This window comes from Periplaneta americana, chromosome 9, assembly GCF_040183065.1.
Source record: "Periplaneta americana isolate PAMFEO1 chromosome 9, P.americana_PAMFEO1_priV1, whole genome shotgun sequence".
Taxonomy (NCBI): Eukaryota; Metazoa; Arthropoda; class Insecta; order Blattodea; family Blattidae; genus Periplaneta; species Periplaneta americana.
Genome location: NC_091125.1, coordinates 11,825,446 through 11,969,624, shown reverse-complemented (window position 1 = coordinate 11,969,624; position 144,179 = coordinate 11,825,446). Strand labels below are relative to the sequence as shown.

Here is a 144,179-nt window from a genome sequence, read left to right as displayed (position 1 = left end):
TGGCTTTTTAAATTAAAACTATATAAATCATTAGAATTCATTCTTGGCAAGCAATATGTGGGGATAACTCAATTATGAACGAAATGGTCTTTAGGGGGTTTAAATCTAGAGGATTCAACTGTAGTTTAAAAGAATCAGTTTGTTATTTTTTTCTAGTTTTCATTAAAATGGGATAAAATGCTTCTACTTTAAAAACCTAAAGAAGAACGTATATTTTGTAGTCACAATTTTCTTACATGAAATATGGAAAGAAATTGTGATTTATTAAAGATAAGCGTTCCGCCATTAAGGCAACTATAAATACTCGACAGTTATGTAACTAGTTTCGCTCGTAAAAAAGAGAGAAGGAAACGAGAGAATATTACTTTCCTTCTCGGCTTGTTAGTCCCCAGAGCTGTTCAAGAGAGTGATCTATGCCAGAAATGCGTAAAATAAAGTAAAGATCTTTTAAGTTACATGTGTGTTGTTAGCGTTATTACAGGTGAAAAATTCCAAGCGGATATGAATATAATTATTATATCATGTATCATTGCATGGTGACACTCTTACCATAGCTTTTACGAACTTTAGGCTCTCTCTGGCCGATTGAAATCCACCACTGACGTAGACAGAGTGTCTTACTATGCGTTTGTATGTAAGGCGGTGTAAGCAAAGGTGGACATGGGCGGGGTTTTTTCCGTTTCTCTGCACTACCCCTTCATGCCCAGAGCTGTATTAGAGTTTGGACGATTTCAAGTCATTGTTGGATATCAGTTACAAATTCATTGTCAGTTCGGTCACTTCAACAGCATGCAAAATAACCATTTTGTTTATAAAGTAGGTATTAATATGGTAAGGATTTGGAACTTGAAATATGAACTAAATAAAATTATTATCGTCTTTTCCTTGAAACTATTTCTAATATTACAGTCTACCATTTCTAAATTAAAGTCATTATAACGGCATTAAATTTAGTAATCAAAATAAGAACTATTTTTGCAAAAATATGGCCGCTCTCTAGGACCGCTGCACCTAGCCACGTGCCTATAAAGTCTGTAGTGTACATATGTTATTACATGAGAGAGGAAAGGAGAAGATCCTTATAATATCTGACCAGAAAATTTTCAGTCATTAAAACTTGTAATTTCATTTGCAATTTTTTAAATTTGAACCTGGGTTTGCGTTTGGGCTGTTGTTGGCATTCTAGCCATTTCAGTAACGATGCATTCTATGTAGACCTAATAAATAAATGTGTTTATTCGCCTTGAACTACAGTGAGCTAATTAGAAATGATGTATATAGTTATATGAAAGGAAGTGATAAGTTATGGCCTTGACCAATTTTAAGACCAACGTATGTGTGGTGAGTATGATAAAATCATAATTAATACGCTATGTATTCTGGGCTAATAAAAAGATCGCAATTACGTTTGTTTTATATAACGCTATAGTGAAATGCCCAATGTTATATGTTTCCTTAAAACACACGATTTGCAGTGTATTGGTAAATTATAAAAAAGACCGAAACAATTTATGTATGTATTTATTTACACTGCAAATGGGTAAATACCCGGTGGCAGTGGTAATTAATTACTTTCAATAATGACAATTAATAATAAATACAATTAATAAAAGTACAATTTATAATAAATTAATAATAATACTATTAATAATAGTTAATACTAATAATAATAATTAATAATAATAATAATAATAATAATAATAATAATAATAATAATAATAATAACAAGGAGCATCCTAAATTAAATGAAGCACGATGACTTAAAATAACATTTAAAGTAAATCTAATTTGCATCTTAACCCTAAGTTCGAACTAAAACACACGATTATGACAATATGTTCGTACATGTACAAGTACCTTTCAGCACCACACTTATTTCGCTGTCAACTTACTCACTGCACTGGAACTACGATACATTTAACTGGTGCTATCCTGATTTAACTAACACTTCAAAAAACATTTCACTGTTCAAATACTGACACTATAAACTATAAAACTTCACTGACACAAACACACTTCACTTACACATTATACTTCACTGACACAACACACTTCTTCACTGATACAACACTTCAAATAACAAAACATTAATTACACCCTTTAAATAGTGTGTATAATATAGTACCGTCTGTTAGTAAAGTCCTTAAGCCTATTTTTAAATACATTTTTGGTTATTGGTAAAGCCTTTAGTAAATCTGTAGGTAAAGCATTCTAGTCCCTGATAGTACGATTGACAAAAGAAAACTTTCCATGTCCGTCCTCTGTCTTTCGATCAATTTATATGAGTGGTCGTTCCTTGAAGAGTATTTGGCGGCTGCAACCTATTTTCTTATTTCCCTCCAGGCAGGCTCACCTCTGTATGTTTTGAACATTGCGCATAATCGAATTCGCATTCTCCTGTCCGTGAGTGTGTCCCATTTTAATGGTAAATTATTACGACAACGCTTGAGAGCTCGTTTTTGAATTTCATCCAATGTCTTAATATGTTCTAATCTGTAAGGATCCCAACATGCAGCACTATATTCCATTACTGAACGAACTAGTGACTTATATGCAATCTCTTTGGATTCATCAGAGCCCTTTCTTAGTACCCTAATCACAAAGTGTAACGCTCTCCATGCCTTTCCCAATGTGTCAGTAACGTGTTCCCCCAGCCGAGATAGGTGCTAAATGTTATTACTAGGTATTTACATTTGTTAACTTACGGAATGATTTCACCTCTAATGTATACGATGCGATTATTTTATTTATTTTTCTTGTAAAGCTGACGGCTTTGATCTGTAGAGAATTTATTTTCATTTTGTTCGCCATTGCCCAATCGTTTATTCTATTGAGGTCATTCTGAAGAAGAGTAATATCTTCAAAACTTTTTATTTCTCTGTATACGATACAATCATTCGCGAATAAGCGAACCATGAACAAGATGTTAACTGGCAGTTCATTTACAAAAGTCAGGAATAGAAAGGGCCCCAAGACACTCCCCTGTGGCACTTCGGAAGTAATGTTTATTGGACTCGATAATTTCTCCCCCATCCGTACTCTCTGAGTGCTACAAGTTAAACATTTCTTGATCCACTGGAGTACTCTGAAGTCAACCCCCGGTGGTAGTAGTTTAACTAACAATATGTCGTGTGGGACTACATCAAATGCTCGTGAAAAGTCAATAATCACTGCATTTACTTGACTATTTGAATCTATTCCGTCTGCTAAATCCTGACATACAGTTACTACAATTTGTAATTGACTCTCACATGAGTAGCCCCCCCCCGAAACCCATGCTGACAACTATTTAACCAATTTGAATCATTCCAATGCTGCCTTAGATATGCTGAAGTCAAGTGTTCCATCTGTTTGAAAACCACAGAAGTGACGCTGACTGGTCTGTAATTTTTTGTATATTAGCGAGACCCTGACTTATAAATTGGCACCACTATTGTATCTTTCCAATCTCGCGGGACAATACCATTGTTTATTGATATTTAAAATATACGCACTATATAGGAAATCATAGCTTCCCCTCCACATTTTAACATGTCTCCGACGATACCATCAGATCCTACTGATTTATGAGTTTTCAATTTAGAGATCCTTCTCCTTATGTCCCTAGGCTTAATAGAAAATTGAACCCGTATTTTCCACAGCAGCAAAGTTTGGTATTTTTGCCCTCATCTCCAAAACAGTGACATAATAGGAATTTACTTCTTTTTGCTTTTTCGCTGTCCTGTACAATAAATTGATTGAAGTCATTTTCTATAGGGAGGTTCGAATAGTTTTCCTTGCAGCGGTTCTTCACATATTTGTAAAATTCTCCCCATCCGTTTTGTTCATCTTTGAAAAGTTTATTTAGGTAATTTTCCTGCGCTATCTTCTTCGCATTAAGCAGTTCTTTCGATAGTTATGTGAATTTTATTTGCTTAAGAACGCTTTCCTTGCGCTGGTTGTAGGATTTCCTTAGTTTTCTTTTCAGTTTCCGTATGTATTTATTATAATATTCCGGATCTGAATTGTCTGATAAATTTCTGTCTTCCAGTTAATATAATCTGCTTGAACTCAACCCAGCATTCTTCAACACTACTGCTCTTTACTACCCATAATAAGTACTTTTCTCTAAGATAATTTTGGAAGCCTTCTCTGTCCGCTTTGTTATATTGCAAGATATTTTTGTTCTTTGTTCCGCTTTGCTTGTACTTAGCATTCCATAATATTTCTAGAATTATCGCGTCGTGGTTACTAATACCTGGAATCACTTCAATGCCTGAGACTGTTTCTGAGGGTCCTAAAAGAAATATGTCTAGTAAGGAATCTCCCCGTGTCACCCTATATGTCACTTATATTAAGTTATGTTTCCAGATGAGTGAGTTTACTAATGACTGGGCTTGACCCATCCCTCCCTCTGTTTTTCCCTTCCAGGTTACTTGGGGACGGTAACATACTGACCGCGAATGTGTCTATTTTCCAACATATCTCTTATTTTACACAGTACTTCAAGACTTCTTTCGCAGCCGTGTATATACCGATGATGTGTAATATGTTTTGTGAATACTCATCCGCTATGTCTACACCCAAAATTTCGAACTCCGAGTCTTTAAAATTTTCAGCGCTCTGCAGGCACTCTTTTACACTCCCCCCGTCTGTTCCTACACGGTCGTGTCTCTATGTTACATAATCGTTTCTAAATACTTCTGAGTCTGTTACTTCGCTGGAAAACCATGATTCCGTTCCTATTATGAGATTCCGTTCCTATTGTAGATATAGAAGGAATTATGACAAGTAGACCCTATTGCCATCAGTGTACAACCATTTTTACTAAGCCATAGAACGAATTCCATTTGCATTCATATTCTAAGACTGAATTCTTCCAGGAATGATGACACAAAAACAATATTTTTTTACAAATAATTTGGTTCTTCATTAAAAATTACACACAATAATTCCTATTTAATCGAATCGACTATTATTTTCCTACTATTAGAATTTATATTATATAAACTGCCATTTAAATCCTCCAGATTTCCAAGTCTGTAAACAAAATGTCTTTGCTAGAGTCATATTATCTATAGATAAGGTAAAAGGTAAAGGTATCCCCGTAACATGCCATGAAGGCACTTGGGGGGCATGGAGGTAGAGCCCCATGCTTTCCATGACCTCGGCACTAGAATGAGGTGGTGTGGTCGGCACCACGCTCTGACCGCCTTTTACCCCCGGGAAAGACCCGGTACTCAATTCTATAGGAGGCTGAGTGAACCTCGAGGCCGTTCTGAAAGTTTGGCAACGAGAAAAAATCCTGTCACCATATTATCTATAGAACATAAAATTATTCTACAATAAACATTTCTTCGAAAGGAAATTATTTTAAGGCTTAACGAACCAATGTGAATTACTCGCAGTGTATTTTTCATGAATTAGAATTGCAAATGTAATCGTAGCTGTTAAAGAAATAGAGCAACAATTATCACACTCCAAGAGTCTAATGTCCTATCATGTACCATTACTAGTGCCTATTTAGCCCGTTGGGTATCAACGTGGGGTGTAACTTTAATGGTGGCAACACTGCTGTAAAAGCGAAACGAGAAGGACAATTTCATCTTATTTTGAATATTCCAATAAGCTGATTGTAATATAATGAAATTTCAACTGAACCGTCTGTGCTTATTTTGTATTATAAATATGATTTTATTAATTAGTTACTGAGCCGTGCCCGACATCGTAGCTGTTCATCTAGTACGTCACTTCGTCCGACAGAGTGCTCTCAGACGACATATTATAGATAGCGCTACGAATCCCTTTATTTTCTTATCCAAATTATCCTATGGGCCGGTTGATTACGTCAGACGAGGAGAGAGGGAAAGCGAGTTTATTTGGCTACGCGCAGTCATATGTTATATCACTCAGGAGTCGCAGGCCGTATGGATAACATCACTCAGGAGTCGCAGGCCGTATGGATAACATCATTCAGGAGTCGGAGCCCGTATCGACAGTTTCATTTAGGCAATCGACGTGCACTCGGGAAATGGAGCTCGAACTGTATTCTACTCTGGTAACTTAAGTTCGTCGTGATAGATTGTTCGAGAATAATGTGTCATTATATTTCACTTGAGTATTTACGGATTATATGGAACCTTGTTTGAAATGAATATATCTTGGGATTTAGCGTGGTATTAAGTTGTATCAGGTTTGTATCATTGGAGTAGGCAAATTTGGGTTGTGATATTCTCATTTTGGTTGTATGTGTTTGAGATATTGTGCTGGATCATGTATTGGAAATCACTAGCTGATGATACGTCTTGGGTTAAGTAATTGCGATTACGTGAAGGGATGTATTGTGATATATGAGGTTGTATTGTATTAGGGGATTACTTGAGGAAATATTATTTGATATGTGAGGTTTTGATGTTCCAAGACGGTTTGGGTGATAGCGTAGTGATTACGATCTCTTGGGTTACGTCGTGTTTGACGTTGTAATGAACTAGAATGATATGGGCCTCATTTACCTATTCTAGTATTTCCTACTCCATTTTGGTTATTATTGGTTTCCAAGCCGGTATTCAGGATTCGAGTGCATTGACTTTCCGTTGCTATTCAAACGATCATTGGTATTTGAAATTATCGTCGGTTACTTATCATATATCGTATCTCTCTCTCTCTCTTGGGCATTGTGTTATTGTAAAGTACAGAGATTGTTAGTGCTATTTGCACAGCTTGTCAGACATATGTGGAATTGATAATTTATAGTGATCAGTCATGTGACGGTTCGTGCTGGGTAAATTCTTTGTGTTATACTGAGTTCATGTGTACGTTGAGTTCAGTTAATCAGATTTTATGTTATCTGTGATTGAATGGGCCATGTGTTATGAGTTAGTGAACTGACTGGGCGTTCATGTTGAGGTTTATATCTAGTTGGATATACATATATATATATATATATATATATATATATATATATATATATATTGAGAGAATGTTTCAATGACTAAATGATTAATAGGTCAGTAATTGATTATTGAGAAATGGGCGTATTAGATTGTATTACGACTTATAAGTATATTCGCCCAGTGTAGTTAAAGTTTCCACGATTCAGTCATTGCTTCGGTACTTATTCAGATTAATTTGTAATATTTTCATTCACTTGATTTCATGCTTATATGTTATTTCATTTATCATTCATGTATATTGTTATCCATTATAGTTAATTATATCTGTTATACAAATTCACACTATTTATTTCTAAAAATCTTCCACTGCGCACATCTAATCCTCCAATGTACCATCCACCTGGCGAATAACAGCCACTATAAGAAGTAGTAGAGGAGGAGAGGAGGATCGTACACCTCGTCCTTCTCATTACATTAACGTTTTCGGCACTGGGGTGTAACATCATCAGATGTATACGTGATACTTTATGTAAATCTAGCCAATGGATGCATGTGTTGTGGTCTTGAATAATATGTATGTATGAACATAAATGTTATACCCATGATCAAATTAGTAGTTATATAAATACAATAAAACACTTATATGCTATTAAGTAGATAAAGCAGGCAATTAAAATCAATTATTTAAAACCAATTATCATTGCTGCTATGGCGTTCGACGTTATCTAAATTACATTATGTTATAAGTTAATATTTGTTGTCGTGATAGTTCAAATGGGACAACCAGTTTTTAAGAACATCATTACATTGATATGTCGCACTATAATGTTAGGTATGTGTAAAATTACGCCTTGAAATTTCCTTTCTTAATGGGTATTTTCACTTATTGTTCGTTGTTGTACACACATGATATTGAAGCACTTGTAAAATTAGAACATAACGTGGAGTGCACTTACAATATGAGTCTCTGCGCGTAAATTAACTATTTCACCTTGCAATGTTTTGAAGTTACAATTTTCTTTGAATGCTGGTTGTTACTTCCCGGATTCCAGTCTAGCCTTGCATACTGCGAACAATACAAATTAAGCTGTAATGTTGAGTGCTAAACTTACGTTCGAACAGCTAGATGTGGTATGTATTCCGCGATGCCTTGGCTTAGACTGAGAATCGGTTGGTGCTCACAACGGCCCTAATCTAGTGTACATCTAGTGGAACCGGAAGTGGAGTGAGGGGAGGGGGAACCTGTGCGGGAGCTGCTTTCATCTGTTTGTATGGAAGTAATTTAAATAATTTAAATAATGTGTTATTGGTGTTTACATTTTGTTCATTAAAAAGGGGGTTCCCTGCGTTGTAATTCTTAAGTATATAAAATTGTTCGGCTGCATCAATTAAAGGACTATTTGTGATTTTTACAAATTTTAGTGCATCGTTTATATGGGTTAGTTCATGATTTTCTTCTATAAGGTGTTGGGCAAATTTCGATTTGTTTCTGTTATATTTGAAGTCTGTAGTGTGTTCTCGGTATCTAATCTTGAAATTTCGGGGGGTTTGTCCTATGTATGTTTTTGGGTAATTTTTGCACTGTAATTGGTAAATACCGCTGTTTGAAAGGGGTTCATTGTTATTGGTTTTATTTGGGATTATATTGTGAAGTTTATTGTTGGTTCTTGAAGCAATGTTAATCTTATGTTTTGTTTTAAAATGTGCTCAATTGGTTTGATATTTTGCCAAAGTATGTCATGGTTTGCCAGTGTCACTTGTACCACATGTTAAGCTATGTCTGCCCTCCTCCCCCCTAAAAGGACTCTTCCATCCGAATCACAGCGCATGCCCCGTGGAGAGTTGAAGTTAGTTTCCTATTAGTTACAGCTCTAAGCGGTGTGTTTCACCATGTGTACAAAGCAGGAATAGCGATCTTGGCTTAAAATTCAATCTGCCTGTGGTCGTACAGCACGACAATGTCATGTCTTGTTGAAGCATGTGGAGAGACGGCGGACTGTGGCAAGTTGGGTTCGAACCTTCAACGAGGGGTGACTGTTTGGATAACATGGGTCAGCCGGGTCGTGTTAGTGAAGAGGAAGTTCAAGCTGTTTCCGCTCTGTTAGACAACGATCGACGAGAGACGGTACGTGAGTTAGCCCAGGACTGCATATGACTGTGTTTCGTATTCTAAAGAATCGCTTAAAAATGAGAAAAATTGCATCTCGTTGTGTTCCCTAGAATTTGACGGAATCACAACGATGGATACGATGCGGTACTGCTTAAACTCACTTGGAGTGTTATGATCGTGAAGGAGACGCCTTCTTACAGAGTATTGTTGCGCTTGATGAGGCATGGTCCAGGTCATACGAAACTATACTTAAGCGCCAATCAAATTAGTGGCGTCATTATGGGTCACCACACAAAACAGTGGTGCGTTGTACCTCTACGAATGTGAAAGTTATGCTGATTGTTGTGTACGACTGACGGCGTCATCCTAACACATATCGTCCCGCAAATACAGAATGTTAATGCACAGAATTTCCGTCATTTTTTGGAGCATAATCTGAGACTAGCGTTGCGAAGAAAGAGCCCACACGTTTTGCAGAACCCTCCCATCATTTTGCAGGATAACGCAAGACCGCACACGGCACACCCAATGACGTTATAGTTACTTACCTGGACGCACTGCGAACGCTGCTGTGCTGTACAAAATTGAAACTCTTCGCGTATCGTCATTATTGTGGCAAGTGTGGTATTTAACAGTTATTTGTAATAATGACTGTGAGTGTTTCCAGTGTGCATTTGATAAATCAATCATAATGATGCATTTTCGTAAGGCTTATAACTGCACAAATCGCTTCAGGAAAGGCTACAGCATCACTTTCCATGCGTAAATAACGATATTTAAATGCATCTAATAGTTTTACGTGCAACATTAATGGAGGCAATAAATAGGACTTTCATGTAGATTGAATCATTCTGTTAGCTTACACTAAAACTATTTCGGCATACATATTGCTGTTATTTTTTTAATATGAAAGAAGCATTATTATAAAATGTATTATTTCTAGCTTTCCCCCTTAAAAAGCAGAACTACTGTTGCGATTGGTTATCTGCCATTAGAAGACATAATTTTATTTGAACAAATTATCACAACACAAATTGTATTCTGAACATTTCACAGAAGACTGCTACCGGAAATCACGTAAAAAAAATGGAAGGTCACGCAGTTTCATTCCTCTTTAATTTTCCAGAATATCTTATGCGGATAGGTTCAACGTTGAAACAAGTTAAATTCACATAGACCTAACTTTCATTGGCTTCAACTTCAGCATTTAAAAGTATATTTGGTAGAATTTCTTTTTTTTGTTGCATAATATTACTTTTAGGTAGAAAAACACCCTATGAGGATTCTGAAAGAAGTACTGGAGTCTCAGAACCAATATAACTGCTATTGCGAATTGTTCACACGTCCCCGATACTATTAGTGCAGAACACAATTCAGTCCCAAGAAAACATTGAGATTAATGGAAAAGGTGAGTTACAGAAAAAGAATGAACCGATTAGGAGTTTGAAAAATGAAAATATGGCTTGTAAAAGAAAATGTAACAGATTCTTGTTTAGTAAACTGTCCGAAGACAGGTCTGAACATCACAAGTGATACCAAGACGGCACCACTTATGAGGCAGCTAGGCCAGGAGATAATGGGGTAGGGTGGCCAGTTCATTTCCTCCTCCATTGCATACATCGCCGACTAGCTATACAGGGTGTTTAAAAAATATGGGGCATAATTTCAGGTATGTATTTCCCACATGTAGACAATCAAAATAGTTCATTTCACCATGTGTCCGGAAATGCTTTATTTCCGAGTTATGGCCTTCACAACATTGAAATGCACCGGAACGTTTTTCTTTCCGCAGGTCGTTGCCGTCAAAGGAGACATTAAGAGGGCACTCTGACACTTCATTCCGAGGCGAAGGTTACATTCAGTGTTGTGTAGGCGTTAGACTGTGCGACATGTATTCAAATCAAGAGCTGGCAGAGATACACTTCATGTACGGTAAGGCGGACGACAATGCTGCGCTGGCTCGTCGTTTGTACCAGGAGAGGTACCCACAGCGACAATGTCCAGATCGGAAGACATTTGTGCGTCTCCATTAGCGTCTCCTGGTTTGGGAAGGGGACGACCAAGATCTACAACTCCAGAAGTACAGGAGGAGATTCTGGAGGCTGTGAACATGACTCCTTCTATCAGCACACGAAGGGTAGCGTTGCAAGTCAATGTTCCTCATACGACTGTCTGGAGACTGTTGAAAGAGTATCAATTGTATCCTTATCATTTGCAACGTGTACAGGCCCTGTCACCAGCAGATTACCCTGCACGAGTTAGGTTCTGTCAGTGGTTCTTGCAGCAGTGTGGTGTAAATCCGAACTTTCCTGCCTTAGTATTATTTACAGATGAAGCACAGTTCACACGAGATGGCATAACAAATTTCCACACCAATCAGCATGTATGGGCGTATGAAAACCCACGTGCAACTGTTCCATCTCATCACCAGGTGCGGTTCTCCCTCAACATGTGGGCCGGTACCATTGGTGATCGATTAGTTGGACCCCATGTATTTGTAAACAGACTTACGGGGCAGGCGTACACAAACTTCCTGGAAAACACCATACCTCATGTTTTAGAAGACACTCCTCATCAATCGTCAACACATTCACTTCTTGCATGATGGCGCTCCTGCACACTTCAGTCGTACGGCTTGCTCGCCGGTACTTGGATCGAAGGTTTCCTGATCGATGGATAGGTAGAGGTGGCCCAATTGCTTGTCCTCCACGCTCACCTGATCTGAACCCTCTCGATTTCTACTTGTGGGTCCATTTAAAATCATTGGTTTATTCGTCTCCGGTGTCTGATTTGGAATCCTTTTGGAATCGAATTGTGGCATGTTCAGAGGACATACGTAATACTCCTGGAGTTTGGGATCGTGTTCGCAGGTCAATGAGACATCGATGTGAGGTCTGTATTCAAGCAGGAGGTGGACATTTTGAACATCTTCTGTAATGACAACGACCTGCGGAAAGAAAAACGTTCCGGTGAATTTCAATGTTGTGAAGACCATAACTCGGAAATGAAGCATTTCTGGACACATGTTGTAATGAACTATTTTGATTGTCTACATGTGGGAAATACATACCTGAAATTATGCCCCGTATTTTTTAAACATTCTGTATATTACACTAGTCAGACTTCAGATGCATACAAATAATTGTTCTTCCTCTAACATATATCGTCAAGTGAGATGTACTGCCTGATAATAGATGTACATATCAGCCAGAACCTCAACCAGAGAATGTGACAGAAATGCAACTATAATATCAAACTTAAGAAGTTTGACTAAAAAACTGAAATTTGCATGACATTGTAAACAGCAAATTTTTCAGATCTGACGCTTGATTTAATAAAGAGAGCTACAATATCGCATAATAATAATAATAATAATAATAATAATAATAATAATAATAATAATAATAATACTAACAATAATTTAATATAATAGGCCTATATTATGATTATTATTATTATTATTATTATTATTATTATTAGTAGTAGTAGTAGTAGTAGTAGTAGTAGTAGTAGTAGTAGTAGTAGTAGTAGTAGTCTATTATTATTGATTATATTTATAACCATGCAATAAGAATGTTAAGAATAATTCGGTCAATTATTCTTTTTCAACACCGACTCTCTTTTAATACTATACTATACATTAGTGAGATCGAAACTCGAATATGCATCCGTAGTTCGGAACTCTATTACTAGTTCTGATTCGGCAAAACTTGAAAATATTTAAAGTAAATTTATTTCATTATGTTCGTACAGATTCCTGCCTAATAACTCTGGGTATAACTATGATAAAAGATGTGAGCATTTTAAATCTCGAAGCCTGTATGCCAGACGTCATGATCTCGATTACTTATTCTTATGTAAGGTCCTTAAAGGTGACATTAACTGTCAATCTTTCTCAAACAGTGTCAGCCTTCGTATTCCTATGAAGGACATGATATATCACAAGCTCTTCTATATTAGAAATTCTAAATCTTCCTCGCCAATCTCCAGATGTATTGAAAATGCTAACTTACATGTAGGCGATTTCGATCCATTCAATGTATAGAAGTATTAGAATATGGCAATGTCTTTGTTAATATTATTTGCATAATCCTTATACACAAATTGGTAGTAAGAATCAACTCCTTTCCCTAATATTTTATAGTATTAATTCTTGCAATTTAATTATTATAATCTATGTTCTTTATTTTGTTGTTAATTCAAGTATTTAATTTGTACCATAGTTGTTCATTTTAATGTATTAATTGTATCACTGTGCTGGACTTTTATTGGCCAATGGCTGTTGTCCAACACATAAATAATAATAATAATAATAATAATAATAATAATAATAATAATAATATATTATTATTGTTATATAATAATAATAAAAATAATAATAAAAATATAATAATAATAATAATAATAATAATAATAATAATAATATATTATTATTATTATTATTATTATTATTATTATTATTATTATTATTATTATTATTATTATTGGGATTCCAATGTATTTTAAAGTATCACTCAACATAATAAAGTATTTTTAGTTTTTTTAGGATAAATAGTAGGCCTACATTTTCTTCCTTCTTATCCGTTTTTACTATCACTTTGTTCGTCACAACAACACTTGCATAGTATTTAATATATGAATATCAAGAGGATTGTTAGTTTTGACAAAAATAATGTAATCATAGAACATATACTATAGGTACTTTATTTCTTCAACTGCAGCAGGCAGGCCTTCGTATGAAACTTATTGTATTAGTTTTATAAAGCGTATTGTGTATTTATTATTTTATTATAGTAAGAATAAACAATAATTTCAGAGTTTATTATTTTATATATATTATTGAGATTCCGAATACTTATATTTGTAGCTAGAAACTTATTAGTCTGCTAGCTTGAGCTGCCACAGTAATGGGGTCGCGGGCAATGTTCTATTTGACCTGTCCCGTATGGTCTGCGCAGCTACTGGTGTAGGGCCTTGGCACATTCTGTAGCTGATTTGTACCGTCGCTGGGAGGTGGGAAGTGCTTTTCCATCCACCACATTCACCGGACTTAAGCACCTATGATTATGACTTAATCCCAAAGATGAAGGAACCACTTCGTGACGTTCGATTCCGGACTGTTCCCAATATTCTGCAGACAGGAGGGTGAATTGGAGTTAGTTTCGGGGTTTAATGTTGAATATAGAAGAGGTGGATTCGCATTAATTTTTTTGGCTAATGGCTGAGATTAAATAGGTGATAGATTGTAAATCTATTAAGGAGAATTAGAGCGGTCCATCAGAAACATCAACAGAACAGGAGCTGCTACAGGGATACTACGACTTCCACATCGCTGGCAACGAGTTGTAGATAACGCTGGTTACTACATTGAAGGACTGTAGAAGTTTCACAGATGTATCACTTGTATATTCGTAATAAATAAATAGTTGCCATTATTAAAGCAACAACCTGTGTATATACATATAACTGATTGTAAAGAAGTAAACAAATCATGATAATAATAGAGCAGCAATATTTCACTCTCACCTCGTGCAGAAAAGACTTCTTTGTATACTGCCTCTCGTAAAAAATATTATTTGACCATAGCATCAAACCTAGAAACGTAAAAAAAGTCTCAAAAATGAAGACCCAAATTGAGTGCACATAGTAGATATTGATATCGAAACATATATTATTAAAAAATCGATTTTCAAGTAACTCTTCTATTTTAATCAGCATGAATTCGATGGTGTTTGGGTAAAGGGAGATAAGTCATAAAAATGAGTTTTGAGTTAATGGGAATTAATGGGAATTTGGGTCACTGGCTAAGAAGAAACTGCCTACCAACGGATGCAATGGAAGTGGTGGTAAACGGAAGAAGATAACAGATGATAGACAGCATTAAGATATATGGATTATATGCAGAGACTAAGAGGAAGGCAGAAAGGAGGGAAGACTGGAGGATGCTTGGTTTGCAGTGAAAGACCTGCAATTGGGCAGATAACTATAAATGAACGTACTTAACCTCAAAATTGCTCAAGGCATATGTAGGTAGTCAGCCTTCTTTAAAAAAGGCTGATCATGTAGTTTTGTTGGATGTTGGAGTAACTTGATACACTATCCGTGACGTATTTGTATCACCTGCGCAAAATTTAGGATTTTCTTTACTATACGAGGGAGAGTCAAGAAGTAACCTTAATAATTGTTTTATTAACTGAATATGTACAATAAGACCACAAGCACTTCATCACTTTTAACATAGTATAACAGGAACACTTGCATTGATCGTAGTGGGGACTATGTTGAAAAGTAATGAAGTGTTTGTAGCCTTATTGTACATATTCAATTAATAAAGCAATTATTAAGGTTACTTTTTGACTCTTCCTCGTATTACACACACACACACACACACACACACACACACACACACACACACACACACACAGACAGATATATATATATATATATTGTAATTTATTTTTACAGTGCTGGTTTTTAAGCTCCTTCATTAGAAAGCCAAAGGTTCAGAGCTGGAAGAACTCTTCTTCGATCAAATCGTCAGCTCGGAGAGATTTCGAAGCCAGCTTGCTCGACAGTTTGGAGGGGAGGGAGTAGCGTTTAGAGCATTGTAGAGGAAGAGGTGACATCATGCGCAATAATCTTCAGTGGTGGTAACGCTTCAAGTGCATCCTACTTGGTAAATTGTGCGTAATGGAGGACGACATAAATAAGAATAAATCATCAACGTCATCAACGCCAACAGGTTTCAGCAATTCGTGGTAAGAAGCCTATCTAGTTGTGAAAATAAGAAAGCGGCAAGGTGATCAAATCATCTATAGATAGAGGGTCTGTCGAAAAAAACGTGCTGTTTCACAAATCTCCATAGAAAGAAATCAAGGTATATGAGGTCTGGTGACAGTGATGGCCATGACTGAGTTCCATCTTGTCTACTCCAGTGCACACTGAACATCTCATTTAGTTTATGGCGAACTGTTAGAGCATAATGTGCCATTGTTGAAACCACATTCTTATCCGCTTGTTCAGTGGTAAATTATACAGGAACTCCATTACAGAGCTGTCCACAAATTCCCCAAATGTGTGTTGGTTTAAATTTCCATCAAAGAAATATGGTACCAAATCCACATCACCTAGTATTTCACACCAAATCATAACTTTTGGAGCACCAGGGTTGATAGTTTCACGCAATCATCTTGGGTTTACTTTGGACCAGTATCGTCCATTTTGTGTATGAGCGTGCCCATCCAGAAAGAATAAGCATTCGTCATTGAACAGAACATGCTGAAGAAAGGATCGATGAGTACGCAAACTCTGTATGATCCAGTTGCAATATGTTCGCCTCTTGAGTGGATCCTCTTCTTGCATTGTGTGTAAATGCTGTAATTTGTAGAGGTGAAAGCGTGCATATATCAATATTCTGCGAACAGATTCTCTACTGATACAACTTTCTCGAGTCACATAGCCCACTGACCTTTTAGCGCTGGTCGTCATATTTTCGCAATCATGTTTATTGAATGTAGTCCGTCAGTAGAAGATTTGGGACGCCCAATATAAAATATGACCACAGTCATTAAACGACTAGTATCTTAAATGTCCATAGATAGTAAATGTCCAGTATCAAAAATGTCCACAATCATTAAATGGCCATCATAAAAAATGTCCGGAGTTATTGCATGTACGGTATCATAAATGTGCAGAACTTACTTATTTACTTACTTACTTATGGCTTCTAAGGAACCCGTAGGTTCATTGCCGCCCTCATATAAACCCGCCATCAGTCCCTATCCTGTGCAAGATTAATCCACTCACCTGTCTCAAATCCATTTTAATATTATCCTCCCATTTATGTCTCGACCTCCCCAAAGGTCTTTTTCCTTCCGGTCTCCCAACTAACACTCTATATGCGTTTCTGGATTCGCCCGTACGTGCTACATGCCCTGCCCTTTTAAATGTCTGGATTTAATGTTCCTAATTATATTAGGTGAAGAATACAATGCGTGCAGTTTTGCGTTGTGTAACTTTCTCCATTCTCCTGTAACTTCATCCTTCTTAGTCCCAAGTATTTTTCTAAGAACTTTATTCTCAAATACCCTTAGCCTCTGTTCCTTTCTCAAAGTGAGAGTCTAAGTTTCACAACCATACAAAACAACTGGTAATAGGGTGGTTGCACCAGTTAATGACCGGATCCAGTAAACGACCATTTTGTAAAAAATCTGTTTAAAATAGGAGTCAGGGCTGCGAAAACCAATCTGAAACTCCGAATTACAGAAGATCAACTATGTTTTGAAATATTCACTCTCAGTGGCCACTCAGAATCACGTATTTGTGTAAAAAATATGACAGTTTTCTTCAGGTGTGCATCAAATGTGCAACCCTGCTTGCACTCCTAATAAGGTAAGACTAATGACAACGATTCATAGAGCAGCCCTTTAATGCAATTATTTGTTATTTTTCGTAGATATTAAGCAATAAATTAATTATATAGATATTTAAATCATGATTTCAGTAAAAAAGTTAATTCTAACATCAAAGCTCCATAAATAACGTGGGTGGTCATTCACTGGATCTGAATAATGGGTCTTCCCCAGTGAATGACTATTTTGGTCATATACTGGTGATATCGTCATGTGCGTTATTTTGATTTCTGAGCACGAAATTCAAAATCTGTTATTGTCGTTTCATATTTGTATGTGCCAGTGAATGACCGAAAAACGAACTTGTACCAGTAAATGACCGTGGTCCAAAGTTGAGTGGTCATTCACTAGAGGCTAGAAATATTTACTGGTTCATATTCAACTGAGTTAAAATTATCAATTGAAATCCTTTAAAATTTATCTTTCTGCAAATCGTCAAAATGACGCATGAAGGAAATGAAAAGAGGAAAGTATATGGATGTTTTCAATATAGCGAAGGAGTTGTCTATGCAGCTGTAGAAGGAATACGTAGCAATCAAATGAATGCCAATACGGCTGGCAAATAATATAACAATTCCAAAATCTAGTTTAATAAATAAATTACATTGAAAAGTACCATTGGAGCGAAAAATGGGTTCCACAGCTACATTAACGAAAGAAGAGGAAGGCCGGTTCGAAAATTGGATTACTGGTGAAGCCAAATTAGGGTTTCCCATGCATCTCGACGAAGTTAAAGACGCAGTTCAGAAGATTATGAAAGGCATCAAACGAAATAACCCATTTAATTATGGTCGCCCAAGACAAAAACGGCTGGATTTTTTTCTAAAAAGACTTCCTATTATGACAATAAAGAATACAGAAGTCATATTCAGAGCTCTGGTTGATATCCAGAGCAATTCTCTGGTTCCAAATGCCCATGGATTTGTAAATATTCAGAGAAATAATGCAATAGTAGAAGATATGCAGGTCAATTTTTGGTTCCTAATGGTAAATCTGTGGGTTCCTATAGAAATGCTGCAGTGAATTTTGAAGAATTTTCTGATAGAAATAATGTGGAGGATAGATGTGTTAAAAGTAATAGGATTACTGGAAATGGAATCCAGAGTATTATTTCAAGTAATGATCGACAAAGAAGTATTATTAATGATATAATTGTTGCAGAATCATTTGAGATTGAAAGTGTTGAAAGTAATACGGAGATTGGAAATGGGATCCAAAGTATTAGTCCAAGCAATGATGTTGATGGAAGTTGTATTGAAATAAATTACTACAGGACCATGGAATAATGTAACACCAAAAATTGTGTGAAAATGTGGAAAGAATATGATAAAAGAAAAATAAAAGCAGAGAAGTAAAACGTGAAGAAACAACGTAAAGAATATAGATAGGTAAAGGAAAAAAGAGAAAGAAACTACAAAGAAGAGAACTCTTAAACAAACAAAAAAGAAAAAAAAACTATGTTAGAGCGAAACAGAAATTTACTTTTATCTGGCACTGATTCCGGAAACATTGACTTTTCGAAAGTAATATATAGACCTAGTTCTTAACCTAATGCTAACACTAAATTAGAAGAAGTTGTCTGTAGCAAAAACTAGTACGTTATTGTGAAATATAAAGGAACATATTTTTCAGAGGTAGTGATGGAAACGGATAAAACAAAATCAGAAATGAAAGTTGTGGAAAGATGTGGACTGGATACTTAGAAGTGGCCAAATGAAATTAACCAAAATAGTATAAATATCGTAACATTGTCGAAACAATTACTACGCTTATATAGCATAAAAATATATAATTATTTATTCTGCGCTTGAAATAAGTTTTAAAATTACAATTAGGTCTAATTGAACGTTCAATTTTGATAGAGGTAGCCTATCAAAAGAAATTATTTGTAAACATTAGTTCATTATTCTTACAATGTAGTTTCTTGCCAGTAATTATAAAACAAATTTGTAATCGAAAATCAAACCGGTAAAAAGGCCTAGTTATAAATGTATATAAAGTATTCTTGATTATTAAAGAATTTCTCTAGAAATTTATATTTTTTCCAGTTCTTAAATTTAATATTGTTGGAACGAAAACCATAATAGTAACCACATAATATACAGTAAACAATGATACTCGTACATCATTGTATATAGAGCCCCAAAACAGTCTGTTCCAATTATTCACCATTTGTCACTTGGGGTCATTCACTAGTGCTCATCTGGTCAACTACTAGAACAATATGATCATTCACTAATGATTTTTAAATCATAAATATATGATGCCATAACTTTAACAAATATGAGACAAAAATTAAAATTCACTCATTAAATGGGTAGTGCGAGTCTTCAGGAATCAACGAAGCATATTGCTTATGTTGAATGCCTAATTTTATAAGTGGTCTCATTCATATATTCTTATCCAGGTGCTTAATTGGTCATTCACTAGTGCAACTACCCTATAATTGTTTTAAAAATTCTGACTTTGAGGCTTTTTGACATCAGAATAGATGACGAAAGCTTCTTAACCTAATAATAAGTAGGGTAAACATTGATAATTTCGTGGCAGTGGTTATTTCGTGATACTTTTTCTTTGCTCTTTCGTAAACTAACCAATGGTGTTACGAGATTCAAATTTCCGCCAAAGGATTGCATATGTTGTCCGGTTTCTAGTAACATACAGCTACGCTTGTGTGACTATTGTAGCTGCTTTAGTGAGCATTTATGTTTGGAGAGAGCAAGTCAGCGTCGATTTCTCAGGCGTACAAATTTTGTGTATGTTTGTAATTACATTACAGACATATTACTAAAGGTAAACTTATGATATTTGGTACAATAGTTTATTATATCTTAATGAAATTTTACGAAATGTTTTTGGAATTTTAGATACAGCTGTAGTCGCCATATAGGGTTAGCTTTACTGATATAAATTTTAGCTGTTTGAGGCGAAATTTTGTTGAGCATTAAGCGTTACATTTTATACTATTTTAAAAATTGTATTACAATACGAATTTTAGAAATCTGAAATTAGATGTGATAACAAAAAAGAAAAGGGGGACGCAATGGGTTCAGTGTAGCTTCTGTTTGATTTGTTATCATGCTAAATGCCAATGATAAGTGATAGATGATTTACTTGCAAGATTTGCGACAGAAGATGAAACATGGCTCCACCATTTTCGACCGGAGACAGAGACAGACAATGGAGTGGCATCATGCAAATTCACGAAAGAAATAGAAATTCAAAAGTGCACCTTCGGCAGGAAAAGTTATGGCTACTGTGTCTTTCGATTCAGATGGACTCTTGCTTGTGGATATCATGCCACACGGAACCACCATTAATTCTGACGCGTATGTGGCAACTCTCAAGAACCTTCAAGCTCGACTGAGTCGTGTTCGACGACATCGGGAGAAGCAGGATGTTCTGCTATTGCACGACAACGCACAGCCATAATATGTCAGTCACAAGACCACAGACCAGATCACAAAATTCGGATAGACAACACTGAAACACCCACCTTACAGTCCTGAACTGTTACCGTGCGATTACCATCTCTTTGGTAAACTGAAGGATCCCTTCGCGGAACGAGGTTAGAAGATGACTCCCTTGTGCACGCTGCAAAATGGTGGCTCAGACGTGTTGGTCCAGACTTCTACCGTGCTGGTCTACAGGCCCTCGTTCCTAGGTTACGTAAGGCAGTTGAAAGGGACGGGGATTATGTGGAAATGTGACATTTTGTTCCTGAAGGATATATCTACATTCTGTGAAAATAGCAAAGCTGTAGGATAAAAATATAATTTTTAAACAAATGTTATGCATTACTTTTGGAGTTACCTTAGTAATATAGGCTATAGTAAAGTCCGTAATAAAAGTGTTCACCATTTCAGGGCAAAGAAGATCTCTTTTCAATTTCAATTTTTACTTTAATTTCGTTCTTATTATGTGTTGATATGTATTTCTATGTTTTCTTGCTATGAATATTAGACGGAATTACTATGTTTGAAATCTTGTAACAATAAATGAGAATTTCATTTGACTTTAATGAATTTTTCCACAATTCTTCTACCTCTCACGAAATTATCAATGTAATATCACGAAATTATCACGGTTATCACGAAATAACCAACCTTTTAGCTTAAGTTGTAAAAGTGGTTTTTGGCACTTGTTCAAGAACGTGTCGAATCTTTTATGTCTCCAGATATGTACAGTAAATTACACTGGTCAACAAAATTTAAACATTTGTCTGTTAAAAGAGAAACAAGGGTTGATTCTGAGTGACCTTTTTGTGCTGATTTCAAATCTTTTTACAGAACTTTTTCATCACCCAGGGTTTTAGAGTAATCACATGAAAAACATTTTTCGTGTCTATATGTTGTAGTATTATGATATCTTAGCTGAAATTACATTTACTGACCTAAAATGTATGTGAAGTAGATTTTCGGCTCTACTGCGCTTGAGGAACATCTCTCTCAGTGTCCGACATATTTGCCAACATATTTGGACACCATTTACTCATAGCACCTACCTACTGTATTTCCGCAATATCCTGGTGGAAACGCTCCCCGCGTTCGTCGCTCACAGCCCCTAGTTTTCAGGGAAGAATTTCAGATGGGAATGCAGAAAGTGTATTTTTAAGACATATTACATCCCATGATCTTGTAGTTCTCAACCATCTCACTGACAAGTTCTCGGTAGTTCTCAGACCTGAAGTTCCCTAGAAAGTTTGTGACAATTTTTTTGAAAAACAACCATGGATCTGGTTCTTGCATATTTGACTGATTTTCGAATTGCGAATGTTTCATCAGTTCCCTTATGCTAGGCCAACAAATATTCCTTCTTTTAGTTTAGCTTCACTCATTCTTGGGACTTATTTTTCAGGAAGAGAAATGCACTGTCATCACGAACCATTGCTTTCACAAAATTCTTAATCAAGCTTACTTTGATATGCAGTGGAGGTAATAAGATTTTTTCAGAACTTACGAGTGTTATTGAAAATTTTTTTGTCCTGAATTAAGTGACTCTCTGTTTGGCCAGTTCTTTTTTATATAACGATTACTTTTATCTCTGCTATTCCACTTGCACAAGAAGCAGCAAAATTGAGTATAGCCAAGCTGTAACCCAAGTAAGGTAGCTATTATTTTCAAATCCCCACATATCTGCCAAGAAAAATTGTCATAATTGACAATGGATAGTAAGAGTTTCATATTCTCGTAGTTTTCCTTCAAACCAACTGCATGGGCTAAAGGAATGGATGGATATTTGTTTCCATTATGCAGTAACACTACTTTAAAATTTGTTTTCGATGAGTTTATGAAGAAACGCCAATTCTCAGGTTTATGCTTAACACCCAGTGACTCGCACAAATTCTCAACATAATTGCAGAAAACTAGGTCCTTCTCTTTAGAAAACAAATGCTCAAGTTCCTTGTGAGATTGGCGGAAGAAACTTACTTTTGTGTCACTCTGCAGCAGCATCCAGCCTTTCAATCTTGAGGCGAGTAATTCTGCCTTGCTTTTACTTAAACTAAGATCCCGAACCAAATCATTTAAATCCTCCTGTGTTAGAAAGTGAGGTTCATTTATACTATCATCTTCCACAAAATCTGGGATAATTCCGTAATCCATTCTGAACATCAAGAACACTTTGAATTACTTCAGTCAATGTTATGTCATCTGGTGGAGTTGGCATGGGAAGTCCTAGCCCATGAAACATCGGTCGAATTGCTGAATCTAAAGATGGGTATTTATTGGAACAGTGTGTCTGGACTTCGAACTTATTCCAAATATATTTGTCAAGCAGAAGTAGCAGTCTGTCAAATGATCCTTAGGTTCGCGCCATATCATAGGGAGTGCAAAAGGCATATGACGTGATCCTTTTAACCAGCCAGTTAATAGTGTTACACATTTAGCACAACAGATTTCTGGGCCCCATGTCTTGTTCTGGTCTATTTTGTTGTTAACAATAACAGTCATAAGCTCTTCTAACTAGAGGAGTAAAATTTCGCATCTGCTCTTTTCAAGTGAGGTTACCACACACGTAACAGAAGTTGTTTCTATCATTAAAACACTTTCGAGACATGTTTCTTATATATTATACACTTCTACACTACTCCTTAGAATGCACTATTAGGTACGGTATTATACACTTCTATTAGAATTCAATTGACAACGGAAGACAGCACAGGATTAGCTTCTTTCTTTAAAGAAAACTTCTATTCAACTGGGAACTTTACCTTACAATTACAGTTTTTTGAGGAAAATGTCATTGTTGTTATTCGTGACAAATCACCAAATATTATAAGCCAATTTTTTACACAAAGGTATGAAATGTATATGTAAAATACTCCTTCTAATCAGCATGTTATATCCCACAAATGCTAATAAACAGGAAAACTTTTATTTTCAAAATTAAAAAAAAATGGTGGGCGATGGAAAATTTCTGACTTCATTTTTGGAATCAGCAGGTGCCAGTACATAATATACACCCGAAATTATTTATTTAACAAAATCATTGTTGACCAGTGTTATCGCCTTTTAGATGAAAAAATCGGAATAAGGATATATTTACATATTTGCATTTTAAATTAATTTTCATGAAATTATCACGAAATTACCAATGTTTACTCTACTCTGATTATCACATGCTTATTTTTCAGGCGGTGCTAGGGGTCTTAACGTTGTGTAGGAGATGAAACCATCTACCCACAGTCTGTACCAAATTGTTTGATGTGTTCAAAATCAAATTATGATTTATTTAACGACGCTCGCAACTGCTGAAGTTATATCAGCGTCGCCGGTATGCCGGAATTTTGTCCCGCAGAGTTCTCTTACATGCCATTAAATCTACTGACATGAGTCTGTCGAATTTAAAAATACTTACTTGCCATCGGCCTAGGCAGGGATCGAACCCGGAACCTCGAGGACAGAAGGCCAGCGCTATACCGACTACGCTACCTAACCCGACTATTTGTTTGATGTGTTACAAACAAGGGAACCGTCCCGGGTCGTGTAGATTGAATTTAATGAAAATGCATATTTATTTAATTTTCGTTCGTTAAAAAACGTGGTAATAGAGTTGTTCGTTTTGCTTTCTCCTTGTTTACGAAATATACTGACTTGAAAATCGTTGCTACTTATACCGCTTCTTGCGCGCACTCGAATCCTCATAGCTCCGCGACACCGTATCACAGCTCTCGCATTAATGCTCTAGTCAATTTGTTTTATTTTAACACACATTAATAAAGTGGTAATAGTGCAATCCATGGCATCTTCCACTCATTCGTACACCTCCAAATCCATAGATATGCAGCTGGAAGTCTAGGAACACGACTGTACACACTATGCTTTCAAGACTCGAAAAGCGAATCTGAACCTAAAGTAAAACAACATGTAGACAATGATATGCCATTTAATGTCGTGGTCGATGCGGTAAACTGACAAAAAAAATCACGTGAGAAGATTGTTATGAGGTGTATATTTTCTCCCGATGTTAAGAAAGGCACACTGCTTACTCCTGGATTTCTGGAGTGGTTAGATAGGTGATACTATATTTACTTTTGAATCAGTGAACAAGACTTTACATGGTAACACAATTAAAACACAAATTATCCTTCCAGAGACAACAAGATTTTTGTAACCCCTGGATGTGCATTTTTTTAGGCAATATAACATTTTAATTCGAAGGCTAGAAGAGTATTTCATAAATAAAATTATCTGTGAAAACATTCCAGACATATTGGACAATAGGAGCTTCATAATGACATTACATTCTCTTGTATATCAACAATGTCCCTCACTTGTCCTCAAAGACGCGTGGCAGAGGTGTGGATATGTAACGGAGAAACATGTGAGAAAGTTTGATAACGTTTTTGCAACAATGTTGCATGTTGGAAACAGTGCGTGTGTTACAGAAGAGTGTGAAAAAACCAGCGTATATAAAATGAGTGTACTGTTCAATGGCTCTTTGTTCCGACCACTTCATTTCGAATCCCGCAATCATACTTAAGGTGAGTCACAAAGTTAATACATATTTTTAATTCAAATTGAATTTGTATTGCAGCAAGAGTAGATTCTCTATTAATGTGAGTTAAGAGAAAGAAAAGAGACTAGAGCATTAATGCGAGAGCTGTGATACGGTGTCGCGAAACTATGGGGATTCAGTTGCGCGCAAGAAGCGGCATAAGTAGCATCGATTTTCAAGTCATTATATTTCGTGAACGAGAAAAAAGCGAAATGAACGACTATCACCACGTTTCTTAACGAACAAAAATTAGCTTAAATATGCATTTTCATTAAATTCAAGCTACAGGACCCAGAACGGTTCCCTTGTAAGTGGGCAATGGAAGCGTCTTTAGCTCAAGAGCTAGCGCGCTGGCGTTCTATCCACGAAGTCCGAGTACGAAGCTCGGCAGGGTCGTGATGGAATTTGTGTTCGACAAAGCAGACGTTGTAGAGTCTGCTGCCACTAAATTTGACCCCGTGGTAAGTGATCATAAGTTGCTGGTGATAGTGCTATTCACCGTGGACACTTACCTGTGCTAATGGCACCTTGTGGGACCGGGATTGAGGGATCACGATGATGTCCACGTGAAAAGGTAACAGGATTCTGCAGGATGTAGAGGAGTTCTGGAGCTGCCCATTAGGGAATGTGTATAGCCAGAGTGCCTAAAGGCATGCACATCATTTCATCACGGTTAGCACATGGAGCACACCCAGGCGGCCTAGTGTGAGAGCAGTCGCAGCCTGTGTCCCTCCCCTTAATATTGTGACAGCTGTCTCGGGATTTGAACGCGCGTCCGACAGGGCGCGCGGGAGACGAGACGAGCTCCGCGGAGCACTGGGGGGCGGCGCGCGGCGTAGAGCGGAGAGAGAGAGAAAGGCCAACACTGCAGCGCGAGATGAAAGGGGACGCAAAGCTGTAGGCGCTTCGCTGCGCGTAGTGAAGGGGGGGAACGAAACCTCGCGAACAGACGTGCGGAAACAGAAGCCGCGAGTAACAGGTGGAAGACACCAGAAACAGTAACTTCCAGAATCGTAGTTTCTGGAAAGTGTGGTTTAACTGATAAATAGGAAACGCGAAGAAGGAGCCGGCTAGTCAGTAGTTGTTAGTATTGGACAGCGAGCACAACTTGGAGTCAGCAACGTCCAGGAGTCTAGGGTTCGACATGCGAGTGAACTTGAGCAGCGTCCAGGCGGAAGCAACGCAGTTGGAAGACTTGAGTTCGAGTGCAATGGACTGTCCCCGGAAGTTCTGAGTTCGAGTGCAATGGACTGTCTCTGGAAGACTTGGGTTCGATATTCTGTGACCTTGAGTGAATGAGCTAGAAGAACTAGCCAAGGCAATGAACTGTGAACTGAGAACTGACAGTTCTGTTTTGTAAATAGTGCTTTGTGAACATTAGTTGAGATTAGCAGTACATTGTTGTTCTCAATAATCCAAGTGAATTGTTATTGTCGTGTGTGGAGTGCAATAACGAATACTGTGTTGCTGTGTGGAGTGGAAATCCCATTGTTGACGGGAGTGTTTAAATTCAATTATAGAAAGTGATTATTGTTGTAACAATAAAAGTTACCTTGGTGTGTGAAATAAAAGTCACAATATTGACTAGTATATAATATAAGAAGCCAATGGCATTCTGTAGGCTTAGTTGTATAGATCTGGCTGTAACAAATGGTGTTCTTCTTGCTTTAAAGATAATGTAGCGGTCCTATCTAGGAGCAGTTTTATGATTTGATCCATTTGTTGATCTATTTTCGAATCTTGTCTCCCGAAAACAACGAAATATCCTAGAATTAATTACACTCTCGAACGTATTCAACAAATATGCCGCGTCAACCTGATGTTAACCACGCTGTTGTAATCAAATTTCCATTTCAACCTGGTCCCTTGAAAGACGATGCCTCTGCATGTTAGACCGAAATGAACGAAGACAGACAAAAACAACAATCTTGTTGTTAGGATACTTTTAAAATGAGATTAAAACTTGGTAATGTAAAATGTGATATAACATAAGATTGTTTACGAAAAAACAATTGAACTTCTCGTTGCTATGCAACATTCAGTTCTTTTAAAAGCTGTAGGCTTAAATAATAATTTTGTATAAAATATATGAAAATATTACTTAATAAATAATTACCCCTATTCAATTTTGAGTAGTTTGTCAAATATCTTTAAAAGTTAGGCAAAGCAATAAAGAAAATTCCGCAGTGTAAGATTTTCGATATTGTGTATGTTTGCGTGCACTGACTGTCTCCTTTCAATATCACGACATTTTACAAATTTTGGCTGGAGAATTTTTAATTGGCCTGGGCCGGATCAGAAATTAACGCTTTTCATTTGTAAAATAATTACGTTGGAAGAATGCGCACACACAATCTTTACTACTACTTTTAATTTACATGTTCAATTGAGTCGAGGTTGAATTTTTACTTTTCCCAATAGCATTTCACTTAATTCTTTCTGGACAGTGATTCGTTAACAGCTATAACGTCCGTTTTCATTCACTCCAGCGAAGTGTGTCAATTTCTCTGCCACCCAGATAGGAATCAAAATATTAATCGTTTCTCATGCGTGCGTGTCTAGCGCAGATTTTTCACAAACGTAGTCATTAAGCTGTGCATTGCGAATACGGTTGAGCTCGTTTCTGTACATCGAAGAGGTTAAAAACATTTGTGAAAGTACCATGAGACAAGAGAGGCTTTCTCGACATTGGCAATGCTTTTTATTAGTCCCCCTCGAGGGGATGGCCACATGTTGAGGAATGCCCTACGTTGTACAGTAACCTACCACAATATAAGTAGGCCTATTCATACAGTAAGGAAACTTCGCTCGTCTTTCTGCTAGACATGCGCAAGCATATAGCTAGCGGTCCAAGAGGCAAAGAAGTAACACTACTGGGAAAGTCAGCTGTTTGTATGTTATGGTGATGATGCAGAAAAAAGGATCTTCCTCGCTAATAGATGCTACTATAGTCTCGTGAGACATATCAAATCTAAAATATTAACCCCCCAAAGCAAGATTAGGATATATAAAACTTTGATAAGACCAGTCCTTACTTATGCCTCAGAAGCCTGGACATTGACAAAAAAGGATATACATAGATTAAACATTTTTGAACGGAAGGTTTTAAGGTCGATATTTGGGCCAGTCAATAGATCGAATGGAGAGCCCTGCATAATCATGAATTATATGAACTATTCAGTGAACCCAATATAACATCTTTTATAAAAATAGGACGCCTGAGATGGGCTGGTCATATAATGAGATTAGAGGACTCGAGACCAGCCATCAGAGTCCTCAGATATGAACAAGGGGGAAGTAGACGAAGAGGAAGACCAAAGGTCAGATGGGAGGATGGCATCAGGGAGGATGTCAGAACTATTGGAATTAAAAACTGGATGGGTGTTGCTAGAAATAGGGATGAATGGCGGAAACTCCTATAGACCGCCAGACCCATGATGGGTTATCGAGCTAAGGATGATGTTGATGCAAAAGCGAAAGATTTATTAGAAGAATGAGGATTTCGAAGGTACCGTATTGTTCCGGCTTTATTGCAGCAAGAACAAAGGATGAAACTCAAAATGGTATTTTTCAGCTTTCTCCAAAGAAAAAAATCTATACAATCATATTTCAGTGGAGACCTACTGTCTCACACTTGGCATGTGTTCTTAACGTGGTTAAGTTTCGGGTTTTTATCTGTTTATATAGTTTAATTGTTGACTCTAATTCTGATGTAATGATTTCAGATCCAAGAAATGGGTTATAAATAGTCGGCGAGAGGACTTACTGAAATAAAATACAAAATATTTGAATGCAGATTGCCGCCTATGCACGGAACACTACGAATACAGCCAGTTTATGAATTTCAATCAGAGCTTATTAATTAAAATTGCTGTAACCGAACGAGATAGCTCGGACGGTAACATTTGAGACTCGCATTCGAGGAGTCCCGGGTCCAAACTCCTCAGCCGGTTAACCTGACTAGTGTTTTGAATTGTTTCCCTCGGTCACTAAGGCAAATATAGGACTGGAAATTTACATACCATGCTTCATCATCGCCTTAACCACCAATATCTTACACATTAAAAGATAATTTTAATCAGTTAGGTACATGAACACAAGCGACCTGTAACACACAACTAGGAACAGAATCTCAACAATACACAACGGCCTCCAAAGATCTTACACACGCGATATTGACATTGATATTAAAGTTTTCTTATAAAAAGAAAAAAACTGCTGTACCGACGGTATTCTTGGACGTCTGTCTTTTCTATTATTCTTTCTGCTTTACATTGGAAACTAGATCTTTTCTGTCACTGTATTCTGTACTATTTACATTTCACAATTGCAGAGTTGAATACGAGACTTCTATGAGCTCTTAAAATCTAATTTTGCTTGTCTAAAGTTCTAAAGCTCTCAGGTGTTGTTAAAAAGTGTGAATTACAATTTTTGTCAATTACTGGCAATATCACTGTATGGATATTTACCTATTATTTGTTGATGATTGTTAAATTGAATTTATTTTGCAATTATATTTATATGCTATTGATATATCATGTTTTATTTTTAATAAAATCAGATATATTAATTTTTAAATGAATCATTTTGGAGTCATAAACTAGTAGTAATGGGGCCTGGTACATATAATAATTACAGGTTACGTGACATTTGAAATTAGTGTCAGTTCTCAGTAAAATTCTGTACTTTCCATATTTATTTAAATTTAAGATGTCAGACATCAACAATGTGCATCTTCTTATTTAATACTATATATTTTGGGATGTGTTTATTTATTTTCCCAAGTTAATAGATATGATAATCATGCAGTTATAGTTATTCGCCGCCAGAGGCGTTAGTGATGCTCAGCTAACATATTGTCTATAGCACTATTAACATGCAGTTTTCATACTATATTTATACTTATACTTACGCATTATCAAACATGCATGCATTCATGCACTATCATATGTGACAAAATATGCATAATGAAGCAAGAAAACAGTAAAAAATTGCATTATCAAAATTGAGTTCTACATATTACATTTTTATTTAATTTTGAAACAACATATTACAACTAATTTCTCAAAATTTTCTTCACTTAAGCTCATGTGTTTATCTGAAGCACGCTCTTGACCACTGAAAATGATTTTTCTACATCACAAGAAATGACAGGTGCATACTTAAGCGAAAACATTTGGGACAAAGTGAGTGAGTCTTTTGCATTTGCGCATGATCATAACGCTATCGGAAATCGAACTCTTTATTGCAACAATCACAAAAATTATATCACCATTCGTCTTCAGAAATTCCTTTCCCTCAATACATTTTGACATAAGATCTCTTCTTGCAGTTCTAACAAGAGCAATTTTATTCCTCATTTCTTTGGAAAAATGGTCAAGAATATTAACACGCCTGGATTTGAAATACAATAAAGATTTTCACATCCACAGATAAATTGACGAATGACCTATTTTGTTTAGCTACCTTATAAGCCATTCTCAGGCCACTATTTACGGAAACGATATGGAAGCGTATTTTTCATATTTATAAAACCAACCACAGTTCTCAGGCGAACTAGAGCATTGTGTGTGACATAATAATAATAATAATAATAATAATAATAATAATAATAATAATAATAATAATAATCTATTTTTCCAAGTCAAATTGCAAACGTAATTGCTAATGATGGAATCCTTTCTTGACACTCAGTGAACCGAGGGAGAAATATGTATTTATTGATTTAAAGTTAAATGTCAAATTTTCTTCTAAAGCTACAGTAGCAGGTACTACCAATAAAATTATCAACGATATGCAAAAAAAAAATATATATATTATTTATTACACATTTCAGCAACACATAAATATTCGAATTCAGGAGAGCCTTTCCTGATACACATTCTCAGTTTCTCAAACAACTCTTTTCAGTTTAAGGCTATGTTAATATTGGATATCTCATTATTAGGTTTTCTAGATAGCCCCTATAGTGCTTACAAAATTACAATAGGCCTAGTTCATCATCAGTACGTTATTCGTAATTAAAGATAAAATGCAAGTAGACGTTCCAGAATATTTTCATTTTTCAACAATAAATATTCTTGTCTAAAGTATGCACTGGTAATTTTTAAAGCTAACATTAGTTCACATAGACATATTTGAGAATATCACTTAGGTATAGGAGAAATACTATTACATAGGGATTAGGCGGTCACATTATTTCACTTGCACTCATAGCCTTTGAGGGTGTGCTCTTGGCTGCTCCTTCCATAGTATTTTCTGTGATGTCATCGAACTGCTTGAAGCTTTGCAGTACGATAGGGCCTACTTATATTTCAACTACTCTGTACAATATAAATTAATCTGATCTCAGCTGCTCATCCTTGCCTTCTGCCAGCCTCGAAGACAGGGATGAAGACTGACATACGTTAAGTAATTGCCAGACTATATCCATATTTACAAACTTCAACTTGAATGTTGAAAATGCATGCATGTTATTCGTCGGTGTTAGTCTCACTGGCGTTATATGAATTGCACTGGCTGTATAATTGTATGCTTCAACCCTTGTTAGACTGCTTCCGGTTCTCTCTCTGTATCATAATCGCCAGCTTCCTCCTCAGCTTCAATATCAGGAAAAGAGTCGCATCTCACTGGAGGATTCATCTTTTGGCCCCGTCCACATTTGAATGCTACTGAAAAATCTTCAGAATTTTGTAGCATATTCGATACCCTACAACACACAAAACAAAGAACAATCATTCAAGAACATTGCTAATTGATTATACATACTGTACAGCTGTTGTATACCGACTCCATCAGAAATCGGAAAATATAATTTATACCATCGTAGTTAGGCGTACTGTTTTAATTCTTATATTTACTTATTTACCTGCTCAAGGAGAAGAAATTAGTTTAATAAAATACTCCTAATCAATAATTAAACTCAATTTAGATCTATTTCCCTAATAACAAGTTTTAAAGCAACGGTTCATTCATGTACGTCAGGGTATTATGAGCATCTTAAGGGAAATCTGCGATGAATTTAAAACAAATGGACGAAATATTGATTAACTGTTTGTGGTTATTGTAAAATGCGGTAAGAGACAAATTTTAGTGCATTTCCAACAATTTAGTTTTACTATCTGACCAAACAAAGGGGTGCTCATAATAACCTGACATGCCCATATTACCCCTACACATCTGGGTAAGATGAGCACCTATAAGAAACTCAATAGGAAGTGGAAATTATTTATGTAAGTGTGAAAGAATATTCAAAACCATTTATTTATGTAAAAAATTATCAGTAATCCTATGTTTAAGTAGCACTGTTTTGAAATGTATTTACTATTTGGACGCACAGAATTCACAGACAAAAGTCTTTTTTACTTCATCGAAGTTGCTGCATTTCTTGTGGGCCCATTTCCAACTGGCAACAAACCTATTCTTCCCTACTATCTGAATACAGCTCACTGCAGTAAAGACATTCAGCATCTTCATCATTAATCGCTGATTTGGAGAACTTTGTCTTGTTAGATTCTTTCTGCTTCTTTCCAGTAGTCCCAATGGCAGAGCTTTTTGTTCTGAAATCCAATTTTTTCTTGGATTTTTGTAGCCGATCTTGTTTCTTCTCTTCCTTTTCTTGTTTGTTTTTCTCTGTTTCTTCCAAAGCGATTTTATGTGGTGTTCCTGTCACCAGAAATGAATGTTGGACTTTCCTCTTTCTGGCATTTTGCCCTTCTTTTGGTTCCCTTTTAGGAATCGGAATCAAGTCACGAAAGGAAGTGTTTAGGCTACCAGGTGAAGAAGCAGAGGAAGTTGGGGAAGCAACATTAACTGAAAGAGTAGGAATTTGACCAGATAAGGGGGATTGGAGGACATGAGATGGAGCTGATGAGGAACCAGGCTTATCAGTAATCTGGGCATGAATTGGAGACTTGGGAACTCTGTCATCAGAAGTGCTTTCAGATTCTGAATTATTTGTCATACCAACTCCAGAGTTGGACGGTGGTTCAGAATCATCAATCATGTCTCCAGTCCTGTAGAAATCAGAACAGGCTCTGTGAGACACTTCTGCACCAATAAAACCACTATCACCAAAAATGTTCTTGTTGAAGAGTTGAATGCCTGCTTTCCTGAATCCGGATTCGGCATTCTTCAATGATGCACCTTTGGAATATGCTGCTGCAAAAATTCCACGAATATCACATTCAGTGACAGCTCTGCCTGGGTTATTTAAAATCCAGGTTTGAATTTCCTCGTCATAATGGTGATTGATGCTCCTGAAGACAGCAACATCTAAGGGTTGTAATTTGTGAGTACAATGTGAAGGTAGGCAAATAATCTTCACATTGTTTCTCCTGGCTTTCAAAACAACTTTAAAATTTCTAGTATGGCTCTTGTGCCCATCGAGAATTAACAGTGTGGGAGCTGCTTTATTTTTTGGCTGTACTTTTTCCAAAAAATGATCAAATCACGCTGCGAATGGCTCTGTTGAGATCCATCCAGTCTTCGTTGCTATACCGATGCTTCCAACAGGTGCCTTGTCCAAGAGCTCAGGCTTCATTCTGACTCTGGGAAACAGAAACAAGGGTGGTATGTAGTGGGCAGCAGGATTTGTACACACCAAAACTGAAACTGTCTTCCCCTTCTCTGCACTAGTTAAAGCTCCGACGGTCCTCTTTCCTTTCTGTGAAATTATCCGTGGAGGTTTATGAACAACAGTATAACCCGATTCATGACAGTTGTAAATCTGATCTGGCGGAATCAGTCTTTTACCATTCTCGTCATACAAAACATTGTGAAAATTCTCAAAGAAGAGCTCGACTTTAGCCCTATTGAATCCTTGGGCCCTCTGAATTGAAGTGCCTTGTGGATGTCTAATGGCCAATATAGGATGACGATTAAGAAACCCTTTAAGCCAATCCCAGCCTGCTCTTAATTTATCTCTATTGAAGGGATGCTGAATGGAATTGGCTTCACAGTACTGGTACACATAGTATCGAACACGCGTAGGAGTTAGACCATAAAGTCTGGCCTCCATATCAAGCAAAATATTGACCAGTTCCTTTTCTTGCTCATCACTCAGTACAGTTTTTCTGCCCAATGATTTAACAATACTACCACCATTCCTAAATACTTCAAGATGTCTTCGTAAGGTTTTCCGAGGAACATTAAATAACAGAGAAGCTTTCTTCTGGCTTCCTCCTTCTTGCACATATTTCACTGCTTCTGTCATAGACTGTACAGACCAGTCTCCACGTTTACTTTATTACTGTTCGACATCTACAACAGAAAAATAATAATAGCACAATCATTAAATTGTTCTAAGCATTTATTATTTGAATAACACACTAAAAATACATTTGGCTCACCTCAAAGATTAAATAAAAAATGTATAAAATTAGAAGAAAAATGAACACTACTTAATGGAATCGAAGCCAGGTTTGCATGCTGCGAATGCTGAACCACCTTAGTTATAAAATTCGATATACAAGTATGTAGAAATATAACCACATAAAAATTGGTTTAAATATGATTCGAATTTTTTTAAAAACTAGTGAATCTTTTTATAATTGATGTTAAAATTATCTTCTGGGTCAAGCACTAAAACAAGAAAATTGGGATCTCCAGTAAAAACTGGATTCATATATCAGGCTAGCATGAGCACCTGTGCTCATCTTTGCCGGACATGATCAAGTATGTTGCACTGCCATCTATCAAGCGTATAATGTATTTTTGAGGTAAACCAAAAACACAAACTAAAATACATTAATATAGCTATCACATTATGCTTATTTCACGAAGATTAATACATTAGTCTAGCGATTATACGTTTTCAAACATGAATTAATAAAATAACAATAGACAAGTTCTACTTACCGAAATGTTTATGCCCTCTCATCCGCAAACGAACAATCTCCCAGATGAATGAACTTCTATGCCACGTTATAGATGCAGTTAGGTAAAAACTCACTATGAGACGCTGCTTTCTGATCACTGAACTTCAATATATGGAGGGGTGCTTATCTTAGACGTATGCTCATAATACCCTGACCTACCATACTAAGTACTCAGAAAATCAAATTTCGAGATTTTTATGGAAACGTATTCAGTGTTCAGAATTATATGACATATCCGCTCGTTTATGAAGAATAACTTTCTCCTCAAAAATTCTATGGATTTTGTCCTTATTCGATATCAGAAATTATGTACAGCAGAAAAAAATAGGCCGCCTAATTTTACTAAGTTCCAGATACAACGCATTGCGCACGTGTAATAAATAAGAACGCCTAAATGTATGCTACTTTTGTACAGTCTTGCGAAGCTTGTTGCCTACATACAGAAGGATTGCTACCAAGACTCGGTCCACATTTTATTTCCGTATCTGTACAGGGAATATAGGCCTAATAACAATTTATATGGTAACTAGCAAGCTAGCGACTTAGACCAACTCGACAGTGGCTCTAAATAGGTTTTCATTTATTTGACACAGTATCAAATTGTCTCACTTGAATTAGTATGCTACAGTATAGACTGTGGTGCACAAATAAAGCTTTTACATCAGAATATTAATTTTATTTGCAGAATTATGGTCTAGTTGAAAAAAATTCTTACAAAATGTAAAATTGTCAGACTGAAATGTATACAAATTGCTTTAAAAAGTTTTAACAAATTAGGTAATTCTCTGTGATCTGGTTGTTATAATGTCTGCCACCCACCCAAAAATCTTCAGCAGGCTTCTTCTTTCGAAAGAGAGGTTAAACTGGGAAGTCCGTTTCGTAGAATTTTGTAGTAGGCCTATGTGGAAAAACCCTGTCCTTGAACGAGAGGGCTCCGGTCAAAATTACCAGTCACTCATATATCCTACGCTAAAATTAAATTCTGCAGGCGATTCATCCATCCATCCGCCCAGACGCATACCTGCCCACTATTTATTAACACTAACTTACACGGAAGAAGGGCGATTCCTCCATATAGGATGTGAAGATCATGCTACAGGTTGATTTGTATTGAACACTTTTAAGATATAGGTGTAATAATATTTTAAAAGTAATTAATTTAAAATTAAATAGAGAGAATTTACATATTGTTAAGAAAATGTTTACATCGTAGCCCCGCCTTACCCATATTGTGTCTGCAAAATTATCATAATTTGTGTTCGAAAGTGATAATAGGAGACACAGCTGCATCATCTTCTCCTGGCAGTATAATAGGCAAGGTGGATCGCGTCAAGTACATACTTCGTGTCAGACGTGAGTGTCATCACTACTGAAGTTCTGATTTTGGCTGGTCGGCAAAACAAATGTCAGAACGTTTTTCTTTTAAATTCTGTAAATCTACGATTCTTGGTATTATCTTCTCTCCAGAGGAAGTTATTCTGTCAACTTTTATCCCTCCTTAAAATGTACTGCCCACAGTATGATTTGATTCCCGAACCCTTGGACTTAATGGCAAGCATGTAGGCTGCCCTCTTTTTCTTACCTGAGGAAAGGTGGCATCTGCTCACTTTCATATAGTTGAATAGTGTAGTCCAAAATGTCTCCTTTCGTACACAATTCCTGAAAAAAAAATAGTATGATGTAATAACCTAGCAGGATCATGATTCAGTTCAGAACAATTTCTTACTCTTTTGCCAAAAGTGAAAATTACTCCTCCCTATTGATCCCTATTCTTTTTAAGATCAATGGGAATATAGTTATTGTAACGTCAGAACGTTATGTTGCCATGTTGAATGAGTTCGTGTTTCCACAGCTGCAAAATCTCATTGTTCACCTAGCAGCTCTCTACTTTCAGCAAGACGGAGCAACAGCGCACACTACACGCCACTCTGTGGAAACCCTAAGAACAGTCTTTGAAGACAGGTTAATTTCCAGCTTTGGAGACATTTCGTGGCTTCTTCGATGCCCGTATCTTTCAGTTTGTGATTTTTTCCTTTGTGGATATTTGAAACACAAAGTATTCGATCGGCCTGGGTAGCCTGGTCAGTAGATTTACTGGCATCTAAAATAACTCCTGCGGGTCAAAATTCCGGGACACCGGCGACGCTGATAATAACATTGGCAGTTGCAAGCGCTGTTAAATAAATAATAGTTAATTAAAAAGTATTAGCCACACGACCAGATGATTTGGACACATTGAAGAAAAAGATTAAGAATGAAATCCATGCCATACCAGCAGCCACGAGTATACGCGTCATGGAAAACGTCATGTAATGGCTGTGTGAGTGTATCGAAAGAGATAGGGGGGATCTGAAAGGGGTAGTTTATTGATACCATGATAAATGTGAATATATGTCTCTTATGTATCAATGTTTTGAATAAAGTTCATGAAACTAGAAAAAAAAAGCATTACAAGTCTCATAATGGTAAATATTACAATTGCTATTAATGGTGTTTAGTTATTACATTTTATTTTACAACAATATTCTTCCTTAATTCATTTTATTATTGCTATTATTTTCTGAATCCTCGTGGTCACCCTGAATTAAGGCCGGACGATTTATTTTTTTTTTTAAGTCTCTCTTTCTTACACATAATTTTAATTTAATCAGTGGTAGCAATTCAACATTGTACATAGTAATACTATATGTTATAAAATACTTGTAATTATAATTTATTATCTACTGTAAATATTGAACTATAACAAATGTATTTCTAGAAATAAGTTGCAATTAGTTCTAATTTAAGGTAGTTGCAGTTTGACGTTGTAGACTACAGCATATAAAAGTGCTTGTAAATATAATATCCACGTAACAATTCAGACGAAATTATATTTAGTTATAATTTAATTATGCATGGAGAAATATAACCTTCCCACTAGTCAGTGGAGTGTTTCTGGTCTTTTGTTTGGTGCGCGTGGCACTCTTCCTAAGTTCACATGGAATATTTTAAAAGCACTCGGTCTCCGATTTTTTGAAATTCAAAAAATTTTATTGGATATTCTTAAGGATTCAATCCAAATATTGCATTGCCATTTATATTTTGGCCATTGATGAGTCTTTTGGGATTGCATTTCTCTGGATGTTTTACTAAACAATTCCCATATTTAATCTTTTTTTCTTTCTAAATTATTTCTGTAGTGCTTTTATTCTGGATCTTTATGGTCACCCTCATTGAGGGCAGATTATTTTGTTAAAAATAGTTGTTGTTGTTGAAATGTACTTTGAAAAATAAGTTCCAATAATTTAAATTTAAATTTTTATCTTAACGTTGTAGACTGTAAATGATTCACAGAAAAATTACTTTCTTCTAATTTATTTTAATGTAATTATCTATATATTGAGATATTATAAATAATTTGTTTGAGAAATAAGTTAGGAATAGTTTTAGTAGTAGTTTGACATTGTAGACTATTATAGATCACTCACAAAAATTGCTTGTAATTATAATTTAATAATCCACGGAACAATACAGAATAGATTGCTTGTAATAATTACAGTTTAATTATCATCATCATCATCATCATCATCATCATCATCCTTGCATGTATTGGGCCTAGTGGCCCGTTACGGTCTCTTGCCAACGCTTGAACGGTCTGCCCAAGGATCTAAAATTTCGGTGGAATTCTAGAACGAGGCATTCTGATGACATGTGATCTCCAGTTTTGTCTGTATTTCTGTAGGTATTCCGTAATCGGTTCAATCTGCAGTTCTTTCATAATGTCAAAATTTTTAATGTGATCCATTCTCGTGTATCCCGCTGTACGACGCATAAATCTCATTTCTGCCGCCGTTAATCTTTGTGAATCAATATTACGAATCGTCCAAGCTTCTCTACCAAAACAGAGAATAGGTCTGGCCAATGTTTTATAAATTCCGGTGCGCGTGTGTTTATGTACTAAGGTTGCTTTGAATATATGATTAATTATCCCCATTGTTCTGTTGAATTTAATAATTTTCTCATTCAAATCCTTTTCTTCTTCATATCAAATTTGGTAACCGAGATAACTAAAATTTTTGACTTGTTCGATGATCTTATTATTGATGCATATTTTGCTACAGACTGGTTCCTTTCCTAAAAAAGCCATCACTTTAGATTTGTCAGTAGAAATTTACTAAAAAGTCTACAAACACAGTTTAATTATCCATGAAACAATACAGAAGAAAATGCTTGTAATCAGTCTCATATGTACAGTATGTGGATAATAATAATGAACACTAAGTAGAAATTAGAAAAATAAAGACGGTGTTAGAAATAAAATACTAGTTTTAGATTAAAATCGCCAAACTCTCTCGGTTTGTCTTTGCTATTTTGTATTTATTAGGTAATGTAAAAGACAGTGTTTACAAAGGAATTGCCACATACTGGAGGAACTAAGCGAGAGTACCGGATATTGGGAGTATAAATTCCAGCAATAAACTTTCTGTGTGAACAACTTTTTATTAAATCATGAAGAACGTGTACATGCAAATGAACACCACTTGCAGCAATATCTTTAGATACCGATAAGTGCACGTCTCTATTGGATGTCATATTTGCCCGGACATAACCTTACTTACTGTTAAGAACAAGAACCAACCTGTGTCACTATCAAGTAATAAATCATGTCGAAATTCATATCCAACCATGGCAGAGTAGATTCATTTTCAGCGTCGTCTTTCAGCGCCCTGTAAGTTAACCACAAAGCAGTGCTGTCTGCAAAACGTGCATTCGTAGCTTGGCGAGCTTCGATCTGTGGAGAAAATATTATCTATTAAAATAAATAGAAGGATACGCACATTTCATTCCAATTTCTATTTTTGTAAAATTATATAATCTATAAACAGAATTATTTGCGTGCATTTTATTTTATTGGAATAATTCCGCTGCAATAAGAAGAAATTATTATTATTATTATTGGTTTTCATAATAAGCAGAATAATGCACTTTGTGATGCATCTGACATTTATGAATATCGCTATTTACTCCTACCACGAGAGGTTGTAATTTGTTAAATATGCTATTCTCTTTTGAAAGAAACTGAATAAATTTGTATTACTTGCGCTCTATTCTGTCTAAATGTTTCTATTCCTTATTAGCCGTTAAATTAGAGCAGATTATGGTTAATCCTATTTTATCTTATCGCAGTGACATAGTGTAGGGTAAACATTGGTAATTTCGTGGTAGTGGTTATTTCGTGATACTTTTTCTTTGCTCTTTTAATAACTAATCAATGATGTTACGAGATTCAAATTTCCGCCAAGGGATTGCATATGTTGTCAGGTTTCCAGAAACATACAACTACGCTTTGTGTGACTATTGTAGATGCTTCGGTGAGCTTTTATGTTTGGAGAGCGCAAGTTAGCGTCGACCTCCCAGGCGTATAAATTTTGAGGATGTTTGTAATTACTAGTACTTAGTACTAAAGGTTAGCATATGATATTTGGTACAATGATTTATTATATACTAGCCGTACCCATGCGCTCCGCTGCACTTATTAGAAATAAATATAAAGTAATTACATAATTAAAATAGAACATTGGGTCCAGGGAACATTCATGTTTGATAGAAGAATAAATCGTTTAGTATGCTACTTAATTTAAATTGTATTTAAATAATTAAAATGCTATCATTTTGGTCCAGAGACCACTCATTTGGTGCAGATATAATTTGTTTAACATTTTTCTAAATTAGTCTTGAATGCATGCTTTAATAAATCATTCCAAATTAATAGAGTGGATTGTGTACGAAGATCATTTTTATATTAACCTTACTGTGCATCTTTTTTTTTTTTTTGTTAAGTTTATTTTATTCACGCCTTAACATCTGCGGTCATGTCGCGTGTTTAGAATGTGTGGGTATATCAGCAGGCCGTTTTTACTCTTGTTGAGTTCCTGTTTCTATTGTGTGTTGTAGATGGCTAGTGTTCATGTAACTGATTATAGACTTTGATTAATGTTTTTGGTATTAGTAATTGAGGCGGTGATGAATAATGGCATGTATCTTTCCAATCCGGCATTTGTCTTTATGACTAAGGGAAATCATGAAAAACCTCAGTCAGATTGGTCGGCCACGGGGTTTGAACCCGGGACCCCCGAATGCATGTCTCAAATGCTACCGCCTGAGCCAACTCGCTCGGTTGTATATCATTGTTTATGCAAATAAAAATGAGGTACCCTACATAAATATTATTTTAAGAAACACAGGAAACGAATATGGGTAAATTATGAGCGCAGGAACGCCATTTCATGACACCTCTTAAAATAACTCAGCTTCAGTGATCTCTATGGTAAAATGAGTGTATAGAATTAGAGTATTTTATGTGGACCAAATAAAGTTGCAATAATCAAGTTATACAATATTTCGACAGAATATATCAAGTTTTCTGTGCGTACAGATTTCTTTTCATCTTATCTCAGTCCTCATTTGTAGCATTACATCCATCTAGAGAAACTACAAATTTCAAATAGTGAAGGTTAATTAGCTTCTGAGATTACTTCATACAAACACACAAAATATTATCTGTATGTTAATATTGATATACGTCAAGGCCGCCTTAAATAAACGGAGTCATTTGTTTTGACTTCATTGTAGCCATCGTCGTCGTTCCTGCAATAATTCCTATGCCACTATCGATTTTCAGATTTTTGCTCTATTAAATAACTTAAATAGTGATGCAGAAAATAATACAATCTACTATAATAATTATAGTAATTATAGTATAATAGAAAGAAATATAATTAAGTTATATAATTATTATATAATTTAATTATATTTCTTTCTTTAGAAAATGTAAGAATTTACGATCTCCTATGCACTACTGCCATAGAATGAATAAATTTTTTCTTCTTCCTACTAAAAAATTTAATATTTTGCACATAGAAGTTACGGAACAACGACACTATAATGTGAGGCGGCGGTGGAAATGTATTGTATTGTTATTTTAAAACTCTTGTATATCCTTAAATATCAGTCCTATCAAAATTTTGCCTGGAATAAAACTTATCGGAAATCATTTTTAAAGAAACTCTTGTTATGTAACATGTTTCACAAAAATCAATAATAAACGAGATATTTCGGTTTATTTAATTCAGGCCCCCTTGTAATACCCTTTTAAATAGAGTATTCTGAATACCATATAGCCTAAAATCTACGTTACAACGAACTTAATTTATGTTCTAATTTTCATCGAAATCCGTTCAGCCATTATCGCGTGAAAAGGTAAGAAACATCCAGACAGACAGACAGCAGACAGACAGACAGATAGACAGACAGACAGACAGACAGACAGACAGACAAACAAACAAAAATTCCAAAAAAAGCGATTTTCGGTTTCAGGATGATTAATTAATGTTAACACCAATTATTTTTGGAAAAGCGAAAATTACCAGAAAAATTTCGGTTACAGATTTATTAATAGTATAGATTAATGAAATTTTAGGAAATGTTTTTGGAATTTTAGATACAGCTGTAGTCACCATATAGACTTAGCTTTACTGATAGAAATCTTAGCTGTTTGAGGCAAAATTTTCTTGAGCATTAAGAGTTACATTTTATACTATTTTAAAAATTGTATTACAATACGAATTTTAGAAATCTGAAGATAAGATGTGATAAAAAAAAGAAAAGGGGGACGCAATGGGTTCAGTGTAGCTTCTTTTTTGATTTGTTATCATGCTAAATGCCAATGGTAAGTGCAAGAATTGCGACAGAAGATGAAACATGGCTTCACCATTTTGGACCGGAGACAGAGACAGACAATGGAGTGGCATCATGCAAATTCACCAAAGAAATGGAAATTCAAAAGTGCACCTTCGGCAGGAAACGTTATGGCTACTGCGTTTTTCGATTCAGATGGACTCTTGCTTGTGGATATCTTGCCACACGGAACCACCATTAATTCTGACGCGTATGTGGCAACTCTCAAGAAACTTCAAGCTCGACTGAGTCGTGTTCGACGACATCGGGAGAAGCAGGATGTTCTGCTATTGCACGACAACGCACAGCCATAATGTGTCAGTCACAAGACCACAGACCAGATCAGAAAATTCGGATAGACAACACTGAAACACCCACCTTACAGTCCTGAACTGGTACCGTGCGATTACCATCTCCTTGGTAAACTGAAGGATTCCTTCGCGGAACGAGGTTAGAAGATGACTCCCTTGTGCACGCTGCTAAAGATTGGCTCAGACGTGTTGGTCCAGACTTTTACCGTGCTGGTCTGCAGGCCCTCGTTCCTAGGTTACTTAAGGCAGTTGAAAGGGACGGGGATTATGTGGAAAAGTCACATTTTCTTCCTAAAGGATGTATCTACATACTTTGAAAATAGCAAAGTTGTAGGACAAAAATGTATTTTTTTTTTAACAAATGTTATGCATTGCTTTTAGAGTTACCCTAGTAATATAGGCTATAGTAAAGTCCGTAATAAAAGTGTTCACCCTTTTAGGGCAAATTTTCAATTTCAATTTTTACTTTGATTTCGTTCTTATTATGTGTTGATATGTATTTCTATGTTTTCTTGCAATGAATATTAGACGGAATTGCTATGTTTGAAGTCTTGTAACCATAAATGAGAATTTCATTTGACTTTAATGAATTTTTCCACAATTCTTCTACCTCTCACGAAATTATCAAGGTAATATCACGAAATTACCAAGGTTATCACGAAATAACCAACCTTTTAGCTCAAGTTGTAAAAGTGGTTTTTGGCACTTGTTCAAGAACGTGTCCAATCTTTTATGTCTTTAGATATGTACAGTAAATTATCGTCTTTTAGGTGAAAAAATCGGAATAAGGATATATTTACACATTTGCATTTCAAATGAATTTTCATGAAATTATCACGAAATTACCAATGTTTACCCTATGCCTACTGTTCATCGAACTGTTAGCAACTGTTAGAATTATCTCATTACTTTCCATATGAAATGGTATTATATCTAGTTACCATTGTTTCATCCTGTGAGTAATTTGATTAGGAACAAACATTTCATAATATTGTATAAATCTAATCGGTAACTTAGGAACACTAGTATATTATGAAACAGGTTTATAATGTTATACTTTATGACACGAGTCAATTTTTAGGGAACGAGCGCAGCGAGTTTGTTAATTTTGACGAGTACAATAACTGTATAACATTATAAATTTGTTTCATGCGTTATTTTTCGTACGACAGCAATATAAAACAATTAATGAAGAAATAACATCAGATTGGTAATGATGGGTAGTTTGATATTATGGTCTATGAAGAAAGAGGCTGCTATGACAATAATTATATATTAAATATTTAGCATGGGAAATCGTTTCATAATCGTAAATTTATGCAGAAGTTATGCCGACGAAATAGAAGTCATGACGATTTAGTTGGCATCGCAATATTTTATGGCTATGATACAATAATGTGGCATATTGTGACGATTTTCACTAACGATAAAAACCGTTTATAATGCGGGAGTACAGAAAATAAATTTTACATAATGTTAGGTCTTTAAAGAATTTCACTATGACTAACTAATATTATATAAGGGAGTAAATATTAACTACAATAATTACTAGGATAAAATAAAACGCTGTATGTTACAAGTAGCTAAAAGTCTATTATGTGTTGGTGAGAAATTATGGCTTCCCGTTCGTGTTATTACAAATAATGGTCAATTTTAGCTACTTATAAGATAAATAACTGGGCCCTCTTATTTTCGTTCTAAATATTAATTAAACTGGATAACTTTCCAACATTTGCAACAATACACCTTCGTTTTCACAAGTAATATATATCAATAAGTTACATACCGTATTATACAGGGTGATTCACGAGGAAAGGTAAAAAATTTGGGATGTGAATTCTGAAGTCATTCTGAATCAAAAGTTCATATAAATATAGGTCCGTTTTCGAACGGTTACGGAGGTATGGCTCTTTGATTTCACAAAAACTTCTGAGATTTCATTGTACTAACTCGCATTTAGAGACAGATAACGGACAAATTTAAAGTTTATATTCACGTGTGCATACATACCTAATATTCTAGACATCGGGGTCGATATTTCGCATATTTTCAAAGGTACCTCCTTCTGCTTCATTGCACTGTTGCGCTTGGGCGTGAATCGTGCTCATCGCTCGGGAGATTTGCACGTTGTTCTTTATGCAGCATCCAAAATACGGTCGATAAGCGCCTCTCTCGTTTCCCCGTTCCTTTGCTATACCAAGGCTTTCATCTACCCCAGAGATAGTAAATACTCTTCGATATGGTACCCTTCTGTTCGGAAAGCGTCGTCCATATTCAGCGACGGCACGCACGGTACTTCCATCGCACAAACCATATACACAATGTCGGCGTATTCTGTAGTCGAAAATTTATAAGGCATCTTGAAAAAGACAACTTAACACTTCCGATAACTGTACCTGTATAACTACTGTACTGTAGGTAGCTGACTGAACTGCTATGAACTGATAAGTGATAGCGTATGTTGTGATATTTGTAATGCCCCACCACCCGGTTTGTTTCTCTTCTCTTATCTAAATGGCTCACAATGCAGATTCCAACGTTACGTCATTCATTGCGATCGGTGGGTGACTTGTCTCACGTCAGCAGCATATGGTAACGTGAGACGTTTTACCAAAAAAAAAAATGCATCTAGCTCCGCCATCGTTCGAAAAAGGACCTATGTTCATATGAACTTTTTTCACTCAAAATGGCGTAAGATACCGTATCCTAAATTTTTTACCTTTTCTCGTGAATCACCCTGTATAGTGGAGCAATTAGACCAGAGGCCGCTCGGCAGTCTATTGCATCAGATTTGAATAGTGTGCAAATATACCATTTTGTATAAAGGTAGCCACAATGGTATTTGAAGTTATGAAAATGCTCCACAATACCACGATGTTGCTATACGTTGGATACATTCCCACCTGGCATTTAACGATTTCTTTCCGTTTCCTCCTATGAAATGCCTGTTTCGTAGACATTATTCTGTTCAGCACAGAATATATTCATAGTTGCAATGCAAGTCCTTTAGCCGATTCTGAGTAACGTATGCAGCAATAATTTCACCAGCGTTGGCTGAAGTACTTCCTGGTTCAGGGAGATTGCTTTGCAGATTGATACTCATAATGCTATAGCCTGTGTGTCTATATATAGTCCTATATGAGGCCAAAGTTTCGCGGTTGATTACCTAAAATTCGCCTTACAGTTGGGGAAAAACTCGGAAAACACCAATAGGTAATCAGCCCAAGCGGGACTCGAACTCACCTCTGTCGACTGAGCTACACCGGTGGCTACGTTGATTCCTGCTTGGGCTGATTACCTATTGGGTTTCTTCGAGTTTTTCCTCAACCGTAAGGCGAATGTCAGGTAATCAATAGCTAAACTTCGGCCTCATCTCGCCAAATACTATCTCGCTATCATCAATTCTATCGGGGCTAAATAACCAGTAGTTAATATACCGTCGTTAAATGACCAATTAATAAAAAAGAAACAAAACAACAAACGTCATTGTCTCCTAGTTTGCATAGACTTCTTCATCCTAATAATACAATATTGTCATTTGTTCTACACGAAATACAAAGCATGTCTGTATCCCAACATATTTACAAAAGTAGGAGCAATTACTCTTTCGCATGGCACGCTTTACATTAAGGTGCTGCAACTAGGCTTGTAATGCTGGGGACCGATTACATAAGTTGACTGCAGCATGGTACATAGGCCGGGAGCTAGTACGAGAACATTGACTTGGTTCTGCGATCGATTACGCGAATAACAAGGTGCACATAAACAAATCTGGACAGCTCTAAAAGTAAATATACGCTACATAGCATTACAAAGATATATTTTTACGTAGGCCTACCTTTCGTTATGTGCAGAAGAATTATCATAAAATTATTCGTGGGTTTGAGTTTTCTCCTTTCTTTTCTTGTGCTACAATATCTCTGTGTATAGTATCGCTTGTTACCTAGTATGTTTGTATTACATAATGTACATGTAATGTTCAAAACACTCACCAAATTCCTCTGCAAAAATATGAGCCTGAGAACCTTAACCTTCGACATTTTATTCAGTAGATATACTCTTTACGCATGCTGCAGTAGTGAGTGGCGAACGGAGTATTCAGCAGGTACACTGTTTATGCATGCTAGAGTACTGACTGGTGAGCGGATAGTCAACTTGAAACCACCGTAACGTATCCTATCGGTCCCTAACATTACAAGGCTAGTCATCACTCATCAGTATTCTAGTCTATGATATTAGCGATTATGATGGACTAGCTCATGTTAATAATGTTTAATATTACCTCATAACCAAACACTTCGCCTTTGGCATTTTTCCATGATAAAGAGAAGGCATGTTTCATTTCATCACAAGCGCTCCTGCTCTTATAGCTCATTTGTGAAGAATCTGATAACAGTTCTTTGTCTTTGCCAGATGTCCCGTACTCAATTCCTGTAATCATAAGAATCAGAAATAAATAGTAAAATCAGTAGAAATGTTACATTTACCAGAATTGTGAAAGACATGAAGTGGAATAAGTACGTTCCGTGCTCTACTTACAGTTTTATTTGTTACTGGTACCTTATATTAAACATGATTTATGCGATGGCAATTAAGTACTAAGGTTAGTAGATTCGTCGTCTACAGCCAATACCCGTAAGCTCTTAACTTTGAAACTTTTTGAGTACCGTATTTTGTGTTTATTATTTCAGGAATATATTATAGTTTTTGAAAAGTAGGAGATAAGTTTATTAATTTGCTCATTGGGTTCTTCTACAATGAAATATAGGCCAATGGAACCGTTCACAATAAAACGCGTAAACATAAACGTAAGTGTTCTATTAAAGGTTAGCATATAAGTTTGTAAGCTCCAAGCGTTGGATGAAATGTTAGTTGCGATTTATCATGCTCATCCCTGTTTGTATACAGGAATATCAAGTCATACAAACATGCAGCGTTAAAAGCTAATGCAATAGGAATCAATGTCACTTCAATTGGACTTGGAAGTGAATCTTTTTTATATTAATATTAATTAATGAATTATATTAATGTACAGACATAGCCTTCTTCGTTTTGTAACGTTTTACAACGTTTTATTTTTTTATTTTATTGTTGCATCTATCATAACTGTCGTGGAATCAGAAAATACTCGCAATTATAATTTTTATTTTATAAAGAAATTCTTTATTTTCTTACAGTTGATGTTTGCCAGTTGATGAAACTGTTACGAGAACGATACAAGCAGCCATTTTGAATCAGTTGTCATCCTTTCATTTGTTATCTTTTTTAATTGGCTAATACTTATGTTTTCTTCCTTCATTGCTTACATTGTCTACATCCCAGTAATTTTACGTGTTTAAGTTTTATGTTATTACTCGTACGTTTACATTAATTTTCATTGTGAACGGGCCTATTTTTCTTCATTTTCTACACAATCTTAATCATTCTGGCACTGGCATGTCACTTAAGAAATAGGATTTTTATATCACCACCCACTGCCATAACTTCATCGTAAATGTTGCATGTATTCACCATTTTGTTTTTGTACTAGTAACAGCAGTCTTCAATGCTGAATACAGCAGCTATGAGTTCGTGTTCTGGATTATCTGCCACAGTGTGTGCGATGGAGTCCTTCAACTTATAAATTGTGGTAGGTTTGCTCAAGAACATTTCCCGAACATAGTCTCACATGCTGGGTTAATATCTGGTGATCCTGCAGGCCATATTACAGGAACATGCCTACTGGTGACACGACGCCAGAACAATAAAAAACAAACTCGTTGTTATGATGATGTAAAAAGAATCCCATTTCTTATGTAATAAGCTTGATGTCAGAATTTTGAAGATTGTGCAGAAAATATGAGCAATTGAAACTACATCTCACCTTTGAAAAACTCTACATATGAAGACCTCCCTCAAAGAAAGTTGTATAACATATGAAAAAAAACATATGATATACAACTTTCTTTGAGGGAGGTCTTCATATATACAGGATGTTTAAAAAATACGGGGCATAATTTCAGGTATGTATCTCCCACATGTAGACAATCAAAATAGTTTATTATAACATGTGTCCGGAAATGCTTTATTTCCGAGTTATGGCCTTCACAACATTGAAATTCACCGGAACGCTTTTCTTTCCGCAGGTCGTTGCCGCCAAAGGAGACATTAAGAGGACACTCTGACAGTTCATTCCGAGGCGAAGGTTACATTCAGTGTTGTGTAGGCGTTAGACTGTGCGACATGTATTCAAATCAAGAGCTGGCAGAGATACACTTCATGTACGGTAAGGCGAACGGCAATGCTGCGCTGGCTCGTTGTTTGTGCCAGGAGAGGTACCCACAGCGACAATGTCCAGATCGGAAGACATTTGTACGTCTCCATTACCGTCTGTGAGAGTATGGAAAATTTAACTCTCCTGGTTTGAGAAGGGGACGACCAAGATCTACAACTCCAGAAATACAGGAGGAGATTCTGGAGGCTGTGAACATGACTCCTTCTATCAGCACACGAAGGGTAGCGTTGCAAGTCAATGTTCCTCATACGACTGTCTGGAGACTGTTGAAAGAGTATCAATTGTATCCTTATCATTTGCAACGTGTACAGGCCCTGTCACCAGCAGATTACCCTGCACGAGTTAGGTTCTGTCAGTGGTTCTTGCAGCAGTGTGGTGTAAATCCGAACTTTCCTGCCTTAGTATTATTTACAGATGAAGCACAGTTCACACGAGATGGCATAACAAATTTCCACACCAATCAGCATGTATGGGCGTATGAAAACCCACGTGCAACTGTTCCATCTCATCACCAGGTGCGGTTCTCCCTCAACATGTGGGCCGGTATCATTGGTGATCGATTAGTTGGACCCCATGTACTTGTAAACAGACTTACGGGGCAGGCGTACACAAACTTCCTGGAAAACACCATACCTCATGTTTTAGAAGACACTCCTCATCAATCGTCAACACATTCACTTCTTGCATGATGGCGCTCCTGCACACTTCAGTCGTACGGCTGGCTCGCCGGTACTTGGATCGAAGGTTTCCTGATCGATGGATAGGTAGAGGTGGCCCAATTGCTTGGCCTCCACGCTCACCTGATCTGAACCCTCTCGATTTCTACTTGTGGGTCCATTTAAAATCATTGGTTTATTCGTCTCCGGTTCCTGATTTAGAATCCCTTCGGAATCGAATTGTGGCATGTTCTGAGGACATACGCAATACTCCTGGAGTTTGGGATCGTGTTCTCAGGTCAATGAGACATCGATGTGAGGTCTGTATTCAAGCAGGAGGTGGACATTTTGAACATATTCTGTAATGACAACGACCTGAGGAAAGAAAAACGTTCCGGTGAATTTCAATGTTGTGAAGGCCATAACTCGGAAATGAAGCATTTCCGGACACATGTTATAATGAACTATTTTGATTGTCTACATGTGGGAAATACATACCTGAAATTATGCCCCGTATTTTTGAAACACAGGATGATTAATGATGTATGACCTGCTCGTTAGAAAGCACTTCTATAGATCATTTTGAGCAAAACATGTAATATGAAAATAGGTCCGATAGTAAGTTGGCCTGTTTAAGAAGGTACACCTGTTCGAATCCTAAGAAATTAGAAGTGGTTGTGAGCAGAAAACAAGTTTAAAATACACAGAAAAAATATTACAAATTACAGTATTAAACAGAAAGTAACCATACCTCATTTTGATAGTAGATTTTCAAACATATTCCTTGGCCGCACCACTGTTAATCGGGTGCATAGCATTTCGTAGCTCACCGCGGATGATGAGCTCAACAGTATTAATAAATACGAGCAAGTAATTTTTTCTTGTTTGTTTCTTTGTCTGGTACACAAGGTGCGTTACTAGTGCACGAAAAAGTGAGATGGGACCATCATGTTAATAATAAACCTATATACGTCACATGATCTCTAAAGCTAAAGGGACATCTTCGAATGCAAAATTGAGAAATGCTGATGTTAGGTCTACTCATCGACAGCTGATGTCATCGGACCTGACCAATCCTACTTGTCTCCACGCGAAACCCCTCTCCCTTTAGTTGCACATTAAGAAGAATTCAAAAGTTTATATGTCTTCATTCTTGTAAGATTGAGTTAGTACTTTTTTGCCTCAAATATCTAACACAGTAAAACAAGCATTTTACAGTTGAAATAGTCGGCCAAGTATTTATATTTCTAACTCTAAGGAAATCAATTTCATACCGATTTCAATAAATTAATTGTATAACAAAATTAATGTAAAAAAATTCAATAAGAAAGATTACTTACAATTTGCATTCCAATGTTTATTTCGTATACATACCTATAGTATCAAAATGATGTGCTAGCTGGCGAGCAAGAGCATTACCAATTCGAGTCTTGAAGATATAGCTAGGTAGTTCAGGCGTGGATTGTGGAGCCCCGATTAGCCCGAACGGAATGACTGTCACATAAAGAAGAGCGTGTTCATAGGAGAATATCAGTAAATCAGTGGTTGTTTCTTAGTTAAAGAATCTAGGAATGACACTTTGATTACACTCACCAACTATGTTTAGCTGATACACAGTAATAGCTTCAACATCATAGGGGAGAAGATAATAGGACCAACTGCAACACATAAGAAAATATGCTGTATTCACATTTCATCTAGAGATAATCATTGCATAAATAAATAAAATATATTTATTAATATAAATTAAAAGTAGATTAGCTTATATAGGCTTACAATTTTGAGGTATACTCCTCTCCAAGTAAATAGTTATATTTAACGATAAAACACACATGTTAGGTCAAAAATAAAGTGTTCATTGATTTGATGAAATACATTAAAGGTGATATGTTACAGTTGTATGAACACTAATAAGTACAATAAGTTTATTGAATATGTTAGACATGTTTCGGAGATGCTTCTTCATCTTCATTGACTAATTACAACGACGACTAACTGAGTTAGTCTCCTTTAAGCCAAGCAAGAATACGGTTCGAACAACTGAACCACATCGTCGTTGTAATTAGTCACTGAAGATGGAGAAGCATCTCCGAAACATGTCTGACTAACATCTTCAATAAAATTATTGTACTTATTAGTGTTCATACAACTGTAACATATCACCTTTAATGTATTTAATAAATTGTTGTATGTTTATACAAGTCTTATACACGTATAAGCTCAATTAGTATTAATTGATCTTACTACTCTCTTCACTCGCAGTACTACTACATCACCTTAAGGAACTAAATGGAAATATTTAAACAGGTGAATACAAATTAAAAATTCCTCTGTAATTTTTCCTTACACGTACAGTTTCTACAATATTTAGCAGTGGTATTGAACCAGCATGTTTTTCGAAAGAATAAAATATTATTTTACTCTCGGAAAGATATAGTGTTTTTGTCTTCTGATGATCTCAATGAATCTGTTATTCTCACGTCACTTACTTGGAGGCTTTTCAAAAAAATTAACAAAAAAGATGTTATTTATTTATATCAGCTATTTTAATCAATATTTAAAATTAAAGGACGAGGAAACTAAGCAAAATTATCAGGTCGAAATTTCGAATAGGTTTGCCACTTTAGAAAGTTCCGACGAAGTTGAGAAAGAATTAGATGTTAACAGCGTGTGGGAAAATATCAGAGATAGTATCAAAATTGCAGCTGAGCAGAGCATAGGTTATTATGAAACTAAGAAAAAGAAACCGTGGTTTGATGAAGAATGTTGCATGGTAGTAGAAAGAAGGAAATAGGCAAAATTGAAATTCTTACAGCATCCAGTTGAGGAGAAGAGAGATCATTATTTCAATGAAAGACGGGAAGCAAGTCGTACACTTAGGAATAAAAAGAAAGATTACTTGAAGGAAAGACTGAATGAGGTAGAAACAAACAGTAAGAATAAAAACATTCGAGATTTATATAAGGGTATAAAGGAATTTAAGAACGGATATCAGCCAAGGCTAAACGTGATCAAGGTTGAGAATGGTGACTTGCTTGCAGACTCTCCATCAATCCTAAACAGATGGAAAAACTATTTTGCGCAACTATTAAATGTACATAGGCCAAATAGAAATGATCGGGACGAAATTGAAATACAAACTGCTGAGCCATTTATACCTGAACCCACGCTTTCAGAAGTCGAAATTGCGATAGAAAATCTGAAAAAGTACAAGTCTCCAGGTATCGATCAAATTCCAGCAGAATTAATACAGGAGGGTGGAAGTGCATTATATAGCGAAATTTATAAACTTGTACTTGCTATTTGGGAAAAGGAAATTGTACCAGAACAATGGAAGGAGTCCATAATTGTACCTATTTTTAAGAAGGGAGACAAAACCAACTATGGTAACTTTCGAGGAATATCACTTTTGTTGACATCGTACAAAATTTTGTCCAATATTCTTTTGAGAAGATTAACTCCGTACGCAGATGAAATTTATCATCAGTGTGGTTTTAGGCGTAATAGATCGACTATTGATCAGATTTTTTGTATTCGACAGATAATGGAGAAAAAATGGGAGTATAAGGGTACAGTACATCAGTTATTCATAGATTTCAAAAAGGCATATGACTGGGTTAAGAGGGAAGTATTATATGATATCCTTATTGAATTTGGTATTCCCAAGAAACTAGTTCGATTAATTAAAATGTGTCTCAGTGAAACATACAGCAGAGTCCGTATAGGTCAGTTTCTATCTGATGCTTTTCCAATTCACTGCGGGCTAAAGCAGGGAGATGCACTATCACCTTAATTTTTAAATTCGCTTTAGAATATGCCGTTAGGAAAGTTCAGGATAACAGGGAGGGTTTGGAATTGAACGGGTTACATCAGCTTCTTGTCTATGCGGATGACGTGAATATGTTAGGAGAAAATCCACAAACGATTAGGGAAAACACGGAAATTTTACTTGAAGCAAGTAAAGAGATAGGTTTGGAAGTAAATCCCGAAAAGACAAAGTATATGATTATGTCTCGTGACCAGAATATTGTACGAAATGGAACTATAAAAATTGGAGATTTATCCTTCGAAGGGGTGGAAAAATTCAAATACCTTGGAGCAACAGTAACAATTATAAATGGCACTCGGGAGGAAATTAAACGCAGAATAAATATGGGAAATGCCTGTTATTATTCGGTTGAGAAGCTTTTATCATCTAGTCTTCTATCAAAAAATCTGAAAGTTAGAATTTATAAAACAGTTATATTACCGGTTGTTCTGTATGGTTGTGAAACTTGGACTCTCACTTTGAGAGAGGAACATAGGTTAAGGGTGTTTGAGAATAAGGTGCTTAAGAAAATATTTGAGGCTAAGAGGGATGAAGTTACAGGGGAATGGAGAATGTTACACAACGCAGAACTGCACGCATTGTATTCTTCACCTGACATAATTAGAAACATTAAATCCAGACGTTTGCGATGGGCAGGGCATGTAGCACGTATGGGCGAATCCAGGAAAGCATATAGAGTGTTAGTTGGGAGACCGGAGGGAAAAAGACCTTTGGGGAGGCCGAGACGTAGATGGGAGGATAATATGAAAATGGATTTGAGGCAGGTGGGATATGATGATAGGGACTGGATTAATCTTGCACAGGATAGGGACCGAGGCGGGCTTATGTGAGGGCGGCAGTGAACCTTCGGGTCCCTTAAAAGCCATTTGTAAGTAAGTAAGTAAGTAAGTATTTTAATCATTTTTTGTTAAATTGCAAGTAAGGAATATTATCATTAATTGCAATTATTTTTCTAGTCCGAAATACTGCGTCTGTTGATAAACTATAATGTATAAATTGTTATATTAGAATACTATTTATGTAAAGTTGTTGATATACCGGTATCTTTTAGTTTAGTAAGAAATGTGTACGTACAATAATTATCTATGTAAGAGCTATTCCATCTCAAATCGACCGAAATATAGAGAAAATTAACCTTACAATTTCTAAATACAATAAAACTTTTTTTGTGCGTAGAGAACTGTGATACAATGCACTGTGCATTAGAACTTCATAGTGTTTAAATTAAAAATATTTAATTTTATCGTATTTTCATAAAATTAGCAACTTTAGACTGTTGTAGCTCCGAAACCCTTTCACCCAATGATCAAAATCATGGTTTATTTTGATGCAGAGAAATTAAAGTTTATATTGACATATAAACAGATTTTCTTACTTTTCATGGAAATGGAGAAATTTACATTTTTCCTCATTAAGACGCCTTTGCCAAGGAAAAAAATATTTTAAAAATATATAGTTAGATTCCGCATTGAAAGTACAAATAAACACATATTTTTTTTACTGATGTCACGTTGATAAGAAAGTATTGAAAATATAAAATAAAGAAAATAAATAGTACGCGCGTGAACTAACCAGCTGACTGTGAGGCGGGAGCTAGCCGAGGGAAGCAAGGCCAGGAGACATAACACGTGATGTGTCGTCTAGCAGCGCATGGTTGTGCTAGCTTTATCACAGGTTTTCATAAACACAGGAGTAAAATGACGCCCAACGCTCGCTTATCTTCAGCTCTCGGCTAGTGCGTGCGGTACTGCGTCGTTCAAGTCCAGGCGTGTGAAAATAATCTATTTAATACCCTCTAAACTTATTGCCGTGCCACTAAGCAAACAATGCCGAATCCCTCTTAACAATGCAAGATTTTTCTCAATTTTTTTTTTTTTTACATTTTTACAAATTGGCAAAAATCCTAAAAGTAAGTAAAATCAGATTATTTGTCTCTCTGTGTACAATAAAAATAAGTATTACTTCTTGACATAACCTACGAAATGTCAGCTTCAAAATGAGCTCCCGTTCAATGTTCTGCAGTAAATGGTTCCAGAGTTCTGAGCGCTGAAAGAGGCTTGTTTTTATAAAATACGCTAAATTTGTCGCCCAATAATATGAAAACCGTTTGGCTTTCGATAGTATATTTTTGGAAATGCACTCTCTTCATCATCTTGTATAAATAGGGAAAAAATTAGAGTATAAAAAATGCGAAGTTTTTACTGTCGATTTCATATGGAATAGCCCGTAAGCGCTTAATTGAGACTATGAAGAGATTTCTGTTTCATTGATTTACTTTTCTGTATTGTAAGATAATACTTATCGCCATGTTGAAAGACAATTACTCTCTTCTTACCCATCCCGCCACTATACTTCAGATTTCTAGAAGTTGAAGAATTCACTCGTATAAATATGTAGTATTTATATAAGAACTTGGTTAACGTCATACTTCAATGAAAGGCTATTATTTAATGATATGCTTAGATTATATACAAAATAATTTGTGTTAGATATGTTACTACCATTTAAATTAAAACATCGTAATTTTGCTGTGTGTAAAAACAGACAAAATGTATTAGATAGACTATATCTTGTTCTTTTCACTGTTCTCGGTTTGCACTTATTTTTCTATCTATATTCATGCTGAATTCATAATTATATAATATTATGGCACATAACAATACCGTTTACTTATAAATCAATTAATGTTGTCCTAAGCCAATAACCTTACTAACTATAACACTATACTGTGTTAGTCATGCACAAAGGTGACCTAGTTTAGAAAGCTTCTGCGCATTCAAAGTTATACTGTATATAAACTAGGAAATCAATCAGTTCTTTTTCTTTCATTTTTTGGGCATTGAAGTAGTCATATCTGTTCCATTGTGAATGAGTATTTCTCTATTAATTAATAAAATTAATTACGGAACTTCACATAATTGTCCGATATTAATTAAAAGAAACACAGGAATGGCTGATAATATTTTACACTAGTACCACCTACATAATTAGTTCAGCATTCAGTTGATGACTGAAGTAGATTTTCTCGCAAAACCACGTGATTGTGATGTGCAGAAGTGTTCTGAAAGGGTCCCATTTGTAACTGACAACCAGTATAATCTTGATATTCATGTACAGAAAAATTCTTACATTGTGTCCTTCGAATTAGTCTCTGCTGTATAGAAGAGATACAGATTTTCTCGGTACCGTCGCACCAATTCCACTGCATTATGGAGATAACTATCTGAAGTTGTTACATCCACTGTAGAGAGGCGATAATCGAGTAGACTTGGATCTCCGTAGAAAGCTCGTCTTCCATCAGTAACTGCGGTCATGTTTTGCAGCTTGCTTATCAGGTATGAACGTGAAGAATCATCCAGCCAATCTGCAATCCTAAACTTCTCTTCAAGGACAAATTTCAATCGTCTGAAGAGTGTGTCCAATTCGTTTTCCATATCATTTAATTGTTCCGTAGTGAAAGTGGAAAGGTACAGAGCTGACGACACTTCTTCCAGTAGTCCGCTTGTCACTTTTAAACAATAGTTCTCACGGTGGCAGGGATTCTGAGTCTCAACTAAATCCACATAAAGATCATGTGCGAACATTGCCAGCAGTGAGTTGTGTATATTCATCCTGCAGAAACACATTACGAATACTATATTATATTATATTATATTTTGTTGTGTTGTGTTGTTGTATTGTGTTGTGTTGTGTTGTATTGTATTGTATTGTATTATATTATATTATATTATATACATGTATATAGGAAAAATAATACATATATTGTGATAGATTGCTCTTTTGTTTCAACATTTTTTATTATGTGTAATTTCGTATGAACTCAAATTGTACAGCAGCCCCGAAGCCGACAACATTCCTTCAGAAGTGAGAGCATGAGAGATGTCTCTCCTCTCGTATTTGTCTGTATATAAAAATGCTTTTTAAAATATGTAGCTACATTTTTTTGTAAACATATCATCTTTGTTTTTGAGTCAACATTAACAATTGGGCATTTTCAGACAGAGGAAATAATTTTTTTCTTGTATTGTAATATTAAATGTACTTTTCCATACAATGGACATTTCGTATATACGCCATTCTCAGGATGGCCATTTTGAAAATGTAAGATTTCGCAAATTGGATTTTTTAATGTTATGATGTTATAGCAATTTGATCGTTAATGAAAACTGGACATCTTTATCGTGGCCCATATTTCTGATAATCACTTAATCACACTGCCGTCACTGCTTCGATGCCCGTAACTCTAATTTGTGCTCTTCGCTCCGAAGCCGATAGATACACATGTCTGATCTGAATAGTGCCCAATTTTTTCCACACTTGATAGTCTACTAATAGAGGAACTGGGTAGTGAAAACCCCAATTTTTTCTTTTGTGTTTAAAAAAGTACAAAAGTATATATATATATATATATATATATATATATATATATATATAGTTAGTGTATTTCTGCAGATAAGTCTTTTAAATGGTCTCTTTAAGTATGGCGGCGAATGTAATTTCCCTTTAAATGTAGTATTCCGTAAGTTAATAATTTTCAAACTTAAGTGCATTTTTGTCAGAAATTATTGAATCTATTTACATCTAGTGTTTTCTGTATCCTGTATTCTACAATGTGTGTGTGTGTGTGTGTGTATATATATATATATATATATATATATATATATATATATATATATATACATATATGCATTGAAAAAAAGGCAAAATTGTTAATAATTTTTTTTTCCGGTTCACTAAGGGTGAAATATATAACTAAATATTCGTCTAGAATTTACAATACACATTACTTGATAACTTTTGAAAAAAAAAAAAAAAACACGGAATATGAGTGAAGATTGTAGCAAATAATGTGCACTTAAAATCTGAGGTTCATTTAGCAAAGTGGGGAAAAAGATTATCAGTTAGGACTTTTCTTTGCACTTGCATAAGAAACTGATTAGTTGTCTTTTATTCCACAGAATTATTGATTTATTGTATAACCATGGCAATTGTTACTCCACTCTGAGCACTAAAAGCCTAGAGGTATTGAACAAAACTTTTGTACTGAAATTCTTTGATCGTACAGAAATCACCACTCAGTCCCCTTAAAAACTGATACTGTTTATAATAAAGTACATGAAATATGCACAGAGAGTCTCTGAGAGCGTGTGTTTGCATTGCATAGATATTTAATATTGTTTTATATATTTCAGTAAATGTATCATCTTAGCTAGAGTGGTTTTCTCATTGCATGTGTGGGCAAAATGTGGGGGCTACCGAAAATAAAAGGGCTGGCTTATGAAAATTTTTTGTTTTGTCTAATCGTGATAAAAATATATTACATTGAATATAAGTTGCCTTTAAATAAATACTGCATTATTATTGCTGTTAAATCCAAGCGGTATTTTGTACACGGGTGCTATTCCTGTTATTTACCGGCTTAAACACGAGTACAAGAATAGATGTAAACACACAGTATCGGAGCATGCGGGGAGAAACCGCAGCTTCGACTGTTCTAGTATGATCGACGTACACATAACTTATATTCAAAGTAACTAAACGCAGGGCTCTAGTTATAAGCTATATTCGATGATCAGATAAGTCATAATTCGTGACCACTGGGATCCATCGATTTAATACAAGTGATTTTCACCTGAAGGAAGATTTGGGAAACAGCAGTCGGCCCAATTTTACTATATGCATTGAACTGGAACATACTCGTATGTTCCAAAATCTATTCGATAGATGTAAATTCGACAAGGTGTATTTGTAACATTAAAATATGTATATTTTAATTAAATTGCATTACTCTGGTAACTAAGGTCGTTCAACGATTCATTCTATTATTAAAAGTTGAACACTCACTTACTGATATTGCTGATGATTCATATCTGATTATAATAAATTATTGAGAAAATAATTAAGTAAGCAACGAAATTATAAAAGCAAACACAATTTCTGCTCTCGTTAACAAGCAAGCTTATATGATGAGTCTTAAACTTTTCAAATACAAAAGTCACTGAAATTATTTATTAATTTTTTTAATTGGGTTATTTTACGACGCTGTATCAACATCTACGTTATTTAGCGTCTGAATGAAATGAAGGTGATAATGCTGGTGAAATGAGTCCGGGGTCCAGCACCGAAAGTTACCCAGCATTTGCTCGTATTGGATTGAGGGAAAACCCCGGAAAAAAACCTCAACCAGGTAACTTGCCCCGACCGGGATTCGAACCCGGGCCACCTGGTTCCGCGGCCAGACGCGCTGACCGTTACTCCACAGGTGTGGACCTGAAATTATTGTATGAAAGGAACATAAATAATAATTTAAGTAGCCATACTTATTTTTATCATCCGCATAATCTTCTAGCCGTTCAAAGAGACTGTCAAAGTAGTTCTCAAAGTAGACCTGAACTGTAGTGTCTGGGGTTACAGTTCGGTGTACCAATGTCTGGAAGAGTGTCGTCCAGTCCACCTACACATTCAAATAACTTCGTGTCAGAAATATAAATGAATGAATTAATTAAATAATGTACAAATAAGTACATAAATATAATTAAATAAAGAAATAGTTAACTCGACTCTACTCGCACTGCGAAAGAACAAAACACCTTTCAATGTGCAGATTTACACCTTCCGGAGTTTCTTCTCTAACGCTTCCCTTCCCCATATATGGTAGCTATTAGGTTACGTCCATTTTCGCCTTTTTCCCCCTTCAAAAATTTCTAGAGCTCCTTCCGTGGAGCAGCGAAATCCGGAGTGAGACAAGGGCTAATAGACTTGGAGCTCACATATTCAGTTTTTCTCAGCCCAAACTCGCTTGCAAGGACTCGTTTTCGGGTATCTTTTCTCCTCCAATTTCCCTCTCTTTCAATAATTCAATTCAATCTCGACCGAAATAGGACATTTAAACTCTCACTTGACCGACTATCTCGCGTATAATGTTGCAACTATAATGATGGCTGAATTACTGAAGTACTATAATCGGAGGGTTATGGGTCTCTTTTTCGTGGAAATTTGGTACTATACCAACCAAACATTTGCCTTTATAACTCGAAATTTATAGTATAATTATTGATTGATGAAACTACAAAAAAGCCTCAATCAGGTTGGTCAACCCTGGGGTTTCAGCCAGTGATCTCCTCAATACGAGTGCCAGACGCAAGCGACTGAGCTGCAACGTTCGGCATCAGGTCTTACTCACTCAAGAACAAAACCAATGCAAATGTAGTAGAAGTTATACACTGAAATTTAATGGATCACTGTATAATGTAGCTGAGTGTTTGTATGGATGTGAAGTGAAAAATGTATTTCTTTTCTTCACATGCTTCGTTACAAACTGCAATGACAGTTCTTGGAGTGAGATTGGTACTACAAACTTAAACAATATCAAAGTTGAAAAAATAACAACTAAAATTAAAAACATCTAAAGGACTTCATTGAATTTTGAGTGTTAGGAAAAGTGGAAATTAGGTGTCAGTTAGATAGAGCTTACTGCTTAAGTGTAAAGAAATAAAATGAAAATTTTTCTAAGAATAGGTACCGTACATTATAGGAAAAACTGAAGATTGCATCAAGTTTTGTGACAAGTTCGAGTTCGCCTTAAAGAGACATGACAAAACAGAATTTCAGTAATATTGAAATGTTCCGTGGATTAGCTAGGCTAATGTCAGAACTGGACAGTGTCTTAAAATAGCACACAGGGCAAACAGAAGACAGTATTTTGTTGGGTTTCTTCAATACAATCCAAAATAAGTTTCTGGACTCAATTTAAGAGGATTGTCTTAATCTGATAAGAAATTAATCATCACAGATTAATTACATCGCAAATTAAGTTTATGGTTACTCAAAGTCTTTAGTTGTTAAAAGAATGAAGTTCAAGTTAGGGTAGAGGGAAAGAGATATACCTATCAAAATGTCCACTCTATTCCCTCCTACGTTCACCATTTAAAGTAAATTGTTTAATTTTGCGTAAATGGAATGTATGCAAGTGGAACTTTTTTCTTTGCATCTTGGAACAAGTTTCCACTTTTTTCTCAGTTTCCTAAACACATTGCTATTCTTGACGAGATTGTGAAGAAATGTATTCTTAGCTGTCTTCACTTCATCAGATGAAATTCAAATTGCTGTATATGACCATTTTGTACAAATAAAGATACAAAATTTTGGAGTGTATGGCCAAAATTAGGATATTGGGGACGACAATAACTAAGACTTTTCCTACAAGACGGTGATTTCCTCCTCTTGTTACAGTTTTTAACAAATTTATGCCTCATTTTGACGTTTTGATTAAGCTATTGACCTCTAGTAACAGACCTCCAGCAACGAGAAATTGATAGAAATGGGCAAATAGAGACCATGGCCACTATGCTTTCAGGACTTCAATCCTATGCATGTTTACTTATGGTCTTACGGTGTTATGTGAAGTAAAAGGCGTAGGCCTACGGTGTACCCATTAACGACATTAATCATTTTGAAAGAACGAATCAAAGAAGCTACTACATTCGTCACTGCTGATGTTCTTGGTGGACATACAGTAAAAACGTATAGGGATAATAATCTTTCATTTTTTGTTGAGCTATAAAGCGTTTTATTGCTGTAGTTTAACCATATATAATCATTAGGGCAGACACATAGCGATCATTTTTTAAATAGGTACCTATAAAAATAATTTCTTATAGATTATTTCAATTTGAAAATTAGGAAGGAATTTGAATAGTAATGTTATATATTTAGGATTTAAAATACAACAATGTGTAGGACGTATTGAAACAGAAATATAATTCGACCTGAAACATTAGCTCCGACTAGCGGCAAATATAATATGGAAGTCACAAAATTTGTATAAAAAAACTGCGTGCCGCACATTTCTGTGCAAACACTGCTACCTAAAAGAACGAAATTGGCATATTGCATAAAATATTATACTATGTTGTTGTTTAGTCAACTGTTCGAAGACAGTTCTGAACGTCAGAAGTGATACCAGGAAGGAACCAATTATAACTAGGCCAGGAGATAATGGGATAGGGTGGTCAGTTCCTTTCCCTCTCCATTGCATACATCGCCGACTAGTTAAATAATACACTAATCAGACTTCAAATCAGTACTTACTTACTTACTGGCTTTTAAGGAACCCGGAGGTTCACTGCCGCCCTCACATAAGCCCGCCATTGGTCCCTATCCTGAGCAAGATTAATCCAGTCTCTACCATCATATCCCACCTCCCTCAAATCCTTTTTAATATTAACTTCCCACCTACGTCTCGGCCTCCCCAAAGGTCTTTTTCCCTCCGGTCTCCCAACTAACACTCTATATGTATTTCTGGATTCGCCCATACGTGCAACATGTCCTGCCCATATCAAACATCTGGATTTTATGTTCCTAATTATGTCAGGTGAAGTATACAATGTGTGCAGCTCTGCGTTGTGTAACTTTCTCCATTCTCCTGCAACTTCATCCCTCTTAGCCCCTAATATTTTCCTAAGAAACTTATTCTCAAACACCCTTAATCTCTGTTCCTCTCTCAAAGTGAGAGTCCAAGTTTCACAACCATACAGAACAACCGGTAATATAACTGTTTTATAAATTCTAACTTTCAGATTTTTTGATAGAAGACTAGATGACAAAAGCTTCTCAACCGAATAATAACAGGCATTTCCCATATTTATTCTGCTTTTAATTTCCTCCCAAGTATCATTTATATTTGTTACTGTTGCTCCAAGATATTTGAATTTTTCCACCTCTTCGAAGGATAAATCTCCAATTTTTATAGTTCCATTTCGTACAATATTCTGGTCACGAGACATAATCATATACTTTGTCTTTTGACGATTTACTTCCAAACCTATCTCTTTACTTGCTTCCAGTAAAATCCCCGTGTTTTCCCTAATCGTTTGTGGATTTTCTCCTAACATATTCACGTCATCCGCATAGACAAGAAGCTGATGTAACCCGTTCAACTCCAAACCCTGTCTATTATCCTGAACTTCCTAATGGCATATTCTAGAGCGAAGTTAAAAAGTAAAGGTGATAGTGCATCTCCCTGCTTTAGCCCGCAGTGAATTGGAAAAGCATCAGATAGAAACTGGCCTAAACGGACTCTGCTGTAAGTTTCAATAAGACACATTTTAATTAATCGAACTAGTTTCTTGGGAATACCAAATTCAATAAGAATATTGTATAAAACTTCTCTCTTAACAGAGTCATACGCCTTTTTGAAATCTATGAATAACTGATGTACTGTACCCTTATACGCCCATTTTTTCTCCAATATCTGTCGAATACAAAATATCTGATGAATAGTCGATCTATTACGCCTAAAACTACACTGATGATCCCCGAGTTAATCTTCTAAAAAGGATATTCGACAAAATTTTGTACGACGTCAACAAAAGTGATATTCCTCGAAAGTTACTACAGTTAGTCTTGTCCCCCTTCTTCAAGATAGGTACGATTATGGACTCCTTCCATTGTTCTGGTACAATTTCCTTTATCCAAATAGCAAGTACAAGTTTATGAATTTCGCTAGATATTGCCCTTCCACCCTCTTGTATTAATTCTGCTGGAATTTGAACAATATCTGGAGACTTGTACTTTTTCAGATTTTCTATCGCAATTTCGACTTCAGAAAGTGTGGGTTCCGGTATAAATGGCTCAGCAGTTTGTATTTGAATTTCGTCCTGATCATTTCTATTTGGCCTATGTATATTTAGTAGTTGCCCAAAATAGTTTTTCCAACTGTTCAGGATTGAATAAGAGTCTGCAAGTAAGTCACCATTCTCAACCTTGATCACATTTACTCTTACCTAATATCCGTTTTTAAATTCCTTTATACCCTTATATAAATCTCGAATGTTTTTATTCCTACTGTTTGTTTCTACCTCATTCAGTTTCTCCTTCAAGTAATCTCTCTTTTTATTCCTAAGTGTACGACTTGCTTCCCGTCTTTCAAATGTGTACAAATACAAATTGTTCTTCCTCTGACACATATCGTCAAGTGAGATATACTGTCTGATAAGCAGAGCTGCGATTCCTTTAACCAAAACATTGAAAATAGGTTAGTGGTCCTAGACCATCTGCACAAACAGCGCTTAACGAGCGCGCGCGCTCCTCCGGAGCGGGAGAGCCATGTTTTCCGCTCGCCGAAAGGGAGAGGTAGATACGTCAGAATGACACAGACGTTATATATAGGTAGAGGAGAGGAAAACGATAACTCAGCTATCCAGTGGAGCGAAGTTTGTAGGCCTATTCTCAGTAACTGTTTCACGTTGCTTACCTACTGCTACAGTATAGTATGGAGGAATCTAAAAAACGGAACGTAACATTTAACATTTAACGATTTACAGCTCGAACCTATTGATCTTCAATGTGACCTAAGGGCTAAAGATCATTTGAATACTACTATTAGCCTGGTTGAGTTTTACAAGACTAAACATTAGCAATAATATCCATGACTACACAGGCTGGCTGTGAAAACGATTGCTATGTTTGGCTCAACATTTATATTTGTGAGGAACTGTTTTCTATAATCAACTTTAATAAAGACAGACATCGAACATCTGTAACTGATGTTTCATTATGATCGGACCCACACCTGTGGAGTAACGGTCAGCGCGTCTGGCCGCGAAACTCGGTGGCCCGGGTTCGAATCCCGGTCGGGGCAAGTTACCTGGTTGTGTTTTTTTCCGGGGTTTTTCCTCAATCCAATACGAGCAAATGCTGGGTAACTTTCGGTGCTGGATCCCGAAGTCATTTCACCGGCATTACCACCTTCATTTCATTCAGACGCTAAATAATCTTAGATATTGATACAGCGTCGTAAAATAACCCAATAAAAAGTATGATCAGTAGGCTACTGTTCCTTTCAGCTGCCAACAGCATAAAACCTCGTTTTCATGTACTGATAAATAAAAATATAACAATGATATTGTACATTTAAGTAGCTATACAATTTCTATTATTTCTGTAGAATAAATATCTCTTTATTAATTAATAACGGGAATTCATTTCATAAACACTCGTAATAGTATTTATTTTTGTGTCTATTTTGTACGAGGTCACCCCTTCTTCTTCTTCTTTTTTAGTAGGTTATTTTACGATGCTTTATCAACATCTCAGGTTATTTAGAGTCTGAATGAGATGAAGGTGATAATGGCGGTGAAATGATTCCGGAGTCCAGCACTGAATGTTACCCAGCATTTGGTCATATTGGGTTGAGGGAAAACCCCGGAAAAACCTCAACCAGGTAACTTGCCCCGACCGGGAATCGAACCCGGGCCACCTGCTTTCGCAGCCAGACACGCTAACCGTTACTCCACAGGTGTTGACTCACTCCTTCCAGTCCACCCTTATACAGAGCGCAGCTAATATCTGCATTCCGCTCATGAGCTGTGAGCCGGCTGGAGAGGGCAAACCTTGTGCAGGCCTGGAGTAGACTATAGCTGCAGCCTGAAGTATAGAGTTACAAGAATACACTTGCAACGAGAATACGATATCAAAGGAAATCGTCCCGTGAAGGTTTGTTTTCCTTACTCAGGTACGTGAACATTTAATTTATTGCGAGCACAAGAGCTAGGTCAGAACGTAGTCTTACGTTGTTCAGAAATATGCCGAAAATAAGAAAACACAACATGCAACAAATATTGGTAAACGAGTTTGGCTGTGAGTACTTTTGTGTGAAAGGGTGTAATATATTTTGTAAAGTGTGTAATGTGGAAATAAGAGAGGAAAAGAAATACATTTCGTTCAGGATCACTAAAATACTGTAGGGAGGTGAAACAGTTTTGGGAACAGGAAGAATATATTAGACTAAATTGAAGGGAAGAGAGAACAGGAATGACATGGTGGATATTAGGTACCGGTATCTGGAGGCTCAAGAATAAGAGAGGGAACGTAGAGAAGGATAAATGTCCTTTATGTGGATTAGCGGAAGACGCAATACATATTACGTTAAAGTGTCAGGCAACGAATGATTTGAGAAACAATTGGGTGGATAAAAAATTTCTACAAATAAACGCTATAGTAGCTTATAAAAAAGTGAATGGTCCCCTTAACGCCAGCAGTCTGCATAAATTAGGAAAATTTCTTTTTAGAGTTAAAATTAGATGGGAAGAGAAAGTCAAAGCTCTAACAGATATGGAATTATAAATGTTGAATAGTCGGACACGATAGGAATCTACGAAAAGTAGTCAATGAAGTTAACAGAATAAATTTTAAGAGATTGAGTATAGAAGTGAAAAAGCTAAAGTAAGAGTTTTAAATACAAGAGCTATACTTATTATTAGTTTACCATCATCATTATTATTATTATTATTATTATTATTATTATTATTATTATTATTATTATTATTATTATTAGGGTGTACAGAGGATACTTATAGGTACAAAATGTAGTTTTTCTTGTAATGTTTGTATAGAGAGCGATGGCGGATTAAGAACTGGAACACATCTAATCCGCCATGACGTGAACAAAGATTGATGAAATAAATAAATAAATAAATATAAGGACCCCTAAATATATATATATATATATGTATATATATATATATATATATATATATATATAAATTTCAGTAACATTGTAATTCAAGAAGACATAGTGAACGTATGAAAATTCATGTTAAAATACAACAGGAAGAACTGCCGTCCACCTCACGGAATACAAGTACCCAACAAGATTTTTTACCCGACTGCACTTCTTTTTTTTTTTTAATACAATCAGAATATATAAAGATCAGTGAACCATATACTGATATATGTTACCCATAGAAGTACATTTTATTTATGAATGTCAAACTGTAATTATTAGTTTTTGTTATTCATAGAAGTGTATTGCATTTATGTATTTTATTTAATTACATTTCAAAGTTATATGAAGTTTACTGTGTTAAATTCCAGTGCAAATGTTGCTAAATAATGAAAAATTTAGTACACATGGAAACTTTGTTTCATTGACCTGCTAGAAGATTTTTAACCAGATTGTATCTGTATACACGCGAACACTGCTTCCGAATGGCCGACCCGGGTGGCGCAAACCGTAGAGGCACACAATGACCCTACGGCTTGGTCCAAAGGGTTGTGGGTTCGAGTCCCGCCTCGGGCATGGATGTTGTGTTTGTGTTAGTTTAGTAAACAGAAATCAGAAAAACTGAAAACCTGAAAAAACAGAAATCATTCGGAAAATGGCCTCCGGCCGGATATAGAAATTATGGTAATTAAAAAAGTGGGATAGTAAAGGTATTCTGTCTCTTTTTTTTTCCTCTAGAAACATAGTCGCTGCGTCGTTTACAGCACCGCGCAGGTTAAAGGAATCTCGGATCTGCTGATAAGGTAACAAAATATACAAAAGGAATGAATAGTATAACTTCTATTATGTTCATTAGTCATTTCATTACAATTATCCTTTCCTTTCGCATGTTTGACTAAGTAAGATGGCATGTGCCCCGACTTTCACCAATGATTTATCTTTCCTTTAGCACAAAGTCCATTACTTTTACAATAATGCATTCTTGTTTCTATTTTAATTTGACTGCAAGGTTCTTTAATAACGTATACTAATTAGATCTACTTGTTTGATATACCTGCATGTGAATCAATCATATTACGATTATATTGTATTATTGTATATAAAATAAATTTAGTTTTAGAGAAACAATTGCATTTCTATATTTTGTTAATTAATAATACCTACCAATCTGTACTTCATTTCAAGATCTTTAACTGTATACGCTTTGTGATCTTTGGACAATAGAGTCTGTCTCATATCTCCAGCAGCTGGAAGTTCCTGAAATAAATTAGTGTCGATATTGTTACTAATATATACTCATAATATAGTGTTGACTTAGGGCTATACTACCTATTAATACAGTTCGATGAAATATGAAAAAAAATGTAACTAAATAAATGTTTCAAATATTTAATTAATACTTAAATTAAATCTTGTCGATGAAATATGAAAAAAAAATGTGACTAAATAAATGTTTCAAATATTTAATCAATACTTAAATTAAATCTTGTTTTACAGTCAGCAAAAATCGAAAGATCATATTTGTTGAGTTTGTTTTCGAGTTCAACTTTGAAGAAAATATCTTTTTCTAATGAAAAACCTACAGTATTTCTTGCTTAAGAAGAGAACTGCTATTTTGCAATAATTTTCTGGCATATAAAACAATACATATCCATTACACGATTAATGCTGTGAGTATACTTTTTGCTGGTTGAGTGGAAGAGAAGGCCTTACGGCCTTAACTCTGCCAGCTAAAATAAATCATTATTATTATTATTATTATTATTATTATTATTATTATTATTATTATTAAACTTCTAAGCGGTATTTGCATTCTACTTTCGTGATTCTAACGAGAAATTATCTAAGCGAAACTTTGATGAAGCTATCAACAACTTCGACATTCAGGTATTAGATGACAAGAAAATGTCAATAGTAAGGTATAGGCCCTATGTTTTAAAAACATGCTCAGGGCTGTTTCTCATTGGTTTCAATCACCTCAAAACTACATTAACATTAGAAGGTTGAATGTAATAGAGAATCTACCGGTAGGCCTAATCTGTTGCACAATGAAGAGAGTACGCATGTTAAAGAATTTAAAGTCGTCACGAACATCTTGAATGAATTTTCAACAATATTACAGAAATGGTATATTTACCTGAAGGTGATATAGGATGTCAAATTCAATAAAGATTCTTAAATTCGTGAAGTTTTGTTCCATATTAAAGGGATCCATTTCTCTGAATATGTCGAATTCTTTGAGAGCCTTCTCCGTGGTGTTCATATACTTGCCATAGTCTCTCTAAAAGAATCACAATAAAAAATAAATATCACAGAATTACATAAACTTGTAATTTCTCATTTTACATAATACATGATGTCAGAAAAAAAGGTTTGTAAAATTATTCATAATACATTCTGACATATTACCTTTCGCAAAGGCACACTTTTCCCAATGGTAGAATACTTTGATATAATCCTTACCCAATAAATATACAACATACATTTAAAGCAACGAGTAGTGGTGGGAGGTGTTAGTTTCGAATGGTAATTTGTTGAATAAACAAGGGTGTTTCCTGAAAATAATTTTGTTAGAAGAATGTAGAAAAATAACCCCGATTGGAACTATTTTGAGAGCTGGCTGATGGAAAATTTTAAATGAGAGTTTTTAATCCGACAGATGTAAGTGTTATTTGGTAATACTTACTATTAAATTATACGCTGTAGGGTCAATGTATTAATAGACTAGACTGTGAACACCAATGGGCAATTTCATAGTTGTGACACCTTCAAATTATGTCACCTTCAATGTAATTTTACAGTTATGATGAACATCTGCCAGGTTTGTACAACTGCTGGAAACAGTTCTGAAAAATATTTTTTGGAACTGACCAAAAAGCTTAACTTACGTTACAGCTGTGATAACTTCTTATGTATCATCATCATCATCATCATCACCATCATCATCATCGTCATCATCATCATCATTATCATCATCATCATCACCATCATACAGATTATCCTTATTTTTTGCTTATCTTAGGCCCTATTTATTTATTTAATCTGGTGGAGTAAAGGCTATCAAGTTTTCTCTACAACATTTTTTGTATCACTTTAACATTGTGTATGGCCCATGATTTTTTCACCATACATGTATTAATGCAACAGAGTATCCATTCAGAAATAGACTTTGAGCTTCAGAGTCCTGGAATGTAACATTTTCAACGTTTCGGAACCACATACAAGTTCCATCATCAGGGCTACTCTGGTCATACGTATTTGACCTGATGAATTGATGATGAAATTTGTAATATGGTGGCATAGGCGGAGATACGTGTTGCATGGGGAACAACAGGTTCAAGTGACATAGGCCTAGTGTCTCTCCCTAGCATAATTTTGAAGAGTTATAATTGATTTGCAAATGGATATACAGATCAACGCTTACATAAACGTTATATTTCTAAATTTATATAGGCATTCATTAGGGATTTATCTTTTTATCCTGCAAGTAAGAAAGAATTGGGACAAGTCTGCAACACTGTATTGTGCTGGGACTGTACTTTCCATCTCTTTGCAGCGTACATGCTCCTGTTCAGTCAATTAAGCACTCCATGGGTATTAATAATAACATTTTTATAATAATATACCGTACTGCATAATAATGGACTTATACCATAATTAAACGTTCCATAAAAATTAAAATTAAATGCGAGTGATGTTAATTTTTAAGGTGACCATGTAAAAATGACTATTATAAGTGAATTTATTTTGATAGGATTTTAATTGCTTTTCACCAGTAACACTGACAACACTGCAGTGTTGATTGTCACGTGATTTTTAAATTAAATCAGAATATTCAATATTACCAACGACAATGTTATTTTAGTTTCTATAGTTTTCCATACAGTTCACTTCATATGACAATGAATTAGTTCGCGGGAGACCCGTTCCTTTTTTATTTAAAGTGTACAAAGAAGTTTAATTAAACGTATTGCTAATACTACGGATAATACGAGTAGTGTAAGTGTTGGCGCATCTGCTATTATTGCATGTGATAACATGAAAGATGATTTTCAGGTGAAGCTACGGCACAAGCATCATCATGCGAAATATTTTTAAGAATGAAATAAGATAGTACACTATATTTCATTAATTATTTTTCAAATACAAATGTGTATAACACGTTATGGTATGTTCAAATGAAAATCGCTAGGAGTGCGATAAACATTAAACGTAATCTTAAAATAAGGCCTTTTTCCAATCTAATTAAAATTGTAATAATGGTTTTAACTTTGCCTTCATACAGTGCAACGTATCAAAGGAGCTACTCAGCAATGTTCGAATCAACAATAATTAACTTCGATCTGTAACTAATGATGACTCAAGAACGCTTCTCCAATTAGATGGTACTGTATTCTGAAAGGAATATTATTAAACGATTAGATCATAATGTGATTGCGGATGAGTAGCCTACATGAAAAAAGAAACATTGCAATGAAGAATACAGATACAGGTCGGAGCATTACGTGTGCCCCTCTCAATTTAGTGTAAGTTATTTTACAGCAAAGATACACTTCGGGATCATTGTTTCATTTCAAGTATTACTATTTATACAGGGTGATTCATTAGAAAAGAGCCATACTTTGAGAGGTGATAATATGGAAAACAATACATGTCTCATTCTCAAAAATTTTGGAGAAAGAAAACCAATCGAAACCATGAGAAACGGGAATAGCGCAGGTGATAATAAATTAAGAGGTTGTTGCTTGTATGTTGTGTTTAATTTTATTGTCCATTTCTCTGTACAGAGCATGTTAAAAAATACCACCGTCAACCTCGATGCACTTTGCAGCTCGTGTAGTCAGATGACGTGTTGCTAATTTGAAATGTTTCGGATATACCTTAATGTGATCACAGGCATTTAAAACGCGGGCAATCGATTGGTCCCTTGTTTTCATGTGCGCTTGTAGGACTTCGGTCTTTCGCCAATCCCACAAACAATAGTTTAATGGTGTAAGGTCGCGTGACCTTGGTGGCCAAGAAATGAGACCACAGCGACCGATCCAACGCCCAGTATAGATTTCGTTGATGTACTGGATCACTGGCCCATCTTGTTGAAAGTAGCCTACTGTATATTTCAGCCCGTGTTGAAAAAGGAACATACTGCATGTATTCTGGTATCACATTTTGCAGGAACACAAGATACCTTGCTCTGTTAAGACGGTTGTCTAAAATAACTGAACCATTGAGATGTTCATCAATATATTACCATATGTTAACTGCGAAACGATGATGGAAATTACCATCCACAGTAGCATAAGACCTTCATCTGCCCAAGGCGATAGTTGCTCATGTTGTTGATTCCGTTACGGATAAACGTTGATTCATTCATGATCAGTTTATGTGGAATCAATCGGCATATGCAATGATTCATTGACATCATCTACTTTATGAAGGTGTTCCATATGTTGTTGACGATACGGATATAGGCCTTGCTCATGTATCGCGCGCCACACTCGTGTTTGTGGAATATGAAGTTGTGCTGCAATTCTTCTAGAGCTAGTAGTTGAACCTATTTTTCAGGTACAATATGGACACTGAGAAAAGTACCATATGCGCACAATGTGTCAAACACCCTCATAAACACTTTTCTATCAGGTACTCTACGGTCAGGAGACCGTCGTTGATATTCTTGAACAGCAGCCTTACAATTACTAGTGCAAGAACCATAGACATTCATCACGTCGGCATACTCTGCATATGTTAAGACTCGTGACATTGTGACTTCTCTACACAGAATGTACTCGTACCTTAGTAAACTGCTACATTTCTGACTCAGACTCGAAGTAGCGAGCCAGAATGGCAAGACTCATCCCTCCACTCTTCCATACGCAAGTAACATACAAGTGGCCAGTATGACTAAGGTAATCGTAGTACAATCTAATGTAATAATGCGGAGGAAGAAAAGAAGGCTCATGCCTGTTATTTTCAAATGGCTGTTTCTCGGAAGCTGTTGAGAATATGACGTGTTTAGACCTATTTAATATGTTTCTTTTAGAATTGACTATACTATCAATACTCACCGTATGGCCTCTTCCTTATGAATATACAGAGTATTACATGAAACATTATAGGGAAATAGCCTAAAAGGAGAAGAGAAAAGAAGAAACTACAGCACAGAGTATTTTGTGGAAACAGTAGCAAGAACGGTTACTTTTAGTTTGTTAGTAAAATGAAACTGTGAATGTTTATATCGTCGGTTTACAAGCAAAACACATTAAGTAAAAAAATATTGCTACTGAGAAAAAAGGCATGTATATTATACTTAAAGTATGTGTATAAACTTAGAACTGAAAAGTGAAATACACATAAAAGTAAACAACTTACTAAAAAATAATATTTTGAGAATTCAGTTTTGTCAAGATCTTTTAAACGCCATTTTGCTTGTAAACCGACGATATTTTAATTGGATATGCATAATGTACGTAGGCCTATTTGTATTTTTAAGCATGTGCGCTCATTCGTATGTTCATGAGAAGAATGCGTAATTATGAATTAACTTATATTATCCTATTGAACCCCCCCCCCCCAAGGAAATGGTTCTATCTCCGCCTATGTATGTTGTAATAGTCAAAGTCCATTTCTGAATATATTCACCGTGCAAAACTAAGGTCTCATAGAGTTTCCATTGTTATTATTGTCTATTTTCACACTGACGTTGGCACTATCGATGTAGCAAATCTTTACTTAAGTTAATCCTGTTCATACAACCACACACTTACGCCATTTTTTTTTTTCGCAGATACATCATAATTATATAGGGCTAGATGGTATTTTTGGTACCTACGTAAAGTGTGTTCTGAGATACACGCTCAAGATCTCCGCACAATGGTATTACACAAAAGCAGACTATTGCGTGTTACTGTCGACACACACTGTTGAAATAAAGTAAATTGATTTCCATTGTTATAGCTGTTATAATATGTGCATTTCTCCTGTGCACAAGACGTTGAAGGGCCGTATATCTTTTATCTGTTTCTATTACTGCACACAAATTTCTACTTAAGGATACTTTTTGCACGATCTTTTTTTGTTGTAATGTCAGGCCTTGAAAGTTAGAATTTCTACACATAAACTTGTTGCTAGAAAAAACATTCCTCATAACATAAAACTACACTCAAATGGACCCATTAATTACTCACTCTGCTCATTTTTCAAACTTTTCCTCGATTTTGTAAAAAAACACTTCCCAACCTTGTATCGAAATAGATTATACTATTCCACAGCAGGAAGTCGTGATAACATTAAAAAGTTGATGTTTACATCTAAGAGCGGCTACGCGATTCAGAAAGTGCTCCCCATGTTCAATTGCTAGACGTGAGAGGTAACAGCATGCACATTGCCATTACACCAACTTCAGATAGGTCTATGATAATATATTATGACGTGCGTAATAAAATTAAGTAATGGATTTGACACTCGGGCTATACTTACTGTGCAATTTACATATTTGTTCAGATAAATTTCCGTCAGACTAACATTGCTTCTACTGTCAGAAGTTACGTTGCTCTTGCATTGGGCCATGTGTGGATGCTCGATCTGAAATTTAGAATTTCGCGTAGGTGGTATCAATTTCAGAGAGAACTTCGTGATATCATCCTCATCAATATCCAGCTGAACATCAAAGAGTGGTGCACTGTAATAGAAGAGAACAAGAATTAGAATAAATAATAAGTGCAGCCTTATATAAAATTCCCCTCCATTGGAGTCGCCTTGTCTCCATTATATCCCAGGTATTTCCGCATTTCACGTATATTTCATTTATCCCCATACTTACATATTAAGAATACTTCTTCCGTTTCCATATAAATTGAAAATGTATTTTGTTGTTCATTACTTTTTCTACTAAAATTATCCACTGAAGCCGGAACAGGCAAAAATTCGTAATGTGAAGAAGTAGCTGATGATGATACAGTGCGTTCGTAGCTCGGCCGGACCGTTCCGCGGTGGCCTTGGACTGGGTGAAGATTGGCGCGCCTGCCGCCAGAATAGCGCTGTAGTTACCGCTGACGCGCCAGTCATTCGAGTTGGATCTGTCGTGAGGGAAAGACGTCTGTGCGCGTGTTGTGAGTAAAATTGTGTTGTCTCATAGTGATAAAGTGTCTATTAATAATGATTGAGTACACTTTAGAACAACGTATTTTTCTCTATGATGCGTATGTGAAATACTCTTCTGCAAGACGGAGTCGAAGAGAATTTGAACATCGGTTTGCAGGTGTTCGAATTTCTAGCAGGTCAACTATTCATGACCTTGTCAATAAAGTCAGAAGTACAGGATCTTTTTTGAACAAGAAACGTGTTCAACAACACCGTGTACTGACAGAAGAGAAGCTTGATGAAGTAGGGGCCCGGTTAGAGCACTCACCCCGCAAATCACTGCGACGTTTAGCACAAGAGATTAACACTTCCAAGGCGTCAGCTTTTGTGGCAACGAAACTTCTGAAACTTAAGCCGTACAGGGTAACTGTAGTTCATGCTTTACAACCACAAGATTCTATAAGTAGGGTTAATTATTGCAATAGGTTTGTGCAGTCCGTTCATAATGGCGTTGTAGACCCACATTTAACGTTCTTCACTGATGAAACGTGGTTTCATCTTCACGGTCACGTTTCTACTCGGAACAATAGATACTGAGCTACCGAAAATCCCCATATGTTTCATGAAGTTGCTCACCACGCTGCAAAGGTTGGGGTTTGGTGTGCAGTGAGTGCGAGTAGAATTATCGGTCCCATATTCTTCGACACAAAGTTGATTCACACGTTTATGTAACTTTAATTTTAACAATTTTTTCCGCAACTAACAAGAAATGAACGAGTGAGTGGCTGGTTTCAGCAGGATTCAGCTAGAGCGCACACCGCTGCGAATTCTATGCATCAATTGCGAAGTGTGTTTGGTGACAGACTAATTAGTCGACGATTGTGGCCACCTCGTTCTCCTGACCTATCTCCATGCGATTTTTATTTATGGGGAACGTTAAAGAATAAAGTGTACGCATCAAATCCGCATACGTTACAAGAATTGAAGGACAACATCACGAGAGAAATACAGGCAATCAGTCAACATGAACTTTTGCGAATGAACCAGAATTGTTTTCGGAGATATGGGGAATGTGTTCGAGTTGAAGGTCATCACTTTCAACATCTGTTGTGATGCAGGTAAGCCTAATGTTAGTAGAGTAGTTAAGTGTTCCGTACCCATGACTTGCCGATCGTTTACGTGTAACTCTGGCGGCAGGCGCGCCAATCTTCAAGCAGTCCAAGGCCGCCGCGGAACGATAAGGGCCGAGCTACGAACGCACTGTACTTTCCTCCTCTCCTAATGTTGGTTAGTTCCTCTGAAATAAGTTCCATCTTGGAAATGAAGTTGTTTACTTCTTCCTTTTGTCTTGCAAAATATCATTCTCGTATCGTAAGGAGTACACATACAATGTTTATTACTTTAGTGTAAATTTATTCCATCATGGGTAGCACAACTGACAAGTTTTCCAGTATACAATGCCCACACTGAGAAAATGTTTTCAATTGACCGATGCAAGAAGAGAAAGTTCTGTTGGACTCATCAGAGATGAATTACAAGTTGTTACGAATCTCAAACATTCCTGTGAAGATTTCTTCAGGTACATGAGGGATAATGCAAGAATTGTCAATATACATAGTGCTTTGTGTGTTACTTTAAATATTTCTAACTGCACTTAGACATATATAGGTATACATATAATACTACTCTATATAAGGTAAAACATGCTGATAATATTTAGGGAATAATTTTCTAGACCTCTCTTATTTTCAGTTTGAAGACCTAGCAGTTATTAAAAAAAAAAAAAAAATCAATTTGAAAATCCAGCTATCAGATTTATTTTGAACTTCTATACTATCCATATACATTAAATGTTTCATTTTTATATGATTTTTGACATCCACAATTAATTTATTGTTGACTGTGGTACAACAGATGTTCACTTATCTTTAATTTCTTATTATACAATACAGTGATATTAGATTAAGCAGGTAATAATATATTTTATTATCTCAATAACTTTGATGAGATTTGTAAAATTATAAATTATCTTACTTGAGATTACTTGAAGGAAAAACTGAATGAGGTATAAACAAATAGTAAAAATAAAAACATTACAGATTTATATAAGGGCATAAATGAAATTAAGAATGGATATCAGGCAAGGGCAAACGTGATCAAGAATGAGAATGGTGACTTGCTTGCAGACTCTCATTCAATACTGAACAGATGGAAAACTATTTTGGACAACTACTAAATATACATAGGTCGAATAGAAATGATCGGGACGAAATTGAAATACAAACTGCTGAGCCATTTATACCCGAACCCACACTTTCTGAAGTAAAAATTGCTATAGAAAATTTGAACAAATATAAGTCTCCAGGTATCCATCAATTTCCAGCAGAATTAATACAAGAGGGTGGAAGCGCATTATCTAACGAAATTGATAAGCTTGTACTTGCTATTTGGGAAAAGGAAATTGTCCCAGAACAATGGATGGAGTCCATAATCGTACCTATCTTTAAGAAGGGGGACAAGAGCAACTGTAGTAACTTTCGAGGAATATCACTTTTGTTGACGTCGTACAAAATTTTGTCCAATATTCTTTTCAGAAGATTAACTCCATATGTATAAGAAATTATTGGGGATCATCAGTGTGGTTTTAGGCATAATAGATCAACTAATGATAAGATATTTTGTATTCGACAGATAATGGAGAAAAAATGGGAGTAGGCTTATAAAGGTACAGTGCATCAGTTATTTATATATTTCAAAAAGGCATATGACTCGGTTAAGAGAGAAGTTTTATATGATATTCTTATTGAATTTGGTATTCCCAAGAAATTAGTTCGATTAATTAAAATGTGTCTCAGTGAAACGTACAGCAGAGTCCGTATAGGCCAGTTTCTGTCAGATGCGTTTCCAAATCACTTTCGGCTAAAGCATGGAGATGCACTATCACCTTTAGTTCTTAACTTTGCTCTAGAGTATGCCATTAGGGAAGTCCGGGATACCAGAGACGGTTTGGAATTGAACGGGTTACATCAGCTACTTGTCTATGCGGATGACATGAATATGTTAGGAGAAAATCCACAAACGATTAGGAAAAATACGAGAATTTTACTTGAAACAAGTAAAGAGATAGGTTTGGAAGAAAATCCCGAAATACTAAGTTTATGTTGTGAATATTCTACGAAATGGAAATATAAAATTCGGAAATCTATCCTTTGAAGAGGTGGAAAAATTCAAATATCCTTGGAGCAACAGTAACAAATATAAATGATACTCAGGAGGAAATTAAACACAGAATAAATTTGGGAAATGCCTGTTATTATTCGGTTGAGAAGCTTTTATCATCCAATCTGCTGTCAAAAAATCTGAAATTAGAATTTATAAAACAGTTATATTACCAGTTTTTCTTTATGGTTGTGAAACTTGGACTCTCACTTTGAGAGAGGAACATAGGTTAAGGGTATTTGAGAATAAGGTTCTTAGGAAAACATTTGGGGCTAAGAGGGATGAAGTTACAGGAGAATGGAGAAAGTTACATAACACAGAACTGCACGCATTATATTCTTCACCTGACATAATTAGGAACATTAAATCCAGACGTTTGAGATGGGCAGGGCATGTAGAATCCAGAAATGCATATAGCGTGTTAGTTGGGAGGCCGGAGGAAAAAATACCTTTGGGGAGGCCGAGACGTAGATGGGAATATAAATGGATTTAAGGGAGGTGGAATATGTTTGTAGAGACTGGATTAATCTTACTCAGGATAGGGACCAATGACGGGCTTATGTGAGGGCGGCAATGAACCTCCGGGTTCCTTAAAAGCCAGAAAGTAAGTGTGTATAGATTATCTTAATTTTTTAATGAACTGTCAGTGCAACATTATTGCATTGTTAATAAAAATTTAATTGTCACAATTCTGTTTAGTATCATATCATCATCATCATCATCATCATCATCATCATCATCATCATCATAGAATTCACCTTCTTCATAAGAATTATCATAATTACAATATTTGTATATTTCTTTATTTACATGATATGTCTGTGTAACACGTCATTTCAGGTGCACAGGAAAGAGGGAAATTATCTGCAATGATATCTTTATCTCTGTTGATATAATGATGAGAATGTGTGATTAGCATAATGCAGGGATCGGAAAAAATGTCATCGTGATCACTAGCAATAGTGACGTCGCAGGGGCAGCGCAGTAAACTGTCTTTGCTTCACCCGCTTCCTTACGTCCAACTCTCCTACAACTCCAGTACACAGGATTTATCAGTGGCAGGTTACCTGATTACATTTAGATTGCGTCTTTCTCAAAACCTTCAACATCTGTTTGGAAACGTGTATTTAAGGAATAATGGGAGGAACAGTATTTGTTGTGAACATTGTGACAATGTAGACGCCTCTTGTGTTTTAAAATTCTAATAGTCACTTATAAATTATTCATCTAGCGACATTACGACACGTGATAAGATTATCATGAAATCATAGTTAAGTGTGAAACATATCCAATGTAATTGTAAACGGAAATGTATACAGTAGAAAATAAGTAGAAACATAGTTTCCTTTTCGTAGGGCTGGACGGGGCGAAGCAAATAAAACACAAAAAAAGAAAAAAAAGAAACTAAATTCAAACAACAGTTCCGGTACTAAAATATGATGAAACAAGCTATGAGTCAAAGGAAACTCTATGCAAGTTATGTTATTGCTTTGGAAATTTCAAAATCATTGAAGTGCTATAACAACATTAAACTTTGCTCGATGTCATTGCACTCGAAGGAAATGCAACAGGAGAGGAGTTAGTCCAAGCATGAAGAAAATATATAGAAGAAATGAATCTGAATAGAAAGCAACTTTTATCTGTAGTAACATACAGGACTCGAAATACGATTTAAAAAAAAATTATTAGGTGGAGTAACGTGTTATTAAGAGAGCTGAAATAAGTGAGGACATAATACGTTGCCATTGTACCTATATAACACACCAGACTGGCTAAGATTTATTTAAAATGCTCTTCATAGAAAAACATGTGTAGTCCTATCATAGGTCGCCTGCCGCTACCCTACATGTTTGACTCTACATTCATATATCCGAACAATTGTTTTCTGAACGAAAACTTGTGAAATCTAAACAAAGATCGTGAGTAGCAGACGAAAATTTACGAGTTGCATTAAGAGTGGCAATTTGTGATGTATTTTCTTAGATTGTTGTATCACAGTAAAATTAAAGTTGAAATAAAATATAGTAATCTGTCCATCTATAAATCAATATTGTGTAGTCTACGTTAGATGATTGGGCTGAGAGTCCGCCACTGGGATCCGAAAGCAGTGCTTTATACTCATCAGTTGATATTACATCTTATATATTGCGGCTTGCGTCCAGTGATGTCATCGTGAGGGCAAATTTGCCGACGGCTGGCATAATACTTAGGAAACAATTTACTACCTACCTTAATAAAAGGCTCTGTACCAAGTAAAAAATAAAAAAGAAGAGTAAGATCTCGACTGGAATATGAATGACATACTATGACTCTTTCTAACATTAAAAAATATAGATTCGGACAAAGCAATAACTACAGTTTACATGTACGGTAATAAAAACGAATTATTTTTTACTTAGACATAACCTAGAAAAATAATCTTTTAAAGTGATGCCGTTGTCTCGGTCTCTTCTACAACATGCGACTTTGTTGAAATGTTGAGTAACTTGACTTACTAACCTAATTAAAATAAAATAAATTCCTAATATACGAGGGAGAGTCAAAAAGTAACATTAATAATTAAATTGTTTTATTAATTGAATATGTACAATAAGACTACAAACGCTTTATCACTTTACAACATAGTCCCCACTACGTTCAATGCAAGTGTTCCTGTTAAACTATGTTGAAAAGTGATGAAGTGTTTGTAGTCTTATTGTACATATTCAATTAATAAAACACTTATTAAGGTTACTTTTTGACTCTCTCTCGTATTATGCAAGAAACTCCAATGGGTTTCGAGCACATATTCCAAAGATGCCAATTACTTAAATAGATAGGTCAAGTTAAGGCTGGTCCACAAAAAACCGGGAACGGAAACGACAACGAGAACTAGAAAGCAAATATTGTTCAAATAAATTTAAATGTGAGCATTCACAATTAACTATTGTGAATGCTCACATTTGAATACATTTATTTTAACATTATTTCCATTCTCGTTGTCGTTGTCGTTTTCTTCTCGATTTATTGTGAACCAGCCTTTACTGCTGTAGACACGTAACTTGACCAATAAAGCAGACTTCACTTTACCAAGAGACGTCTTGTGACTACAGAAGATAGTACCGGCAGTTACGTGTAAGTCAGTAGCCAATAATAAAACCTTTTGCAAAAAAAGAATTCTGCTATTATCTATGTACCTAGTTCTTATACTATACCTGTTGAGTTGCAGCAGCTTCACTAGTAGAGTGGTAAGATTCAAATTGTGTGCTCCTGATATCCAGTTTGGATAACTGTAGATCTTACCAACATTGTCCAAAACATTCCGAGCTGCAACAAGAAAACATGTTCAGATGAAACTGTTACTTCGCCTCACCCTGAATTCCCCTTGAAGTGAATAAGTTATGAATTACTCAGTTTAACCCCTACCCTTATATCTCACATAAAATGTTAGATTTAACTGAGGAACGATAACGGTTTTCTACTTTCTGATTATACAGAGTGTTTCAAAAGTGGTGGTAAAAAATTTATGGATGAGAAGTAAAAACAAAGAGAAGCAAAAACGTTCCAGTAAACAAGGGTCCGCAAATTAACCGTTTACGATATAATACCATTTTATGCTGGTTGGAGCCCGCTGAATACTAAGTACTAATTCAAAACAAAAACAGTAACAATTTATTAATTTATTAATCACGAGACAGTAAAATTCATAATTTTGGCTTCAACACTACAGAAGTGTGTTTAAACATACACAAAATGAACTGTTTTGCTTGAACAACAGTGAAGTTTGTTGATAAAGTACAGTACAGTATGAACATGTTAACTGTACAATTTTACAGCAGGTGTTCAACATGCTGACCATGCACTTGAATACATCTGTCTAGTCTTCTCCGCAAAGACCCAAGAATGCACTCGAAGAGCAATCCTGGGTCATTCTTCATTTGCTGGAAGGCATATAAAATGCGATGCTGTAATTCTTCAAGTGTTGTGATGTCTTTTGTGTAAACTAGGCTTTATGCATAAAGTCATACACAAAAACCCAAAGGATTTAAATCCGGTGATCTAAGTACAGGTCCTCCTCTACCAATTCACCGTTCACCGTATCGTCTGTTTAAATATCATATCGTCTCACACTTAGAAGGAATTGGAATGAGGAGAGAGCGGCATACGTACGAAGCATGAATGTTGCCGCTTTACCGTGTTCAGGAGCTTGGTTCACTGGTGGCCCCAACCAGCACAAAATGACATTATCTCGTAAATGGTTAATTTGCGGATCCATGTTTACTGAAACGTTTTTGCTTCTCTTCGTTTTTACTTCTCATTCCTAAATTTTTAGCATCAAGTTTGAAACATCCTGTATGACGTTGAAAGAGAAAATATTGGGATATTGTAGGGTAAAAAATTCTATTATTAGATATTAATGAAAATGCACGTTTTCAGTACGTTCTATAGGCTAACAGAGATAGTTTTTTCAGCATAACTTCTATTTGTCCATCTGTCTGTGCCTGTGCCAACTACTAGCACGCGACGAATTTCTCCGCTTCTACGAACAAGTGTATGACGAAAGACTGTATCCTTCTCATCTATAGCATGTGTAAAATCTTCACGTAGGAGTCAATGCCAAACGTCTACGACTTTGTCACTGGTTTCATACCAATCGTCTGAATCGTCAATTGATTCCAGTAATACTACTATTCCAGGGATGTCAAAACGACTGCACTGCGTGCTCTCAAGAACACGTACAACATTTCCTTAAGAGCGATTATTGTACTTTATCTTAAATATAAGTGAACCTTAATGGCTTTGTATTGCTTGTAGGCGTTTTTGACAGCCCTGTATTATTCTCTGAAACCACGTTCACTGATAAAGGAAATAGTAATGAATGTAGCAATCACTTAATATGGTATGCCAAACATCAAAACTCACATGGTATTATGGACCCAAATTTCCAACTTCGTTTCTCAATTAATGTGTAGTGTGGTATGATGAATGACATGCTGATACGTTAAGTTATTTTAGACAATCATATGGATGGAAAAAAGTAGACCTACTGTCGATATTTCTACCTCCATTACCAGACTACTAGAGGACGTTCCTTGGCTACATGGAATGTTATGTACTTTCAACATGATGGAGCCACTTTTCATTACGTGTACCGTGGGAAGACTCATCTCAGTGCCAAATTTTCTAATCGGTGAATTGGTCGTGGCACTACCATTCCTGGTCATCAAGATCTCCAGACCCAAACCCTTGGATTTTTGTTTATGATTGGATGAAAATGAATTATACAGAAGGAAAATGAATACGCAGGACGAATTGTTCGCGTGCATAACGAATGCTATTGCCGGCGTCAAGGAACGTTACGATGATTTTTGATGAGTAACAAGTCATCTTCTCGCATAAGTCAGAAAATATATTGAGGTAGACAGTGGAATTTTTGAGCATGTATTCTAGTATATTTATTACTTGAACAAGAAATAACAAAAAAAAGTAATAATAAAAAATTCCATTATCTTTTTAAATTTTACATTCAACAGTTCTATCTCGACAACTGTTCGGTATAGACCACAATATTGGGATTTTCCGATCTCTGATGGGTCAAAAACTCTGATATAACTAATAGTTAACCCTTGTGGTGAAGTCCGGAGGGCCTAATTAGTCAAATCCACTCTCCTCACCTCCACGCTGGGGCCCCCTGGATCTTTTAAGATGCGAAAGAGAAAGTGGTGTGCGGAAAGCAACGGGTAGCTACCGCATTTATGTTTCCCAAGAAAAACTGCAAACATGGCATGATGAGTCTTTCCAAGGAAGAAGAATAAAGTGGATAAGATTTGCTGATGATATGGCGTTGTTAGCAGAAAAGGAGATGATACTAAAGGATATGAAGCTAAATGACAGCTGTGAGCAGTATGGGATGAAGATAAATGTAAATAAGACGAAGAGTATGGTCATAGGAAGAAAATACAGAAGATAAACTTGAGAATTCTAAATGAGGCAGTAGTATTTCTACATCTAATATGCTTTATATTGGCAATTGATTTCATAATCGGTAGGCTTTTCATATTACAGTCCCTCATTTAAATGAAAGTGAGTTCAATTTACATTTTATGGTGAATTATTGCGTGGTAGGACAGGCTATTTAGGAGTAGAGTATCTTTAGTCACAATTCTACAAATCATCCTAGTCCTATATTAATACTATAACGGTATACATCCGGACTTTACATGTATGAATTAAATGATTAAAGAGAAGGCTTTGTCTGTGAAATATCAGTGAATTTTACACCGTCTACATCGAAATTTTATTATTGCATTTAGAAATTACTTAGCTTAAATGTTACGACAATGATACATAATTATTTCCCTTCCTAGGTCCAGGAAGCACAGTTTAAAACGGGTAATACAGTTATTCTGATTTGACATGGGGCACATTATTAAAAACAAATTTTAATAGTTACTTACAGGAGATGAGTGGTCTTCCACATTATGTTTACTCTACGATGATCGAAGTTTTAAATTCATTTCTATTATGTCGTCATTGTTCCTGTAATAACTCCTATATGTAAAATATAAAAATTTTCAGTAGAAGGAAAAAACACATTTACTCATTCTATGGCAGTGGTACATAGGAGATTGTAAATTATTGCATTTTGAAAAGAAATAAATATAATTACATATAGGAGATTTTATTATTTTCTGTATCATTATTTAAGTTATTTAATGGAGCAAAAATCTGAAAATCGATAAATATGTCATATAGGAGTTATTGCAGGAACAACGACGCTGTGCATCTATGTCATTTTATTAAGCTAATTGATTTCTAAATCTCACTTTCGTAGACATTAGAAAGTAAACATCACATATTTATTAATATAATAAGCATCTGTGTATTCGTTCAACATTTTGAGCTTGATAAACACGAATATTCATTAATCCGCTACATCTTCAGCATCGCAGTATTTCGTACATCACATTACATAATGTAGAATAGCGTCGTGCATTACAGGCGCTGTGTTCGGTTCAAGTTTATCGAGTATGATGAAGTTCGATATTCGTCATGTTCTCCTGTCCTGTTTGTTCCACCTTGTTATAAAAATATTCACTGTCCTCCACTCCCACCCCTTCACGTTTTAACTGCTTAAGAATTTTACTAGCACAGATCTTGCGATTAATTTTTCATCTTATATATAAAAGTCAATATGGCTATGTATGTATATGTGTATGTATGTGTGATGTGTGTATGTGTGTGTATGTATGTATGTATGTATGTATGTATGTATGTATGTATGTATGTATGTACTCTATACAAATCGACATGCTTTGGCCGATATTTGCCGAAGTTTGCATATTTAATCTTCATAACCAAGAGTAGAACGTAGGCTACATTAAAGTCGGACAAAGGACGTTAAATTAATTAAAATGATAAAAAAAAATAAAAATAAATACGAGCAAACATTCATGTATAATCACAGTATAAAGAAGATACAGTAGAGACAACTCTTATCGGCACCTTTGATGTTGTTGGTACTAAAATCAAGCTCAGGGAGGTCTAGTTCTCAATGAATCCAACCATGTTGCTAGTATCGGCAGAGCTAACAGCTGATTTTAGCGATCAGTTGTTCAGACATGCTAAACTTTCAGATGAAACTTTGTATTAACTGCTGTAATTACTCCTTTGTTCTGTAGTGATATTTGTGTCTTATTATGTGGGTCTAATGAAAATTCACTCTTTCTTTTCAAAATTCATATAAAACTGCAGTGTTCATGATTGAAGTGAAACATACTATTAGTGAAGTGCTTACCGTTTCATTCTGTTTCTTCATATCCTTTGCATTTCATCTTGGATCACAATATGTTGTAAAATACATACCTCAGAAGAACATTTAATAAATAAACAAAAATTCGAGGTAACCTGTTATGACTAAAAATGTGTTCACTATATATCCGATGTAGGCTACTAATTGTAGGCCTAACTGCCTAGGTGTACAAAGAGGGCCTAATAATTAAGGGAATTCGGGGGAATATGGGCACTTGGGGAATATGGGTAATATTACGTTTTCATGTCGAAACTCTTGCAACGAATTACATTTTTTCGCTAATAACGGTTATAATAACCTGAAAGTATCGTAATGGTTGCTGTGGGAAGCGCGCTGTGCAGTATTGTCTCGTATTGTTGTTAAAACAGCCATCTAAAACGTGAGTATTGACTTCCAAGTATACTAAAATTTCACAATACTTATTTTAGATATGTTGTATGCAATAGATTACACATGAACTTTAGAAAAAAGTTTAAATCAAATAGTATACAGGCAGAATACATATCTTGAACTGCCGTTATATTGCGTCAGACATTGTTTTGTGAATAGTTTACGATAGTGCCAACTGTTGAAAGTAAACCCTACATGTCGGGGTAATATGGGCGCTAATGTTCGGGGGAATATGGGCAAGCATTACACTTCATTAAAATGACTCTTCAATCTTGATGCAAATGGCCTACAAATGATTACAAGAGCGAAAGATGTCATTGAACCCAAAGAACACAAAGTGGTGCATTGCATTTATCCTAAAGAAAAGGGAGAAACCATTACCCTTGTGGCCTGCTTCAATGCAGCAGGGAACTACTTTCCCCCAAGTATCATTATAAATGGAGTGAGGACAATAATGATTGAAATAAAAGCTGCTTGCTGTCAGTAAGGTGTACTTCAACAAGCAGGCTGCTTACATTAACGGAGATACGAGGTGTGATAATTAAATTCTGGGTGTGATAATTAAATTCCGAGACCTGTCCCATAAGTGGAAATAAAATTACCTCATTTAAATTTCGCTGCAATCCCCTTCAAAGTAGTCCATTTGGGCAGTTATACACTGATACCAACGTGTCTGCCATTTTTGGAATGCCTCCTGGAAGTCACGTTTTTGAAGCCTGTCAAGCACCTTCTGCGATTCGCGTTGGATCTCCTCCACAGTGCCAAAACGTTGACCTTTAGCTTGATTTTTTTTTTCGGAAACAAAAAAAAAATAATAATAATAAGTCGCAGGTGGCCAAATCTGGTGAATACGGGGGTGAGGAACGATGCCCATCTTATTACGGGTGCAAAACTGGAGTGTTGTAGAGCTCTGTGAGCTGGCGCAATGTCCTCATGAAGCTTCCATTTGTTCTTTGTCCAGAGTTGTGGTCGTTCATATTCAATATGGACGTGAGGATCATTATGCACAATTTATCTAATTTTTTCGACATTTTCGGCAGTTTTGCACGTGTGTGGTCGACCTGGCCCCTCGTCGTCCTTCAGCGATGTTCTGTCATTTCTGAAACGCGAATGCCACTCAAACACCTCGCCTGTCTCAATGCTTCATTCCCGTAGGTTTGCTTCAACATTCCATGGGTTATGGTTGCCGATTTCCTAAAGAATTTGACGTTGGCTCTCTGCTCCAGTTTCGAGTCCATCGTGATTTCGCAAATGCTCGAATGCACATACTAACAAAACCTTGTGTAACATAGGTCTCAATTAAGATAGCAATTCGAAACTTTGTGTCGCGTCTCTTCAAGGTCGTCTAGTATCACTGCTGCGCACGGGTGTTAATCACGTGATCCCTTCGTCCACAGCAGACACAATCTCGGAATTTAATAATCACACCTCGTTTATTTTTCTCAATAATCAAGAACTTCGTTGCTTATTTCAATGTTAGTAAGCATGCACTTGTAATTTTGATATTAGATGGACGTGATTCACATAGTTGTAATTCTGACACTCTTAACTTTGCAATAGGAAACGGATTATGCATGTTTTGTCTTCCTCCACACACCACAGCCTGGCTTCACAGCAGATAGGGATCTGTTTGGTCCTCTGAAGAAAGCTTACAACAATGGTACTACAGCTTTCTTCAGGCAACATAGGGGAGCTTTTACGAAGGTCGAGTTTGCTTGCATTGTGAAAGAAGCATGGAACAGATGTGTCAATGTATGTTTGGCTGTAAATGTCTTTCGAGCTTCAGGCCCTTTTCCATTGCACATGAGTGTCATTCCCGATTATGCATACATTGGCACTGAAGCATCAGGTAACAAACCTACAATTCATACAATTCCTACCACTGATTCAAATGTCTTAGAATATCCACACGTTTTTCATTGCCAAAGAGTCACACCATCTGCCAAAGGCGTTAAGAATAACCACCAAAAATTGCATATACAATATATAATATAGTTAATACAGTTATATTTTCAAGTATTTAAAATGTTTTTTCACTTCTTTCAGTTGACCGTGATTCACATCATTAATGCCCATTATACCCCTACGCTCGGGGAAATATGGGCAAAGCACATTAACTTGCATTTTCCAGTTTTACTTGCATACGTTTAGGAGTAAGCAGTCAGGATTATTATATAATATAGCTAAATTGTTAAGAAACATATCCCAGCTGTAAAATTAATTATTAGAAAAAAATCGAAAGATTTTGCACCCGAAATAGTACTAAGGTGCCCATATTCCCCCGATTTCCCTTATCTACTGCAACTTTTATCACATAACTATGTAATCCTTAAATCATTATTGTGTGCTGCACTTGGAGGACAATGCTTAACTGGCAACAGTTAAATCCCGGTAACTTCTTCCACTTTTCCTTTGCTGTAATAGGCTACGTTTGAATTGCAATATTTTTACCTTCTTCCATTTTCATAAAAGATATATTGCAGTACCGTTAACACATTTGAATTAACAAATTCTTACCTTCTTCCATTCTCGTAAAGGATTTGTTGTAGTCAGTAATACAAATTCTTAACTCCATAGTTAGACACAAGAGCCCTACATCAAACCCTAATTACGTCGTATAATTTTATAAGAGTCGAGCTCAGGAAATAATTCCCTTACAAAGTTCGCTTATTACTATGGGCAAAAATCATTATGTATGTAAATTTTGACATTTTTAACTCCTTCATACGCATACTATTTATCTCTATACAAGCCTTGAACCCAGAAAATAATGCATGCACAGAGTTCAAACTAAGGGATGTTACTACACGGGCAAGTCATTGTTCATATCAATTTTTGTATCTTTTCACTCACTCTTTCATACCTAGATCCAAAAGCTAGCTATACACCAACGTGATCGGGTAATTATTATGTAGTCGAGGTTATGTTTTCTTTCACCTACAGTATTTAGAGACATTCTATTCAACCGGTACAGTTAGAAATTTTAATGTGTATGTTAATTCCAATTTGGAAACCAAAATCAATATCAATATACAAAATATTACTGTCAATAATAATAGGAATAATCATGCAGGAAGTACAACGTTACTGGTATGAAATAATATCCATCACTAATGTAATGTTATTAGCTAGTTAACAAAATTTTATTATATCCATTGTTGACGTCGTAACTTCATCGAAATGAATGTCATGATCTAATCGTATGTAGCTAATGGTTCAATATTACGTTACCAACATAAGCATCTACCAGTGACTTTAAAACTAGCATCAATTAGTGAATATTTTCATGATGTTTACATAAGGAAGTAATTATTATTATGATTATGTTGCCATTCCTTTGCCTCATGCCTTTCAAATTCTTAAAATATGAGTAATAAATCTTTTCAGTCAATATTAAATTATGTCAGCCCTGTCGTAGATGGAGAACCATCTGGTGGAGGTTTCAGATAATACACCCGGTTTCGTGACATGCGCACTCAGAATTTGTTCCCACGAAATGGGCTAGTTGTCCTTACTTTATCTTCTTTATATTGTGGTATAATATTCAAATGCAATCTTATACAGACAATTGTTCTTTATATTGTCTGCTATAATATTCAGCATCGACTTTCATGAGGCCATGGAAATAATAATGCGATATTAAATAACATTTTTCATATTATATTATGAAGGCCAAAATCTAGACAGTTCATTCAATAAGTATCTTTACGCAATCCAGAACCGCATTATGAGTTTCTCGAGACAGTTCTAGATAGTGAGCAGACTGTGTTTTACCAACTGAATTTTTTAATTCTTTGAAACCAGAAGGATTGCCTACACATAATTTAATACTTAATATTGAATCACCAATAGTACTTTTGCAAAATATTGACCTACCAAAATTATCCAATGGAACAAGAATTAGTATGAAAAAAAATCATGCAAAACGTAATAGAAGTGACAATATTAACTGGCAAAACGAAAGAATATGTTTCTATCCAACATGTTCCTATGATAGCCACTAACATGCCATTCGATTTAAGCAACTGCAGTTTCATTGCGACTAACATTCTGATGACCGTATTAAAATAAAGCTCAAGAATAGTCGCTCAAAGTTGGAGACATTCACTTAGAAACTCCGTGTTTTTCACATTGTCAATAATTACGTAACTTGCATTCGGGTTAAAACACCTTAACATACAAAAGACACATTTTATGCAATAAAGGAGAAAACGAATTGTATGCATTATCAAAAAGCAATTCAGTGATACTTTTGTCATGTTCCTAATGTAGTATGTGGATGTACGTAAACCCACTGATAATAACAACACTGTATTAATTATATATATATATATATATATATTAATGTCCATGTCCAAAAATGTGTCATAGCGAAATTCTATCTGTGTAACCATGTTGTCAGTGTAGTACTTATGTTAAGCGTTGTGGAAAGAACAATCTCTTCATTTCTAAAATATATGTCTCTCAGAATGTTAGTATTTATGTTGAACAATGACTTCTTGCGAAATTATACAGTATCTGTACTTAAAATAAATAATATAACTAATATGTTCCGAATTTGTGAGAGATAATGTCTCAAGTCATATTTAAAAACCCGTGTATTGTATAAGTAGGCGTACAGAGGTCAAGGGATAAAAAATCTTCCAATATAAATTAAATTGTATACGTATATATTGATTCTTTGGTAAGACCGAGAGACAGATAAATTTCGGCTCACAATGACACCCTAACGGGTTCTGACTGGAAAAAAAGGGAATTCCCTAATCAGCTGTCTCTGAAGTTAAAGCGGGAGCACACATAGACGTGAAAATACGTGAAATGTATGTCAGCATATCTTCAGATCAATGTTCAGACATTATAATTATTTTATCTCTGCTTCTGTATATCGTCACAGGAAAAAAATACGGCAGAAAGATTGTAATGCTATTTAATACGCTGACGCCCACGATTAAGATAAGGCACTTGAAATTTAATGGTCACTGACCGGCAGAGATTAAATGTAAGATCCGTAGAACATTGAGTCAATGCTAAGTGGGCGTATAGGGATCGAGAGGTTAGTTTTTGTTTTTCTGAACTTCACGACAATGCTAACTCATTTAAAGGTTCTGAGACTGTAGTCTGTATATATTTTCGTTTAGTTTTACTTTGTTTATAGTTTGATTTTTCTATCATTATACTTGTATTTCTGGCGGTGTAGAAGAGAAGGCCTGAGGCCTTAACTATACCAGATTAAATAAATAAATAAATAAATAAATAAATAAATAAATAAATATATATATATATATATATATATTTAGAAACGGTTGAACGTAAGACATATGATGAAATGTGTTATTTTTGTTACCTGATCTATAGCTGTTTAAAAAAGTTAACTCTGACAGGCATTTGGCTAAGAAGTAAATTAATCCGTGTAAGTGACGTCATGTAAAAATTCATCTTTATGGTTGAGGAAAGCTTAGTAAAGACAAATCGTTTTGTTTGTCTATAGTTGGGTTTCCGAGATTTCCAAAAAGTCTAAGAATCAGTTTAATATTAAAAATAGAAGCAGAAAGGAAAACCCGGGGAACGCCGGGTGATTTCAGCTAGTATTAAATAAGACGAAGTTTGTAATGTCTTGGCTGCTTCTCTCATGTTCGGACATTGCAGGACACTAATATACAATAATTAGGCCTAATAGTTTCAGAAAAAATGCACTATCTTCTGTTAATAATTTTAATATGTGTTAATTTATAAGAAAACTGACACACTGAGTAAAATTAAATTTCTCGAGGAAAGAACATTTTAAACATTTCAAGTATTTCACAACTTCACTTTTATTGGTAACATTAACCTATTTACGAAACTTCATGCTCTTTCTACTTACCTTCTTTCAAGCGGATTGTCTTGTTTACAATTGAATCATAGTTAACACATTGCTCATAGAAGGTCTTGAACTTCTGATATGCTTCAGGACTACCTTCGTGCACATTTCCCATAGCATCTGTAAGTTCGGACAAAAGGAATTATTCATATATTTATTTGCTTAGAACCCTATTTAGTTTTGTGAAATTCAGAGGACAACAAAGAAGCCACAGAGACTGATCATTTGCATCATCAGTGGAATACATGATCTTATCATTTTAGAAATAGGCCTACTATCTTCGTAAATCGGCATCAACACCGCCATGTTCTCTAATCTGTTCGTCAAGACAGCAATGTGAGACTATACAACGTAGTACGAGTAATAGGTCCATTACTAGGTTAGACAACTGTCGAACCAACGCACTCCCACTCACTGTTTACATACACAGCGTGTTATTGGTGGATTGACAAACCACAACAAATTCATGTAAAATATTACTAAGTGTAAGCAGTTAAGACGTCATTCACCCACCCAAATTAAGATACGAGATGTTTAAACTGTCTACCTTCTTCAGAAATAGACTTTTGGATATTGCACGTGTGTTGGAACTTTAACACGTACAACGTTTCGCAACTATACACAGGTTCCATCATCAGGGCAAAATTAGTACAACTTGAAGAGACACCAACTCTGTTTGATTCGTTACTTCAAACAACAGGCACCACTATTAATTCGCTTGTTCCTCATATAGTGTTGCCTAACAACTAACTGAGTCTGTAGCTCAAGTCCTAGCGCGCTGGTCTTCTTTCCAGGCTGCTCGGATTCGATCCCCAGTCAGGTGGTGATGAAATTTGTTGACGACAAAACAGACGTTGCAGGAGGTTTTCTCGGGTACTACCGTTTCCTTTTATCATTTCATTAACACTCTCCACTTGCCACTCATTGAATATATCATCTGAAATAATCAAAATAGGCTGGGGTGAAGTCTTGGGAGTAGTACTGCTCCGATGGCCCACCTACCAGCATCGGATTCAACAATGTCATTCAGGGCATCTGTCGGACTCAATCATAGCATATAAAGGATGTTTCATGAGGAGTTACCGTCACTTACGGAGCTCATTTCCAAAGACATTTGTCACATAAACATGGGTCCAATTCTCAATATTTTCAGAGTTACACCAATTTGAATTTCTTTATAAAATACCATTATTCTTTAGTTTTAAGGTAAAAGAATATTACAGATAAAGAAATAACTATTCAGGAGTAAGGTTTTTTTTAGAGCCTCTTCAGCCGAGGCCACTTTTAGAAGCGCTACTAACGCGCTGCCGCTTGTGAATAATGTATTTAAATGGAGGCCTTCAGACACAGCCACGACCATAGAATCAGTCGCGCTGCAGACCCTCTGAGTGGTTGACTTCGCCGCTGGTGGCGGCCACTAAAAGTAGCGCTTCTCGTCGCGATACATAGAATTAAATGATAGGTTTCAGAAGGAGCCACAGCCAGGCCACTATTTTAGTGGCGCGTGAGTAGCGCGTTCGTGGCGCTGCTAACGGACGATTGTTGGGCCATCATTTCCCCACACATACATCGTCACGACAGTATACAGGTTATGTTACGACAGAATAATATAGAATGACGATAATGATGATGATGATGATGATAATAATAATAATAGGCCTAACAATAATAATAATAATAGGCCTAATAATAGTAATATTATTATTATTATTATTATTATTATCATTATTATTATTATTAAATATCCGCGGAAAAGAACCCTAATTCAGCAAGCGATATGCTTGGGTTTTAGTTTTTGTTATATGATATACTGATTAAGGGTGTTTGAGAATAAGGTTCTTAGGAAAATATTTGAGGCTAAGAGGGATGAAGTTACAGGAGAATGCAGAAAGTTACACAACACAGAGCTGCACGCATAGTATACTTCACCTGACATAATTAGGACCATAAAATCCAGACGTTTGAGATGGGCAGGACATGTAGCATGTATGGGCGAATCCAGAAATGCATATAGAGTGTTAGTTGGGAGGCCGGAGGGCAAAATACCTTTGGGGAGGCCGAGACGTAGATGGGAAGATAATATTAAAATGGATTTGAGGGAGGTAGGATATGATGGTAGAGACTGGATTAATCTTGCTCAGGATAGGGACCAATAGCGGGCTTATGTGAGGGTGGCAATGAACCTCCGGGTTCCTTAAAAGCCAGTAAGTAAGTAAGTAAGTATATGATATACTAATTATCTATACTACTTAGTTTTACACAGATAAGGTGAAATATGTATCTACAGTCTTTTAAAGATAAAGTTTAGCAAGTCTATAAATTGTCTGTAGCAACAAGGTTTTTTTGATTACTTCACATAGTGGAGTCCTGTATTCGGTGTCGCAGTCCAGAAGATGTGTCTTTATTTGAAATCTCTTTGCTTCAATAATAGGACAGTCAAATAGAAGGTGTTTCACACTGTGAAGGTCTTCGCGGCAGGAGCATGTAGAGTCGATGTCTGCTGGAATGTTGAATCTGTCGAAATAAGTACCAAATTTCCCATGTCCAGAAAGAAACTGCGTTGTTACGAAAGTAGGTTTGAAGTGATGGCTTTTGAATCTGCCGTGGATTGTTGGGAAGTAGGTGTCTCTTGTTAGTGATCCGGTTGAGCATGTCGTCCATCTAATATTCCAGTTTTGATGAGTCTGTTGTCGTATTTGTTTCTTGATATTTGATATCGGTTGTAAACTGTATGTCGGAGTTTCGTTGCTGGAGGCTGCAGCTTTCGCTAGCTCATCAGCTCTTTCATTTCCTCTTACACCATTGTGTCCACGGACCCAAGTGAGGCATATGTGATGTGTGTACTTTTCAAGTAATTCCCTTGCCTCTATCGCTAATGGGTGACGGTTGTACTTGTCAGCGATGCAGTGAAGGGCAGCTTGGGAGTCAGTAAATATGCGCGCTGAGTTTTCGTTCTTAATGCACCATTTCATAGCTTCATTAATTGCTAGAAGCTCTGCCTGAAAAACTGTGCAATAAGGAGACAGTTTTATCTTGGTGCAAAATATTTCATTATCACTGTGGTAGGTAACAAATGAGCAGCCTACTTGTTCTTCCAGTTGATTACTTTTGTGTCGTGATCCATCTGTATATATGTGGTAGTCATGTGTCGAGGAGCAGGTGAGGAGGAGTTGTCCTTTTGATGGAATGCTTGGGTGGCCAACTGCTATATGATCCGCTAACTGTTCGATATTGTGGTTGTTGAATGTTGTAGTGGAGATTTTTCGATTTTTCTTTAAGTCAGATAATTGAGCTCTATAGATTCCAGTAAGATCTAGTGGTTCAATAGCTGCGATGACTTGAGCTGCATCAGTTGATACAGTTCGGTAAGCTCAAGTAATCCTCAGTAGAAAGCCTCTTTGGATTTTTGCTAATTTTGTTTTGGCCCATTGCTTATGTAGTGTGTCCTGGAAGGCAGATGCGCAGTATAGAATTGAAGGTTCTACAGCTCCTCTGTATATAATACGTAGTCTGTCCGAGTTCAAACTCCATGTGGGTCTTGAAGCCATTGAGAGTCCAGATAACAATTTACTGGATTTAGTTGCTAAATGATTGAAGTGTGCTCTGAACGTTAGTTTTTTGTCCAAAACAACACCCAAGTACTGTAACGGATCAACTATTTCAATTTCTTGCTTGTTTATTTCGATTCTCGGCGTGACCAATTTTCTTCTTCTAGTTGCACACATGGCTTTCGTTTTTTCTGGATTGAATTGCAACTTATTGTCACGACCCCATTCGAACAGGATGCTTAGTGCTGTGTTCGCATCTGTAGTTAGTTTTGAAGTGGAATCTGCCTTGACCAGCAGTAAAGCGTCATCTGCATATGCTAACAGGTTGCAGCTCTCAGGAAGGGGCAGTTAAAGTAGATCGTCGTAAAGGATGACCCAAAAGCCAGGACTGCAAGTTGATCCTTGGGGGCAACCCCGCTCTACGATTTTGGTAACAGTGGTGTTGCAGAGGCTGAGTTGAACTTTCCTGTTAGTAAAATAACTTTGAGCAAGCTGGTAAATATTTCCTGGACAATTTTTTCTTTTAAAGTTGTGTAGGATTCTTGGCCACCAGGCATGATTAAAGGCGCCAGACACATCTAATGATATTAGGAGACCAACTTGTTTCATCATAAACACGTTTTTCATCCACGTAACAACTGAGCAGACAGCATCTTCTGTTGATTTGTTGGGAGTGAAACCACATTGCTGCTGAGATATTTGTTGCTATAAAGGTGATAAATGATGCGGTCTATCATAAGTTTTTCAAGTATTTTTCCCATTATAGGAACTAGACTGATGGGACGTAAAGTATTTCTTGTATGTTTGTTATTGTTAATGCCTAGTTTTGGTATCACTTTCACGACTGCAGTTTTCCACAGATCTGGAAAAGTTAAAACTTTTAAACATTTATTGAACAGTTTAGTGAAGAGTGTTGGGTTTGTTAAATGTATGTGCTTTATAATGTTTGCAGAGATGCTATCAATTTCTGGAGATTTTTTGTCTTGTTGCATTTTTATGATGCGGTCAACTTCCTGTTGATCAAATAGGAAGTCGTCTGGACTGATTTGCGGAATTTGGGATTCATGTCGAAGCTGTTCTTGAGAGGTGCTATCAGTGGTATCCGCTGGGAAGAAATAATTAATTAGTGCGTTGGCAGTATCGAATGAATTGATGGTATATCCATTGACTGTTTCTATTGTGGTTAAAGTTTTGTTGAGATTTTCTGCTTTCCTACAAAATTTGTAGACTATGTTCCACGGGTTTTGGTTATTTTGTGATGTACAGAAGTTTCTCCAACTGTGTATTTTTGTATTGAGCCTTTATAATCTGATATGACCTTTCATAATTTTGCCGGAGGAGTGTGCATTTACATCTTTTGTATCGTCTTTGGCTAGCCGAAAGACGTTTCCTTAAAATTGATAGTTCTTGTGTCCACCAATAGTTTTTGGCAGGTTTATGAGATATCTTTGGGAGAAGTGATTCACAGAGTTTAGTTATTTCAGTTATCATTTGTTCCACTGCAAGATTGACATGTACCTCGGAGGTGGAGTTTTGTATTTCTTGCATAACATCCTGAAATGTATATTTGGAGCTTCTTTCAAAATGGTCCCACTTGATATTTTTCGTCTTATATTTCCTAGTCAGATATACATCAGGTAGAGACCTAGAGTTTTGCGAGTAGTTGAGATCTTTGTTATAATCAGTTTGTGATCTGAGGAAGTTTCCATGTCACTCACATTCCAGTCTGATATAAAAGGCAGGAGAGATGAGCTACACATGGTGATGTCTATGAAGCTGCATGCGTTGTCTCGGCTATATGTGGGTGTCTGACCGTCATTTAGTATACTGAGCCGATGGGCACAGCAAAAGTTATAGAGTTTATTGCCTCTTTCATCATTAACTGGGCTGCCTCATGCTGCATGCTTAGCGTTGAAGTCTCCAGTTATTAGTAAGTGTTCACAGCTAAAATCCTTACACAAAGCTTCTAATTTCATAAGAGAAGCTTCAAAATCACAATTAGGGTCTATGTACACGCTGCATATATACAATTCAATATTCAAAACGTTAACATACACTACAGAGCAGTCAGCAGAACAGTGTTGGATTACTTGTAGAGCTGAGTTGGGCATCATGATTATCGCAGCTCTGACGCATTCTCTCTAGGTCTGAACCAAAGCCTTTGACATTTTTGGATGTGGTGTAAGGTTCTTGTACGCACAGAATCTTTGTGTTGGTATTTTGTGCATTATCAATTGTAGATAACCCGGCATTTTGTAACAATTCTAATGTCGGCAATAAAGATCTGTGTAAATTCTGCTGATAAACGCTTATTTTATCCATAATTAGTTTTTGATTTAATTATGTCCACAATTCTTAAATATGCCGGACAGTCATAGGAGGTAGCTGCGTGGTTGGTGTTGTTTAATTTGAAATTCTGTCTTGCTGCCATTTTGTTATTATAGGCCTTGCAATTTGCACATTCCACTTTGGATTTATCACATTCCGTTATGTTATGTGCTTCAGAGCAGTAATAATAATAATAATAATAATAATAATAATAATAATAATAATAAAATAATAATAATAATAATAATAATAATAATAATAATAATAATAATATACAACCATAGACTAGGCAACTAAATACCTGGACTAGTGAGAATTACGGATATATTATTTATGTAGTAAAATCTCCTTTATTTCACATTAAAATAAAATAACGCATCTAAAATAATGTAAATAAATTAATTAAGAGATAAAAATTAGCTGATCTCAGGTTCCAACCTGGGTTCAACTACACCACGGCCTTTGACTTTGCCATTACGCTACAGACACCTATTTGTAGTATATTGGTTGAATTACGTGCTATGATTGGTTTCATGTTTGCTGCCTATTATATTTAATTTTGAACTCCTAAATATTAAACAAAAATATGTTTTGTGCCATATCATCCCTCATTTGCGTAATTTTAAATTAATATTTTTATCGTCCTGATGTAAAACATCCAACAAGGTATGGAATTGTCCTCGATTCAGTCTTTCCAAAACCAACGGATGAACCCAGGCTCTTCTTCTATTTTTACGTCTATTCTTTCTCGTCTGAGCAAAGTTGCCAAAAGTGTATCTCCTTCTATGTCCATGTTCACTGGAAGACTGAAAAATTCTTTACAAAAATTTAGTGTATTAACCACCGCCACTAACGCGCGTTCTCAAAGCCACTAAAGCACCACTAACGCACCACTAAAAGTGGCCTCGTCTGAAGGGATCCATAATTGGCTAGTATTCTGAAGCTAAAAATATGTTGTGAATTCCATAGTTGTTTCGTACATTTTTTTTTTTTTTTTTTCGATTTTTAACTACAAAATTACATTTTCTTACGCACTTATCACAAGAATTGTTACAAATCACTCCACGCTTGTAAATTCTTTAAGATTGTACATTAGAATTAAACTGTAAAGAAAAGTTCGTAAAGTCGTGTGATTTGTAACAATTGTTGTGATAAGTGCGTAAGAATGATGTAATTTTAGTTAAAAATTGAAAAACAAACTCTGTACAAAGCAATTAATAACACATTTTTAGCTTCAGAACACTAGCCAATTAAAGAAATGATACTTCTGAATAGTTCGTTCTCTATTTGTAATATTCTTCTACCCTTCAAATTAAAGAAAAAAGGTGTTTTATTAGTAACTTCAAATTAGTGTAACTCTGAAAATATTGCCAATAGGTTATATGTGTATATGACATCTTTTGCTCAGAATTTCTTCGGAAATAAGCTCCGTAAATGGCGGTAAATCCTCGTGAATCACCCTGTATAGAGTGCAGATTGGGCCAAAGTGTGCCTAAGTGTACGAACCGGTCTAACTCTCGTAAAATCACTGTTAGTCAGCCAAGACGAATCGCAATAGAGTTTTTGATGTTGCGGAGGACGAAGCTATTAACGCTCGTAAAGCCAGCCAAACTGATTGATTGATTGATTAACTGGTTCACTGACTCACTCACTGATTGACGGACTGAATAACCAATTATAAACTTACTGATGGACAGACTGAAAAATGGAATTAAGTAGTGTTTCTAATTTATAGTTCTAGATTTTAACGTCAGAAGAAATGTGCGCAGAACGTACTACTCTAGGAAGCAGTGATGATATCGGAATAAAATAATTAGAATGAAGGTTGGAATATGACAACTTTTAAAGAATAAAACCTTGTATATTAACTACAGTTAGAGTCGACATTAAAACAAACTAATAATAATTAGTGCAATACTTTAGAAAATAAATTCGTAAACCCTCATACACTGTATGAAATGCATGACTAACTCGATAATGAGTGTGATGAATGTGATTCTATTCATTTCGCTTGTCAGCTTTTACTACTTACCAGCAATTCTGGACCAAGACTCATATTCAGGATCATGTTCAAGAAGATTTCGATTCTCTCGCAAACCACCACATGCAAACTCGTAGAAGTCTTCACAGGCATCTGCTGAATGATTCATAAAATTCAGCATTCGGCTGCTTAAAGTCTTGCAAGCGGGCGATTTACATTCATTTTTCTTTTCTGTAAATAATATGAAATGGAGGTGTTAATATACACAAAAAATCGTAAATAGAAGGAGAAGTTCTCTTATGAAGTACAGCTTATGTGCATGTAAATAATGCTTTATAGTTTATTTTCAATTTTATATTTGGTTATTAGAAAAGCACTTGAATAGCAAACTAATAGTACTAATCACAAGAAATACAAATATATTAATTTCAAACACTTATTTTTATTTCTCTATGTGCAAAGAGTTGTTAATCCTTTCTGTCTGATTTCCCTTTCTTCATTTTCTACGCCTAATAATGGATACGAATTATTATTAAAGGTAACAGAACAGTCAACAGTAAAATCGTCTCTTTTTATTTTTATTTTTTCGGTTAGAATTCAATTATATTTCATGTAGAAAAAAATAATAAAAAATATCTTTCATACCACAGTAGTTTGTTAGAAAGTTTACAGGCGACTACATAGAAATATATTTACAATACTTAACAATAATAAAAACATGTTCTTGATTCCGATTGAAACTATGTCAACATTATGTAATGTCACTAAATTCCATATGGCTACTGTATGTGCTCATGTGAACATGCATAACTGTCAAATATAAAGAATTGGCAGTCATATTCCACTTCAGAATGAAAAACAGATACACTAAAAGTGAAAGCTTGACTTAATTTACACGGTAACTGAAATCGATAGTTCTTCTATATTTGCAGAAATTATAATTAATTAAGTTGTTATTTACATAATGTATATTACAATATTGTTTCTGAAAGCACAAATAGTTTGGAATAGGATTTTAAACTCAATGGTTTTGCTACAATGTTTTGTACCCATCTTAGGTTGGAATAGGCCCACGTATCTACATCAAGACTTTCCACAGAGATAGACAGTAGATTTTCACAATAGTTTTCTCTGATTTGACACCCTTACATTTTTTCACTTCGTAACATGTAAAAGTGCACGAAACTAGAACTATTGACAGCAGATATGTTGCAATATACGCGTTTTCTTAACGACTTTGAAATAGTGGGAAGAGTGGATAGGAAAGTGGTCACACCAAAATATACGGAAAATGTAAAAGTAATTTACTACCTTATTTAACAATATTTTCACTTCTCTGACGTTATAAAGCATTGCTAATATGAATAGACTATGTACTGAGTCAAACTCAATTGAATTTTGAGCTAGGTATTATATCGAGGATAAAACTATAGACTTGGAATGAAAGAAGAAAAGATTACTGATAACACGCAAAGGATGAATATGACAAGCAGGAAGAAATAAATGAAGAGTCTAATATAAATCATATCTAATTTCATTCCTTTCTCCAAATAGATCGCAGGCAATTCTAATCGGCAACAACGGCTCTTACGCATTTTAAAATCCGCTATTATAAATTCTGTAAAATTAAATGAATCTATAATTCTATTCAGTCCCTCTGTTAAATATCTACAGGCGTGTACATGAATAATGGTCTCAAGTGGAATGTACAAGTCACACACACATGTAAGACCGTCTCCTCCATCCTACATTAATTAAATAGTCTGAAAAATTGTCTACTCTTTCAATTAAAAATAATTCTCATACAAACATTGGAGATGCCACATTTTGACTATTACGACATTCTACTAACAGATTTGAATTCTAATTTAGCCCAAAGATTACAGCGCGTTCATAATGCCTGCATACGTTTCATTTGCGCTTGAATTCTCATATATTGTATATCTTCCGCACGCAGTTCTTTAACTCTTGAAAGTTATAGCCTATAAACAGATGGAAACACAAGAAGAGAATCAGGCAAAGTAACACAGTGGTATGCACAGAGATAAATATATTATTACTGTCTGTCCAAAAAGTAAAGAGATCCAATTCTGGATAGAACCAGAAGTTCGTCTCTCCTTTTCATCTTTCCTCCAATCAAGTAATGGCCGCTTCTTCCATTCAGCATATCACTACAATTATTGTTAGCTTAACAAATAAAGATAACCGTTGAGGGTCTTCGGCAGTTTTAGAGCACGGAGCTAGTTCTGAAAACAAACTGTAGAAAATGGTAGAGGAGGAAATGCCTAAACAGATTATTAGATTGAGAGTATACCAAGCAAAGTTGAAGATGTTACTAAAGCAAAAGGGGACTCATACAATTTTTTCACATGGGGTTAAATAAAACGTATTCTGTCACTTTGTAATATGAAAATGTAAATATTGTTGAAAATGTGTTCTGAAAATGTAGTGGAGATAATATAGTTGCATTTTCGAATATAAAATTGCAGTAAATGTAGAATTAAACTAAAGTATTTGAAAAGTTGTAGGTGATTTTTATTTATGTGTACATACTGAAAGCACTATGTTATAAATTTGTACTGTTACGAAACTATTTGGTAGATCTATAGCTAAATGATAAAAACAACTAAATTAGTAAAGCACATTAAAAGACCACTTACGTCAAATCCAATGTGTATATTTCAGTAACCTCTCAATTGCATAAAAGGAAAGCATGGTGAACATGGAAATGTGTGTTAACGTTGAAGCTATTTTCATTACAAACTTCAGTAACTGAGAAACAGTACTCTTCGTCACTTTACTCATAGAAATTGTAAAACAAATCCTAATATTTGTAAAATCTTAATAAACGTAATAATTTTTTTTAATATTTAAAAAATAAATAATTACCTGTATAATCTAGATTCCGGATAACACAACGATTTCTTCCAATTTTACTGGATTTAAATGCGATATATGGGATTAAAATATGCTTCATATGAAAATTTGATACAATACTTAAAGATTTTGTTCCATTTAATTCGGTAATGAAACACAGAAGATACCGTATTTACTTTATTTACACAGTAGGCCTATCTTTCATATTTTACTTACTTACAAATGGCTTTTATAGAACACGGAGGTTCATTGCCGTCCTGACTTAAGCTGCCATCGGTAGCTATACTAAGCAAGATTAATCCAGTCCCTACCAAATCCATTTTAATATTATCCTTCCATCTACGTCTCGGACTCCCCTAAGATCTTTTCCCTCCGGCCTCCCAACTAACACTCTATATGCCTTTCTGAATTCGCTCATACGTGCTACATGCCCTGCCCATCTTAAACATCTGGATTTAATGTTCCTACTTATATTAGGTGAAGAATAACTTACAATGTGTGCAGTTCTACATTGTGTAACTTTCTCCATTCTCCTGTAACTTAATCCCTCTTAGCTCCAAATTGTTTCCTAAACACCTTACTCTCAAACACCCTTAGCCTCTGTTCCTCTCTCAAATTGAGAGTCCAAGTTTCACAACGAAAGAGAATAACCAGTAATATAATGTTTTATAAATTCTAACTTTCAAGTTTTTTGAGAGCAGACCCGATGACAAAAGCTACTCAACCGAACAATAACACGCATTTCCCATATTTATTCTGTGTTTAATTTCCTCCTGAGTGTCATTTATATTTGTTGCTGTTGTCCGCATTTCAATTTTTCCACCATTTCAAACGATAAATATAATTTTTTTTTATATTTCCATTTCGTAGAATATTCTAGTCACGAGACATAATCATATACTTTCTAATTTCAGGATTTACTTTCAAACCTACCTATTTACTTACTTAAAGTAAAAGTACCGTGTTTTCCCTAAAGGCTGGTTCACAATAAACCGAGAACAGAAACGACAACGAGAACGAGAACGGAAATAATGTTAAAATAAACGTATGTAAATGTGAGCATTCATAATTAACTGTTGTGAATGTTCACATTTAAATACATTTATTTTAACATTATTTCCGTTCTAGTTCTCGTTGTCGTTTCCGTTCCCGGTTTATTGTGAACCAGCCTTAATAGTTCGTGGATTTTCTCCTTACATATTCATGTCATTCGCATAGACAAGCAGTTGATGTAACCCGTTCAATTCCAAACCCTCTCTGTTATCCTGGACTTTCCTAATGGCCTACTCTAGAGCAAAGTTAAAAAGTAAAGGTGATAGTGCATCTCCTTGCTTTAGCCCCCAGTGAATTGAAAAAGCATCAGACAGAAACGGTCTATACGGACTCTGCTGTACGTTCCATTGATATATATTTTAAATAATCGAACAAGTTTCTTGGGGAATACCAAATTCAATAATAATATTATATAAAAATTCTCTCTTAACCCAGTCATATTTCTTTTTGAAATCCATGAATAACTGATGTATACTCCCATTTTTCTCCTCTATCTGTCGAATACAAAAAAATTCTGATCAATAGTCGATCTATTACGCCTAAAACCATATTTATGATCCCCAATAATTTCATCTATATCTGGAATTAATCTTCTCAAAAGAATATTGAACAAAATTTTGTACTACGTAAACAAAAGTGATATTTCTCGAAAGTTACCACAGTTAGTTTTTTCCTCCTTCTTAAAGATATGTACAATTATGGACTCCTTTCGTTCTCCTGATACAATTTTGTTTTCTGAAATAGCAAGTAGGCTACAAGGTTATGAATTTCGCTAGATAAGTCATTTCGAACCAGTGGCGTAGCGTCAATGTAAGCTAAAATGCTTAGCTTCCCCAGTTAATAATAATTTCATAATAAACCTGCAGTTTATGGAGAAAATTATTTATTAATTTTAATAGAATTCATATTTACGCGTTAAATATTGTGATGCGGCAGCTCAGGATGATTTGTGATGCAGCAGTAAACAAGAAGCCTGCACACACCAGCTTCGAAGAAGACTGGTTTCTTCTGTGTAATCCACCCATGCAGATTTTCCACCCCTTTCTAACTAAACTACCCTAGTCGCAAGGCTCGCAAGAAGCTAGCTTTAACATTTAAAATAAGTAGTTTCCGAGTTATACCTTTTCGTCAGTTGTGTTCAGTTGAAGTGTTAGTGTGCATTGTGGCTGATATAATAAATAATGAGCGAAATAACAGTTCCTGACACTAATTTACTTTAATTTTTTTTAGGACAATTGTATTATCAAGACTGACTTACGAACAAAAGTGTGATTTAAAAAACAAATGACCGACTCCCTTGCTGTCAATGAAGGACACAACCAAAAGACAGACGCATACTTACGTAATGATACTAATATTGTGATTTCTCTAAGTATGACAGGGAGTGAGCTAATGTTATACGTATACGTGTCTATTTGTTAGGAGATATGTGTAAACCGTGAAATCATATTTTACTATGTATCATTTGAGATCATGCCTTATTGGTTTTACTTACGATGTTCCAACCAATCTTCGGCTGCTGACTTGACATTGACTACCAGTAGAACTTGGTTATAGCGACCTCGTTTTGTGCGACACCTCGCCTATGACGTCAAATATTCTGTGGTCCCAACTAATTCCCCATAAGACATATGCTTTTCTACCTTGCTTAATACGACAAACGTATATGCGTCTACCTCGCATATAACGTCATTTTCAATACAATTTTCTAAGAACCAAAGCATTTTAAGAAATATTTTGCTGAAATCTGGCAAATCCTTTACTGTTGCCTTCTATCAAAAACCTCTGGAATGCAGGCGGATTCCCCATCGCATTGTAACCTGCCCGAATTCATGCGGTATTAATGGTACCTGCATGCGGTCATTTTCGACAGGAAGTTTTCACTATTTTAATACAGAATACTGTATTTATAATTGTACATGTATTTTATTGTGTTCATGGTATGCTTAAAAGTGAATACATAAATCTAAAATAAGCCTAATTGTGTTTATTATTTTTCGTTTTCCACCTCACTAGACTGATAATATAAATCTCGGTTACTACGACACTCGTTTATAACAACATAATTTTCAAGGTCCCTTGGATGTCGTTATAACCAAGTTCTACTGTATTTATTTTAAGACTATTTTTGTAATACGTTTTCTCATATTGCATGAAAGACAACTTGAGTTAGCTTCCCCTGCTCAAAATTTCATGCTACGCCACTGCTTCGAACCTCTTGTATTAATTCTGCTAGAATTTGATACCTGGAGACTTGTACTTATTCCGATTTTCTATTGCAATTTCGATTTCAGAAAGTGTGAGTTCAGGTATAAATGGCTCAGCAGTTTGTGTTTGAATTTCGTCTTGATCATTTCTATTTGGCTTATGTACATTTAGTACTTGTCCAAAATAGTTTTTCCATCTGTTGAGAATGGAATGAGTTTGCAAGCAAGTCACCATTCTCATCCTTGATCACGTTTACCCTTGTCTGATATCCATTCTTAATTCCTTTATGTCCTTATATAAATCTCGAATGTTTTTACTCTTACTAGTTGTTTTTATCTCATTCACTTTTTCCTTCAAATAATCTCTCCTTTTTATTCATAAGAGTATGACTTGGTTCCCGTCTTCCCGCTTGGAGTGGATCCTGTAAGAATTTCAATTTTGCCTGTTTTCTTCTTTCTACTACCATGCAACAATCGTTATCAAACTATGGTTTCTTTTTTTTTTAGTTTGTTAATAATCTATGCTCTGCTCAGCTGCAATTTTGATATTACATATCTCTGATATTTTCTCACACGCTATTAACATCTAACGTCTTCTCAATTTCGTCGGAACTTCCTAAAACGGAAAAGGTATTTTATATTTTGACCTGATAATGTTGCTTAGTTTCCTCGTCTTTTAATTTCAGAATTTTGAATCTTCTAATGTTAAATTGCTGCTCTACTCCCTTGGCTACTGATAGTATTTCTCTTAATTCTCCAATTACCAAATAATTATCAGAATTACATTTTGCCCCCCTTAAGGTTCGAATGTCTACTATACTAGTAGTCGTGATTTTGCTATCAAGATGTGATCTTTTTGGTTGTGTCAATCCATCTGGAAAAGTCCAAGTATATTTATGTAAAACCTTATTTGAGAATGTTGTATTTTTGACAATTAAATTTTGTGATGTGGCAAAATTGACTAATCTAACTCCATTATCATTACTGGTTACGTGTAGGTTTCTTTTCCAATAGTCGATTTACAAATATTTTCCCGTCGTACTTTAGCAGTGAAATCTTCCAATAAAATTTTCATGTTATATCCAGTTAACTGATCAAAAGTATGTTGCAATTCCTCATAGAAGCTATCCTTTATATGGTCGTCTTCCTCTTCTGTAGTGGCGTGAGCATTTATAATTGCGATATCGCACCATCTGTTCTTAAGTACTATATACGATAACCTGTCACTGATAAATTTAACCTTGTCTTACTGCTGATTTTATTATTTTATGAATTAAAAAATCCTCTTCCTAACTGGTGATTTTTTCTTTCCTTCCCTATAGTACAAGTAATCTCCTATTTGTGATACGTTATTCCCATCTAGCCTAACCTCCTATACTTCCACGAAGTCTATTCTGTATCTAGCTATTTTTTTCTACTAATGTTACCCCTCCTGTTCTATAAAGGCCTGCGACATTCCAAGTACAAATCTCATATCCTTATTCATTTGCTGTTACTATTACCAATAATTTGGATAACACATACCTAATTTCTGTAATAAAATTTACTAACCTGGACTAACAGTAGTAGATTCAGTAGTAGGCTGTAGTGTGTCCACTTGTGTTGGCACAGTGTCTCTAATTTCATCATCTTGTGTTTCAGAAGAGATAATCAAACTAGTAACTGTAGTTGTTTGATCATCAAATACATGTACGGTAATACTGTTATTGCTGGTTGCAGGTTGAATATGAGAAGTTGTGTTTGTTGCTGTAACATTTGTGTGATTTGATTGTTCAGAACTTGTGACAGAAATTGCAGTAACAGGTTGAGTATGATATGTTGTATTTGTTTGATTTGGTTGTCCAGGGCTTATGGTATCACTGAGTGTATCATTACTACTTCTTGCTGACTGAGCATGATGAGTTATATTTGTTGCTGTACTATTTGTTTGATTTGATTGTCCAATACTTGTGACATGAATGATAGTAACTGGTTGAATATGGTGTGTTGTATTTGTTTGGTTTGATTGTCCAGGACTTATACCAGAATTGAGAGTAGCATTACTGTCCATTACTGGCTGAGCATGAGAAGTTGTATTTGTTGCTGTAATATTTGTTTGATTTGATTGTCCAGCTACTGGTTGAGTATGAGATGTCGTATTTGTTTGATTTGATTGTCCTATACTTGTGACATGAATGATAGTAACTGGTTTAATATGGTGTGTTGTATTTGTTTGGTTTGATTGTCCAGGACTTATACCAGAATTGAGAGTAGCATTACTGTCCATTACTGGCTGAGCATGAGAAGTTGTATTTGTTGCTGTAATATTTGTTTGATTTGATTGTCCAGCTACTGGTTGAGTATGAGATGTCGTATTTGTTTGATTTGGTTGTCCATGGCTTATATCAGAACTAAGGGTATCATTACTGTCTATTACTGGCTGAATATGAGAAGTTGGATTTGTTGGTGTAATATTTGTTTGATTTGATTGTCCAGCTACTGGTTGAGTATGAGATGTCGTATTTGATTGATTTGGATGCCCAGAGCTTATAACAGAACTGAGGGTATCATTACTGTCTGTTACTGGCTGAACATGAGAAATTGTATTTGTTGGTGTAATGTTTGTTTGATTTGATTGTCCAGCTACTGGTTGAGTGTGAGATGTCGTATTTGTTTGATTTTGTTGTTCATGGCTTGTAGTAGAACTGAGGGTATCATTACTGTCTGTTATTGGCTGAGCATGAGAAGTTGTATTTGTTGGTGTAATATTTGTTTTATTTGATTGTCCAGCTGCAGGTTGAGTATGAGATGTCGTATTAGTTTGATTTGATTGTTCAGGACTAATAAGAGAAGTGAAGGTATCATTACTGTCTTTTACTAATGGAGTACGAGATGTGGGATTTGTTTCTGTAATATTTGTTTGATTTGATTGTCCGATGCTTGTGATATGAATGGCAGTTACTGGTTGAATGTGAGTTGTATTTGTTTCATTTGATTGTCCAGAGCTTGTGGCAGGACTGAAGGTATCATTACTGCCTGTTACTGACTGACCATGAGAAGTTATATTTGTTTCTGTAACATTGGTTTGATTTGATTGTTCAGGGCTTGTAACATGAGTGAAGGCAGTTACTGGTTGAGTATTTGAAGTTTTATTTGTTGGTGCATCATTTGTCTGATTTGGTTTTTCAGTACTTGTGATATAAGTGGCAGTTACTCGTTGAATGTGAGAGGTTGTTTTCGTTTGATTTGATTGTGTAGGACTTGGCATAGAAGTGACTGTGTCGTTACTGCCTGTTATTGGCTGAGCATGAGAAGTTTTATTTGTTACTATAACATTTGTATTATTTGTTTGTTTACTGCTTGTGAAACGACTGAGAGTATCATTATCATTTGTTTTATCTGTCTTGTTTTCGTGACTGTTGTTTGTAGGTATTAATGGATGAACGTACACCTTAATAGGGAGTTCATGTTTGGAATGATCTTGTGTTGTATTTGTACTATCGGATGAGTTGTGTAATGGTTTCTTCTCAATTGGATCTGATGTTACATTGTTATTCTCTGGCTGTTTTATTATTACTGTTTCATCTATAATTTCCTCTGACAAATCATAATAATCCGTTGAAGTGTCATCTGGTATTTCTGTTGTGTAATCATACTTCTGTACATCAGGTTTTCTGCTGGCGGTTTTATTTGGTTTTTCAGTAGTTAATACAATCTCCTTTCCTTTCGCAGGAGTTGAATGTGACAGTAAATGTCCTTTATGCCTCTGCAAATGAAAAATATAATATATTACGTAAATATTATATAAAAGTTCTGTCAATAAAAATGATAGCGGTACTGTTATTGCAAAACGAGAGTTTGCTCATCTAATGCATACATTTTATCTTCCTCCGCTCGTGGATGTAGAGCGAACGCGGCAGTGCAGAGAGCAACTGCACATAATATGCGAGCTGAGGAAGAAAATATATACACTGTAGTTATACCTTATTGAAATGTTCAAATTAAATTAGAGAATGAAATACAATTATATGATATTAAAAGAGAGAAATAAACAATAAAAGGACTGAATAATCAACTCCACAAATAAAGAATAAAAAAACATAATCCATATACAATCTATAAAGTTAGAAAAAAACATAAAACTTCAGCCTAAATACTATATTTTAATAGCTATTAATACTACACATGTGAATTGACAGATAACAAGTAGGCCTAACGGTATCCTAAACCAATAGTAAGTTATCACTTTGTGTTGGTAGCTCTACACTTGCACCTTACAATAAAATTATACTAGTTCCTTCTCTTTTTGATTAGAGTATTACGTTTCTGCTGTTGAGATAGCAGTTGTCTTATAAGTAGTGCTGTTGACCGATCAAAATATTTAATCGATTAACTATGTGAATTTAATCGATTAATCGATATATTAATCGAGTTATGATCGAGTTGAAAAAATATTTTAATGTACTGTAATACACAATCGTTGTTAAAACTTCTGTTCGGTGATAAGCATAAGTATTAAATTAATGTTGTATATCTGTATATGTTGTATCGTTATATTATAAAATAACTATTTTAATTACTTAATAACATATTTATTATGAGGCTTATAATTTATTGTGTCAATTTCTCTGGGAATTTTTGAGACAAACATAAAAAACAAAAAAGTATGAAGACTCACCTAGTTAATACTGCTTCATCCAATGATTTTAGACATATGAGTGCATTCACATGCTCCGAATTAAGAGCCGCTCTACGTTTAGTAACAATGTTTCCAGCATCACTAAACACGAAAAAACTTTTTTTTCTGTCAAGCATTTCTCCAGGATCGTTCAATTTTAATCCAAACGTTTCACAGAGTTTACCTCTCAAATTCTCATATGACATAATGGAGTTTACACTTTTCACAGACCATAGAAAACTGAATTTTCCTTTATAAAACTAAACACACAACCGTAATCTTCATCTTACGATGTTTGGATGACGTATATACGTCCGTTGATGTGACATATTAATGAATTAAATACTATTATAGTCACAATCATGCCATGGTATGAAAGAAAAATTTCACAACCTCAAGCAGGAATCGAACCTGCAACTTCCTCTTCTCCGGTCAGTCGCCAATATGAAAGGATAATTCCGAGCCTTTGGCGTGAGACGAACTCGATAGCTCAGTGGTAGAGCGCCTGACCGGAGAACAGGAAGTCGCAGGTTCGATTCCCGCTCGAAGTTATGAAATTTTTCTTTCATACCATGGCATGATTGTGACTATAATAGTATTTAATTCAATAAACACACAACCGTCATATACAAACTCAGTACAGAAACTGCAACTACAAAAGTATAGAGGTCGAAACAGAAGACTGGCCCCTAATGTAATCGAATTACCAGATTTTTTAAAAAAAGAAGGTAGTTACGCTCTCACTTGCACACAGTGCAGATATGACTATATTAAAAGGGATGAGGGGGTTGAATCCTAGAAAAGCATGTAAATTATTTCATATGCTAGGAAGATGAGCTGACAATAAGGTGGAAGTTTTCTTGGAAATTCATAAAAATTAATAAGAGTTTCGCATTGTGTTTCAACTTTTAATAGAAGTAGACTAGGTCACTGTCCTCATATCTCCATCTCTTTCTGAAGTGTTTGTGCAATAATTTTTCCTACTCTACCTGGTTTACAGTTAGAAAATAACAGTACTCTTGTGCTCTTTAAGTAAGCAATTTCCGAGAGAGAAATATTGTCGTAATTTTTAGTATGAATTTGTATTAACAAAATAATAATTAATATCAACTACAACCAATTACTTTTAAGGTCATGTTGAATATCAGATAAGTTTTGTGAAATTATATAAATAAATCAGTATTTTATTTTTTCAGTCAATCACTTATCATTTATCAATGACAGAAAAAGATTCTGTTACATCAAAAGTACAATTGTTAAAAAATCACGAATATTTTCGACTTACATGGAAGTCATCTTCAGGTGATATTTTGACAAACAATATTTGAAAACTAGGTGAATATTTAAATACATTTAAAACACTTGTAACTGATCTGATCATGCGTGCTTTACATGAAGTAGTGGACATACATGGTTTTAAAACAGCATACAAAGTAGAGAATCTTCCATTAATCTTAATTGTGATACAATATGTTAAGGCACATGCAGTGTGCTTAGAATATAGAATTAAAATCATTTAAAAATGTTCATTAAAATTGTTGACTAAAATTGTTCAGTGTGACGTTGGAAGACTATGTGAAGTGAAAAGTGAAGAATTCTCAGTCTATTCGCCGTGGTGAGAGGCGTTTTGTCTGAAAAAATTAATTAATCAAAAGGTCATAAATTTTGAAAAAGTTAAATGATTAAGGCCTTAAAAGGCTCACAAATGATGTACATTGAGAGTTTCCAGACGTTGTGGCCTTGTCATCCTGGCGTTACATGGCAGACTGAGCGGTTGAGTTTTCTGAGAGGGAGGTACGGAGGGAAGTGACAGGCTAAACTGGTCGATAAGCAGTTATTCTGCGATGCGGTACAGGGGGTTATGCAAATTAGGTATTTGTTCATTAAGTAATTGTATGTTGTGATTGTGATCCTTTACTATGAGAAACTCCTCCGCAGTGTTAATGAGATGTGGATTATTTACTATTTTCAGCATTTTTAAGATTTTATGGATATTATTGAGTTCATGGCCGGAATCAAGCAGATGGGTGGCAAATTTAGATTTATTTCTGTTATTAAAGAAATCTGATTTGTGTTCTTTAAACCGAGTTTGAAAGTTTCGTTTTGTTTGGCCTATATATTTCTTGTTGCAATTTTTACAGTTCAGTTGATATATACCACTTTGTGAAAATCTGTTCTTTTTTCTAAGTCTATTGGGGATTATGCTATTTAATTTATTGTTAGTTCTATATGTGATATTTATGTTTTCTTTTTTAAAAAAGGCTGAAAGTTGATTGTTGACTTTACCAACGTATGTCATAGGAAGCCAATTTGTGGCTCTTTTAGATTCTGTGGGTTGTAGGGTGGTAGATGTTTTATTTCCTAACTTTCTGATTCTATTCCGGATGTAGTTTTGTATCATGTTCTTATTAAAACCGTTTTCTATGGCAAGTTGTATTATATACAGGGTGTATCAAAAATACGTGTACAAACTTCAGGTATGGGTTCCTTACACCAAAAGAAGGAAAAAAGTTCATATGAACATATGTCCCATAATCCTTTGTTTCCCCGTTAGGAACTGTTCAACACATTGGTACACTCATAATGTGCCAACACACAAAACTCATAACCAATGCTCGAAATGTCCTCCTCTTGCTTCTAGACATGCATGCACTCGTCGAATCATGGACTGTCGCACCCTTTCAAATACTCCGTGATGATGTCGAATGATTTCGCAGGCTTCCATGATACGTCGATGAAGAGTTTCTTGATCCGGGATGTCTGCTCCATAAACCAATTGTTTAAGGTGCCTCCAAAGATAAAAATCCAAAGGATTGAGGTCGGGAGATCGTGCTGGCCATTGAACTGGTTCTCCTCTGCCTATCCATCTGTCATGGTAGACACCAGTCAGTGTATCTCGAACAAGGCGACTAAAATGTGCTGGAGCCCCATCATGCATGAACCACATGTTTTGTCTTATGTTCAGAGGCACATCTTCGTGCAGTAATTCTGGAAGAGTGTTTTGGATAAAGTCCCTGTAGATAGCACCTGTAAGACGTGCTGGTAGAACGTATGGACCTACCAGACAGTCACCTACAATTCCAGCCCACACATTAATCCTAAATTGTTGCTGATGTCTAGCCTGAAATACAGCACGAGGATTACGATCTGCCAATACGTGTTCATTGTGGAAATTGGTAATTCCACCTCTCCCAAACGTTGCCTCGTCTGTAAACAAAATGATGAGACAAACAATGGATTGGCTATTTGTGCTAGAAACCATCGGCAAAAGTTCTCCCGTGGTGGATAGTCGGCAGGCGAAAGGCCCTGCACACGTTGCATATGATACGGATACAAGAGCTGCTCCATGCTGTACTGTGTGATGCCACAGCCAATTGTCTTGTACTGATACCTCGATCGTCTTCGACACAGTGTAAAATGTCTTCTTCGAGGTTCGGCGTACGAAGAACTCTTGGTCTTCCTCGATCACCAGTCTGTGGTGCAACGGTTCCTGTCTCAGCAACGCAACGATACACAGCAACAAAGGTTTGATGATTCGGTTGTCTTCGGTCTGGAAACGCCATCTGATACAGCCGTACAGCCTCGCGTCCATTACCATTCGCGCGACCATACATAAAAATGATGTCAGCCTGCTCACGAAATTAATATCGTCCTGCCATGGTTGAACGAAACACGTTAACTCACTCCACGTTCACAATTGCAACGTTGAAGACAGACTAATGACAAATGACACATGTAAACAAGTCTCCATGGCAACACTTCGCCATCTGCAGTCCATTTCTGATACAACGAGTCACAGCCTTCTATGAATGAGTGCATAAAGAAATGAAGTTTTGAGGTTGGACCTCGAAGGCCGTTGAACGCAAACTTTTAGTAATAAATGAATAACGGGGAAACAAAGGATTATGAGACATATGTTCATATGAACTTTTTTCCTCCTTTTGGTGTAAGGAACCCATGCCTGAAGTTTGTATACGTATTTTTGATACACCCTGTATTTACGTTCATTATTGTAAGCTGTTTGGTTTAGTGGTATGTTTATTAAACGATCAACTAAATATCTGAATTTACATAACTTTTGGGAGTATGGATGGTTAGATGTCTGATCTATAGTATAATTGATAGATATCGGTTTTCGATAAATATTGTAAATGAATTTTGATTTGTTTATTTTGATGGTTAAGTCAAGGAAGTTAATGCTTCTATGAATTTCTTCTTCAAAAGTAAATTTTATTTGGTTTAATAAACAATGTCTTCAACATAAGGTGATTCCAAAATATGCAACCATTAAGATTAACTATAACTCAATAGCTACTAGAAAAACTAAACAACAGACCCAACTATGTTGGTTGAAAAATGAGATAAAATTCTTACACAAAAAGAAAGAAACACTTAGTAACAAACTATATGATTTGCATTTAATCACAACAAAATTAACAGGCGTTTATTAGGATAATGTACAACAAAAATGTCATGAGAAAGTTGACCAATTAATGTCTAACAAATATGAAATTTTAAATAAGAAATTGAATTCCCTTCTTCCCTTTAATTCACAGAAAACCATACTACAACAAACACCAAATACTAATAGAATAACCAACCTCACTAATTTGACTCTTTCGCCATCTGAAATAGATATCCTAAACAAAGGTTACAAACATAATTATGCTCCCAGTAATAAAAACAAAATCATTGAAGATTTGGCTATTGAAACAGAACATATTATACAAAATATTTCTCATGTAAATAAAGAACATCTAAGAAACCAAACTTCTAAGATTATCACACAATATTTGAACGATTCAAAAACAAAAAAAGCTATTACAAGAAGCAAAAACCGAACAGAAAAAAATTCTTAAGCTGGGAAAAAAACTCAATCAAATGAAATAATACATATTAAGGCAGATAAGTCTGATTCCATTGTTTTAAAGGAAAAAAGAAGAATACATAAATAAAACATTAGAGTTCATTACTAAGAATCAAATAACAGAACTTAAAGCGGATCCAACGGAACAATATCAAAAACAAATAAAAGAAGCCATTAAATCAGCATCAGGTCTTATCCCACCTTCAAAATCTTATAAGTATATTAATCATAATCCCAGCATTCCAACTTTAAAAACTCTACCCAAAACTCACAAACCAACCCTATCTATGAGATCAGTTGTTAACAGTATGCAAGCTCCAAATCATAAAATCAACAAATTTCTTCTACAGTTTTTAAAAAATTTCTCCCTATAGATAATAAATATACTCTCTTAAATACACAACAATTAATTCAACGATTACAAAAACTAAAACTTAATAAAAATGACAAGGTGCTATCTCTGGATATCGAAAGTCTTTACAAAAATATTCCCATAGATGAAACTATTCAGATTATTGTCACAAAATTATTAGACCTCAAAATTAACCCAGATTTAGTTAAGCAATTAGAAAATTTATTACACATCTCTTTGCACCAAAATTATTTCATTTTCAATGATAAGATATACAAACAAACAAAGGGTTTAGCCATGGGTGATTCTCTTTCAGGCTTCATAGCCGAAATTTTCTTACAGAACCTTGAAAATAAAAATATTCCGAGCATACAACAACAACATAGTATCAAAATTTATTCTCGGTACGTAGACGACACTTTCATCATACATAGTAGCACATCTACGTCTGAATCAATTGTTGACTCTTTCAATAATTTACACCAAAACATAAAATTTACTTTTGAAGAAGAAATTCATAGAAGCATTAACTTCCTTGAATTAACCATCAAAATAAACAAATCAAAATTCATTTACAATATTTATCGAAAACCGATGTTTATCAATTATACTATAGATTAGACATCTAACCATCCATACTCCCAAAAGTTATGTAAATTCAGATATTTAGTTGACCGTTTAATAAACATACCACTAAACCAAACAGCTTACAATAATGAACGTAAATATATAATACAACTTGCCATAGAAAACGGTTTTAATAAGAACATGATACAAAACTACATCCGGAATAGAATCAGAAAGTTAGGAAATAAAACATCTACCACCCTACAACCCACAGAATCTAAAAGAGTCACAAATTGGCTTCCTATGACATACGTTGGTAAAGTCAACAATCAACTTTCAGCCTTTTTTAAAAAAGAAAACATAAATATCACATATAGAACTAACAATAAATTAAATAGCATAATCCCCAATAGACTTAGAAAAAAGAACAGATTTTCACAAAGTGGTATATATCAACTGAACTGTAAAAATTGCAACAAGAAATATATAGGCCAAACAAAACGAAACTTTCAAACTCGGTTTAAAGAACACAAATCAGATTTCTTTAATAACAGAAATAAATCTAAATTTGCCACCCATCTGCTTGATTCCGGCCATGAACTCAATAATATCCATAAAATCTTAAAAATGCTGAAAATAGTAAATAATCCACATCTCATTAACACTGCGGAGGAGTTTCTCATAGTAAAGGATCACAATCACAACATACAATTACTTAATGAACAAATACCTAATTTGCATAACCCCCTGTACCGCATCGCAGAATAACTGCTTATCGACCAGTTTAGCCTGTCACTTCCCTCCGTACCTCCCTCTCAGAAAACTCAACCGCTCAGTCTGCCATGTAACGCCAGGATGACAAGGCCACAACGTCTGGAAACTCTCAATGTACATCATTTGTGAGCCTTTTAAGGCCTTAATCATTTAACTTTTTCAAAATTTATGACCTTTTGATTAATTAATTTTTTCAGACAAAACGCCTCTCACCACGGCGAATAGACTGAGAATTCTTCACTTTTCACTTCACATAGTCTTCCAACGTCACACTGAACAATTTTAGTCAACAATTTTAATGAACATTTTTAAATGATTTTAATTCTATATTCTAAGCACACTGCATGTGCCTTAACATATTGTATCACAATTAAGATTAATGGAAGATTCTCTACTTTGTATGCTGTTTTAAAACCATGTATGTCCACTACTTCATGTAAAGCACGCATGATCAGATCAGTTACAAGTGTTTTAAATGTATTTAAATATTCACCTAGTTTTCAAATATTGTTTGTCAAAATATCACCTGAAGATGACTTCCATGTAAGTCGAAAATATTCGTGATTTTTTAACAATTGTACTTTTGATGTAACAGAATCTTTTTCTGTCATTGATAAATGATAAGTGATTGACTGAAAAAATAAAATACTGATTTATTGATATAACGATTAATTTTAATCGACCCGATTATTAGATTAAATATTTTTGATCGGTTAATCTTACAACAGAAATTGATCGATTCATCGATTAGATTAATCGATTAAATCCCACAACACTACTTATAACCCATCACTGAAATCGTATTTTGTGTCAAATATACTATGTGATTATTCCTTGGTAATTTTCTTTCAATTACAGATCTTGGAATAATAATTTTTAGACCACATACGTGTTAACAGTGTTTACACTGCTTAGGGATCATTAAAATTAGTTCATTAAACCGAAGTATTGTTTTCTTTTATTGTTGAAAATGTCATGGGCAACTTGTATGGATTTATTAATTCACGACATACCTACAATGACAAATTTGTGTAAGTCTTAAAATATAAATTAAACAAATTGATATACCGACATGGCATTTGAAACTTTTATATAGTTGAATGAAGACTACTTGTGAAATATGTCATTTTGTGATTTGAATGAGATGACATCTATTTTTTACATGTTATACACAAAATTCTTTACATAATTTCAAGGGAAAAAATTGTTCCGGGGCCGGGTATCGATCCCGGGACCTCTGGTTGAACGTACCAGCGCTCTACCACTGAGCTACCCGGGAACTCCACCCGACACCGTCTCAACTTTTCCCTTTATATCCACACAACTCGCGTGGGCTGACGAAACGCCAGAGACCCACAACGAGTGCACACAATCTCTGTGTGACTTGGAATTGTGGTTTTCTGTTAACGAGCACAGTAACGTATATATTATGCCTGAAAGACTAGATTTGCATAATATATACGTTACTGTGCTCGTTAACAGAAAACCACAATTCCAAGTCACACAGAAATTGTGTGCACTCGTTGTGGGTCTCTGGCGTTGCGTCAGCCCACGCGAGTTGTGTGGATATAAAGGGAAAAGTTGAGACGGTGTCGGGTGGAGTTCCCGGGTAGCTCAGTGGTAGAGCGCTGGTACGTTCAACCAGAGGTCCCGGGATCGATACCCGGCCCCGGCACAATTTTTCCCTTGAAATTATTCAAATCTGCTTTACAGGGAGCTTCACCTGAAAGACTAGATTTGCAAAATTATTTACCTTCATTAACACACGGGGACACTGTTTTTTATATTTAAAATTATTATTAGGCCTATATCTGTGTTAATTTATTTGTTGAAGAGTTTATATACGAGTAGATAATTCATTTCCAGAAACAAATAACATCATGATCAAGCAACAGATGATACACACGTATTTACTGATATGTACCGGAATTACTACAAGGTACTGTTACTATCTGTTTGCTAATAGGCAAAAACGTAATTTCTGAATATGATAAAGTGTCACCATGTCCTCTTTTCGAGCTGGTAACCGTTTTGCGTTTTTTTCAACTGTCGTGGTTTTGCGGATTTTTATCCTTTTCTGATTTTGCACATACGTGTTACCATTCAAATCCGGACTTTCCCGGGGATAAAAAGCGGTCAACACATGTTGCCAGCCACACCAACTTATTCTAGAAGTGCCGAGGTCACGTAAGCATGGAACTCTACTTTCATGCCCTCCATGTGCCTATATGGCGTATAAAGAGTTGATCTTTATCTTTACCTTCATTTAGTCTATAGGACTTGAAAATATATTTGCGCATTTTGTAAACTCTATTATTTATTTTTGTGGAAGTAGATGTCTTATTATTATTGCATGGGATTTATCTTTTAGCTCGAATGTACCGATACCGGTATTTCCTAAGCTGATTACATAAAACATCACTATCTCCAGGGCTTTACTTGAAAGCTAGCAATTTCTAAAATTCAATTCTATTTTTTAAATTAGGTATACACCTACTCATGAATCATTGCAATAACTTGTGTAAATATATATAGAGTGAACAATAAGTATGGAATATTGTTAATAACTTCTTAAATTATAATATATATACAATAACTGCTAGAGATAAACCATGCAATATTATGCCAGTGTTTGAAAACAGTTATTCAGACATACAGAGTGTGAAAATAAACTATTTTTTTTTAAATGGCATGCTATATAAAAATTTATATATTTCGAATATCCATTAAATTTTACGAATGAATGCGTAGAAACTTTACCCATTCTCCCGTTTTTTGTCTTTTATCTTGTTGTGTATATGTCATTTTTGTGCCCGTGCGAACTCTTTATGTTTCGTCTTTAAAAGTTGTAGTTTTTTTGTTCTTGTTTTTTTCTATTTTTATTTATTTATTTTTTTTTAATTTCAAAGCCATTGACTTCATGTGTCACCGAAACATTGAACTTCACTTCATGAGAAAAATTGTTGACATAGTCATTAATATTAGTTGATTTTTAGTTCTATAGGACAGATTCACAACAACAAATAAATGTCTTGCAATAATCACACACCACAAACTCACAATAACAATTCAAACAACATCGTTAACTAACGATTGTTGCCATGCTTGTAGGTACCCATACAACCTGTTGCATGGGTTGTGCTCGAATTGCAACTGTCTCCTATCGCTCGCTGTTGCTCGTTTCAACTAGTTGAAACACGTCAATGCGTGTCACTAAGAGCCATCTCCCCCTCATTTTAAAAATCAGATGTGCGTACCCTCGCGGTCTAATACAGGAGGGTGTGGGAGCCTGGCGCCTAGCAGTCGGATGACCACATAAACGAGAAAGCGCGGGGCGTGCTAGAAGACATAAAGTTTTGGCGGGCATTTTGACGTCATAGCGTCATAACGCCAAGGAGGGGGGAAAAAAGGCGCGAATCCCGAGTGTGTATACAAGACGGACCAAATTGCCATACAGTCACTTGTTTTTAGGCTAGGGAGATAGCTACCAAGCACTCCCTGTCACAGACGCCATTTTCATTTGACACAGCGTGCTAGTATTTCGTCGGACGTGGTTTTCACGGCCGACATTTTCCCACCAAGAGAAACGCATCGCCGGCTCTGTCTCCGCTTACCCGACCCAGTCTCCCTAACCAGCCTATCTCCATACCGATCTTCTTAACTACCTTCCCCCCTTTTATCACATTGGGCCAGGTGAATAAAAATCAAGTTAGAACTTTAAGTGTTAAGTTTTAGTACTAGCTCTAGCTATCAAGTGTTAAGATAAAGCACTAGCTTTAGCTTGAAAAAGTGTGAATAAAACTGAAATCAGACTTCTAAGTTAATGCTGGAAAATTTAAAGCTTTAGCTACCGCTGAACTGAACACCTGCAAAAAAAATCCGTATAAATTGGTTTAATTATGGCATTGATGTATGCACGTCTGATATTATTAATAACTACTAGGCCTAAAGTATTGTTGTTGAGGAAATGTAAGGCAGTAGTTTACAAGCAAATGAACAGTACTGCAGGATGTCTGGGTCAGGGTCAGAAACAGAAACAAAAACAATTCAAGAGTCAAATAATGATTCACAATTGAAATTTGTCATGTTGTTGGCAGAACATAAGATACTTTGTAGCAAGTCTCAACTGCCCAAAATTAGAGATGAAAAAGAAAGATCAGTGTCTGTATTGAGGAATGAATTCTTAAAACATGTTGGTAAAGACATCACAGAAAAGCAACTTAAGAAGAAGATACAAAATATGAAGACCGAAGTGAAAAAGAAGACGGATAAAAATGCTACAGAAAATAAGAAAGAGGTTCTAAAGGACTGGGAAAAAATATTACTGGATTTGCTGTCATCTGATGAAAATCCCGTTTTCAAGAAAATACCAGGTAATTATAAGCTATTAGTATATTGTCAATAAATTTTTACTCTGATTCTTATTCATTCGTAATAATTAATTTTTATTAATTATATTATAATTTTGTAATGTATATTCATAATATAATATTAGTAAGATTTTAATAATATTAATTTTTAATTATTGTTAACAATAGTTATCCATTTTATTCATACATTTTATTACTAGTAGTAATAATAATACCACCCAGAAAATACTCAGCCAGCCATTCAACGTTCTCTTCTTCGAATCTGAATAGACCATGGTAGTCTACTATGTGCGTTGACTTACGTTCTCTGTATAATTTAGGAGTCCGAATATTCATGAAAGCAGCCATTCTATATGATGTAGCCTCACAAACTGATTTTAAGTCTGGTCAGAGGCACACTTGAAAATTCGTAAGACTGAACTTGTAGTTAAATAGTTTTAACTAGGTTTTATTCACACTTTTTAAAGCACTTGCTGGAAAATTTAAGTTTTATCTGCGTGCCTTAGTATAAACTTTGTTCAGTAATATTCAGCTCTAGTTATAGCTTATAAGTTTAAGAATAAACTTGACTTTCTTCACAGAATCGGTAGTATGAACTTAAAATTTGTTAGATTAAGCAATAACTAGTTTTTATTCACTTGGTCCCTTGTCTTTATTTCACGTGCTCGACCCCTCTTAGAAAACATTGGGTTTTCTATGCTTGACTTCCCTCTCTGTGGACGCCCATCGCCGGCCATTTGTCAGCGGAGCTCGTTAGCAGAGAGTACCCCCTCTACCTCCAGTGGTCGTCGAATCGCGGGCCATTTGTTTGCAGAGCTTCGACAGCTAGAGTTTGGTTCTCGTCGGTCGTCGAATCACGGGCTAATGTTTGCAGAGCTTCGATAGGCGAGAACCTCCCCCACCCCTGCTTCCCGTCACTCACCCACCGAATTCGCACCCCCTTTCGAGCAAACTCTCGCTTCAGTTTTCCCCAGGTACTCCCGTTTCTCTCTCCTTTTTTCTACGTTACCAGCCCGTTCATTCATACCAGCTCCATCGCTACTTTCTCCCTCGTTTTGTCTTCATTTCTCCCAGGCACTCCCGTTACCCCTCTCCAATATTCTCAGTCCTGACAACAGCACGTCTTCAAGGTAACTTCAGTCAGAGTCATAAAGCCAGCAATTTCAATTATTCTAGATTTTTCAACGGCACTCCCATTTTCCCTGCCCATGAATTAGTGCAAAACCCAAAATACTTAAATAAATAACTGTACATGTAACCTGAGATTTTCCTTTCTAATCGTCCCATCATCTCTCCCCACAAACTTCGTCACCACCTGTCATTCACTCCCATTCCCCTTTTCTCCACCTGGGATCACAGCAAGTAGAAGAACGTCAACGCAGACCGAAGCACAACACCTATATCATAACATCACCCTCCCCCACATACTTCGGTTCTTCTTGTCCTGTCACTCCCGTTTCCCCTCTCTACACTTGTGACAACAGTCATCAGCAGAGGGACGTCAACGGAGACCGGCACATGACAAACTATTTATTAAACTTGTTTGTGGACTTCAAATTTGAGACAAATAAGTATGTAAAATCATGTTCAGTAGGCTATAAAACTAAACAAAACACTATGACTAACCGAACTTTATCACGGGTGCTCAAAATCAGAACTACTCACAACCAAACAGAATCCCAGTCTCTCACGAAAACAGTCCATTGTAGTTATGAATGAGATGGAACACAGCAATCATATAACTGTGAGGAAAACAATGGACTATTTTCGTGATACACTGGGATATTTTTTGGCTGTGAATGGTTCTCATTTTAACTATTTGTGATAAAGTTTGGTTAATTATAGTGTTTTGTTTTTGGTTTTATGGTTTACTCAACATGATTTTACATACTTGTCTCAAGTTTTAAGTTCACGAAACAAGTTAAATAAATTGTTAAAAGATATGAAACAGGTGAATGAGTAACGTTTCTACACTTTCATACGTAAAATTTAATGAAGATTCGGAATATGTAAATTTTAATATAGCATGCCATTTAAAAAATTAGTTTATTTTCACACTCTGTATGTCTGAATAACTGTTTTCAAACACTGGCATAATATGGTATGGTTTATCTCCAACAGTTTTTTTTTGTAATATTAAAATTTAAGAAGTTATTAATATTCCATACTTATTGTTCATCCTGTATATCAAGTAAAGATGATCAATGAGCATAATAAAAAAAAATCCGGGGAAATATTAAAATTTTTTCTTATCCCTCCTGAAAATAATTCAAAAGCGGAGATTGTTGACTTTGATACAAGGCAATTCAATTAGGGTTTTTATCCTGGTTTTGAATATCTAGCAGACAATGCTCTACAGGCTGTGAATCAAAAGACAGAAAACGCAGACTTACCTGACTTCCGCTGTGATGAGGATAATCATCTGTTACTCCTTTACTCGGTGTTGGTTTCCAAGTTGTCCAGGTAATGACAATAAGAATTATGCACAGAGTGAGGAAAATGAACAGCGTTAGAACACATGTTCGATACGAATTATCTCTCCCTGCTTGCTTCGTTGCTTCCATTTCTTGTACGGTATAGAATCCACGCGTCATTGCCGAGCTCCATTCACTTAATACTGCTGGAAATAAAATGCTATGTTTTACACATAACTTATAAGATGGTCATTTGAGAAATTCCACATGTGCTGAAAATCTGTTTTTCAGTTAGGAAAAAAAAACTACCTACACTGAACAACTGCCAACATTTTTCAATGTCTAAGAGTAATTTTATTGCAAATTATTTCTATTCACGTTTGTTTGATAATGAAATTTGTTATTTTAACTGGAATATTGACAAACGCCACACGTCTAGAAAATTAAACTTTTCAGGCGATACAAAAAATATCTCAGGTCCTAGATTTGTGTTCATATTATTTTTTTTCTTAATACTTTAGCTAAAATGAATATTGATGGGAATACGTGGGGTTTCTCTTCATAATATCGAGTCTACATGTTTAGAATACGAAATCATATATAGCTCAATTTCGTAAAAAAATGGACATGTGGAGTTTCTCAATACTGTGATTCAGTTTCTTACTAAAGGAGAAAAAATTCTGTCTAGCACAAGGAATCGAATGCAGGACCTTCAGTTCTATATACTGAGTGCTCTACCACTGGGCTAGTCGGGGATCCATCCACACCACCGGTAGAACTCTTCTCCTTGGTTTTTCCCTTTTTGGCCTACTCCATGTTTCGACATAACAGTATGTCATTAATTAAAGCCCGTTTTCTTAGTCCCACAACATTGGAATGAGCATAGGTGCGCAAGGGGTATACAATACGGCACGTATTCTTCAGTATATACTGCTCACAATCACAAGAAGTAACGCGTACTACAGTGTCACTCTACAATAGATTTCTTACTCCTAAACAAGTATAGTAGGCCTATACTTCAGTTTACCAATGTTTATGATGTTGTGCACTATAGTTTACTAGTTGAAATAAAGATGCTTAAAACAAGTGTGTAATTTATGCAAGACTGATATAATCTGTACAGCAGCACTGTAGATCTACCTTCAACTACCAATTCAGTGCCAACGAACGAATTTTGCAGAGATAATATATAGGCCTAAACATTCATTAAGAGCAGTACCTGTGTTACATTTGTACCGGTATTTTAAGTTAAAATTTTACAACACAAATTATTGTAATATAGACTTAAGTATGTCATTAAAAGCAGTACCTGTCAATCAGTAACATTTTAAGTTACAATTTTACAGGAAACATTATTGTAATATAGGCTTAAACATTTCATTAAGAGCAGTGCGTGTGAAATAGTTCAAAGATTAGGGACTAAGAATCCGGTCTCTAGTCATTCTAGCTATAGGAGCGCATTGATATATTAAGCGACTTGGGCGGCCGGAAACCAACAGTTATGTAGTTAGACAATTTAGTAGGTCTATGTAATGATATTAATTTTAAGCCTACAGAATTCTCTATTATCATTATTCTTTTTATTAACAGAGGTGGTGTGGATGTAGCTTCAGCTAGCTCAATGACAGACGTACGTACGTAAAACTGAAGGTCCTGGGTTCGATCTCCAGTGCCGGAGCAAATTTTTCTCCGTTAATAATAAATAATAACCATAACGGAGAATTCTATAGGCTTAAAACTAATACAATCATATAACTTAACATTCTGGTTTATTTTCTTTCATTTAGGATACAGATATTATCAAAGTTCATTTACATATGTGAGATTTCTTAAAGCACAGAAGAAAATGAGTACTAAGGTTATGTTGATATTTAATTGTTACAGCTTGTTACCTTTTTATTTTCAAGATTTGTGTTAAGAGCAATGTTTTTACAATGATATAGGTAGTATAGAACAGACTAGTATTATAAAGTACGAGTTTTAACAGATATTTATATACAGTAATTGATTTTTCAATTTCAATAATAAATCTTCCACCTAGCAGAAAGTATGAAATACAACACACTCAGTATAATCTTCTGTATTGACAATTCCAGGCTTCTCAAAGAAATAGGCCCTTTACATTTTAGCTCTAGTGACCTAACTCACCAGAACTGCAGCTACAAGGAGGGGGTTATGGTATTGTAATTATTTCCCCATAGTGTTGTTTTCACACACATTGTCTACCGCTACAGAGCTGATTCACGTGAGGAACTGTCTCCGCTTGTAGCGGCTCTAGCGTGCTGTTTGGCAGGGAATATTATTGTCTTATAGGAGGCCTTCAAACTAGCGCATGTGAACTGAGCTACAATGAGAAAAATAGTAGGCCTATGTTTTCGACGTTGAAAGTTACGTACATAAAATTCAACAGCGCCCAACATTATTGGACACATACAGAGACATCAACAGACATGGAAATTCTACACATCCAACCAAAAAGCCAGAAACTAAACACACTAGAACAATACGAAATATATAAACACACAAAAACACATCCAAATGAAATTCTCAACACAGAACTCAATTTCAAAACACATACACTCTTTGACTGTACATTGCACTACACAAACACACCCCATAGGAAATAAAACAAAAAGCGCCAAGACCAGCAACAGCAAGTTCTGATGATGGCCAATAGCAGGCCGAAACATACTAACAAGGTAACATAAAATTTAACACGTGAAAGATACATAATACGTTTTCCAAAGTGATATAGCGTTAAAAGTTGTGTAATCAAGATGTATAATGAAAAAGTGATGTGTTTCATAAAGCAAATAGAGTGTTCAACACTTAAAATTTTTTTAATCATCACTTATTCTTTCTTCGTTATAACTAGTTTCAAGAAAAAAAAAAAGGTATGAAATTACGTAGGGAAAAGGGGACACATTAGAACAGATTGAATTTCTCACCTCAACACATAATTTTCATTAAATTGCCGGTACTGACAGCAGAAGGCAGCTCTTCTGGTGTATTGGCTGGCATTTTCCTTCCATTTAATTTATTGGTGTGAACTCAATGGATGCACTTGTGTCAAAGTGTTCAGAAAGTATTTTTTTTTCGAACTTCATAAGGATACTTGACAACATGAACATTTCAGAGGTGAGTTTCATTATACAAATTAAAGACTAATGAATTCATTTTTAGAAAATTATTGTAGATCTCTAATATTTACTACTTTTTCCTTTTAATGAATGGTCGTATTAAGAGTCTGGCTGGGCGCAAGAGAAGGTCTACTGGCCTTAGCTCTGCCAGATTAAATAAATAAATAGACAGACAGACAAATAGACTGACGGACGGACGGACAGACAGACAGAGAGACAGACAGACAGGCAGACAGACAAATAGATAGACAGACAGACAGACATACAGACAGACAGACAGACAGACGGACGGACGGACGGACGGACGGACAGACAGACAGAGAGACAGACAGACAGGCAGACAGACAAATAGATAGACAGACAGACAGACATACAGACAGACAGACAGACGGACGGACGGACGGACGGACAGACAGACAGACAGACAGACAGACAGACAGACAGACAGACAGACAGACAGACAGATAGATAGATAGATAGATAGATAGATAGATAGATAGATAGATAGATAGATAGATAGATAGATAGATAGATAGATAGATAGATAGATAGATAGATAGATAGATAGATAGATAGATAGATAGATAGATAGATAACCACTCAGCCACACAGAGATTATTTGAAGGGAACGAAGAGGTTTAAAGGTAAGTAGGGAGCACGTTGACGTCATATTCTGTATTCATCTCTCCCAAAGACGTCAGCTGAACTTCCTCATCTGAGCTAGCTACTGGCTATGACCATTCTACTTTAAAAACGAAATAATAGGAAAATATTGTAATAGGTGTTTTAGAACTTCGCTTCATTGGCGTCAGTCACAAGAGTTTTTATAATGTCTTGGGGCGTGAGATTAGGCAGTAGATTGTTAACATGTTAGTATACTCAGTGAATTGTCAACAGCCAACAAAATGAATGAAATGGGGAATCCGAGTAAAATAAGTTTAACCGTAAGTGAACGTGGTCGATCGTCAACAATTTTTAGAAATTACAAGATTTACTTCGAACGTTCTCTGGTTTAAATAATGGTGAAGAAAAGTGGTGGTGCAGGAGGAAAATATGTCCTGCATTTTTACGGTTAGCCTATATATAGGTTCTGAATATAATTTGATTTCATGTAATGAGGATCATAAACATGAACCGCACAGTGATCGAATCTTGCGGCGTAAACAAATAACTGAAGCAGCAAAAACAATTGACATATCAAGAGAAGGATGGGTGTAGCGGAGAAAAATTCATACTTACTTCTGTACATCATAATAATATGATATGCGTAAATAATCACTAAGTTATTTAAGACGGCGCTCATTCCATCGGATCCCGGTCACTTAGTCACTCGTAATGAGTCCACCTCTGCACATAATGTGTTGGACATTGTGCCACTTTCACACATCTGTGACATAGTGCATGAGAGTTGGCCACTAAAAGGAAACTAACAGGTGGACTTAAACTGAGAGGATTCAATCCGGCATCGGAACTGGAATCCGGTGTGTTTTAGTGGATAAAGCGTCAGCACGTAGAGCTGAAAACCTGGGTTGAGTCCCGGTGCCGGAGAGACTTTTTCTTCGCTCCACCCATCCTTCATCATATGGTAATGCAGATTTCCTGCACGGAAATATAATAGGCCTACGTACTTCGGTACATCATAATAATAAATCAAGAGAAGCCAAGCAAGATTCTATGCCTAGGATGCAGAACCGGGCGCCAGTTGTGTCATACTTCACAAGCCGGATAACATCATTCATCTCTCTCTTCAACTCCACGATCATTCAGTAATAAGGTGGAGGGGATTTGTATTCACTGTCTAGTGATGGAATTCAGCGCAATGTCGTTTGGAAAATACCAGTTTAAAGAGCAATGGGAAAATGAATACTTCTGTATTGAAGACAGCCACAAAGCACGTGAGCTTTCGCTGGACGTATGAGATCTGTGTTTGGTTCTACATACGTATATGAGCAAACATTATCGAGAATGAACTTCATTAAGAGCGATGATCGCTTTAATTGACAGATACACATCTGATTTCCCTACTCAGGCTATGTACAGTCTTAGAAAAAAGTTTTGTCGCACAAATACTTTATAAGTCCCAGGAAGGAGGCAGTGCGCATGATCGGACATACAACGAAACAAAACTAATTTTGAATAATTTCAAGGAAAAATTGTTCTGGGGCCGAGATCGATCTCGGGACCCCTCGATTAGAGTACCGTCTCAGTTACCCCAGGAACTATACACGACACCGTCACAATTTTTCCTTTATATCCACACAACTCAAATGGACTGACAAGACGCCAGAACCCAACTTTGAGTGCACACAAATTCTGTGTGACTTAAATTGTGGCTTTCTGTTAACGTATCTCCAGTAATAAATATATCATGCAAATTGTGCAAATCTGGAGTAGCTCAGTCAGTAAAGCATTCGTACGCTAAGCGAAGGGTCCCGGGATCGATACCCGGGCCCGGAACAATTTTTCCTTGAAATTATTCAAACCTGCTTTACAGGGAGCTGCTACCTGAAAGCCAGATTTGCATAAAACTAATTTTATTACCTCAACTAGTCCTTCTCTTGTGAACCAGGTCGCTCGTCCTCTGATCATGCGCACTACCTCATTTCTGAGACACTTTATACTTTTCAAAATGTCATTGATGATTTCATTTTGACATACAATTATATTATATAGGTCTAACTACTATTAAATATTTGATCAATACATATTGAAATGAAGTACTTAAGCAATTTTATTCCTGACTAAAGTTTTTCTATCTCCTAAGACTACAAGATGGATATGTTTTGTTTAAACATTTCTTGGATTATCAGTTCACTTTAACCAACTGATTTTAAATGAGAAATTGTGCTTTTTAGTAAATATAAATGTATTTTTTTACATGCACACGTATTGTATTCGTTTGCATACCTTTGTATACTATGTGAATACGTTGTTATGTTCATTGTTATAATTATTCTGGTCGGAAATACTTCCGTCATTTTGTTCATCAGCATCTGTGTGTTATAACCTGCCACACGGTTGTGGACGGATCACGGAGACGTCATTCAACGTCCGTGGACTGTGAAAGGGGAACCAATGGTTTCTCCATGCTTCTACATCTCTCTCTCTCTCTTTCTTTCTGAATTCTGGACACCTGTTCTATGCGAAAACCTTATGCTTATATAGGTCCACACTCTCGCGCAAGGCACTCAGCGAGGCACTCGGCGAGCACAAATCGTCGTTGCTGCGAACGATGTATCTCTCCACACTCTCGCCAACACTCACGAGGCGAGGCGAGGCGAGACGTTCAGTTATGACGTGTACACGATGGAAGCTACCGAAATTGCCGCTGCATCCGCTCTGTGTGCTCTTAGTTATTACAACTATTGGTAACATATCACACCAAAAAAGTCGAACATGGTAACGATTTTATTATTACGCAATAATCGAATCAAATGTTATCATAATAGGCCTATCTTAATAGGGATTTATAAATGATTAATAAAAATATGAATATTCATTTGTTTTGCCACTTTAATTAAAGCCATTTAAAACTAAAAAAATATTAATTTATGTTGCAGGGAAACGATAGAACTAATTTTTTAAATCGTCAGGAGAATTTGATAACTTCTGCCGTATGTCACTAACTGATTTCGAACATTCACTATGCAAAATATCGCCAATTATTTCGAAGACAGACACAACTGAGAGAAGGGATACCAGACAAAGTGCGGTCTCGTTACATTGCCATCTAGAATAGCTGAAATATATTGAATAGACAATCGTGGACAGTTAATAAGAGGTGGTCCTCCAGCTTGAGGGTTGAGCGAAGGGCTAACAATCCATCACCGTAAAAAAAAAGAGCTTGTTGCTAAACCCCAGTATAAAATTTATTTTTTGAAAAGGTGGAAAAATTCAAGTACATTGGAGCAACAGTAACAAATATAAATGACACTCGAGAGATAATCAAACGTAGAATAAATATGGGAAATGTCTGTTATTGAGAAACTTTTGTCATCCACTCTGCTGTCGAAAATGCTGAAAGTTATAATTAAAAAAAACAGTTACTATATTACCGGTTCTGTATGATTGCGAAACTTGGATTCTCACTTTGAGAGAGGAACAGAGGTTAAGAGTATTCGAGAACAAAGTGCTCAGTAAAATATTGGGGCTAAGTGGAATGAAGTTACAGGAGAACGGTGAACTGTAGCAGAGCTGTACGCATTGTATTCTTCTCCTAACATAATTAGGAATATTAAATCCAGACATTTGAGATTGGCAGGACATATAGCACGTATGGATGAATCCAGAAATGCATATAGAGTGTTAGTTGAAAAACCTTAGGGGAAAGACCCTTGGGAAGTCCAAGGTAGATGGGAGGATAATATTAAAATGGATTTGAGGGAGGTGGGATATGATGTTAGGGATTGGATTAATCTTGTTCACGGCAGGGACCGATGGCGGGCTTAAGTGAGAGCGGCAATGAACCTCCGGGTTACTTAAAAAAGTCATTTGTAAGTAGGCCTAAGTGACAGCTACAAGATTCTACACTTTTTGTTTAGTTTCGAGTCAAAAATTGTACCTGAGATTTGGTGATGCTCGGGTTCACCATTCGCTTCTTTTGACTCGGACAACAAAAACCGACACGGAACGGAGTGCAGGCGAGCGCGAGCCTAGGCGAGATGTGGCGAGGCGAGGCGCCCACCACACTCTCGCGCTCGCCCTGCCTCGGGTTGACTCGGGGAGAGTGTGGAGCTATAAGCATTAAAGCATACGTCGGCATTTTGTGACTCGTGAGCTAACCCCTGGTAAACGAAGCAAGTGAAGCGTAATAGGGGCTACACCCTCACCCACAACGGACTTGCAGTTCGTTGTATACAACGTAACTAATATCATTGGTGGCCTGGCTTCATAGTATCATGTCATTATCAAGACCATTGAAAATTTCACGGAGAAGTGAATTTCTGCCAGAATATAGATCCTTGTAAAATATATATCAATTATTATTATAATTATGTTAAAACTTATAACTTAATATTCTGTAATTTCACAACTAAAGATTGATAGGCTAATGATATAACTTTCATCCAGTATAATTCACCAAGAAACACCAAGGAGGAAAACAACAAATATAAAAAATGTTAGGCCTATGGAGTTAGTTGTTGGCATTACAAACCAAATAAAAGCAAAGTCATTTAAACATCGGCAACTCCGAAAACTGCTACAGGATATGGGGAAGAATACCAGATGGCCATAAATATTATAGAGCTGTAAGGTGTGTTAGCCGTTGAAAAATGCTTCGTCGCTTTTTTGACACGCTGAAAATAATTTCTGCTTTTATGGAGGTGCAGTAATATAATATTTCCATGTTATAATATGTTTAAGTATCGATAATTGTCGTGTATGTTTGAAATATAATATTTGCTGGCCTAGGATTACGATATGTTAATAAATAATTAACTGTGAATGGGACACAGAAATTCCGTAGTTAGGGAGACGAAAATTGGCTGCTAGATTTGGTATTACTTGCCGAAATTTCAGAACACTTCAAAATATTAAATCGGTAGCTTAAGGAGCATAATAAAAATATAGTTCATATGTACGGCAGCATCAATAATTCTTTTTTTTTTTCACTTATAAACATATGGAAGCAAAATTTACCAGGAAAGAACATATTTAATTTTCCTTGTTCACTCTCATTTGGCAATACTGTGTACAAGATATAAAATTACTAGACCTATATTATATTGACCTCTTGAATGAAATACAAATAGATTTTCATAAAAAAAAACACTTCTTCAATTTCAAATAAAAACTGATTTTCAATTGCAAGGAAATCCTTTTGGCTTAGAAATAATGAAACTAAGCCTAGAATTACAAGAGGGAATTGTATATTTCTAAAACGACATGTTTTTGGAAAGCCAATATAAATACCTGGAAGATGTTAATATTTTTAAATTGCTAAGCAAATTAAAATCCGCTGATCTGAGGTCTTATACAACCAAAATCACAAGCATGTTTCCCTCCAAATTATATATGTCAACAATTTTTTACAATAATGAACACTATAAAACCAAAAAGAACTCGTATTACAGATGAGCTTCTCATTTCACAGCTAAAATTAGCCACATGTAATTTTACTCCTGCCTTTAATCAGTTAATCAAGTGCCATTTTTTCTTTGAATTATTGTTCCGGTTTAGTTTTGTTATACTTTATCATTCATTGTTCTACGAAGTTTGTGAAAGGTGACGAAGAAACTGAATTAAAACATATCAATAATAACCACGGTTTTCAACGTTGTACTTCTAAGTTTACAGTCCGGCACTGCACATTAAATACTGTGATAAGGAGAAGCGTATCCATCCCCCTTTCACACCTTCCATTTGAGTGTTGAGCTTGTTGCGTTCTATTAGTGTATTCGGACGGTAAGTTGTGCCGATGCATGCCTTAAAGTGAATCGACTTCCACATTGGTAGTCACAGATGTAATATACGTAAAGGCAAACACATTAAAGTGCAAGACATAAATTGATGCCTCATATATCATCTAACAACGAGGGTGTTCATAATGGAAATTCTAAGAAACCAGGTATAGACTGGCAGGTAATGTAAATGGGAAACTGATCATATCTTCCTGCGCTACTAGGCTACTTTAAATATATTCTGCGAAGCCAAAACTATATGTTGGGAATTGAATGGAATAGAATGTTCGAAAGGCGATCATTATGACCCAGCACTGCTATCTTTTACGATCTATTGCGCTAACCCTCAAGCCAGACGCATTCCCAAACCTGCAGCGGATGACTACACTAAGGTTCGCTGCGTACCAGATTTCGAATAGGCAACCCCCTCGTCCCTAGGTCAGCTCCCTCCGTGCGCTAGCCGGTTTTCGGGGAATGCTATGGAATAATGACGAAATGGAGAAATGTTAACGGAATAATGTAGATGCCTAATATGGGGAAACGAGAGAACCCCGAGAAAAATCGAAACTACGACCTTATCCGCCAAAAGTGTCACTAAGTATTTTTCAATAAAAAATTTCAGACCTGATAGGGACTCGAACCCAGACTATCTGCGAGACAGACTGAAGGTCTGATCACTCAGCCACCGCAGGGAAGATATATGGATGGGATATTCAATTATTTTCCAAAGCTTTTTTGCAGTTACCATACAACAGATAATTCTGTAGGACCAAAAAATTAATCTTTATGTACATTTTTTTTTTGCAGCTATTTACAATTCTAATGGACACTACATTTCTCTCGTGTTTTGTTTATTGAAAGATGAAAGTGAACCAACCTACAAGCATTGTTGAGAATAAATTGTAAAATATTGTGCAGCGCTTCGTTCTGATCTCAAATTAAAACTATTGTCACAAACTTCGAAATGAATGTAAGAAATGCTTGTAAATCTCAGTGGTCAACGAGCAAGTGCAAAGTTGTAGAACTCACTATCACAAGCATGGTGGTGTGCCATTCAGAGATTCTGTCTAGTTTCTATGTATGAAGACAGTAATTCAGAAGTAGGAAAATGGCTAGGTCATTGTTTTGGGTTGATGTACAGTATTTCAACCAGAGGACGTTGGGACTCCATTTGCATTTGACTTGTATTCAGCAAAGTCCGATAGTGAGAAAACCAATTTTGGGATTATATTGTGAATACCTATACTGAAGAAAATGAAGCAACATTTCCTCCCAATAAATGGGCAGAATCCTTTGTTGTTAACACAAAAACGACCAATGCATGTAAGTCGTTCTATTCTCACTTCAATGCAAACTCGAGCCACAGTCATCCAAATATATTTCTTTTTATTGAGGTGATCACTAAATATCAGAATGAGGTTTACGTAAAATTACTGTGTTAACATTCCACACAATTTCAAAACGTAAGATTCAAAAAGCTACAACTACTGAACGTACTAGTAGAAAAATAAAACAATGATAAAATATCACGCCCAGATTTCGTGAAGGCGATCTCCTATTATAGCTTTTTTAATAAGTAAATGAGAAATCACTGACGAAAAGAAAACTGAAGTAACCGTCTCCTCATGGTGTCCTCTAGATAATGCTAAATGGTTCTGGATTTAGGGGAATTTATATGTGCCAATATTTTACCTGTTCCGTCTTTAAGGGAATTAAGATTGACGAAAATGTTAGACACTTTTGAATTAACTTACAATATCTCTTTATCCCTAATTTTTTCCCTCAATCCTCCTCAAATGCAACTCCCATACAAAGTGAAAGAGGTATAACTGCATGAATTTTAAGAACAGAATCTTTAGGTTATAAATAACCGAAAAGTAGAATGTAATTTTGGTATTTGAATAACTGCTTAATCGAAGAAAATAATTTATATCTGAAGTTTGAATCCCATTTATGGTAAAACTGTTGGGTATTGAGACATATAAGTGGTAGGATATCAACGCGAAGAACAAGCCAAAACAAAAATATTAATTTGTCACTTCTTCGAAAAACGCCTCATTTGTGTAATAACATACAAAATTAACTGATTAAAAACGCATTTACAGTGTGATGGAACTTTCAGAGAAATCTGGCATCTCTACACTTAAGGGATACTCGGAAAGTGTACATTGTTTTTCTGCGTTCCTATGTTGTACCTCAGTAGTAGCAAGTTTTATGCCAATCTTTTCATAGAATGCTGAAGGTGAAGTCAATTAAGAACAATGACAAAGTTTACTAATTGTGAGTACCTAGATATGCTTTAATTTGAGGCGAATAGAAACAGAATTCCCATGACTCAGCAAGGCTTGAAGAGAAGAATGCCAAATCCGAGAACGTATCTTGCTGTGACACAACGAATTTTAGAGCCTGGATGTGTGATTCCAGCCTGTAGAATTCGAAGGCTGGGGTTACTAGTCTACCTTTATGTGTCATTAAGTTTATTTTATTTTCTTATTTGTTCTGCACAGAAGTGATTACTGCCCAAGTTCAAATGCAATTTGTTTTTATTTCTTTCGGTGTAATTCAGCTGAAAGTATGGATATGTTAATAAATTTCATTGTTTTTTGTTATTTACAAACTCAATAAAATATGCCTACTGATGTTTAACCTACTTATGTTTGTTTGTTATGAATTGCAAGGTTATCTTTAAGTATTTGTTCTATTTAAATAACAGCACATGTATGAATTTTCGTCTTTAGCAAGCAAACTAATCTAAAAATCATCTGTTTTTGTCGCCTCCTCATTGAAAGGCCCCTCTTTTGATGCAAGCGGAAGCGAATTCTTTGCTTATTACTGCTGCATTTTACCGATCGTAATCCTCAGAATATCATAGGTGACACTGTGATGCATTTGAAGTATTTGAGCAATCTGTCGAGTGCTCAAAGTATCGTCGTCATCGATCTTTGCCAGGATCCTTTCCTTCAACTGAGGTGTTCATTGATATGCTGGACGATCACGATCTTGAGTTGGAGGGGCGGCAATCATACCCGTTTCCCTCAAACGTCTGTTCAGTCACTCAAACACATGGCGACTAGGATGACGGTGTGCAGGATAGAGTGTAGAGTATTTCGGCCAAGTAAGACGATTACCACTCTTACCCAGAATAAGTTGCATGTCACAATACTGTGCTAAACTGTACGTCTCCATCACAATGCTAAGGGGAAACGCTTCCAAATGAAACTGCACACCACAATCAAAAACGCTTTAAGGTGATTTTACCCTGGATTCTAAGTAGTAGTATTTAAGCATTTTCATTGGTTGTTGCTGGATGTGTTTTGTTTACAAATTGTGTTGCCGGTTCCTCAATGTGGAGCGTAGGCCACCAAATGCCCGCTTTCTGTATCTTACTTACGTAATCATCACTGTTAAGAGCACAACAGTAATTTAAGAAGTCCTTTCGAGGTATTTAAAGTAATATTTAGGCCGTAGACCTTCCCTAAAGCTACATTACAATCATTCTCCCATTTGATCTGGAGCGAAAATTGCGAGGTAGAGGGTTGGTTTTTATCCTTATTTTAATTGTTTTGATCCCCTTTATCACGGCCTGTGATTATTGGACGGAATTTTTCGTACACCTAGTATATATGCATAGACCTGCGTATACACGCGATGGCCAAGGTGCAACATTCTAGTTTCGATTTAGAAGTGCAAGTGGAGTGATTGCTATTTTTAAGCACTCTCAGTAATCCGGCGCTTTCGCTAATCCGGCATCGCTATGTGCAAAGAATGGTCGGATTAGCAAGAGTATACTATATTAGACACGTGGTTGTTTATTAATGAAGAGACAGGCTACACGTATAAACATTTGCTCATAATTTTGTTTATTCATTATTAAACATTGAATAACATTAGATTGGCGACTTTCTTCTAGTTTTGTACTGTTACTCGAAGCACATTGCCACTATAAATCTGCTTATAAGCAAACATTCTGATGGTGGCAGATAAAAAAGTTAATTTTTTTTCTTCCACCATGTTAATAATGTCAAAAGAAGTGCTTATACAAATTTTGGCCATTCTACTGCAATTACGAGAGCCGTAAATAAATAAGTTCGCCAGGGGCCATTAACAGAAAAAGAACAGAATTTCATTGGCAAAATTTATTGGAACAGACACAGCAATTGTCGAGGTATTTTCCAACATATTCTTCACCGGAATTGAGACATTTGTCATATCATGGGATCGACAGAGAGGTGGAGACGGCTATCAAACGCTGGTTCCGAACCCAAGTGTCTGACTTCTACGACACAAGGATACAAAAATTGATCCCATGGTATGACAAACGTCTCAATTCCAGTGGGAGATACACTGACAAATAGCGCAACAATTGCTGTATCTGTTTCAATAAATCTTTCCATGCAATTTTGCTTTTTTTCTGTAAACGGCCCCAAGGAAATCACTTTCTGGACGGATCCGTAATTGCGGTCGAGTGGCCAAAATTTGTATAAGCACTTCTTTTGACATTATTAACATCGGGAAAGAAAAAAAATTAACTTTTTTATCTGCTCCCACCAGAATGTTTTGCTTGTTAGCGGTTCGGTATGCTAACAACCTTTACAATGCCAAAAGAATAGTGTTCGAGAAGTATTTTAACAAAATAGTAGATTGAAGGATACGAAGGTTTCACTACATATGGAAGAATAATTTTCTGTCAGTACTACGAAAAAGAGATAAGTTGCACTTGTTTCGGTTTTCATGTTTCATATATATATATATATATATATATATATATATATATATATATAGTCATTATTACATTTGTTAATATTAATTCGTATTTTAAGCGCCTATTTTGGATGTTTCAGTTCACTTTGCCTGCCTATTTTTTAACGCTTTGATTGTCTACATGTCCGAACTCTAGCGATGAATCAATTCATAGAGAACAAATAGGCCTATAAACAAAATTAATTTAATAGTTGATAAAAAGCGTTATACATATAAATAATGAGACAGACATAATATGATATTTAAAAAACAGTATTAGTGTAATGTATGGAAAACATGTATTTATTTTTGTGGTATCCAATTTATGATGAGAAATTAAAAGTAAGTTGACGCACGAGGGCAAAAGAAACTGCACATAGTTCGTAGCTTTTGGGTTTAAGGAACGGAAATATGAGAAATCTGATAATCTCACCTTCCTTGTAGCTCGTCCAGCGCCCAGCTGAGAACTGACTGATTCTCGATGTCTAGCCTGAACTTCTTACAGCTGTTTTCCGGTCGAGTCAAGGGATGGATTGTCACGGTTCCGGAAGTCAGAGTATGGTTTTGTCAACACAGGAAAACTATAGGTTATCATATCCACCTCAACTAGGCCAATTAGACACATAACATTCAGTATTATCGCTTGGCAACATATAGTTTTCGAGAGGGAACTATGTCAACTACTGTTGAAGGTAACATTTAATAATTCTTTTGATAAAGGCATTTAAAAGGCAGAAGTCGGTGACAACGAAGCAATGGTGGAATAAAATTAACAGAGTGCATCAACTAGCTTTCCAGTTTCAATTGAGCCATAACCTCAGACACGAAGACACTTTATGATATAGGCCTACAGTAGTTTCAGCAGTAGGTACTGTGCATGTACTACCAGTGATGCCTTGCCGTGGCGTGTTTCTAAGTTTTTATAGGAGACGGTACGACTCATTTCAGTTGGTGATTATACGTTTTGATAGTTAAACTGAAGAAATGTGCAATATCATCATTGAATGAGGCTTTCAGACAATAAATAGGCCTATAGACAGCTTATTAAAAAAGATCATTTGAAAGGAGGAATAATCTATCGTTAGTGAACATGTGAACATAGTTTCATTACGGCAGAAGTAATTAGACATACGTTTGCAACCCTCTTATCTAACAAAGTAAAATTAGATGAAAACATAACATTGCAGGGATTGGAGGGACCAGCAATTAAGACTGATTGCACGGAACTTCTATTTTTATTATTACTTGCTGAAACGTTGTTAGAGAAATATTGACATTTTCAGAAGAAAGTAATAATTTTATTTGTTAATTTGCACATAACATGGAAGAATGTTTATACGCAAAGCCTATTATGATATATGATGTGATATAATTACGCTTTACAACATATTTCATTGTATTGTTGAAGACCTGTAAGTTTCTTAAAAAAGAACACATGTGAATAATGTCTTAACATAGTGAAGAAGTTTAATTGACAATTTATTTAAAATATAGTATATTTTTCAATAGCGAAGCTAAAGTGTAAATACTGGATAGGCTGAAAAAATCTCCTTACCTTATATTTTTATACAGCAGGTCTAGGCGTCGACTCTCCTTGGTTGCAAAAGTATCAATTACTCGTTCCTTGAAACTCTGGTCAATTGGAAATTGTTTAACTAGTTTCTTTTCAATGAAAGAAATTAATTTTCATTCTTCATTGAATTACGAAGATAATTTTTTACCCTTTACAATGTGCTCATAGCTACTCCTTTCGGAGGTAGCTGTAGTAACGGGGAATGTCAAGACAAACTTAAGTCGTGTTTCCTCTTTACAGACGGTTTGAAGATCATTGCTAATTATGAATTTATGAAGGTCTACAGGGAGCAAATGCTTTCCTTCATCTACATAAATATTCTTTAATTCATTTTATAATCGTTCTTCGTTGAAAAATGGATATGTGGACAGAAGGTTATTTCATTTCATAATAGGAAAATTTAGTTTATATCCTATAAAGTTATTTTCATCTAGCAATTCAACACATTTTATATTTTCAACATATCTAAAACCCGTTTTCATCTGTTCAGCCATTTATACTTGACGTAACTTTAAAGCCGGAAGAGCACTGCAAATGATCATGTATAAAACTGTTCTTGTCTGGAGAGAAGTTCCAATAAGAATTCAAGATAATCCCTTTGTTGTTGGAACTTTCATCTACAAGCTCTTGCTTACCTAAGAAGCAAACAACTTCGATCTATCTAGGATCTATATTAGGGCCTCTTCTTTTTCTAATTTTTATAAATGACTTGGCCCATAATAAAAGCAATAGATTATCCTATACTATTTGAAGATGACACAAGTATCATAATTACAGACAAGAACTTTGCCACATTCAAACATAAAACAGAAACAATTCTCCTTAAAATTTATGACTGGTTTACAACCAATAAACTATCATTAAACATTAATAAAAACTAACATAATTCAATCAACGAAAACCACTTTGAATTTAATCTCTGAAACATTAGACACAACTATCAACAATATACCTCTACTAAAAACATCAACAACCAAATTTCTTGATTTGAATATTAATAATACAATAAATTGGGAAAATCGTATCAAAGAAATAACCCCCAAACTTAGCTCAGCATCCTTCGCAATTGCGTCGTTACAATAATTTCTAAACAGCAGTATCTTAAAGACAATATATTTTGCCTATTTGCATTCCATTATGTCCTACGGAATAATATTTTGGGGAAATTCTGCAGATAATAAAAATATATTCTTATTACAAAAAAGAGCCATTAGAATAATAGTTGGAGCAAAGGCTAGAGAATCATGTAGATTATTTAAAAAAGAAATAGAGATTCTAACCTTAACAAATCAGTATCTATACTCGATAATAAATTTCCTCTTATGTAATAAAGAAAATTTTCCAACTAATTCAACCGTAAATAGTATAAATATCCGCAGAAAGAATGATTTTCATACGCCATCATCAAATTTATCATGCTATGAAAGGGGAGTACGTTACATGGCGATAAAAATGTTCAACAGTCTTCCCGAAGACATTAAGAATCATAACCAAAATTCTGTATTATATAAGGTAAAACTAAAAATTTACTTAATATCTCACACTTTCTATTTTGTAGATGAATTTTTGACATTTCACAGTACTGTGTAAATATTTTAATACTATTAAATGGTAAACATATTACATTGTATAAAATATTATTGTTATTAAGGCATTAATTCTGTAAATATTTCATATTTGCATTTTATATGTATTGTATTTTTATGTTAAACGTAATAATTGGACATGTTCTTTATTCTATGCTATAAAGCAAATGTAAGAATATTATGGAACGAATCAATCTATCTGTCTATCTGTCTGTCTGTCTGTCTGTTTATCTATCTAAGTCTCTGAATTACAAATCTGTTTTGTTTCACAATTTCATTATGTTTGTTGTCTTGAAGCTTGGCTCCTTCAGAAATTGCATGTTCAATTCTTCCACGGTATAACAAGAGAAAACTCTCTTCATTCTGAAGATGTCTTCTTTAACTTTGATGTTTCTAGGCTTTTCTATCTTTTATTTTGTGACACAGACCCCATAAGAAGATGAAGACCACTCATTTTCACCCTCAAAGAGAATATCATCATCACCATCATTATCATCATCATCATTATCATCATCCAAACAATTATAAGCCCCAAGGCCCGTTTCGGTCTCAGTGAGTCATTCTCGGTCCATTTTTTTAAGACGGCCTAAAGATCTCTTTCCTTGGGGACTGTATTGATCATGGCTTTTGGAAGACTATTCCGATTCATTCGTTGGACATGGTTTTTCCACTTCACCTGGTACTTGTTTATAAACTGTGAGACTGGTTTTAATTGAAGTTCTTGCATGATATCCTCATTTCTTTTGCAGTCCAAGCGACTATATATAGGTAGAATAATATAATTTATTTGTCTCAGAGCACGCTGTTATCCAAGGATATTTCTCGTACCATGGGAATTGAAAGTTTCTATTTTGTTTTTCTCCATCCGCTATTTTAATATGTAAATTTATTTTCGATCTCCTATCTTTGTAAGCACATTTTGTTTCATACGTTCAACTTGAAAACGGTTTCTTTTTTAATTCAATAAATGATTGCAATGTTCTCTCAGTATGATCAATTTTACACGAAATTAGTATGTAACACACACACACGCATGCACTTTTGATTAAATTAAAGCTCAACAATGCAGCGCATTAACAGATAAATATAAAGTGGCGTATTATATACGTATTGAGGCTAGCCATCTTTCCTACGGAGCTGTAGTAACGACTCCATACCCCCTTCCCTCCCTGGCCATCCCATAAGCTTGAGAGTGCCGCTGTCTATGAGGAGGCTTGTGCCACGAGCCTCTCGCATAGAAATATCCATCCTGGAATTATTGTCAACGGTGAGTTTAAGTTATGCAAGGATCGGAGTCAAACCAAGTGTTACGATACATCGTTATTACGATCTTATACTGTTACTAGGTATAATAACTCAAATTTTTGGGCAGGCTAAGCCTCAAAAGCCTCTTAAGAGTCCCCTATTCTTATAAAGCTTAATACAGAGCAATTCAAAAGTCGCGCACATCTTAATACGTTCACATATATTTATAAAGATGAATTTATTACGTTTACTTACATCCGTTTTCACATGAGTTACATCATTTTTCACAACATATGCTGAAATGGCAACCCCGTTTAGTAATGCATGTACAAACTCTTTTTACCATGTTTGCGGCCATTTTTTTGAGCACGTGTAAATTGATGTTGTTAATCTCCGTTGTTATGTTCCTCTGTAGTTCCTCCAGAGTGTGCGGGCTGTTTTTGTATACCCTTCCTTTAAGATAACCCCACAGGAAGAAATCTGGAGACGTCAAATCGGGGGAACGTGGGGGCCATAATCCTTGAGAAATTATACGCTCGACAAAAAACTCGCGCAAAAACTGCACGGTTTCATTAGATGTGTAACATGTGGCACTGTCCTGCT

General features: G+C 35.6%; 1 protein-coding gene across 2 annotated transcripts; it reads right to left on the bottom strand.

The window, feature by feature from the left end:
• Positions 1 to 31,786: 31,786 nt before the first annotated feature.
• On the bottom strand, positions 31,787 to 139,699 carry LOC138705779 (uncharacterized). 2 transcript variants are annotated; one of them, XM_069834414.1, is made up of 17 exons: positions 139,606 to 139,699; positions 124,871 to 125,094; positions 108,442 to 110,635; positions 100,805 to 100,984; positions 92,900 to 93,016; positions 82,049 to 82,160; positions 75,033 to 75,234; positions 69,697 to 69,840; positions 68,724 to 68,816; positions 60,376 to 60,509; positions 57,185 to 57,667; positions 51,820 to 51,884; positions 51,601 to 51,720; positions 47,579 to 47,727; positions 39,888 to 40,040; positions 36,852 to 36,928; positions 31,787 to 32,100 (listed from the first exon to the last, which is right to left on the bottom strand). In XM_069834414.1, exons 2-17 carry the CDS (start codon positions 125,069 to 125,071, stop codon positions 31,938 to 31,940), a joined length of 4,587 nt encoding a protein of 1,528 aa, XP_069690515.1. In that variant the 5' UTR covers positions 125,072 to 125,094; positions 139,606 to 139,699; the 3' UTR covers positions 31,787 to 31,937. The 2 variants fall into 2 exon arrangements, with proteins under 2 accessions (XP_069690515.1, XP_069690514.1); XM_069834413.1 differs by having other exon boundaries at positions 124,871 to 125,097; positions 139,606 to 139,698.
• Between the last annotated feature and the right edge of the window lie 4,480 nt (positions 139,700 to 144,179).

Coding starts and splice junctions, on each gene's coding strand:
- LOC138705779 (XM_069834414.1), bottom strand. CDS start 125,071: ATGACGCGTGGATTCTATACCGTACAAGAAATGGAAGCAACGAAGCAA. Junction 60,510..68,723: donor TTGAAATGAAGTACAGATTG/GTAGGTATTATT, acceptor TTGAATGTGTAG/GTGGACTGGACGACACTCTT. Junction 51,721..51,819: donor GTATCAGCTAAACATAGTTG/GTGAGTGTAATC, acceptor TTTATGTGACAG/TCATTCCGTTCGGGCTAATC.